General features: G+C 38.1%; 2 protein-coding genes and 2 pseudogenes across 2 annotated transcripts; 3 read left to right on the forward strand and 1 right to left on the reverse strand.

The window, feature by feature from the left end:
• The first annotated feature begins 23,528 nt into the window (after positions 1 to 23,528).
• On the forward strand, positions 23,529 to 25,510 carry LOC123842602 (vacuolar protein sorting-associated protein 26A-like). The gene is given in 1 exon segment (XM_045871874.3): positions 23,529 to 25,510. A coding segment is annotated over 1 exon segment (984 nt). The 5' UTR covers positions 23,529 to 23,585; the 3' UTR covers positions 24,570 to 25,510.
• A 12,237-nt stretch (positions 25,511 to 37,747) lies between these two features.
• Positions 37,748 to 50,816, reverse strand: LOC123852044 (transcription factor IIIA-like; annotated as a pseudogene).
• Positions 50,817 to 67,228: 16,412 nt separating this feature from the next.
• On the forward strand, positions 67,229 to 91,974 carry SLC5A7 (solute carrier family 5 member 7). Its single transcript, XM_045886213.2, has 8 exons — positions 67,229 to 67,434; positions 72,538 to 72,651; positions 73,404 to 73,559; positions 78,328 to 78,476; positions 81,266 to 81,409; positions 85,070 to 85,223; positions 88,530 to 88,747; positions 89,776 to 91,974. Exons 1-8 carry the CDS (start codon positions 67,257 to 67,259, stop codon positions 90,400 to 90,402), a joined length of 1,740 nt encoding a protein of 579 aa, XP_045742169.1. The 5' UTR covers positions 67,229 to 67,256; the 3' UTR covers positions 90,403 to 91,974.
• A 20,399-nt stretch (positions 91,975 to 112,373) lies between these two features.
• On the forward strand, positions 112,374 to 117,211 carry LOC123852046 (WD40 repeat-containing protein SMU1-like; annotated as a pseudogene).
• Positions 117,212 to 144,179: the final 26,968 nt, after the last annotated feature.

Here is a 144,179-nt window from a genome sequence, read left to right on the forward strand (position 1 = left end):
GGTATGCCTTCAAGGAGTCTACATTCTAGCAAAACAGACCAGAGGTGCAGTGCCAATGTAACAAGCAGGTGAAGGCAAGCAGAGCTGAGTGTGGGCTGAGTGTGGAACTAACTTGTCAAAGTTTCAAAATGGAAATATTGTACTAATTTTATATTTCACTTCTATCTAGGTGTAGAGGTAAGAAAAAAGTAAGAATGTATGGGTTACCTATAAATGTGTGCATAGTCCTTGAGTTGAAGGGAAAGATGCATATGGTTAACATGTGGTGCTCACCATGAGAAGGGTCTAAATGGTGATTAACATTTGGAAGGCCTGAAGTATGCCAGACTTGACACCATGGACTTGAATTTGTGATCTGTATCCTGCTTTGCCACTTACTACCCAATATGAGTTTGGGAAAGAAATTTAATCTCTCCAAGTTACTGCTTCCTCATCTGTAAATGGGGTAGTGATTCCTATCTCCAAAGTTATTCTGAAGATTAAGTGAGATAATGTATCTTAAATTGTCTGGTAAACACAAAGCTTTACGTAAATGTTAATTATAGATAAACATTAAAGGAAGTTATAAAGAGACAAATGCCTTAAATATGAATAAGCTAAATACATCTGTAGAGAATATGTGTCTTACATGAAAGTAAACTCTTTATATATATTCAGAAATAAAAAATTCATTAGCTTAATAAAAGCAATGAAAATTATGTCATAGGATTTCTCTCAGTATCCCCAGAAATGATGCATGACTTTGGATTTGGTATGGTTCCATATAGCAGACGGTGTTTTTAATCTTCAGCTGCATTTTAAATTTTAGAGTTAGTATACCAGGAGGTGGGGAAAGTGGGCTCTTTCCAATACATTTTGATAAACCTAGACATAGCCAATAAAACTACAAACCTTCAAGCAAAGAAAACACATTTTCTTCTTTGAGATCATAAAAAATAAAATTCTGATTACATTGACTAGTATTTAAATTAACTCACAGTTCCAGATTTAATCACATTTGATGATTATATGAATTATCATTTATTGTCTCTGTGCATGCCATTTTTTTCTCCCTGAAAGCCATATATTTTCAAGTTTCCATGTATCATTTCTGCACAGAGCCAACTATTAATTTACTTGTATTTTAAGCAAACCCCAGCTTGCTTGCATAGAAAAGATAACAATATATCAAACCATCCAGCCTTCAATAAGCCACAGTGTCAGAGACAACTGAAGGATTCAAACCAGAATGGGCAAAACATAATACGATAAATGGAGGGTAACTGTTCTCTGGATGAGGCCACATGTTTTTATCTGAATTAATGGCTAACTCATTTCTGCAGTCTAACGGGTTTGCTTTTTTTTTCAGGGTTGAAATGCAAGGATTTGTTCCATATTACAATGGAATAACTTAAAACATCTTAGAAAGAGTCTTTGGAATGCATACATTTGCTTTCCAGATCATAAAACCAACACGAATAATTTAGGTCAGATTGGAAAGACTGTAGCTCGCTGATCACCAGCAAAGCCCAGTGCTAATCCATATTTTATGGAACGTACATATTTAATGAAGCAAGAACAGTTTTCCATTTCAGAATGAAATGAAATGTTGTTGTTCTGTAATTAGAGGGAAGGGTGAGGACACACACCGCTGCCTTTGCTTTTTACCATCCAGCTTCCCAGTGGCAATGCATCCTAGGGAAAGGCCTGCTGGGGTTCCCTTCTGCCACAATTCTTTCCATCCTTCATTAAAGCTGCAGGGCCGGGGGCAGGGACTGTGTTCACTTCTTCAAGTGCAGTAGACCTTTGCACATACCAGTCAGCAAATATTTAAAGACCATTCCAGATGTGTTTGCCTTAATAGCACAGGGAGATCATACCAGAAGTCTACATGGCTTTTCTCTCCAAGGGCCAATTTTGTATTCTTCTGGGTTTTGGCCCACATCTGAGATAGAACTGGGCAAAGGTTTGCCAGTGCCTGGATCTGGGAAGAAAGGACAAGATTTTTTCAAATAGAACAACTCATTTCTGGATCTCACAGAGTGAGACATATCAAAACAATGGACAAAGCCTTAGTTTGGATACAGAGACAGAAGATAAACAGTCTCAATAATTGACTCAAAGAACTGTTCTCAGTGTTTTGCCCCAATGTCCAGAATGTCACCTTTAACGTTTTGCCCCTCTGTGAAAAATGCATGTGTGTATGGAGGTTCCTCAGAAAGTTGAAAAAAGAGCTACCCTACAACCCAGGAATTGCACTACTGGGTATTTATCCCAAAGATACAAATGTAGTGATCTGAAGGGGCACATACACCCCAATGTTTATAGCAGCAATGTCTACAATAGCCAAACTATGGAAAGAGCCTAGGTGTCCATCAACAGATGAATGGATAAAGAAGATGTGAGATATATATATATGATATATATATAATATATTTCTCAACTTGAAAATATTTAATTGGCTACTCCCTATGCACTCCTCATGCACTTCTTTATATATATATGCTATATATATGCAGCCATCAAAAAAAAAAAAGAAATCTTGCTATTTGCAATGACGTGGATGGAACTAAAGGGTATTATGCTAAGCAAAATAAGTCAATCAGAGAAAGACTATTATCATATGATCTCACTGATATGTGGAATTTGAGAAACAAGGCAGAGGATCATAGGGGAAGGGAGGGAAAAATGAAACAAGACAAACCAGAGAGGGAGACAAACCATAAGAGACTCTCAATCTCAGGAAACAAACTGAGAGTTGCTGGAGTGGTGGGGGGTGGGAGGGATGGGGTGGTTGGGTGATAGACATTGGGGAGGGTATGTGCTATGGTGAGCGCTGTGAATTGTGCAAGACTGTTGAATCACAGACCTGTATGCCTGAAACCAATAATACATTATGTTAATTAAAAAATTTTAAAAAAAGAAAAAAAATGCATGTGTGTCCAGAAAGATCCCAGAAATGTACAAAACCTCTAAAAATCATCACTTTTTAAATTAATTACTTTATTTTAGAGAACGAGAGAGAGCACGTGAGTGGGGGAAAAGGGCAGAGGTCAAGAGAGAGAAAGAATTTGTTTTTTAAGATTTCACTTATTTATTTGACAGAGAGATAGCACAAGCAGGCAGAGAGGCAGGCAGAAGGAGAAGCAGACTCACAACTGAATGGGGAGCCCAATGTGGGGCTCGATCCCAGGACTGCAGGATCATTATCTGAGCCAAAGGCAGATGCTAATGGACTGAGCCACCCAGGCACCCCGAGAGAGAGAATCTTAAGCAGACTCCCTGCTGAGCATGGAGCCCTACATGAGGCTTGATCTCATGGCCCTGACATCGTGACTTGAGCCAAAATCAAGAGTTGATGCTTAACCAGCTGAACAACCCAGGTGCCCCCAGAAAACAACATTTGAAAACATGATGAGTCATTTATACCTTGGTATGTGTTCATGATCAGGTTAATTACTGGATTCTGGGAGAATAGAGCTATAGAACAAGAGCGTTTTTATGGGAAAACCTAGATAGATCCAGGGCACAGGATGCCACTCCAAGAGGAATGATGGGTGGGTGTAGCACATATGGTGGGTGATGTGGGAAACAAAGGCAAAAGAAAAATTAAATTCCTTACAACCTACACCCCGCTGATATACTCTCATGACTAAGGTTTTACTAGACAGTAATAAATGACCTTCCCAAACAATAGCTAGCCCCCTCAAGGTCCTGGAAACCTTGCTTCCAAAAATTCCTTAGAGACTTATGCTATCCCTAACCCTTTCTCAACTTGAAAATATTTAATTGGCTACTCCCTATGCACTCCTCATGCACTTCTTTCTGCCCAAGGGTCCTGTCCCCATGCTTTAATAAAACCAATTTTTTTGCACCAAAGATGTCTCAAGAATTCTTTCTTGGCTGTTGGTTCCAAACCCCAACATTTCCTACGTTGGTGGATATACTAGTAACTATGGATCAGCACTGGGACACAGGCTTTTGGAATAAGGAATGGAAGGAGCCCTGATTGAAGGGACCAGAGAGGAAAATTTCAGAAGCAATTAAATGTACATTTCTTTCATGTCTAACTGATAAGCCTCCTGTTATAATGCAGGAATCAAGTGAGTATGTCTAAAGGACTCAAGTGCAATGTACACTGAAATGCTTTTATTGGGATGGGCAAACTTAGAGCTAACAGAATGCGAGAGAGAGAGAGAGAGAGAGGGGGAAACTGCTCCATCTGTCAGTACCTAGGAGAAGAAAAAGAAGCAGGTATTTCTGAAGAGAAACATCACCTCGTTTAGATCCTTGCCTAAAGTCAACTAGTTACTCCATTTGGAATAAGTTTAGTCCATGTTACCCATTTGTTTATTTTTCTTTTTAAGGAATGGAGCCACCCTAGCATTTTCAATTGCACATGTCCTCTTCAGAAAGAGGGGTGTGTGGGGGAAGGGATGGATTGACAGACTTGGCAAAACAACAGGGTGCTCAATCCCCGATGCCAACTCTTAAGGCCAGCTGAATTGAGATCTATTTTCTTTCAAAATATACTCAGTCATTCAATCCCCAAAAGGGATAAGGGGAACCATGTAATTGGTAAGTTGCCATATTATTTATTATTGTGAGTGCACAGAAACTGTATTTACATTTTCATTCCTTACAATGTTCATGGCTGAGCACCAACTCAAAAGTTTTAAAATTCCATTCTACAGTCTATAAGCAAGATGAAATTTGGGGCACTAGTTAGGAAGTGATTTCATTAGGATATTTCCAGCAAAAAATCTAGGGAAGAGCAGAAGGAAAAAAACATACTTGTGAAAGCTTTTAATTAACATAAAAATAGAAGGCATCAAATTCAATCAGTAATCAGCTCCTAGCCAATGGATGCATTGACTGAATTATCCATAACAAGTTTATCCTCAAGATGAGGGCACAGAAAAACAAGCATCTTAATTTACTTCACCATTAGATTTGACATTTGGACCTGAGTTGTTTTTAGAAAAGTATGGAACACTAACCCCAATAGACATTGGGTTTTCTACATAATTTCTGGCTTTGCTTCTTTGAAACCTTTTCCTCTATCCCCCTCTAGTGAGTCAAAGGTAATAAAACAGAAGAAACATTAGCAACTCATTCTGTTAAAAGTTTAAATTGTGGGGAAAAAAACAAAAACAGAAAACCCTTGGGACCCTTTGCTAAAGGTCAAAGTAACTTGCTTTTAAGCTTACATTATTTTCAGTTTGGACATTAATTCTATTTTTGTGGGGATTGTTTCAGAATAGCCATGATTGAGATCTTTTAAAATGCTATTTAATAAGTCAGGACTAGGAAAACTTCACTGAGGCAGAGCGGGCTTTGTCAGAATAAGATGGTTTCCATACAGGGCGAAAAGATGGCAGAGAAGTAGGGGACACTATTCCAACTGGTCCCCAGAACTGAGCTGGATATCCACCAGACCACTCTGAACACCCACAAAATCAGCTTGAGATGTAAGAAGATATATCTGGAACTCTACAAACAGAATATCGCAGGTGGTTGGTTTCAAGGTATGAAACAGAGAGCCATGATTCTGCAGGCACATATCTGAAGATAAATGGGAAGGGGAGGGAGCTGTGGGGATCCTACACCGCTGGTGAGTGATAGCCTCCTAGGGGACAAGGCACAGACTCAGCAGACTGGTAGCAGCAGGGAAAGGATTTTAGGGTGGCCCCCTGGACTGAAACCTGGAGTGGCGAGGCCACGCGTGTGAACTGGGGGTGGCTGGCAGTTTTAGAAGCACAAAGCGCAGAAACATGCCCCCGTGCCCCAACCTGGAGGCAAGGATTGGGAGCCCTGCTGAGGGGTGCACAACACAGGACACTGCAGTTTATAGCAGCACAAACAGAAATGGAGATAGTGTGGCCTGGAGAGCTCACTGAACAACAGACTGCAATCTCTCTGCTCTAAGGCAGAGGGTTGGAAATGATCTCTTCTGGTCTAACTCTTGGAAGAGATGTGGAAAGGCACCAGGGAAAGCTGCCAGAGAACAAAATCCCCCAAAAAACAGTTTTCACTGAGCCCATCCACCCTCAGAGGGAGCAGGGCTACTCTGTTCAAACAGGGTTGCCTGAGTAACAGCACGGCAGGCTCCTCCCCCAGAAGACAGACTGGGAGAACAAGAGGCCAACAACCCTAAGGTCCCTATAAAACAGAGGCATCTTTCTTGGGTTGTAGTCAATAATTTGGACTCTATACATTCCCTCAAACACCCCTCAACAGAATGACTAGGAAGAGGAACCCCCGAAATAGGAAAGAATCAGAGACTGTGGGATGCCTGGGTGGCTCAGTCAGTTAAGCATCTGCCTTCGGCTCAGGTCGTGATCCCAGGGTCCTGGGATCGAGTCCCGCATCGGGCTCCCTGCTCCGTGGGGAGCCTGCTTCTCCCTCTGCCTCTGCCTCTCTCTCTCTCTCTATCTCTCATGAATAAATAAATAAAATCTTAAAAAAAAAAAAAAGAATCAGAGACTGTGACTTCTGCCACAGATTTACATATGGATACAAATATAACCAAGATGTCGGAAATGGAATTCAGGGTAGCAGTTGTGAAGAAAATAGCTAGATGGAGAAATCGATTAATGGCAACATAGAGTCTCTAAGGGCAGAAATGAAAGCTGAACTGGCAGAATTTAAAAATGCTATCAGTGAGATCCAATCTAATCTAGATAATATAACAGTTAGGGTAAGATGGGCAGAAGGATGAATTAGTGATCTAGAAGACCAATTGATAGAAAAAAGGATAAAGAGGAGGCCACGGAGAAACAACTCAAAATCCATGAAAACAGAATCAGAGAAATAAGTGACACCATGAAATGTCAGAATTTTGGGGATCCCTCAGGGGGTGGAGAGAGAGAGGGCTAGAAGATATATTTGAGCAAATCATAGCTGAGAACTTCCCTAATCTGGGGAATGAAACAAACATTCATGTCCTAGAGGCAGAGAGGACCCCTCCCAAGATAAGGAAAACAGGCCAACACCCCGGCATGTAATAGTAAAACTTGCAAATCTTAGAACCAAGGAAACCATCTTAAGGGCAGTTGGGGGAAGAGATTCCTTATGTACAGAGGGAGGAACATCAGAATAACATCAAACCTATCCACAGAGACTTGGCAAGCCAGAAAGGGCTGGCAAGACATATTTAGGGTACTAAATGAGAAGAACATGCAGCCAAGAATACTTTATCTGGCAAGGTTGTCATTTAGAATGGTTGGAGAGATGCAGAGCTTCCAAGACCAGCAAAAACTGAAATATGTGACCACTAAGCCCACCCTACAAGAAATATTAAGGGGTTCTATAACAAGAGAAAGACCCCAAGAGTGATATAGAACAGAAATTTACAGAGACAATCTATAGAAACAAGGACTTCACAGGCAACATGATGAAAATAAATTCATGTCTTTCAATAATCACTCTCAATGTGAATGGCCTAAATGTTAAAATAAAATGGCACAGGGTTGCAGACTGGATATTTAAAAGAAAGGATCCATCCATACGCTGTCTACAAGAGACTCATTTTGAACCTAAAGATACATCCAGACTGAAAGTGAAGGGATGCCAACGGACCTCAAAAGAAAGCTCGGGTGGCAATTTGTGTATCAGACAGATTAGATTTTAAGCTAAAGACTGTAATTAGAGACACAGAAGGACACTATATCTTAAAGGGTCTATCCAACAAGAAGATCTAACAATTGTAAATATCTACAGCCCCAATATGGGAGCAGCCATCTACATATGCCAACTGTTAACAAAAGTAAAGAGTCATATTGATAATAATATGTTAATTGTAGGACACCTCAATACTCCACTCTCAGCAATAGACAGATCATCTAAGCAGAAAATCAACAAAGAAACAAGAGCTTTGAATGACACACTGGACCAGACAGACCTCATAGATATATACAGAACATTCCAACCTAAAACAACAGAATACTCATTCTCAAGTGCACACAGAACTTTCTCCAGAATAGACCACAGACTGGGTCACAAATCAGGTCTCAACTGACACCAAAAGACTGAGATTATTCCCTGCATATTCCCAGACCACAGTGCTTTAAAACTGGACCTCAATCACAAGAAAAAATTTGGCAGAAATTCAAACACTTGGAAGCTAAAGACCACTCTGCTCAAGAATGTTTGGGTCAACCAAGAAATCAAAGAACTTAAACAATTCATGGAAACCAATGAGAATGAAAACACATTGGTCCAAACCTGTGGGATACTGCAAAGGTGGTCCTAAGGGGGAAATACATAGCCATCCAAGCCTCACTCAAAAAAATAGAAAAATCCCAAATTCATCAACTAACTTTATACCTTAAAGAACGAGAGAAAAAGCAACAAATGATGCCTAAGCCATGCATTAGAAGAGAAATAATTAAGATTAGAGCAGAGATCAATGAATTAGAAACCAGAAACACAGTAGATCAGATCAACAAAACTAGAAGCTGGTTCTTTGAAAGAATTAATAAGATCGATAAACCACTGGCCAGACTTATCCAAAAGAAAAGAGAAAGGACCTGAATTAATAACATTATGAATGAAAGAGGAGAGAGTACAACTAACACCAAGGAAAGAGAAACAATTATTAGAAATTATTATCAACAACTATATGCCAATAAATTAAACAACCTGGAAAAAATGGATGCCTTCCTGGAAACCTATAAACTGCCAAGACTGAAACAAGAAGGAATTGACAACCTGAATAGGCCAATAACCAGTAATGAGATTGAAGCAGTGATCAAAAACCTCCCAATCTGAAAAAAAAAAAAAGTTTAAAAAAAATTAAAAACCTCCCAAAAAACAAGAGTCCAGGGTATGATGTATTCCCTGGGGAATTCTACCAAACATTCAAAGAAATAATACCTATTCTCCTGATGCTGTTTCAAAAAATAGAAACAGAAGGAGAGCTTCCAGACTCATTCTATGAGGCCAACATTACCTTAATCCCCAAACCAGGCAAAGGCCCCATCAAAAAGGAGAATTTCAGACCAATATCCCTGATGAATATGGATTCCAAAATTTTCAACAAAATCCCAATAGGATCCAACAATACATTAAAAGGATCATCCACCACGACCAAGTGGGATTTATCCCTGGGATGCAAGGGTGGTTCAACATTCACAAATCAATCAGTGTGATAGAACACATTAATAAGAGGAGAGAGAAGAACCATATGGTCCTCTCAATTGATGCAGAAAAAGCATTTGACAAAATACAGTATCCTTTCTTGATTAAAACTCTTCAGAGTATAGGGATAGAGGGAACATTCTTCAAGTTCATAAAATCCATCTATGAAAACCCACAGCAATTATCATCCTCAATGGGGAAAAGATGAGAGCCTTTCCCTTAAGATCAGGAACTTGACAAGGATGCCCACTCTTACCACTATTGTTCAACGTACTACTAGAAGTCCTAGCAACAACAATCAGAAAACAAAAAGAAATAACAGGTATTCAAATTGGTAAAGAAGAAGTCAAACTCTCTCTCTTTGCAGATGACATGATGCTTTATGTGGAAAACCCAAAAGACTCCACCCCTAAATTACTAGAACTCATACAGCAATTCAGTAATGGGGCAGGATACAAAATCAATGCACAGAAATCAGTTGCTTTCCTATACAATAACAATGTAACTGTAGAAAGAGAAATTAGAGAAACGATCCCATTTACAATGGAACCAAAAACCATAAGATACTTTGGAATAAACCTAACCAAAGAGGTAAAGGATCTATATTCTAGGAACTACAGAACACTCATGAAAGAAATTGAAGAAGACACAAAAAGATGGAAGAACATTCCATGCTCATGGATTGGAAGAATAAACATTGTTAAAATGTCTATGCTGCCCAGGGCAATCTATACCTTCAGCGCCACCCCAATCAAAATTCCAATGACATTTTTCAAAGTGCTGGAACGAACAATCCTAAAATTTGTATGGAATCAGAAAAGACCCAGACAGATATGTGATAAAGGAAGACATGCTCTTGGATCCACCATCTAGATGCCCAAGAAATCACAGAGAAGGGGCCATGCAAAATCAATTAGATAATCATGGCACCAGGTTTCTACCAAGCTCCTCAGAACCTGAGGTTCCCATGAGAACAAATTGACCATAGGAGAAGAAGTGGAGCTATATGCCAATTAAATTTAACAAGTTCTTAGTGTCTGTGCTTCAAGTTGAAAGAAAGGAAAAATGGAACAGAAAAGGACTTGTATTATGTCTGTGGTTGCTGAGCTGTGTCAATCAGGGAGGGAAGGTGAAAACACTGCCACTTTAACTGTGGGGTTTGTTCTCAGAAGACATGGAGGGTTGAGTTACAAGCAAGGATGGGATGGATTTTTTTCCTATTCTCTCTGAGTCTGAGCTTAGGGTCTTCTTGGTGGCTCATTAAGAAAATAGGTAGCTCTAGTTGTTCCCAGCTGGCACTGAGCAAACCCTCTAAAATAGAAATGTCCAGTGACATAAATATGGTTTTTCATTAAGTATATATCTTAAATTTTAAGAAGTAAAAAAGCAAAAAAAAAAAAAAAATAGGTTTGCAGTATTTTAAAACCTAGAGATTTGCTAAGCCCTCTAATTCATTTTTTTATAAATAAGGAAATACAGACCCAGAGACATTTTATTAAAATGACAATGTGCCACTGTCCCTGTTGCTAAGAGAGTCTTTAATCTTATATGATGCTGAAGGCTAGGGCAGGTTCTTCACACCTCTGAGTCTCTCAAACCAATGTTAAGTAGAAGCCAAGTCTTTGCTGATCCACCAAGCCAAACACATGATCAAAGGTGAAATGGGTAAGACTTCTCCTCCTATTGACATTCAGATATGCCAACTCAAGGTATCTGTTTGTGAGGGGTCAAATTATTGAGATGAAAGCTAGGCTATAAAAAGGCTTAGCATCTAAGTTTAGAATAAATATAGTAAACACATAAATTTGAAATTATTTTGACATAATTAAATGAGGCCACCAGGAACTTTGATTTAGTAAACAGCAACAAATATGTCATTTTAGATGTCACCAAGATGGTGACCTAGGAGACCCTTGAATTTTCCTTCTGCCACAGACACACCAAATGTAGAGCTACACACAGAACAATTTCCTCTGAAAGAAATATGGAAACTAGTTGAATGACTCTTATACCTCAGGTAACTGAGAAAATACCCACATTGAAATGGGTAGGAAAGGCTGAGACACATTCTTGCTATAAACAAGATGCCCTGCACAGTGCCTTACCACAGGGAGGGCCCTCTAACTCCCAGCTTCTCTCTGAAGAGCACAGGGTTTGGGTCTTACATTCAGTGCCCCAAATTTTAAGGCTGATAGATAAGTGTCCAAATCACTTAACTCTGAAAGCCAACAGGACTTGTGGTCACAAGTCCCATAGGAGTATAGCAAACAACAGGCAATTTTTAATGGGCACATGAGCACTCACCACATCTATCCTCCCAGGGCTCTGCACAGAAGGAGCAGGCAGGAAAAAAAAAAAAAAAAGCCCATTTCCAGTCTTTCCCTGAAGGAGTTTGACTACATACATTTTAAGCTGCTGCTGAGGGTCAAGTTTCCAATTAGCATGCACCTAGGTACTCTGTAATCTTCCTTGGAGAACAAAAAAGTCAGTGAGCACTTATGCCAACTTCTCCACCTGGCTCATTCCAACAATAAAACCAAACTTCCAGTTTCATCCTAGAAGGAGCTTGTCTATATATTTAGTGCCCCAAATTTAACAGCTTCCATGAGAGGGATGGGCCCCAAATTACTTATCCCTGATAAACAATGGGGCTTACATTCATATGAGTTCCCAGGACTATAGAAAACAAAGAAGCAGTTGTCAAATGGCACACAATCACTCTCCCCATATAGCTGTCCCCCTGGGCTTAGCACAGGGACTGGGTAAAAACACCCATCTCCCAATTTCTCCCCAAAAGAACTTGAGTGCATACTTTCCCAACTATTGCCGAAGGTTCTGGCTTCTAATCTGCCTACATATGGGAGCTGACTGCATTCCCCCAGAAATCTATTAGAGCTAGTGGACAAATCCCCTGATGTCTCCCTTCAGCTTGCTCCAACAGTAAGACCAAGTCTCCAGCTTCTCCCTGGAAGGAGCTTGTCCAGACATAACTACCCCAACTGTTATGGATGCCACCCAAGGGACTGGCTCCCAAATCACCTAACTCTGAGCACTGATGGGGCTCAACATTCACAAGTCCCCTGGACCACATAAAAGAGACGGTTCCATTTGGGAGCCCAGTGATTATTCCCTCTGGCTCAGCACAGAGTAAGTAAGCAAAAACACCCAGGTCTCAGTTTCACCCAAATAAGGGGTAGACTACATACCTAACATCTTTCCTTTCCCATGTGCTACACAAAAGTGGGGTTTCTAATTAACCTACATCAGGGAGCTGAAGGGGCAGGCAATTAGTCATCTTCCAGGAGCAATCAATATGTGTATGAGTATTTAGCCCACTTTTGGGACACCAACAGGTCCTGTCACACCCTCAACTACTAGGAGTCACTAAAAACAAAGACTATGGTTTGCACAGTCACAGAAGTTTGAATGGTAACCAGTAGCTTGGTCCCAGGCTGACTGATGAAGCTCTTCCCCTTACCAGTCAATCAAGATTGAGACAGGTGGCTGTTATATCTAATGTGTAGAAACCAACACAGAGACTCAAGTAAAATGAAGAGATATAACAATATGGCCCAAACAAAAGAACAAGATGAATCTCAAAAGGACAGTGTTAGTGAAACAGGGATGAGCTGTTCACCCAAGAGAGTTCATAGTAATAGTCATAAGCATGGTCACTGAAGTCAGAAGAGCGGTTCATGGACAAAGTGAGAATTTCAACAAAGAGAGAAAATGTTAAAAAGTGCCACACAGAAATCATGCAGCTGAGGAATAGAATAAGTGAGCCTAACATTCAAAAGAGGGTTTTAACAGCAAACTATACCAAGTGGAAAAAGGATCCATGAACATGAACAAGACACTGGAATTCATCTAATCAGAGGCATAAAAGAGAAAAAGAATGAAAAAGAGGGAAGATATCTCCAGGGTTTGATGGGACACCATCGAGTGGACCAATATTCACATTATAGGGATCCAGAAGGACAAGAGAGAACAAAGGGCCAGAGAGTCTATTCAAAGAAATAATGGTGAAGAACCTGGGCAGGTGGGGAACAGATATCCAGATCCAGGAAGCCCAAAAAGTACCAAAAAAGATGAACCTAAAGAGACCACATGAACACACATTATAATTAACAAAACTTAAAGATGAAGAAACACAAAAGCATCAAGAGAAATGCACCTTGTTATACAAAAGGGAACCCTCTCATAGAACCATGAGAAGACTTTTCAACATAAATCTTGTAGCCAGAAGAGAGTAAAATGATATATTGAAAGTGCTGAAAGAAAAAAAAAAAAATGTCACTCAAAAGCACTCTACCCAGCAAAGCTCTCATTGGAATTGAAGAGATAAAGAATTTCCCAGACAAAGAAAAATTGAAGGAGTTCATCCCCATTAGACTAGCCTAACAGAAAAGTTAAAGGACGGTCTTCCAACTGAAATGAAAGAATGCTAATTAGTAACAGGAAATGTATAAAGTATAAAACTCACTATTAAAGGTAAACATAGTATTAAATTCAGAATACTTTAACATAGTAATGATGGTGGGTAAATCACCTCTATAACTCTAGTATAAATGTTAAAAGACATAAATATTAAAAATGACTATAACTACAATAATTTGTTAATTTGTTAATGGACACACAATATTAAAAATGTAAATCATAACATCAAAAACATAAAATGTGGGGGGAGTGTAACAATGTAAAGTTTTTGTACGTGTTCAAAGTTAAGTTGTTATCAGCTTAAAATAAAAGTGCTTTCAATGTAAAATTCATGGTAACTAGAAACAAAAACTTACAGTAGATATACAAGAGATAAAGAGATAGGAATCTAAGCATACCGCTACAGAAAATCACCACGTCACAAAGGAAGAGAGCAAGAGAGAAAGGAAGGAACTAAGAAAATACAAAAAGCCAGAAGACAATAAAATGGCAATAATCATTCCATATCAATCAATAATTACTTTGAATATTAATGGACTAAATTCCTCAATCAAAGACACAGAGTGGCTGAATGGATAAGAAAGATAAAACAAAATAAAACAAAAAAACACTCAACTATATGCTGCCCACAAGATTCACATAAGCTTTGAGGACACAAATAAACTGGAAGAGAGGGATGGAAAAAGATACTCCATACAAACAGAATGAAAAAGAAAGCAGTGTTAGCTACACCTACATCAAACAAAAGTATACTTTAGCCAAAAACTGTAACAAGATACAAATAAAATAATTATATAATGGCAGAAGGTCCAATTCATCAAGAAAATATAATAATTATAAATACTTATGCATCCACATTACAGCACTTAAACATATAAGTGAATATTAATAGACATGAAAGGACAAATAGACATCTATTAAATAATAATAGGGAATGTTAAACCCCACTTGCACCAATGGATAAATTTTCCTGGCAGAAAATCAATAAGAACACATTGGACTTAACTATACATTAGACCAGATGGACCTAACAGACATGTACAGAACACCCCATCTAACAGTTGCAGAATACACATTCTTTTCAAGCACACATGGAACATTTTCATGTGTTAATCCATAATACAAGTCTTAATAAATTTAAGAATATTCAAGTCATATAAACCATCTCATTGGGCCACAGTGACATGAAACTAGAAATCAATTATAAGAAGAATGGAAAATGTACAGGTATGTGGAAATTAAACATGCTCCTAAAAAACCAGTGGGTAAAAAAAACAAATCAAAGGGAAATGGGAAAAAAAAAATCCTGAAACAAATGAAAATAGAAACACAACATATCAAAACTTGCAGGATGCCCCAAAAGCAGTTCTTAAAGGAAAGTTAATAGTAATAAATGCATACTTACATAAAAGAAAGATCTCAAACAAATAACCTAAATTTGTACTCCAAGGAACCAGAAAAAGAAGAACAAATAGAACCCAAAGTTAGTAGAAAAAAGGAAATAAAGATAACTGAAATTAAATAGAGACAAAAAAGAAAATTAAAAAGGTAAGTGAAACTAAGAGCTGGATTTTTGAAAAGGTATACAAAATTGACAAACCATTAGCTAGACTATGAAAATAAGAGAGAGGACTCAAATAAAATAAAATACAATAAAATAAAGAGAAAAAATTACAACTGACACCACAGAAATACAAAGGATCATAAGAGACTGCGTTGAACAACTATATGCCAACAAATTAGATAACCTAGAAGTGGATAAATAGAAACACACCACCGATCAGGACTTAATCATGAAGAAATTGAAAATCTGAACAGACCAATTACTGTTAAGGAGATTGAATCAGTCATCAGAAACATTCCCTCCAGGGGGCGGAGCAAGATGGCGGAGGAGTAGGAGACCTGGATTTCCTCTGGTCTCAGGAATTCAGCTGGATAGGGATCAAACCATTCAGAACACCTACAAACTCAACAGGAGATTGAAGAAAAGAATAGCAACAACTCTCTGAACAGAAAAGCGACCACTTTCTGGAAGGTAGGACATGCGGAGAAGTGAATCCGAGGCGATATTCGGGAGGATAGATGGCGGGGAAGGGGCCTCCGTCGGCTGCTTCTGGCAAGTGATAAAACCACGGAGCACAAAATCGGAACTTTTAGAAGTCTGCTCTGCTGAGGGACGTCGCTCCGGTGGCGAAGTGGGGGGTGGAACCCTCGCGGGACAGCATGGTCTCAGGACCCTCAGGGTCACAGGAAGACTGGGGGTGGCTGAGTGCGGCAGAGCTCCCAGGTATCAGAGCAGGGAAGCCGCTGCAGAGACGGAGCCGAGGCGCGGGCTCTCAGCTCCGGGTTTGCATAAACCATGATCCGCGGCACAGTCGGGCCACTGCTCCTCCAGCAGGGACCCAACAAGCAGCAGATCCGGGGAGACTCACCTTCCTTCCCCAGGAGGAGCGGCGCGGGAGCACACCGCAGGGATCTGCTGGGTTTGGAGACTCCACACGAGGTTGGGTGCCAGAGATAGAAATGCGCGGTCACACGCCGGGTGAGCACGGAGTGCGGCTGGAGACCGGGAAGACGGGAGTGACTGACTGCTTTTCTCTGGGGGCTCAGTGAGGAGCGGGGCCCCAAGTTCTCGGCTCCTCCAGGGCAGAGAATGGGAGGCCGCCATTTTCACTCTCGGCCTCCAAAGCTGTACGGAAAGCTCGCAGGGAACAAAAGCTCCCGAGAGCAAACTTGAGCAGATTACTTAGCCCAGACCGGCAAGGGTGGGGCAATTCTGCCTCCGGCAAAAACATTTGGGAACCACGGCAACAGGCCCCTCCCCCAAAAGATCAGCGAGAACAGCCAGCCAAGACCAAGTTTACCGATCATGAGAACAGCATAATTCCAGCGCTAGGGGAATGCTGCACATAGAATCCATGGCTTTTTTTTACCAGGATTCTTTAGTCTTTCAAAGTTAATTTTTTTAACTTTTTTTTTTGAATTTTTCTTTTTCCCTTTTTCAACCAACATCTTATCAATCCCTTTTTTAAAAAAAAAAAAATATTTTTCATTTTTAGAGTCATATTCTATCCCTTCAGAGTAGTTACCCATATTTTTGGCATATATATATAAGCTGTTCTGACTTTAAAATTTTGAGAGAGTTTCTTCTAACAGATCAAAATATACCCTAAATCTCTAGTGTATGTTTTTTTTCTAATCTCCTGCCTGATCACAATCTCCCTTTTTTTTCTTTTGTTTTTAAATCCTCTTCTTTCTTTTTTCAAACAACTTCTTGCCAATTCCTTTTATAAAATTTTTTATAATTTTCATCTTTACATTCATATTCCATCCCTTCATCATATCAACCCTTATTTTTGTACAAATATAAGTTTTTCCATCTTTAAAGTGTTGGGAGGCACTTTCTTCTAACAGACCAAAATACACCCAAAATCTAGTGTGTGGCACTGATCTATGTACCAGCCTGATCATATTTGATCATATTCTGTTTTTTTTTGTTTTGTTCTGTTTTTGTTTGTTTTTATCTTTATCTTTTTCTTTTTTCTCTCTTTCCCTTTCTTCTTTTCCCACTGCTTCAGGTTTTTTCTGATTTGTTTAGAGTATATTGTCTGGGGACGTTGTTACCTGTTAGCATTTTGTTCTCTCATTCATCTATTCTCCTCTGGACAAAATGACAAGACAGAAAAAATCACCTCAACAAAAAGAACAAGAGGTAGTACCAACTGTCAGGGACCTACTCAATATGGACATTAGTACGATGTCAGATCTAGAGTTCAGAATCATCACTTTAAAGATACTAGCTGGGCTTGAAAAAAGCATGGAAGTTATTAGAGAAATGCTTTCTGGAGAAATAAAAGAGCTAAAATCTAACCAAGTCAAAATCAAAAAGGCTATTAATGAGGTGCAATCAAAAATGGGGGTGCTAATTGCAAGGATAAATGAGGCAGAAGAGAAATCAGTGATATAGAAGACCAAATGATGGAAAATAAAGAAGCTCAGAAAAAGAGAGATAAACAACTACCGGATCACGAGGGCAGAATTTGAGAGATAAGTGATACCATAAGATGAAGCAACATTAGAATAATTGAGATCCCAGAAGAAGAGAAAAGAGAGAGAGGGGCAGAAGGTATAATGGAGCAAATTACAGCAGAGAACTTCCCTAATTAGGGGCATGAAACAGGCATCAAAATTCATGAAGCACAGAGAACCCCTCTCAAAGTCAATAAAAGTAGGTCAACACCCTGACATCTAATAGTAAAACTTACGAGTCTCAGAGACAAAGAGAAAATCCTGAAAACAGCTCGGTAGAAGAGATCTGTAACCTACAATGGTAGAAACATTAGATTGGCAACACATGTATCCACAGAGACCTGGCAGGCCAGAAAGGACTGGCAGGATATATTCAGAGGACTAAATGAGAAAAATATACAGCCAAGAATCCTATATCCAGCTAGGCTGTCATTGAAAATAGAAGGAGAGGGGCGCCTGGGTGGCTCAGTAATTAAGTGTCTGCCTTCGGCTCAGGTCATGATCCCAGGGTCCTGGGATCGAGTCCCACATCGGGTTCCCTCCTCGGCGGGAAGCCTGCTCTCCCGCTCCCGCTCCCGCTGCTTGTGTTCCTGCTCTCGCTATCTCTGTCTCTGTCAAATAAATAAATAAAAATCTTAAAAAAAAAAAAAAAAGAAAGAAAATAGAAGGAGAGATCAAAAGCTTCCAGGACAAACAAAACTAAAGGAATTTGCAAACAGGAAACCAACCCTACGAGATATCTTGAAAGGGGTCCTCTAAGCAAAGAGAGAGCCTAAAAGCAACATAGACCATTAACAGTCACCTTACAGGCAATACAATGGCACTAAATTCATATCTTTCAATAGTTACCCTGAATACAAATGGGCTAAATGCCCCAATCAAAAGACATAGGCTATCAGGTTGGATCTGATATTGGATCTCTCTGCAAGACATTCATTTTAGACCCAAAGACACCCCCAGATTGAAAGTGAGGGGGTGGAAAACCATTTACCATGCTAATGGACACCAAAAGAAAGCTGGGGTGGCAATCCTTATAGCAGACAAATTAGATTTTAAACCAAAGACTGTAATAAGAGATGAGGAAGAACACTATATTCTACTTAAAGGGTCTATCCAACAATAAGATCTAACAATTGTAAATATCTATACCCCTAACATGGGAGCAGCCAATTATATAAGGCAATTAATGACAAAAAAAAGAAACACATTGACAATACAATAATAGTTGGGGACTTTAACACCCCCCTCACTGAAATGGACAGATCATCTAAGCAAAAGATCAACAAGGAAATAAAGACTTTAAATGACACACTGGACCAAATGGACTTCACAGACATATTCAGAACATTCCATCCCAAAGCAACGGAATACACATTCTTCTCTAGTGCCCATGGAACATTCTCCAGATGGATCACATCCTAGGTCATAAATCAGGTCTCAACCAGTACCAAAATATTGGGATCATTCCCTGCCTATTTTCAAAACACAATGCTTTGAAACTAGGACTCAATCACAAGAGGAAAGTTGGAAAGAACTCAAATACATGGAAGATAAAGAGCAACCTACTAAAGAATGAATGGGTCAACCAAGAAATTAAAGAAGAATTAAAAAAATTCGTGGAAACCAATGAAAATGAAAACACAACTGTTCAAAATCTTTGGGATGCAGCAAAGGCAGTCCTGAGAGGAAAATATTTAGCAATAAAAGCCTTTCTCAAGAAACAAGAAAGGTCTCAAGAACACAACCTAACCCTACACCTAAAGGAGCTGGAGAAAGAACAGCAAATAAGGCCTAAACCCAGAAGGAGAAGAGAAATAATAAAGAGCAGAGCAGAAATCAATGAAATAGAAATCAAAAGAACAGTAGAACAGATCAATGAAACTAGGAGCTGGTTCTTTGAAAGAATTAACAAGATTGATAAACCCCTGGCCAGACTTATCAAAAAGAAAAGAGAAATGACCCAAATCAATAAAACCATGAATGAAAGAGGGCAGATCACAACCAACACCAAAGAAATACAAACAATTATAAGAACATATTATGAGCAACTCTATGCCAGCAAATTAGATAACCTGGAAGACATGGATGCGTTCCTAGAGATGTATCAAGACCAAAACTGAACAGGAAGAAATAGAAAACCTGAACAGACCTATAACCACTAAGGAAATTGAAGCAGTCTTCAAAAATCTCCCAACAAACGAAAGCCCAGGGCCAGATGGCTTCCCAGGGGAATTCTACCAAACATTTAAAGAAGAATTAATACCTATTCTTCTGAAACTGTTCCAAAATGTTGGAAAGGGAAAGAAAACTTCCAAACTCGTTTTATGAGGCCACCATCACCTTGATCCCCAAAGCAGACAAAGACCCCATCAAAAAGGAGAATTACAGACGAATAACTTTGATGAACATGGATGCAAGATTTCTCACCAAAATACTAGCCAATAGGATCCAACAGTACATTAAAAGGATTATTCACCACAACCAACTGGGATTTATCCCTAGGCTGCAAGGTTGGTTCAACATCCACAAATCAATCAATGTGATACAATACATTAACAAAAGAAAGAACAAGAATCATATGATCCTCTCAATAGATGCAGAAAAAGCATTTGACAAAGTACAGCATCCTTTCTTGATCAAAACTCTTCAGAGTATAGGGATAGAGGGTACATACCTCAATATCATAAAAGCCATCTATGAAAAACCCACAGTGAATATCATTCTCAATGGGGAAAAACTGACAGCTTTCGCCCTAAGGCAAGAATGTGGCAGGGATGTCCATTATCACCACTGCTATTCAACATAGTATTAGAAGTCCTAGCCAGAGCAATCAGATAACAAAAAGAAATCAAAGGCATCCAAATTGGCAAAGAAGAAGTCAAACTCTCACTCCTTGCAGAGGATATGATACTTTATGTGGAAAACCCAAAAGACTCCACCCCAAAACTGCTAGAACTCATACAGGAGTTCAGTAAAGTGGCAGGATATAAAATCAATGCACAGAAATCAGTGGCAATCCTATAAACCAACAACAAGACAGAAGAAAGAGAAATTAAGGAGTTGATCCCATTTACAACTGCACCCAAAACCATAAGATACCTAGGAATAAATCTAACCAAAGAGACAAAGGATCTGTACTCAGAAAACTATAAAATACTCATGAAAGAAATTGAGGAAGACACAAAGAAATTGGAAAACGTTCTATGCTCATGGATTGGAAGAACAAATATTGTGAAGATGTCAATGCTACCTAGAGCAATCTACACATTCAATGCAATCCCCATCAAAATACCATCCACTTTTTTCAAAGAAATGGAACAAATAATCCTAAAATTTGTATGGAACCAGAAAAGACCCCGAATAGCCAGAGGAATGCTGAAAAAGAAAAGCAAAGCTGGCGGCATCACAATTCCGGACTTCCAGCTCTATTACGAAGCTGTCATCATCAAGACAGTATGGTACTGGCACAAAAACAGACACATAGATCAATGGAACAGAATAGAGAGCCCAGACATGGACCCTCAACTCTATGGTCAACTAATCTTTGACAAAGCGGGAAAGAATGTCCAATGGAAAAACGACAGTGTCTTCAACAAATGGTGTTGGGAAAATTGGACAGCCACATGCAGAAGAATGAAACTGGACCATTTCCTTACACCACACACAAAAATAGACTCCAAATGGTTGAAAGACCTCAATGTGAGACAGGAGTCCATCCAAATCCTAAAGGAGAACACAGGCAACAACCTCTTCGACCTCAGCCGCAGCAACTTCTTCCTAGAAACATCGGCAAAGGCAAGGGAAGCAAGGGCAAAAATGAACTATTGGGACTTCATCAAGATAAAAAGCTTTTGCACAGCAAAAGAAACAGTCAACAAAACCAAAAGACAACCGACAGAATGGGAGAAGATATTTGCAAATGACATATCAGATAAAGGGCTAGTATCCAAAATCTATAAAGAACTTCTCAAACTCAACACCCAAAGAACAAAGAATCCAATCAAGAAATGGGCAGAAGACATGAACAGACATGTTTCCAAAGAAGACATCCAAATGGCCAACAGACACATGAAAAAGTGTTCAACATCACTTGGCATCAGGGAAATCCAAATCAAAACCTCAATGAGATACCACTTCACACCAGTCAGAATGGCTAAAATTAACAAGTCAGGCAATGACAGATGTTGGTGGGGTTGCAGAGAAAGGGGAACCCTCCTACAGTGTTGGTGGGAATGCAAGCTTGTGCAGCCACTCTGGAAAACACTATGGAGGTTCCTCAAAAAGTTGAAAATAGAGCTACCTTACGATCCAGCAATTGCACTACTGGGTATTTACCCCAAAGATACAAATGTAGTGATCCAAAGGGGTACGTGCACCCTGATGTTTATAGCAGCAATGTCCACAATAGCCAAACTGTGGAAAGAGCCAAGATGTCCATCGACAGATGAATGGATAAAGAAGAAGTGGTATATATATACAATGGAATATTATGCAGCCATCAAAAGGAATGAGATCTTGCCATTTGCAAGGACGTGGATGGAACTGGAGGGTATTATGCTGAGCGAAATAAGTCAAGCAGAGAAAGACATGTATCATATGACCTCACTGATATGAGGAATTCTTAATCTCAGGAAACAAACTGAGGGTTGCCGGTGTGGGGGATGGGGTGGGAGGGATGGGATGGGGTGACTGTATGATAGACACTGGGGAGGGTATGTGCTTTGGTAAGCGCTGTGAATTGTGCAAGACTGTTGAATCTCAGATCTGTACCTCTGAAACAAATAATGCAATATATGTTAAGAAAAAAAAAGAAGAAGAAGAAGAAGAAGATAGCAGGAGGGGAAGAATGAAGGGGGGGAATCGGAGGGGTAGACGATCCATGAGAGACAATGGACTCTGAAAAACAAACTGAGGGTTCTAGAGGGGAGGGGGGTGGGAGGATGGTTTAGCCTGGTGATGGGTATTAAAGAGGGCACATTGTGCATGGAGCACTGGGTGTTATGCACAAACAATGAATCATGGAACACTACATCTAAAACTAATGATGTAATGTATGGTGATTAACATAACAATAAAAAAATTTTTTAAAAAAAGAAACTTTCCCTCCGCTCCAGCCCCCCCCCCCAAAAAAAGTCCAGGACCAGATAGATGGTGAATTCTAGCAAATATTTAAAGAAAAATTAATGTCATTCCTTCTGAAACTCTTCCAAAAATAGAAGAGGGAACATTTCCTAATTATTTTTCCATATGAGCACTACACTGATACCAAGTGAGACAAGTTCACTACAAGAAAAGAAATTACAGGCTAATATCTCAGATGTACATAGATGCAAAAATACTCACCAAAATATTACGAAATCAGGGATGCCTGTGTGGCTCAGTCATTTAAGCATCTGCCTTCTGCTCAGGTCATGATCTCAGGGTCCTGGGATGGAGTCCCACTTCCTGCTCCTTGCTCAGCAAAGAGTCTGCTTCTCCCTCTGCCTGCCTCTCCCTCTGCGTGTGCTCTCTCTCTTCTGACAAATAAATAAATAAAATCTTTTTTAAAAACAAAATATTAGCAAATCAAATAAAATAGCACCTCAAAAGGTTCACACATTATGATCAAGTAGAATTTATTCCTTGGATACAAGGATGGTTCAACATAAATGAATCAAAATGAATAAAAAAATATGATGATCTTAATAGATTCAGAAAATGCATTTGACAAAATTCAACATATTTTCATGATAAAATCACTCAACAGATTATGTATAGATGTAATATACTTCAACATAATAAAGGTCATATATAATAAGACCACAGCTATCATACTCAATGGTAAAAAGCTGAAAGCTTTTTTCCTAAGATTAGGAACAAGATAAGCGTGCCCACTCATACCCCTTTTATTCAACATAGAACTAGAAGTCCAAGCAAGAACAAACAGGTAAGGGGAATCTGGACTGGGAGTTCTGAGTGAAGCGGAGTGAGGTGGTGGGGACGCGGCGGCAGCACTGACAATGAGTTTTCTTGGAGGCTTTTTTGGACCCATCTGTGAGATCGATGTTGTCCTTAATGATGGAGAAACCAGGCAAATGGCTGAAATGAAAACTGAAGATGGCAAAGTAGAAAAACACTATCTTTTTTATGACGGAGAATCTGTTTCAGGAAAGGTAAACCTAGCCTTTAAGCAACCTGGAAAGAGGCTAGAGCACCAAGGAATTAGAATTGAATTTGTAGGTCAAATTGAACTTTTCAATGACAAGAGTAATACTCATGAATTTGTAAACCTAGTGAAAGAACTAGCCTTGCCTGGAGAATTAACTCAGAGCAGAAGTTATGATTTTGAATTTATGCAAGTTGAAAAGCCGTATTAATCTTACATCAGTGCCAATGTCCGCTTGAGGTATTTTCTTAAAGTGACAATAGTAAGAAGACTGACAGATTTGATAAAAGAATATGATCTTATTGTTCACCAGCTTGCCACATATCCTGATGTTAACAACTCCATTAAGATGGAAGTGGGCATTGAAGATTGTCTACACATAGAATTTGAATATAATAAATCAAAGTATCATCTAAAGGATGTGATTGTTGGAAAAATTTACTTTTTATTAGTAAGAATAAAAATCCAACATATGAAGTTGCAACTGATCAAAAAAGAGATCACAGGAATTGGACCCAGTACCACCACAGAAACAGAAACAATTGCTAAATATGAAATAATGGATGGTGCACCAGTAAAAGGTGAATCAATTCCAATAAGACTGTTTTTAGCGGGATATGACCCAACTCCAACAATGAGAGATGTGAACAAAACATTTTCAGTAAGGTACTTTTTGAATCTAGTCCTTGTTGATGAGGAAGACAGAAGGTACTTCAAGCAGCAGGAGATCATTTTATGGAGAAAAGCTCCTGAAAAATTGAGGAAACAGAGAATAAACTTTCACCAGAGATTTGAATCACCAGAATCACAGGCATCTGCTGAACAGCCTGAAATGTGAACTGAATAGGAGAAAAAAAGAAAAACAAAAAACTCCTATATCCATTGAGATTAAGTTCAGCAGGTTAAAGATGGTTGCAGCTTGTAGTGGGGGAAAAGGCCAAAACTCCATTTATAATAGTCTTCCTTTATCTTACAGTGCTGCATTTATTTTATGATACAACTAAATGTTCTTCATGTATATACATTAAAAAAAGCGCTTTCTTTGAAACACTGGAACTTTCTTAAGCTGCCGTTTTTTCTTTCTTGTATTTTTTTTTTTTACTGCACACTTTGACCTGATAATAAGCACTCAGATATGCATAAACATAAACATTAAAGATTTTCATGTGAGTAGGCTGGTATTTGTAATTTTGCTTTTCTTAGTAATGTTGATTATAAATACTTTTCTCCTTTTTCATGCTAATAATTACCTCTTATTCTCTACATGCAAAAAATTAAGTATTTCGTGTTCAAATAAAGAAAGAAAAATTGAATGGGCCTTAAATCCTGCAAAGATTTAAAACATGGCATCTCAATATTTTTGAGGAATACATTTGTTTCTACATGTGTGTTTGAGAAATACCTATGGAGTGTTTCACTGTAGGTGCTTTTGATTCCACCATTCCATGGCTTCCTGAATTGTATCCTCTTTGAAGTCTTCTGTTTTGTGAATGTTAAAATTTTTCCCCGAGATTATGTGGCATGTCACCGTGGCCTGCTTCCTTCCTTCCTTCCTCCTTGCCTTCCTCCCTCCCTCCTTCTCTTCCTTTTCTCTTTCTTTCATTCATTCTTTTCTTTCTTTCTTTTTTGCCATATTAAGTAACTATTTTGCTATTACTATCCAGCAGGTACCACTGTATGTTTTCTGCAATGTAGAGTTGACTCTGTTGGCATTTTCGAATTTTTTAAAACTATATCATTTTTCTGTAACTACTTTGAATTTTTTTTTTTAATTTAAGACATCTTTTTACCACATACATGAAATTATAATTTTGTTGCCTTCACAAATACTCTCTTCCCTTTCCAGGGGAAAGTTTGAGGATGGGGAACTCAGGAGGACCTGTGAAGCATGTAGTTATCTAGATCTGGACAATTTCATGTTTGTTAAACTGGAACTTTGGGTAGTTCAAACTCAAATGTAATTTCACCCACTCTTTAAATTTTGTTAACACTAAATTCAAGCCATTTGTTCAAAGTTGTAAAAAGAAGGTTTTAGTCATCTGTTCATATGCATGGGGTCTGATCTCAGATACACTAAATGTGGAGTGTAGGAACTAAAATGAAGCCTGCTGTGTGAAACTACTTTCACTTAGGGTTCACTGGTTTTTGTACCAATATTTTTTTATACACTTCAGCACAAGTCTTGTCAGTTAACCTTACTTTATGAGTAAGCTAAGTAACCCAAATTACATTTCTCTAAACCTGTTTACTACTATGGCACTTTGATAAAATGGTCAGTAACCAACTTCTTTACTGGCAAAAGGTTCCATGTACCATGTGCTGGAGCATCTATTTTAAATGTGGCTATCTGTGAATGGTAATGTTTTCCTTCATGTAAGTGCCTGTTCAGAGTTTCAAAATTTAAAGATGCCAGATATTTTCATGGTCACTTGCATGTAGTAATCTAGAAAATATTCGAAGAAATTTTGAAAACAATTATATTTAACCAGCCTCAAATTGTGCAACCATGATGTATAATAAAGAATTTGAAATGATAAAAAAAAAAAGAACAAACAGGTAAGAAAAATAATTCAAAAGCATATAAATGAGAAAAGCAGAAGTAAAATTGTATCTGTTTGCAAATGACACAATCTTATGCATATATAGAAAACCTTAAAGACTCCATCAAAACAACTGTTAGAACTAATAAACCACTTCAATAAAGCTGCAAGATAGAAAAATCAACATACTAAAATCAGTTATGTTTCTATGCACTAACAATAAACTATCAGAAAGAGAAATTAAGAAAACAATCCCATTTTCAGTAGCATCTAAAAGAATAAACTACTTAGGAATAAATTTAACCAAGAAGGTGAAAGAACTATGCACTGAACACTAGAAGACATTAATGAAAGAAACTGAAGAAGACACAAATAAATGGAAAGATACTTCATGTTCATGAATCAGAAGAATTAATATTGCTAAAGTGTCCATACAGATTCAAAAGAATCCCTACCAAAATTCCAATGGCATTTTTCACAGAAATAGAAATAACAATCCTAAAATTCATGTGGAGCCACAAAGACTTCAAATAACCAAAGCAATCTTGAGGAAGGAAAAAAAAAAAAGCTGGAGGCATCACACTTCCTAATCCAAACTATATTACAAAGCTATCTTAATCAAAACAGTATGGTACTGGCATAAAAGCAGGCACAAAGATCCATAGAACAGAATAGAGACCCCAGAAATAAGCTTATCTGCATATGGTCAAATAATTTATAAGAAAGGGGCCATAAATATACAATGAGGAAAGGACCACTAACTTACACAGTACACAAAAATTAACTCAAAATGGGATCAAAAACTTGAACATAAGACCTGAAACTGTAAAACTCCTAGAAGAAATCTTAAGGGCTAAGCTCCTTGATGCTGGTCTTGGCAATGAGTTTTTGGGTTTGATAACAAAAGCAAAGGCAAATATAAATAAGTGGAACTACATCAAATTAAAAAGTTCTGCACAGCAAAAGAAACAATCAACAAAAGAAAAAATCTATAAAATGGGAGAAAATATTTGCAAACCACATATCTGATAAGAGGTTAATATCCAAAATATATAAGAAACTCATATAACCCAGTAGTAAATAATCAAACAATTCAAATTTTTTTATGGGCAAACGACCTGAATAGACATTTCTCCAAAGAAGACATACAAATCATCAACAGTACAAAGACGCTCAGTATCATTAGTAATCAGGGAAATGTAAATCAAAACCGCAATGAGGTATCACCTCCATCCTATTAGGACATTTCCTCTCAAGAATACAAAAGGTAACAAATGCTCCTGAGAATATGGACAAAAGAGAATCCTTGTACATTGTTGATGAGAATGTAAACTATACAGCCTAAATGGAAAACAGTATGGAAGTTCCTCAAGAAATTAAAAATAGAAATACCATATAGTCTGGCAATCCCACTTCTGGGTTCAAATGCAAAGGAAATGAAATTATTATCTTGAAGAGATCTGTATTACCATGTTTATTGCAACATTATTCACAATAGCCAAGGTATGCAAACAACCTAAGTGTCCATTGAGAGATGAATAAAGAAGATGTGGTATATACATACAATGGATAATATTCAACCTCAAAAAAGAATGAAATCCTGCCATTTGTAACAAATGGATGAAACTGGAGAGCATTATGTTAGGTGAAATAAGACAGGCAATGAAAGATATAAACTGCATGGTATCACTTACATGTCAAATCTTAAAAAAATAAAGAACTCATGGAAACAAACAATAATATGGTGGTTGCCAGGGGCTCGGTTCAGTTATAGGATTAATAGGGTCTGAGACTTATACATTAGGTATAACATGGTGACTATAATTGATTATACTGTATTGCATAATTCAAATTTGCTAAGAGTAGAACTTATATGTTCTCACCAAAAAAAAAAAAAAAAAAGAGTTAAGTATGTGAGGTGATGGATGTACTCATTAACTCGATGGTAGGCACCCTTTCACAATGTATATGTATATTAAATAATCATGTTGTACACTTTAAATATATTACAATTTTATTTGTCAATTATACCTTGATAAAGCTGAAAAAAAAATCTATCACCCTCACTGCATTTAATAGCTATGCTCTCGACCCAGTCCTGTTTTCCAGCCTACAGACCTGAAGTGTAGGTCCTTATGTTTCTGAGTCCTGATCCTATCATGCTTTAAGAGGACTGGGTGTGGAGAAGGTGGGGATGGAGGGTGGAGGGCCCCCCAAAATGTCATTTTATGCTTCCAAAATTTTAACCTGTTTTCATTTCTTATGTAGGTTTACCAGCAGAGGGCCCCCCAATACCTTTTTTCTTCTTCCCCAAAAACAAAACCATTAAACAAGGACCTGAAAAATCAGATTCCACTTGATTACAACATATTGATCACTTATCATCCTTACAAGCAATTAGAGATGCTCTTCATGGCACAGATTGTTATGTTTGTATCCTTCTGGAAAGGGAGGCAAAGCTGAGTTTTATGGAGAACATGCTGAGAGGTGGTAGGTAGTTTGCTGCTAATTCAACAAATGTAACAAATTTGAACTAGCATTGTAAAGTCACTTTGTTTAAGATGAAAATTCTTGCAAATGATGTTTCAGAATTAACATTAAAATGCTTGTTTTTAAAAGGATCTGATTTCTGTGTATGTTAACAGAATTTAGTCTTCAATCAAGTTGGAGAATCCAAGATTATTATTTTTTTTTTAGTCTAAGCTAATCAGTTAAATGAATGTTATTGGCTTCCAGCCTACTTTTTTTTTTTAAGGTTTTATTTATTTATTTGACAGAGAGACACACAGCGAGAGAGGAAACACAAGCAGGGGGAGTGGGAAAGGGAGAAACAGGCTTCCCACGGAGCAGGACCCTGGGATCATGACCTGAGCCCAAGGCAGATGCTTAACGACTGAGCCACCCAGGGGCCCCCCAGCCTACTTTTAATTAGTAAATTTAAGCTTTATAAATGCAGCGTGCTATCCTATTGTCTCTTTTGGGAGTAAACTATTCTAAATCTGTAAACTACCTTATTCCTAAACTGGATTTTGTTTCTCAAAGCATTTAATGGTGATTAAGGACTTAATCCTGTGTCTATTTCATTTTCCCTGGGAAAACCTTGTGGTCTCTGAATTTTGACTAATTCAGTTTTGTGTTCTATATAACACTGTACAACAGAAAACAGAAAACAGAAAAAGTAAGCCCTAATATGAATTATGGACTTTAGTTAACAACAGTGTATCAATATTCTAACAAGTATACCACACTGAGACAAGATAATAATAGGGGAAACTGAATGATAAGAAGAGAGGATATATGGGAACTCTCTGTACTATCTGCTCGATTTTTCTATAAACCTAAATCTGCTCTAAGATATAAGGTCTATTCATTTTTTTTAAGGATAGAGGAAGAAATACAATAAGATTTTAACACTGCCCCTTCAAGGGAAGGAGAGACTGTATGGTAATGCTTGCTTCCACTAGATCCTGGGCAGAGCCTTGGAGAGTGGGGCCTCAGACTTTTCGGTCTGCTGACTGTTTTCATCAGTTGTTGACTTAGGAGGTTATTCATTGGGAGGGGAAATACTAGAATTTACATTTCTAACAAGTTCTGAGGTAATGTTCCAAATATGTCTAGGCTGAAGGGCCACCTAACAGAGATTTCTGCCACATCAGAAGGCAAGGAAGTCAAAGACATTCCCCAAAACTCAAGCCAGGCAGTCACCATGATTGGAGAAGCCAGGCCTGTCAGCATGAGAAACCATGAGACTGAAAACCAAACACCAGAATGGACAAAGAACATCTCAGAATCCCTGTGGGGACCAGTGATGCTAGGACCAGATTAACACAGCCCTGGGGAGGAGAGAGGGCTTCCGTTGATAAGATTATTGTCACTGCAGCTGAGTGGGGGCTTGAAAAATAAAGTTCGGCTACAGAAAAAAAATTCTGTTTGTTACACACTTATACAAGATATTGAAGATTTGGTTAACTCTCTGTTTACCAAAATTAAGATAAAAGGGGAAAAAATCCTAACAAGTTAAAGAGAAATTCCTTCTTCATCATTTGTGGTATAAGATGTATTAAAATAATTTCAAAGATTTCATACTTCTCAAGCTTGAAGAAACATCTTTATTTAAGCAGAAAGACTGGTACAAATTGATATTTGTTTATAAATTTTGATATGCTTGTCAATTAGAGACAATGTCATAAGATTCAGCATATAAACCAAAAGGCCCTAGAAAATTTTTAATGGTCTCACTGTTTATAAGTTGTTCTTATATAGAGGGTTATTAATGATTACATCTTTCCAAATTAATTGTTTGTTTTTCCTAAGGAAAGGATTCCACTCTCTTCATTCTGATAATGCTGGCTAACATAATTCATTAGCTAAAATTGTTCCATTTTATCTCGAGAGCAGAGAGAAAACATGGCTGTGATCTTAAGCTAGCATTGACAGGGCAATTTCATTCAGAATTGCTGAGATGTTTCTGATCATGTTCCACTTGTCAAATTCATAATCCTGGCAAAATTGTAAAGGTGGGATGTAGGAAAGAACAAAAGCCCTAAATCTATTTGAACATTTGCAGTGAATTTTATACAGTTGCTCCATTCAAATGGATGTCAGTATATTCTTACCTCTGTCTATTTTCTGGATGGCTAGATGATTTTCCCTGCCAAAAGTCAACTGTCTTCTCTAGACTTCATATGTCTCACATGGGATTATTTTCTTATTTGTGTAGAGAGAGACTTTACAAATGTCATAGAGAAAGTAACGTAAAAGAGCTTTGTAAGACCTGGCTCATCATATAGGAACTCCATTCTCTTATCATACTCGGTTATCAGAGAAAATTGAATCAGCAAATGGCACCCTCAAATAAGCTTACAAAGCTATCTGAAGACTTACCATAAAGTTTTGTGCAGGTCACCCCAGTTTACAACCAGCAGGTACAGACAGATTTTCCTGCAGGCAAAGTACAGGAACCCTTGCAAGAACTTCAGCTCAGAGACCTAGAAACATCACTGGTGTATGACTGCCCTTGAACCTCATAGGAGGAGATCACAGGTACTGTTGGGGGAGGAGGAGTGTACTATGGTAAAGCTCTGAGGAATCGACCTTTAAGCTCACATTTCTCAGTTAAAAAGACATGACACAGCCATTTCCTGGACTCCATGTCTGTGGGATTCTCGAGAAGCAGATTATAACCTGAAGGAGAAAGCTTTCCCAAGATTTTCCCAGACTATTAAGTATGAAAGTCTTCTCCTCAAACATTGAATCAAGACCTTGAGTACCAGGAGCCTGTAACCACATACCCCACTTTCTCTCACTCTCTTCCTCCTTCCTCTAGCTGTCTTTCTCTCTCTGTTAGTTTAACATTCTGGACTATTAATTATCAAGGGTGGAAACTTTAACATATCTTCCCTTAATTCTGATGCTTTGGTCTCCAGGGCTAATCCCTGGTATTTTGACACCTGCCTAGTAGGCAGAAAACATGAGCAAGCTTGGAGACTAGAAACAGTGCCACTTTCTGGGTGGACCTGGGAACTCAGAGGCAGCATAGGGTTTGCTCTCCTGGTTGGGACTAGAGAAAATAGGCGTGTGGCTGAGGGGAGCATTTCGGGGCACCTTGATTCTATTACCTCTTGCCTTTCTCTGCATCAAAACAGTCACATGCACTCCCATTCTTCACCATTTTTATTGAGTCTGGAAAATTGAAAACAAAAGCAATTTCCTCTGATAATATTTCCAGACTTCATCGAAATCAGACCTCTTAGAAAGATGATTTCTGCCTTACACTCAGGTTAATTTTGAAAAATGAAATCCAATAAATATTATGTTTGCACTTTTATTATGTTTTCAATCTTCGAGTTGTTTACTCAGTTGAGCTTTTAGATGATGTGGAGTTTGTTAACTTCCAACTATAAGCTTTTCTTCAAAAAAAAGCTAGGTTGCAAGAAAACAACTTTAAAGGGATATGTAGAGAGGTCTCTCAAGCTTTGTGGTTTCCATAATAATAAACATTACTAATTGAGTTCCCACTGTGTACCAAACTCTATACTAAGGGCTCTACCTTTATTATCTCATTGAATCTTCAAAACATTATCTTGCAGTAAGATAAGGAAAGTGGGGTTCAAAAAGATTATGTAATTTGCCCTGTGTCAAGAGATTAGTAAGAAACTGTGAATGAGAGCCTATGTATGAGGTTCTATGTATGAACAGGATCTTTGTATGAAATATTAAATATCACTGATGCTGAAAAACATTTTTAAGATTTGTCTTTTGGCTAAGACAACACCTACAGTCCAAGCATTATGTTATCTACCATAAAATTAGTTTGTCAATCCGGAAATGCTTTGTTGCCACTCAAAAGTCAACCAAAACCTCAGTTGTAGATGTGAACACATAGCTTTTGTGAAGTTTCCCACTTCATGTAGAACTGTGTGGACCATGAGAAATTGCTCTAGTTTCAGAAGAACATTAACTGTTCTTCTTGAGCATTCTCTACTAAATCGCTGTAAATCATGTCTGTTTTGGGGTGCAGGTACACTCACAAGCAGGTCTCCTATATTGTAAATGAATCTCCTTAAGCTAACAACCTCCATAATCTTGCCCTGTCTCCCTAGCCTTGTGTTCCCTCTCCAGTTATGCTAGGGGATGGCACACTTTTTATGTCAAGGGTCAGATAGTAAATACCTTAGACTTTGTGGGCTATACGACTTCTGTGGCAATTTCTCGCCCCTGTCATTGTAAGGTGAAAGCAGCTACAAATAATACATAAATAAGTGACCATGACTGTTTCCAATAAAACTGTATTTACAAAATTGAATAATGAGCTGGATTTGGACTTTAGGTTGTTAATTTGCCAACCTTAATTCTAAACATACATTAAGGGACCTTAAATGATTTAAAACTTCTAAAACTCTTAAGACAGAGTCTGACACACACTAGGTTCTATATGTTAATAAAATAAAATAAAAACTGAAATATAGGTAATTCCCTAAATATATCATGACCTCCATGTCCTTATGTTTTTGCCCATGCTACTTCTTCTTCCTGAAATTTTCTAGCCCATTCTGTACCTGACTAACTTTTGTGACCTTCAAGACTAGATTGATATTGACCTCCACCTCCAGGACACTTTCTTTGCTATACCCTTTGATTGATGTTCTTGCCCTTTTACTTGCACAATAACTGGTGCCTGCCCCAAACAGAGCCCCCACCACTTGGTTCAGAGCTCCCCCACCAGACTGCAAGCTCATTCACAGCAGGGACTTTGTTTTTCCACTTAAAGTCCTCAATTCCTAACTGGAGAAGCTTACAAATCTTTTTTAATCACTGAACAATGAAAATCTTCAAATGAATAAACTAAAAGTTTCATGCATAAGGCCTCAGTCACTAAAATCATAATCTAAACAGAAAGTTATAAACCTCTCTCCCAAGTCCCAAACTCATAGCTTTATTCCTGTTCATCATGCACATCATGAGAAAGAGGAGACACATCCACTAGGAAAGAACTCTGCTCCTTTTATACCTGTGAGTAAATTCTAAAAAAGGAAATATTTTGAGAAGAGAAAGTAAAGTACCCTAAAAACTAAACAATATGAATAAAATGAAAGTAAATATTTAATTTAAAAAAAAGAAAATACCCTAAGGATGGAGTAATATGAATGTACAGGATGGGGAAGAACTCATCTAACATTTACCATGTATGTTGCTCAAAGGTTTGTTAGGACATTCTGTCCTTGTATTTTTCTCTGTCCTATAAAAAGAAGTTACATTTATGTATAATTACTGAAAAAAATGTGTGTGTGTGTGTGTGTGTGTGTGTTATGTGCTTGTGTGGTAAGAATCCAAAAATTAATAAAATGCAGAAGGTAAGACTTATCAACATATCTGTCATTAGAGGTCAAAAGTAATGGAGAACGAAAGTGTAGGGACTATCTTCTGTTTTCTATAATTCAGCTTTCCCTTCCCTTTCTTTTGTTAACTGAATACCTTATTTTCCACAGGAGAACTAGCCCATTCCCACTGTTTTAGTGGGACTCCTACTCCTGGTAGGCACATCCATCATGGTACCCTCCCCCCTGCTACCCAAGCTATAGGTGCTTGACCCAGTGAGTTCAATCTGATACTCTGTCCAGAGGTTTCAGGATTTTAATAAACCTACACAAGGATGGACAATAATTTGCCTGAGTATTTCCAATGAGCATCTTGAAGAGGCTCACCCTCTGTTCTTACTACCTAGCTCTCCAGATCAATCCAACTCTTCTTTTCCACTGATTGAATGAGCTACCTCAAACCTTTTCTTTTGACCTGAGTTAAAGACAGATTCTGTTGCGCAAAACCAAAACATCCTAATTGACACCAGAAAAGTCAGATAAAGTAGTATGAGAACTCAAAAGAGAGCTATTTTTGGTTAAAGGGATTAGAAAAGACTCCATGGATAAATTAGCATTTTAGTTAATCCCTTAAAAATAAGTAGGATTTGGATATGAGCAGAAGAAGGAGGAAGAGGCAGAGGAGGAGGAAAGGGCTGTCTTGAGTAGGATAGTTATGTGAACAAAGTTATATGGGCAAGAAATTGTGGAAGATTACATAAATTCAGATACCAGAGTAGTGATATAACATGCTATAGCATTTTTTTCATTTGCAAGAACAAAGAAAATTTCTCTTTTCTAAACAATATACAGTATCTCAAAACATGTTGATGAATCCTGCAGTCTCATGAGTATACTTTTTGGTAAAGGGTAAAGATTAAGAGATTGTATTGGAGTTTGTTACTGACAGTCTCTAACTTTGAGCCAGTTTTTTTCTATAGATTCTATTTTTATCTGTAGAAAAACTGCTTCCATACATTGTCACAGAGGTCTATTGGGAAGATAGTAAGTTGTTGCTGAAGAAAGGATTTGTGGTTTCCTCAATTGCTTGATTTCAATGCCATCATGCAACTGATAATTCTTATTCAATAAATGAAAATATTTTATCACCAGTTATGGTAAGTCTGGATTATAGTTAATCCACATAACCCAGAGCAGCCACTAGAGGAAGATGTTAACACTTAGAATCTAATGAAGGGGGTCAGATTGCCTTCATTTGGTGTCTTTCCAATAAAATGAAGGCTTCTGCGAGGCATTAAGTAATATTTCCGTTGATGCCCACCAGGTTCTTTCTTCTAAAAAATGGCGAGCAAGTTTCAGAGCAAGGTCATAAATTGTAGGGGAATCAAATGAGAGGTTGTAGGGAGAGGTTGTAATTTTCAGCAACTACATTAGGGTGTATGAAAGGCAAAGATGGACAGAAGCTTATAGTTTCTCTTTTTGTTAGCATAAACCAGTGTTTCCTAAAGAGTGGTTAGGGAGCACCAGTTCCTTAAAATATCCTCAAAGAAACCTAAAACATAATGTTAGATAGTCAAATATATTTAAGGAAGACCTTCTCATAATTACATTAGCATATCAAAGGCTCTCAGATACCTTTCCTTTAAAGAAACTTATTCAGACTTTTTGAGACCAGCATTCCTAAACTTACATGGCCACAGGACTGTTTTATTTTTCTCATATTACAAATCAATTTGAGAAAAACTGGCATAAGTCTTCACTTCCCTTCTTATTCTCAAATTTCAACAAATGGACATCTATTGAACTCTGTTACTAATTATTTTTATTGTACTTATATTTATTATTTATTAAATATTGACCTATAATGTCCCCAATATGAGTATATTCTACAAGATATGCTTATCTCAGGTGAATTTGAATGTGACATTCCCTGTGAGGCTAAATAGAAGTTTCCATCCCTGTGGTGGGGGCAAAGGCCTGAATATGATATCCACTGAGTGGTCAGAGAGCTAGAGTGGTAGCTCAGGTGCCATGTATCTTAGAACTTATCCTACTGAGTGAGGAGGAACCCAAGGAAGAAAGAGGAAATGCTCCATTCTGTGTATTCAAAGTCACTATAGGGACAGAGGGACAGAGCATGGACTTTGGAGTCAGGGAGAATCACAACTGAATCTGGTTCCAACACTCACTTACCAATTGTGTGACTTCAGGCAAATAATTTACTCTCAAGAGAGCCTTGGTGGCCTCATCTACAGAAGGGGAATAATGATACTACCTCATATTGCTTCAGGAAGACTAAAAGGATTAATGAATATAAAGCTCTTAAGTAGTCAATTCTTTTTTCTCATTCCTTCTCCACTTTTTTCCTGGGCATGCAGAACATAGAACAATAGTCTGCAGGCTCAGTACTTGTGCTGGCCCATAGCACTTGGACAATTAATCCATCGTCCAAGCTAGTAGTAATGAAGATAAAATGGAAAACATGGATATTCAAGAAGATGTTGAGCCTACAGGAGTTCTGTAATATTCCTCAGGGAAGAAAGAATAAGTGTATTAAGGAGTCCTGTCTTTGAGTAGTGGTTAATCACTCAACCTTTAATATGACATTTTATTCAGGTGGTACTTTTAGCTCATCACCCAGAAATCTAATAATATCTTAATTAATGTTGCTATGAAATGCAGATAATTCATACATGAGACTGAGTATAAAGGAAAATTACTTGCAAGATCATTTGCTTGAAGAGAAGTATAAAGAAATCATTTCCAAGTGTGGTTAGAGGCTGTGTGGGGAAAAGATTTTATACAATAAATTAGGAATTCTTTACAAGATTTTTAATACTTGCCAATTTCAGACATGAGAAATGACATTTTAGTCATATTATTTTAAAAATTATTAATGTGATCTGTGTTCTAAAGACAAAAAGACTGTCAGCAGTAAAAAGTATCAAGCATTCTTTTCTTTCCAGAGGCATTAAGGACATCAGATTAAATGTGTGTTTTTCTCACATGCTCCTCAATTATGACAACTGTTTTTGCTTTAATCATTTTCAAACAGGAAAAGTTTTAAGAGGAAAAAAAAAAGAAACAGGGATACAGCTGTGCTGTGGGGAAGCCATATTTCTGATGTCTTTCCTAAGAATTTTATTAAATTTCCACTCTTGTTACCTTACAGCTAGTTTACAAATCAAGCCATAGGATTTTTCCTTAGCTTCACTCTGTTTCTCCATAAAGGAGAGTCTCTAGCCTCACCTTTAATAGTGCATCAACTACCCTATAGTCACCTCGAGGATTATCAAACTCTTAACAGGGCAATCACTTATGGCTTTATATTGTAAGGGTATCAGCTAAAGCCACTGCCGTTGTGACTTATGAATTGATGTCCCTCTGGTGGGCCTTTTCTGGTGGATGGATTAAGAAACAGACACCATCATTTCATGAACCCCCAGTGTATACAATGAAATTGTTGAAAGTTAGTGATGATGACACCTGCCTGAAATTATAGATGTTTATTTTTTATTTTTTTTTTACTTTCTCAGACAATATTATAAATCCATTCATAGATTTGACTGGTGTTCAAGTAATGACAGATGAATTGTTTTATTTTTCTTTGAAAGATATTTTCTTTTTGTCTAGGTGCACTCTATAATTCTTGCCAGGAATTACTGGTCTATAGTCCTTTGAGTTGGGCAATTTGATGTTGAGTTGAGAGTAAGTATTGCAACTGTCGGGGGCACCTTGTCCTCGGTACAGTTCACTGACTGTTCATCTTTAGGTGCAGATAAGCCTTGTTGTTTCCTGTAGGAGGAATATATCCACTGAGACCAGGGGCCAAATTCCATTCTTCACGAGATGGTTTTACTTCAACTTCATTTTCTTCTCGTCAGAGTCACACACAACAGCATGCCTAGTGAGACTTTGTCCCATTGCACGTGTTTTGCCACAGCCGGCATGTTCACATGTAAATGGGAGCCTTTCCTTGTGAAAAGAGAGAATGTGGCTCTGGAGGTTCAACACAGCTGTGCAGTTTCCACCACAGCCTTCTCTTGGACACTGGCAAACATCCTTTTCTGGGGCGTGAGTTTTCATATGTTGCTTAAGGTAATCTTTGTGTTTATTTCTTTTTTTTCAAATTTTTATTTAAATTCTAGTTAGTTAACATATAGTGTAATATTGGTTTCAGGAGTAGAATATCAGTGATTCATCACTTACATACAAAACCCAGTGCTCATCACAAGTGTCCTCCTTAATCCCCATCACCCATCTAGCCCATCCCCCACCTACCTCCCCCCATCAACCCTCAGTTTGTTCTCTGTTGTTAAGAGTGTCTTAAGGTTTGCTTCCCTCTCTTTTTTTCTTCCTTCTTCTATATTCATCTGTTTTGTTTCTTAAATTCCACATCTGAGTGAAATCATATGGTATTTGTCTTTCTCTGACTGACTTATTTTGCTTAGCATAATGCACTCTAGTTCCATCCATGTTGTCGCAAATGGCAAGATTTCACTCTTTTGATGACTAATATTCCATTACACACACACTCACATACACACACACAAATGTGTGTGTGTATGTGAGTGTGTGTGTCGCATCTTCTTTATCCATTTATCATTTGATAGACACATTTGGCTATTGTTGATAATTTGGCTATTGGTTTTTTTTTTTTAAAGATTTTATTCATTTGACAGAAAGAGAGAGAGAGAGATCACAAGTAGGCAGACAGGCAGGCAGAGGGAGAGGGAGAAGCAGGCTCCCTGCTTAGCACAGAGCCCAATGTAGGGTTCGATCCCAGGACCCTGGGATCATGACCTGAGTGGAAGGCAGATGCTTAAGCATCTGAGCCACCCAGGCGTCCCGATAATTTGGCTATTGTTGATAATGCTATAAACATCAGAGGGCATGTGCCCCTTCAAATCATTATTTTTTTATCTTTTGGTTAAAGGCCTAGTAGTGCAATTGCTAGGTTGTAAGGTAGTTTTATTTTTAACTTTTTGAGGAACCTCCAACTGTTTTACAGACTGGCTGCACCAGTTTGCATTCCCATCAACAATAAGAGAGTGTTCCCCTTTCTCCACATCCTTGCCAAAAATTGTTGTTTCCTGAGTTGTTCATTTTAGCCATTCCAACAGGTGTGATGTGGTATCTCATTGTAGTTTTGATTTGTATTTCCCTATGATGAGTGATGTTGAACATCTTTTCACGTGTCTGTTAGCCATCCAGATGTCTTCATTGGAAAAATGTCAGTTCATGTCTTCTGCCCATTTCTTAACTGCATTATTTGTTTTTTGGGGCATTGAGTTTGATAAGTTCTTTATAGGTTTTGTATATTAACCCTTTATCAGATATGTCATTTGCAAATATCTTCTCCCCTTCTGTAGGTTGCCTTTCAGTTTTGTTGATTGTTTCCTTTGCTGCACAGAAGCTTTTTATTTTGATGAAGTTCCAGCAGTTCATTTTTCCTTTGTTTCCTTTGCCTCTGGAGATGTGTCTAGCGAGAAGTTGCTACAGCGGAGGTCACAGAGGTTGCTGCTTGTGTTCTCCTCAAGGATCTTGATGGTTTCCTATCTCACATTTAGGTCTTTCATCCATTTTGAATTTATTTTTGTGTGTGGTGTAAGAGAGTGGTCCAGTTTCATTCTTCTGCATGTTGCTGTGCAGTTTTCCCAGCACCATTTGTTGAAGAGACTGCCTTTTCTCCATTGGACATTCTTTCCTGCTTTGTCGGAGATTAATTGACCATATAGTTGTGGGTCCAGGTAATCTTTGTGTTTAAATGTTTTCTGGCATACTTGGCATTTTATGTCCTCTTTATGGGTTTCTTTCGCATGTTGTAAAAGCTCTGTCCACGTTTTTGCCACAAAGGAATATTCTGTTTGACACATCCACCTGTGGACCTTCCCTTGTAGTTTCAGCCTGCTGGGTGAGGTGAAGCATTTCCCATGTCCTTCATGGGCACCCTTGTGTGTGGTTCTGGCACTGGAATGTTGGCACTGATGGATTCTCAGCTGCTGCTGTTTCTTAAGGGCCTTCTTACAACCTTCAAAAGTGCATAGATAACTTTTTTTGCTGATTTTCATGTCTGCATTCAAAATGCTTCTTCAGGTTTGATTTTGTGTTAAATTTGTGATCACAGCCACTAGCTGTGCAAATGGCTTTCCCTGTCCCTGTGAATCAGGACATGGTGGTTCAGACGGCAGTCCCTGACGAAGTCCCTTTGCTACATCTTTGGTGGTCATACACAAAGGGTGTCTCCCAGTGTGCTTGTGCAGGTGCACCTCTAGCTTCCAGGCCTTACTGTGATTGGTGTTGCAGTCAGGGGAGGAGCAGATGAACCTCCTATTGAGCACCTAGGACAGCATGGGTCTGCTCATGGGGGGAGGCAGTAGCGGCAATGTTCAGGGATGTCACCAACAACACAGGCCCTGCTCCAGGGCCATGGGGTCCACCCTCTCCACCACCCTCGTGCCCAGCCTTGTGCGGAGCCAAGTACCAGAAGCCCTTGTGCACTGCCAACTCTGCCATGCCTTCTGCTCCCAGAGGACCCTCCATGTGATTAAAAAACAAGAGTGAAGTTACAAGTATTAGGCCAATCAGTAGGAGTGCACAGCTAATGTGACATTCTATAGTCTGTGTTGCTCTGGTTCAGCAAAGAAAAAAGACAAATGATAATATGTGTTTTGTTTTGCTTATTCACAATGCCAGCACTATTTGAAGAAATACTTATTACCAGAGGGTCACGGTTGCATAATTACAGGCATCTTTAAATAAAGTTTTACTTTTATTATTCTACTTTTATGGCAAATACAAAAAAAAATTAAAAAGATATTATGCACATAACCCTGGCACATGGTAGGTGATCAATATATATTTGTTGAAAGAATAAATGGATTATTTTACCATGTTCAGCAAGAGTGCACACATGTGTCTAAGTCATCTATAACTAAAATTATCAGAAACATATAATTGGATCTGCTTATGTAACCATCTAAAAGCAATTAATTACAGACTTATTACAGATAATAAAATTTAATCTGAATAGAAACATAAAAGTATCCAAAATGGAAATTCTAGGTCAAATTGCTTTATTACTGTTTGGGTTAAAGTCTTTGCATGCAGAATAAATTTCCTTTTAATAGCGCAGAATATCTCGGGCACCTGGGTGGCTCAGTTGGTTAAGCGACTGCCTTCGGCTCAGGTCATGATCCTGGAGTCCCGGGATCGAGTCCCACATCGGGCTCCCTGCTCAGCAGGGAGTCTGCCTCTCTCTCTGACCCTCCCCCCCCCATGCTCTCTATCTCATTCTCTCTCTCAAATAAATAAATAAAATCTTTAAAAAAAAAAAATCTTGGGCGCCTGGGTGGCTCAGTTGGTTAAGCGACTGCCTTCGGCTCAGGTCATGATCCTGGAGTCCCGGGATCGAGTCCCGCATTGGGCTCCCTGCTCGGCAGGGAGTCTGCTTCTCCCTCTGGCCCTCCCCCCTCTCATGTGCTCTCTCTCATTCTCTCTCAAATAAAATAAAATAAAATAAAAAAATCTTTAAAAAAATATTTTAAAAAAATAAATAAAAAAATAAAATAAATAAAAAAATTTAAAAAAATCTTTAAAAAAAAAGAAAAAAATAGCACAGAATATCTCTAAAACTATTTTGCATTAGAAATATAGGTAGAATATCTATCTTTAATGAAATTTGAAAATCTTCTATTTGTTTCCTTAAAGGAGTCAGTAACAAATGATTTCAGCAGTAATTCCTATTAATTTTTATATCAAGTATCTTCTCAACTTCCACACCTATTGAGTTTTTGAATCATTGATTGACTAGTGGCAACGATAATGTTCATTTTCTTCTTTACTGAGCAACAGTGCTTAATGTCAGAAACATTTACTAACAGAAGGTATTTACATTCAACATGAACAGAGCAAACAGATTCCAAACATCAATTACAATATGAAGAACATGATGCACAATACAGATGATTCTGTGTGACTAAGGAAAGATTAATGTCTCTTACTGTTAGGAACTAGAGAAGACTCACCAAATGGCCCATTAGATTCACATTCACAGACTTTCTGTGAAATTGAATTAAGTGAGGCGTTAATGCTTACAGAGTTTTTAATCTTTAAAATATCAAAATTAAATCACTACCAGTCATCAGGAAAAAATAAGCAAAGAGATTTGAGATATAACTATAGTTTCCAGGTTTTAAAATGTTTGTCCTCTAAAAACCTCGGATTCTGTAATTCAAAACATAAATGTCCCTGGTAGATAGTAAATATATCCTAGATGAAATCAAGATGCTGGGAACAAAAGAACTCTTTCATGGTTAAGGAGTAGGTCTTTATGTCTGATGGATTAAATTTGGGCCTCTTCATTGTAATATTACATTTCTCCCAACAGTAAACTGGGAGTATTATTTCTTTTTGGCCCCAGAGTGATAGATGAGGAATTGGCTTATCTCTTTTCCTCTAATTACCTCTCCACTTTTAAGTAGCAAATGCTAATAATAATTTCCATGAATTAGAGGCAAAAACTTATGTTCACTCTCAATTAGTCATCTTAACTGGATTTTAACTTCCTTAAATGCATAAAATATTTCTTATGAGTCCTTAGTACAGAGTCCTTTATTTTACTATAGAAAAATATACAGAGTTCAAAAATGGCTTTGGCTAACATGATTTTGTTTTAACATTAAAGTGTGATGTTGAAATTCTGAAACCACTGCACAACTATGCTGATTGAATTAAGTAGATGAAAGATGATGGAAACCAGGTTTATCATTGTTCTAGTGGGGAGTTACAAAAAAGAGATAATAATGACTAGAATGATCCAACTGGTTCTGGATTTGAGTTAGAGAAACACTATGAACTCATGTTTTAATAGAGATACAGATGGATATAAGTAGATGATTGATAGATACATACATACTTACATATAGATGGATATAGATAAATGATAGATGAATGATAGATGATAGAAGGATAGATGGATAGATGATAGATAGGGATGAATATATGTAGAATATTTATAGATATGTGTGTAAACATGTTTAGTATTCATACATATTTCCAAACTCTTATCTGAGAGAAATAGAAACAATGATGTTTCAGAAACAAGGAGCACACCCAAGGACCATATCTTGCTTTGTAATACCATTCTACACTTGGTATTACAAAGTGTAAAGTAGTGGGGAGTTTCATGGTTAAGGAGTAGGTCTTTATGTCTGGTGGATTAAATTTGGGCCTCTTCATTGTAATATTACATTTCTCCCCACAGTAAACTGGGAGTATTATTTCTTTTTGGCCCCAGAGTGATAGATGAGGAATTGGCTCACTTGGTCACAGGCCAGGTGAGCACAGAGTGCAGCCAGAGACCAGGGAGACAGGAGTGATTGCCTGCTCTTCCATGAGGGCTCACTGAGGAGTGGGGACCTGAGCTCTCGGCTCCTCTGGGACCAGAGATTGGGAGGCCACCATTTTCATTCTCCTCCTCCAAAGCTGTATGGAAAGATTTCAGGGAACCAAAGCTACTGAGAGCAAACCCCAGCAGATTACTTACCCTGACCCCTGGCAAGGGCAGTGCAATTCCGCCTCAGGCAAAGACATTTGAGACTCACTGCAACAGGTCCCTCCCCAAGAAAATCAGCAAGAACATCCAGCCACGACCAAGTTTACCAATCAATGAGAATGGCAAAACCCCAGAGCTAGGGGAATACAGCACATAAAATTCATGGCTTTTTTCCTCCTGATCCTTTAGTCTTTCAAAGTTAATTTTTTAAATTTCCATTTTTTCTTTTCTATTTTTTAGTTGAATTTTTCTTCTTCCTTTTTCCAACCAATATCTTATCAATTCATTTTTTAAAATCTTTTTAATTTACATTTTTACAGTTATATTGTATCCCTTTACTTTTCTGTATATGTATAAATAAGATTTTTTTCTTTAAAATTTTGGAATACAGTTTCTTCTAACAGACCAAAATATACCCTAAATCTAGTGTATGACATTGACCTAGTCCCCTGCCTGATCACATTCTCTCTTTTTTAAAAAATTTCTTCATTCTTTTTCAACCAACATCTTATCTTATCAATTCCTTTTTTAAAATCTTTTTAAATTTTCATCTTTACAGTCATATTCCATCACTTCATTGCATTTATCATTTTTGTGTGTATATATATATATAAGTTTTTCTTTCTTTAAAATTTTGAGAGGCAATATCTTCTAACAGACAAAAATACACCCAAAATCTAGTGTGGAGCTCTGTTATATTCACAAGCCTGATCATATTCTTTTTTTTCCCCTTTCTTTTCCCCCTGGTTTTGGGTCTCTTTTGATTCATTTAGTGTATATTTTTCTGGGGTCGTTGTTACCTGTTAGCATTTTGTTCTCTCATTCATCTATTCTCCTCTGGACAAAATGACAAGACAGAAAAACTCACCTCAAAAAAAAAAAAAGAACAAGAGGCAGTACCGACTGCCAGGGACATAATCAATACAGTCATTAGTAAGATGTCAAAACTAGAGTTCAGAATGGCAATTATAAAGATATTAGCTGGGCTTGAAAAAAAGCATAGATGATACTACAGAATCCCTTTCTGGAGAAATAAAAGAACTGAAATCTAACCAACTCGAAACATTCTCCAAAAGAAATCACATCCTAGGTCATAAATCAGGTCTCAACTGGTACCAAAAGATTGGGATCATTCCCTGCCTATTTTCAGACCACAGTGCTTTGAAACTAGAGCTCAATCACAAGAGGAAAATTGGAAAGAACTCAAATACATGGAGGCTAAAGAGCATCCTACTAAAGAATGAATGGGTCAACCAGGAAATTAAAGAAGAATTAAAAAAAATCATGGAAACAAATGAAAATGGAAAACACAACTGTTCAAAATCATTGGGATGAAGCAAAGGTGGTCCTAAGAGGGAAGTATATAGCAATACAAGCCTTTCTCAAGAAACAAGAAAGGTCTCAAATACACAACCTAACCCTACAGCTAAAGGAGCTGGAGAAAGAACAGCAAATAAAGCCTAAACCCAGCAGGAGAAGAGAAATAATAAAGATCAGAGCAGAAATCAATGAAATAGAAACCAAAAGAACTGTAAAACAGATCAATGAAAATAGGAACTTTGAAAGAACTAATAAGATAGATAAACCTCTGGCCAGACTAACCAAAAACAAAGAGAAAGAATGCAAATAAATAAAATCATGAATGAAGGAGGAGAGATCACATCCAACACCAAAGAAATAAAAACAACTATAACAACATATTACGAGCAACTATATTCCAGCAAATTAGATAATCTGGAAGAAATGGATGCATTCCTAGAGACCTGTAAACTACCAAAACTGAACCAGGAAGAAATAGAAAACCTGAACAGACCTATAATCACTAAGGAAATTGAAGCAGTCATCAAAAATCTCCCAAAAAACAAGAGCCCAGGATCAGATGGCTACCCAGGGGAATTCTACCAAACATTTAAAGAAGAATTAATACCTATTCTTCAGAAACTGTTGCAAAAAATAGAAATGGAAGGAAAATTTCCAAACTCGTTTTATGAGGCCACCATTGCCTTGATCCCCAAACCAGATAATGACCCCATCAGAAAGGAAAATTACACACCAATACCCTTGATGAACATGGATGCAAAAATTCTCACCAAAATACTAGCCAATACGATCCAACAGTACATTAAAAGGATTATTCACCATGACAAGTGGGATTTACTCCTGGACTGCAAGGTTGATTCAACATCCACAAATCAATCAATGTGATACAATACATTAATAAAAGAAAGAACAAGAACCATATGATCCTCTCAATAGATGCAGAAAAAGCATTTGACAAAGCACAGCATCCTTTCTTGATTAAAATTCTTTACAGTATAGGGATAGAGGGAGCATACTTCAATATCATAAAAGCCATCCATAAGAAACCCACAGTGAATATCATTCTCAATGGGGAAAAACTGAGAGCTTTTCCTCTAAGGTCAGGAACACCACAGGGATGTTCATTATCACCACTGCTATTCAACATAATATTAGAAGTCCTAGCCACAGCAATCAGACAACAAAAACAAATAAAAGACTTTCAAATTGGCAAAGAAGAAGTCAAACTCTCACTCTTTGCAGATGATATGATACTTTATGTGGAAAACCCAAAAGACTCTGCCCCATAACTGCTAGAACTCATACAGGAATTCAGTAAAGTGGCAAGATATAAAATAAATCCACAGAAATCAGTGGCATTTCTATACACCAACAACAAGACAGAAGAAAGAGAAATTAAGGAGTTGATCCCATTTATAATTGCACCTAAAATCATAAGATACCTAGGAATAAATCTAACCAAAGAGGTAAAGAATTTGTACTCAGAAAACTATAAAATACTCATGAAAGAAATGGAGGAAGACACAAAAAAATGGAAAAATGTTTCATGTTCATGGATTGGAAGAACAAATATTGTGAAAATATCTATGCTACCTAGAGCAATCTACACATTTAATGCATCCCTATCAAAATATCATCCACTTTTTTCAAAGAAATGGAACAAATAATCCTAAAATTTGTATGGAACCAGAAAAGACCCCGAATAGCCAGAAGAATGTTGAAAAAGAAAAGCAAAGCTGGTGGTATCACAATTCCAGACTTCCAGCTCTATTACAAAGCTGTCATCACCAAGACAGTATCATACTGGCACAAAAACAGACACATAGATCAATGGAACAGAATAGAGAGCCCAGACATGGACCCTCAACTCTATGGTCAACTAATCTTGGACAAAGCAGGAAAGAATATCCAATGGAAGAAAGACAGTCTCTTCAACAAATGGTCTTGGGGAAATTGGACAGCCACATGCAGAAGAATGAAACTGGACCATTTCCTTACACCACACACAAAAATAGACCCCAAATGGTTGAAGGACCTAAATGTGAGATAGGAGTCCATGAAAATCCTAAAGGAGAACACAGGCAGCAGCATCTTTGACCTCAGCCACAGCAACTTCTTCCTAGAAACATCGCCAAAGGCAAGGGAAGCAAGGGCAAAAATAAACTATTGGGACTTCATCAAGATAAAAAGCTTTTGCACAGCAAAGGAAACAGTCAAAAAAACCAAAAGACAACCGACAGAATGGGAGAAGATATTTGCAAATGACATAAAGGGCTAGTATCCAAAATCTATAAAGAACTTATCAAACTGAACACCCAAAGAACAAATAATCCAATCAAGAAATGGGCAGACTTTTCTGCAAAGAAGACATCCAAATGGCCAACAGACACATGAAAAAGTGCTCAACATCACATCAAGGAAATACAAATCAAAACCTCAATGAAGTACCACCTCACACCAGTCAGGATGGCTAAAATTAACAAGTCAGGAAAGGACAGATGTTGGCAAGGATGCAGAGAAAGGGGAACCCTCTTACACTGTTTGTGGGAATGCAAGCTGGTGCAGCCACTCTGGAAAACACTATGGAGGTTCCTCAAAAAGTTGAAAATAGAGCTACCCTATGACCTAGCAATTGCACTACTGGGTATTTACCCCAAAGATACATATGTAGGGATCCGAAGGGGCACATGCACCCCAATGTTTATAGCAGGAATGTCCACAATAGCCAAACTATGGAAAGAGCCTAGATGACCCTTAACAGATGATTGGAAAAAAAGATGTGTTATATATATACAATGGAATATTATGGAGCAATCAAAAAAATGACATCTTGCTTTTTGCAACAACGTGCATGGATGGAACTAGAGAATATTATGCTAAGTGAAATAAGTCAATCAGAGAAAGGTAAGTATCATATTATCTTGCTGATATGAGGATTTTGAGAAGCAAGACAGAGGATCATAGGGGAAGGGAGGGAAAAAAATGAAACAAGATGAAACCAGAGAGGGAGACAAACCATAAAGGACTCTTAATCTTAGGAAACAAACTGAGGGTTGCTGGAATGGAGGGGGGTGGGAGGGATGGGGTGGCTGGGTGATGGACCCTGGGGAGGGTATGTACTATGGTGAGCACTGTGAATTGTGTAAGACTGATGAATCACAGACCTGTACCCCTGAAACAAATAATATATTATATGTTAATAAAAAATTTTAAAACATACACACACACAAGATAATGGCAGTATGTCAAAAGGACAAAGTAGCCAATTGTAAAATATCCTAATTCCAAAGCTGGAACAATTTAAGCAACAAAATAAATAATTTGGTTTTGGATCATAACCCCAGAGCATAAAATAAATATCCATGAGACAACACCAATATAAATGATTAAACAAATAAATGAAAATATTGGGAAGAATAGACAATTCCATAATTTCATGCAGAACAATTCCCAGAAATTTATGTAAATATTTCCCCCTTAAGGAATTGGAGTGTAAGGCTCCACCCCTTAAATGTGGGTTGCACATAGAAACTTCCTTCCAGAAAGTATAGTATGGAAAGGGGGAGGGGAAGGGAGAGTAACTTTTCAGTAGAGATATATGAAAAACACTATCTCAGCCAAGTAAGAATCCATGTTCATAGCATGTACCCTTGATATGATATAAGAATGATATTATGTCTCTGTGGCCTTCCTCCCCCAAATTCATAATCACAGTATAATTGTGGGGGGGAAAAATCAAACAAACTCAGTTGAGGTATATTGTATAAAATACCTTACTAGTACTCTATAAAACTGTTGGGGCCATTAAATAAGGAAAATCTGAGACACTGTCACAGTCTAGAAGAACCTGAGGAGATATGATGACTTACTGTAATATGGCATCTTGAATAGGGTCCTGGGACAGAAAGGGACATTAGGTAAACACTAAAGACATCTGAATAAATGATGGGTTTTAATTAATAATAATATTTCAATATTAGTTAATGGTGAAAATTTGTACCACGCTAATGTAAGATATTAACAATAAGGGAAATTGAGTGTGGTATATATTCTCTACTATTCACAGTTTTTCTGGAATTTAAAAGTATTCTAAAATAAAAATTCATTGGAAAAAACATGATGTTGATTTCTTTCCTATTGGAATAGTGATTATTGTAGAATTTGTATTTGATTGGTTTTCTTTTACCTTAGAGCTTGCTTTCTCTCCATATTCTTGGCACTTATAATCCCTTATTGACTTCAGTGCTATGAACTGGCTTGCACTGCCTACTGTTCCCCAAATCCTTACTGATGATACCTGAAAGTGAATCCAGTAACATGTTTTAAATTATATTTGCAATAATAAGAAATGTTTTGGTAATCAAGGCCAAAATCTGGTGTTGTTACTGCCATTACAAACTGGTCAAGGTCAAATGTACTCAGGTAGCTCACTGACTCATTTTGTAGTTGCTTTAGCGATAGTTTATTAAATTCCTTTGACATATATCATATATCATGTTCCTATGTTCTTTGAAAATGGAAGGTTTTGCAATCAATGAAAAGCACATGTAAAACTACTCTCTCAAAAGAGCATAATTTAAATTTAATGGAAAACTTCTCAAAAGAATGCAAGAAAAATGTTACTCTAGTTTTGAAAAATAAAAGCCTCTTACCTTTTAAGTAACATACTCTAGTTTTGAAAAACAAAGCCTTCTACCTTTTAAGTAACTCTGTGTATAATAAAATATACATAGAGTTTCATGTATATACAGAGAGCAAGAAATACTATTATTAAGTATAACAGAAGCCTTTATTTTCTGTTTCATAGTTTCAGTGCAAATTTTTTATGTCAAAGACCAAGTAAATATAAAGGGATGGAATGAAATATAATTATATCCTTCTAAGGGTAGGTAGCACTGAAATTCATTAAAATAACCTTTTTGGCAAGAAGACTAGAAAAGGTTTATAAAAGTGTCAAGTATTTTATGTAATGCAAGTATACAATTTTAGTTAACTCACATATTTTTCTTTGAATTACAGCCAACAACCTTAATAATTTTTTTGGTACTAGGCTACAATTTTTTTAAAAGATTTTATTTATTCATTTATTTGAGAAAGAGAGAGTGTAGGGGGGAGGGGCAGAGGGTGAGAGAGAGAATCTTAAGCAGACCCTGTGCTGAGTGTGGAGCTCAACCTGAGATTCAATCTTAAGACCCTGAGATCATGACCTGAGCTGAAACCAAGAGCCCAATGCTTAATAGACTGAGCCACCGAGGTGCCACTAGTTTACAGTTTTTAAAGGAAAAATAAATAAATAATTGTCCCAAAAATATTTATTCCAGATATCACATTCCAGATACCACTTCAATTCTGTAAACCAAGGAGGACTTAACTAGGATCAGTTAGAGGATTCTGAAATTTTATCCTGAAGACCACCAAGCCATTTGCTGCTCCAACAGTCATGTTATTTCCATGGTTTATTTGGAATCTGTAATGGAAACAAAGACATGTAGTAGCAATCCTAATTCTTCTTAAAGATTTAAGTAACAGCAGTGAACAAACCTCTGGTGATATCAAGAATTTCATAGAAATTACAAGTGGTTCTTTCTCAATAAAATTGGAAGATTCCTACACTGACCAAATATATTAAGGAGTATGTTAACCTTAAATATAATTGGCTTATGACCTTTACCAAATAATATTAGTGGGAACAGTATCTATTGGGTCATCTTCCATTATATTACGAGAATGCTCAAATATACAAATAAATTGAAAGAACTGTGTTGTAAACATGCACCATCTCATACCCAGATTCCATAATTAACATCTTGTGATATTTGCAAATTCACACATCTACTCATCGTTTCCTCCATCGATCATTCTACCTTATTTTTTTTCTGGATCTCAAAGTAAGTTATAGACATATTTCATCCATAAGCATTTCATTATGAATATCAATATTTGGTTATGTTTTTTGAGGTAGAATTTATAAAAGGAAATAGCTAAGTCTCAGGTGTACATTTAAAGAATTTTAGCAAATCTAGATAAACAAACTACTAACATACTGCTGTCAAGATATCAAATTGCACAGGAAGTTTCCTTCATGTTCCTTTCCAGCCAGTGCCCACCCCACCCCAACAGAGGGAACTAGTGCTCTATGTTTCACCACAAATATGTTCAGCCAGTTCTAGAACTTCATGTAACTGCTCTCATACAGTCTGTACTCTTTTCTGAAGGCATATTACACTCAACAAACTGATATTGGAATTCATCATGTGGTTTCATAAATCAGTAATTTTATAAAGCTTCATTTAGGTAAAATTTACATATGATGAAATTTATCTTTTTTTATTAAAGTATAATTAACATGCAGTGTTATATTAGTTTGAGGTGTAAAATATAATGATTCAACAATTCTATGCATTTCTCAGTGTTCATCAAGATAAGTGTACTGTTTATTCCCTTTATCTATTTCACCCATCCCCCACCTTGCCTCTGGCAACCATCAGTTTGTTCTCTGTATTTAAGAAGAATACCTATTTTAAGTGTACAATTCAGTGAATTTTTGGTAAACATACAGAGTTGGTCAACAATACTGCATTTGAGTTTTAGAATATTTACTTTAACCCAAAAGTTCCCTCATGCTAATATGCAATTTATTCCCACTAACAGTCACCGGCCATAGGCAAATAATGATTTCCTTTCTGCCTCTATTGACTTATTATTGCATGGAATCCCAAATATGAAGTCTTCAGTCTGGCTTTCATTCACTTACTATAATGTTCTTGAAATTCATACATGTAGTAGGATGTATCAGTAGTTCATTCCTTTCATTATTAAGTAGTATTCCATTGTATGGTCATACCATGTCTTGTTTATTCCTTCACCAGTTTATGGATATTTCAAGTATCTACTTTTAAACTATTCTGAATAATGTTACTATGAACATTTAGATATAAATCTTTGTGTGGATAACTGAGTTTAGTTATCTGAAGTTGCTGGGATATATGTTATATGTTATGATTATTATTTAAAACTTTCAGAAACTGCCAAACTATTTTCTAAAGTGGCTATATCATTTTATACTCCCACTAGTAATGTATGATATACCAGTTTCTACACATCCTTCTCAACACTCGCTATTATCTTTATTACTATAATAGTAAGTGTGTATCTCATTGAGGTTTTAATTTGTATTTAATATGTGTTTCTCTAATGACTAATTATGTAGAGCATTTTTTCATATGCTCCTTTGTCATTCTTTGGTGAAATGCCTCTTCAGATACTTTGCTCGTTTAAAAAATCATATGATTTTTGTTCTTTCTTTTGTTAATGTATTGTATCACATTGATTGATTTGTGGATGTTGAACCAACCTTGCAGCCCAGGGATAAATCCCACTTGGTCATGGTGAATAATCCTTTTAATGTACTGTTGGATCCTATTGGCTAGTATTTTGGTGAGAATTTTTGCATCCATGTTCATCAAGGATATTGGTCTGTAATTCTCCTTTTTGATGGGGTCTTTGTCTGGTTTGGGGACCAAGGTACTGGTGGCCTCATAAAACGAGTTTGGAAGTTTTCCTTCCATTTCTATTTTTTGGAACAGTTTCAGAAGAATGGGTATTAATTCTTGTTTAAATGTCTGGTAGAATTCCCCTGGGAAGCCATCTGGCCCTGGGCTTTTGTTTGTTGGCAGATTTTTGATGACTGCTTCAATTTCCTTAGTGGTTATAGGTCTGTTCAGGTTTTCTATTTCTTCCTGGTTCAGTTTTGGTAGTTGATACATCTCTAGGAACGCATCCATTTCTTCCAGGTTATCTAATTTGCTGGCATAGAGTTGCTCATAATATGTTCTTATAATTGTTTGTATTTCTTTGGTGTTGGTTGTGATCTGTCCTCTTTCATTGAAGACTTTGTTGATTTGGGTTATTTCTCTTTTCTTTTTGATAAGTCTGGCCAGGGGTTTATCAATCTTGTTAATTCTTTCAAAGAATCAGCTCCTAGTTTCGTTGATCTGTTCTACTGTTCTTTTAGTTTCTATTTCATTGATTTCTGCTCTGATCTTTATTATTTCTCTTCTTCTGCTGGGTTTAGGCTTTATTTGCTGTTCTTTCTCCAGCTCCTTTAGGTGTAGGGTTAGGTTGTGTACTTGAGACCTTTCTTGTTTCCTGAGCTAGGCTTGTATTGCTATATACCTGCCTCTTAGGACTGCCTTTGCTGCATCCCAAAGATTTTGAAGAATTGTGTTTTCATTTTCATTGATTTCCATGAATTTTTTAAATTCTTCTTTGAGACCTGATTTATGACCTAGGATGTGATCTCTTCTGGAGAATGTACCATGGGCACTAGAGAAAAATGTGTATTCCGTTGCTGTGGGATGGAATGTTCTGAATATGTGTGTGAAGTCCATTTGGTCCAGTGTGTCATTTAAAGTCTTTATTTCTTTGTTGATCTTTTGCTTAGATGATCTGTTCATTTCAGTGAGGAGGTTTTGAAAGTCCCCCACTACTATTGTATTGTTGTCAATGTGTTTCTTTGTTTTTGTTATTAATTGCCTTATATAATTAGCTGCTCCCATGTTACGGGCATAGATATTTACAATTGTTAGATCTTCTTGTTGGATAGACCCTTTAAGTAGAATATAGTGTCCTTCCTCATCTCTTATTACAGTCTTTGGTTTAAAATCTAATTTGTCTGATAGACGGATTGCCACCCCAGCTTTCTTTTGGTGTCCATTAGCATGGTAAATGGTTTTCCACCCGCTCACTTTCCATCTGGGGGTGTCTTTGGGTCTAAAATGAGTCTCTTGCAGACAGCATATCAATGGGTCTTGGTTTTTTATCCTATTTGATAGCCTGTGTCTTTTGATTGGGGCATTTAGCCCATTTACATTCAGGGTAACTACTGAAAGATATTAATTTAGTGCCATTGTATTACCTGTAAGGTGACTATTACCGTATATTGTCTGTGTTCTTTTCTGGTCTATGTTGCTTTTAGGCTCTCTCTTTGCTTAGAGGACCCCTTTCAAGATTTCTTGTACGGCTGGTTTCATGTTTGCAAATTCCCTTAGTTTTTGTTTGTCCTGGAAGCTTTTTATCTCTCCTTCTATTTTCAATGATAGCCTAGCTGGATATAGGATTCTTGGCTGCATATTTTTTTCATTTAGTGCTCTGAATATATCCTGCCAATCCTTTCTGGCCTGCCAGGTCTCTGTGGATAGGTCTGTTGCCAATCTAATGTTTCTACCATTGTAGGTTACAGATCTCTTGTCCCGAGCTGCTTTCAGGATTTTCTCTTTGTCTCTGAGACTCGTAAGTTTTACTATTAGATGTCGGGGTGTTGACCTATTTTTATTGATTTTGAGAGGGGTTCTCTGTGCCTCCTGGATTTTGATGCCTGTTTCCTTCCCCAAATTAGGGAAGTTCTCTGCTATAATTTGCTCCAATATACCTTCTGCCCCTCTCTCTTTCTTCTTCTTCTGGGATCCCAATTATTCTAATGTTGCTTCATCTTATGGTATCGCTTATCTCTCGAATTCTGCCCTCGTGATCCAGTAGTCGTTTATCTCTTTTTTTCTCAGCTTCTTTATTTTCCATCATTTGGTCTTCTATATCACTGATTCTCTCTTCTGCCTCATTTATCCTAGCAGTTAGCACCCCCATTTTTTATTGCACCTCATTAATAGCCCTTTTGATTTCAACTTGGTTAGATTTTAGTTCTTTTACTTCTCCAGAAACAGTTTTTCTAATAACTTCCATGCTTTTTTCAAGCCCAGCTAGTATCTTTAAAGTGATGATTCTGAACTCTAGATCTGACATCGTACTAATGTCCGTATTGAGTAGGTCCCTGGCAGTAGGTACTACCTCTTGTTCTTTTTGTTGAGGTGATTTTTTCCATCTTGTCATTTTGTCCAGAGGAGAATAGATTAATGAGAGAACAAAATGCTAACAGGGTAACAACGTCCCCAGACAATATACTCTAAACAAATCAGAAAAGACCTGAAGCAGTGGGAAAAGACAAAAGGGAAAGAGAGTAAAAAGAAAAAGGAAAAGATAAAGATAAAAACAAGCAAAAACAGAACAAAACAAAAAAAACAGAATATGATCAAATATGATCAGGCTGGTACATAGATCAGTGCCACACACTAGATTTTGGGTATATTTTGGTCTGTTAGAAGAAAGTGCCTCCCAAAATTTTAAAGAAATAAAAACTTATATATGTACAAAAATAAGGGTTGATATGATGAAGGGGTGGAATATGACTGTAAAGATGAAAATTATAAAAAATTTTATAAAAGGAATTGATAAGAAGTTGTTTGAAAAAAGAAAGAAGAGGATTTAAAAAAAAAGAAAAAGAAAAAAAGAAAAGAAAAAAGGTAAAAGAAAAGGGAGAGAATGTGATCAGGCAGGAGAGTAGAATAAAAACATATACTAGAGATTTAGGGTATATTTTGATCTGTTAGAGGAAACTATCTCAAAATTTTAAAGAGAGAACAACTTATATATATATGCCAAAAATACGGGTAACTACTATGAATGGATAGAATATGACTCTAAAAATGAAAAATAAAAATGTTCTTTAAAAAAGAGATTGATAAGATGTTGGTTGAAAAAGGGAAAAAGAAAAATTCAAAAAAAAAAAGTAAAAAAAAATTAACTTTGAAAGACTAAAGAATCATGGTAAAAAAGCCCTGGATTGTATGTGCAGTATTCCCGTAGCACTGGAGTTCTGCCGTTCTCATTGATGGGTAAACTTGGTCTTGGCTGGCTGTTCTTGTTGATCTTCTGGGGGAGGGGCCTGTTGCCGTGGTTCCCAAAAGTCTTTGCCCGAGGTGGAATTGTCCCGCCCTTTCCCAGTCTGGGCTAAGTAATCTGCTCGGGTTTGCTCTCGGGAGCTTTTGTTCCCTGTGAGCTTTCCATACAGCTTTGGAGGCCAAGAGTGAAAATGGTGGCCTCCCAATCTCCACCCCGGAGGAGCCGAGAACTCAGGGCCCTGCTCGTCAGTGCACCTCCAGTGAAAAGCAGTCAATCACTCCCGTCTCCTGGTCTCCGGCTGTACTCCGTGCTCACCTGGCCTGTGACCGAGAGTTTCTATCTCTGGGACCTGACCCCGTGTGGAGTCTCCAAACCCAGCAGATCCCTGCGGTGCGCTCCTGCGCCGCTCCCCCTGTGGAAGGAAGGGGGGGTCTCCCCAGATCTGCCGCTTGTTGGGTCCCTGCTGGAGGAGCAGTGGCCCGACTGTGCCACGGATCACAGTTTATGGCAACCCTGAGCTGAGAGCCCACGCCTCAGCTCTGTCTCTGCAGCCGGCTTCCCCGCTCTGATACCTGGGAGCTCTGCTGCACTCAGGCACCCCCGATCTTTCTGTGACCCCGAGAGTCCTGAGACCACACTGTGCCACGAGGGTTCCACCCCTGCTTCACCACCGGAGCAAGGTCCCTCAGCAGAGCAGACTTCTAAAAGTTCCAATTTTGTGCTCTGCGTCTCCACCACTTGCCAGAAGCAGCTGACAGAGACCTCCTCCCCTGCCGTCTATCCTCCCGAATATCGCCTCAGGTTCACTTCTCCACACATCCTACCTTCCAGAAAGTGGTCGCTTTTCTGTTCAGAGAGTTGTTGCTATTCTTTTCTTTGATCTCCTGTTGAGTTTGTAGGTGTTCAAAATGTTTTGATCCCTATCTAGCTGAATTCCTGAGACCAGAGGAAATCCAGGTCTCCTACTCCTCCTCCATCTTGCTCTGCTACTCAGAAACACGATTTTTTAATGATGCAAAATTTCCTGATACCATACACAAAAATTAATTTGAGATAGACTACGAACTAAATGTAAAAGCTAAAATTATAAAGCTTTTCAAAGAAAATATTGGAGACTATTCTTTGACTTGAGCTAAAAGTCTTAGAAAAATGAAAGAAACTAAACTTAAGAAAATAGAAACTAAAGAAACTACTCAATTTCTTTAATAAAACTAAAAAAAAATAATTAATTAGATTTAACCAGAATTAAAAACTTCTGATCCTCAATAAGTAGATATATAAGAATGTCTACAACTAAATAATATTTTTTTAACAAACAAGTATACACGTCACAGAAGAAGACATAATATTTTTTTAAGATTTTATTTTTTAAAGTAATATCTGTACCCAACATGGGGTTCAAACTCACAACTCCAAGATCAAGAGTCACATGCTCTACCCACTGAACCAGTGAGGTGCCCCAAAAGAAGACATAGTATTAATCATTAAGCCCATTAGGAAAATGCAAATTAAACCCACAATGATGTATCTCTACATAACAGTCAGAGGGCCAAAATTAAAGGGAAAAAAGATATATATAAATTATTATTTTTTAGGATTCCACAGAAATTTATAATTTATTTATTTCTTTATTATGTTCAGTTAGCCAGCATACAGTACATCATAAGTTTTTGATGTAGTGTTCACCGATTCATCAGTTGTGTACAACACCCAGTGATCATCACAAACTGTGCCCTCCTTAATAAATTATTTTAAAACAGGACTGATAACACCAAATGCTGGCAAAGATATGAAGCAAAATCTTATACCTTCTTGGTGGCAGTATAAAATAGTACCACTACTTTGGGAAAAGATCTAAACATACATTTTCTGTGAGCCAGAAATATCACCTTTAGGCATTTACACAAGAGGAATAAATAGCTGTGTCCACAAAAATAGTTGTTCATAGTCAAAAACTGGACACAACAAGTTGCCTATCAATAAGAGTATAGATCACCAACTGTGATATATTCACACAGTGGAAAATGACAGCAAAAAAGGAACACAATACCTTTCCAGTCAGCAAAATGGATGAATCTCAAAAACTACTTGGATGCAAGTACATACTTTGTGAATCCATTTACATGAAGTTCTAGAATAGAGAAAATTATCTAAAGTAGAATAAAAATCAGAACATCACTTGCCTTTCAGGGACAATGTCAAGGATTGACTCAGAAGGGTTGTAAGAGACTTTCTGGGGGCACAAGTAATATTTTATATCTTGATCAATATTTGGGTTACACTGGTTCTTGCATTTACCAAAACTCAGCTAATATACTCTCAAGATTCATGCATTTCATTGCAAGTAAATTTTACCTCAATAGGAAAGGAAAAAAAAAAAAACTATAAATGATTATTGAACTCTAGTTAATGATATGCTTGCTCAAGGGGTGTTCTACTTATGTCATTTATTTCACAATGCATCAAATAAATAATATGAATCGATGAATAGATAGAAGATAGATATGAAAAAAAGAAATGTTTTGATACAATCTAAATGGTGGTTATACAAGTGCTAACTTTGATACATGTTTCAACTTTAATGTTTATTTGAATATGTTCATAATAAAATGTCAGGGAAAAAAAGGAAAAATACCTTCTGCTACTACAAGAATGATAGCAATGGTTGCACAGAATGACTTTGACACCACCAATAGAGGGTGACCCCAAAATACATTTTTATTACTGTTATACTTTAAAAAAAACTGTGATGAGGGTATACAATTATATAATTCCTATATAACTTCTTGTTTCAAAAGTATGAAGATTTAGTCATCATATGCCATTTACCATAAGGACAGAAGAAAAAACTTGGCATTTGCTGAGCAATTGCATTTGAATCGAATTGATTTGTTTCCAAGTGATTAATTTTAGTGTTATTGTCAGCACATGGAGTTCTATTCTAATGTGCTCAGGCCTTTATTTTGAATCTCAATTTTTCCTTCTGTAAAATATTAAGGCAGTTTAGCTCAACTAAATTTTTGACTAGTGGTATTCTAGGCACAGTGCTAAGTGCTGACTATATAAAATGTATGGAATGTGATTTTTCCCTTCCCAGAGTTCAAGGGTAAAAGAGAAATCAACATATGATCTGTAGACAATCAATAGATAGTAGTTAAGTGCCATAGGACAACAACCTGGAAGAGGGACACATCACCCTGGCTGGGTGTAGACAGGGATCATGGAAGTTTCTCTTGGAAGCATGTCTGAATTGGATCTAAATGAAAAGGTGTTAGTCTTATACAAGGTGAAGAGGGTGTCACTGAAAATTTTCTGGGGACTGTTGGTGAGGACTGAGTGTCAGGCAGAGGAAGAAGCTGGATGTCTCTTCCATGTGTATCTCGAAAATGAATTATTACCAGTCCTCCTAGCCTTACCTACAAAAGTATAAATTGAATTTAGTTAAAAATTGATCAAGAAGTACAATCTAGCCTTAGTCTATGATGTGGTTCATGGAATATATGATCTTCTGAAGCAGCCCTGAGGTTATTAGCAAAACATTTATTTGCCATTAGGTAAGGAAATGGGCAGAAATATTTATCCACCACATTAGTTGTGTACCTAACTTCCACCAGAGGCTGGAACATCAGCAGGCTTCAACAGTGAATCAAGCAACAAAAACAGAAGTTACTGCTTAGGTAGCAATTACCTACTGTATACTGAGCACCAGTGGGAAAACATGTGTTGCACATAATGTTTTAAAAAATACTGCCTCAATTAATCCTCACATTCCTATGAGATCAACACTAACTTGGCATGGTTTTTATTTCCACTTTAGAGAAAAGAGAATTAAAATTCAAAGAAGGCAAAATAATTTTCTGAAGTGCCCATAACTAGCAAATGTCAGCTAAAGTTGTGTGTTTTGACTTCAAAATTTTTCCACCCTGAAATGCAACAGGATCCCCAAACTTAGTTGATTATCACATTCACCAGGGAAGGTGAGAGAAAAGAAGAAAGAAAAAAAGAAAAAGAAAGAAAGAAAGAAAGAAAGAAAGAAAGAAAGAAAGAAAGAAAGAAAGAAAGAAAGAAAGAAAGAAAAAGGAAGGAAGGAAGGAAGGAAGGAAGGAAGGAAGGAAGGAAGGAAGGAAGGAAGGAAGGAAGGGAGGGAGGGAAAAGAAAAAGAAAGAAAGAAGAAAGAAAGAAAGAAAGAAAGAAAGAAAGAAAGAAAGAAAGAAAGAAAGAAAGAAAGAAAGAAAGAGAAGGAAGGAAGGAAGAAAGAAAGAAAGAGAAGGAAGGAAGGAAGGAAGAAAGAAGAAAGAAAGAAAGAAAGAAAGAAAAAGAGAAAGAAATTAAGAAAGAAAAACTGCTTTCAGGCTCTTGGGTGACTTAGTCGTTAAGTGTCTGCCTTCAACTCAGGTCATGGGCCCAGGGTCCTGGGATCGAGTCCCACATCAGGTTCCCTGCTTGGCAGGAAGCCTGCTTCTCCCTCTTCCACTCCCCCCTGCTTATGTTCCCTCTCTTGCTGTGTCTCTCTCTGTCAAATAAATAAAATCTTAAAAAAAAAAAAGAAAGATACTGCTTTCCTATTTACCTATATACACAATGAACAAGTGGGATCTGAAATTAGAAGCACAATAACACATTAACACCCCCAAAATAATACAGATATGAATATAGCAAAACATGTACAAAATTTAAGAAAAACTACATAATTGATGAAAGAAGAACTAAATAAATGGAAAGATATTCCATGCTCATGGATAAGATAGGAAGACTCAATATTGTCAAGATGTCAGTTCCTCCCAAATTGATCTATAGAGTCAATAAAATTCCAATCAAAATCCCAGAAAGTTATTTTGGGGATTTTGAAAAACTGATTCTCATGTTTATATGGCGAGGCAAAGGACCCATAACAGTCAACACAATATTGAAAGTTGGAGGACTCACAGTACTCAACTCTAAGACTTAGTATAAAGGTACAGCAATGAGACAAAGTGGTGTCGGTGAAAAAACAGATAAATACGTTAATGGAAAAAAATAAATAAAAAATAAACCCACATAAAAGTAGTCAACTAATCTCTGACAAAGGAGTAAAGGCATTGTAATGAGCAAAGTAAGTCTTTCAACAAATGGTCCTAAGAACAACTGGGCATCCTCATGCAAAAACAAAAATGAATAGAGACACAGACCTTACACCCTTGACAGAAATTAACATGAATTGGATCTCAGGCCTAAATGTAAAACACAGAACTCTAAAGTCCTAGAAGATAACAGGGGAAAATATAGATGACCCTGCTATGAAGATGACTTTTTATATACAACATCAAAGACACAATCCATGAAAGAGGTAATTGATAAGCTGGACTTCATTAAATTAAAAACTGCTGTTCTGCAGGGGGACCTGGGTGGCTCAGTCAAGCATCTGCCTTCGGCTCAGGTCATGATCTCAGCGTCCTGGGATAGAGCCCCACATCGGGCTCCTTGCTCAGCGGGAGCCTGCTTCTCCCTTTCCCACTCCCCCTGCTTGTGTTCCCTCTCTCGCTGTGTCTCTCTTTGTCAAATAAATAAATAAAATCTTTAAAAAAAATTGCTGCTCTGCAAAAGACACTGTCAAGAGAATAAAAAGACAAGCCACAGACTGGAAGAAAATGTTTGCAAAACACATATGTGAGAAAGGACTTTTATCCAAAAGATACGGAGAACTCTTAAAATTCAACAAGAAAATAACTTGATTTAAAAATGGGCTAAAAGCCTTAAAAGATACCTCATAAAGGAAGATATACAGATGGCAAATAAGCATATGTGCTGTACATCATATGACATTAAGGAAATGCAAATTAAAATAAAAATATAATACTATTACACATGTATTAGAAGGGCTAAACTTCAGAACACCAACAACACCAAATGTTGTTGAGGGTGTGGAGCAATAGGAACTCTCATTCATTGCTGGCAGAAGTAAAAATTAGTGCAGACACTTGGAAGACAGTTTGACAGTTTCTTACAAAACAAAACACCCTCTTAACATGTGATCCTGCAATCATGCACTGGTATTTACCCAAAGGAGTTGAAAACTTATGTACACACACACACACACACACACAAAAAAACGCACACAGATATTTATAGCAGTTTTACTCATATTTTTTTTTTCCTAAACTTGGAAGTAAAGAAAATGTTCTTAAGTAGGTGAATGGATAAATAAGCTGATACATCCAGACAATGGAATATTATTTAGCATTAAAAAGTAATGAGCTACCAAGCCATGAAAAGGCATAGAGGAAACACACATGCACATTACTAAGTGAACGAAACCAATCTGATAAGGCTACATACCATTTGATTACAACTATATGACATTCTGAAAAAGGCAAAACCATGAAGGCAGTAAAGAGATTAGTGGTTGCCACAGGTTAGTGAAGAAGAAGGAATGAATCACTGGAGTAGAGACAATTTTTAGGGCAGTAAATTTAGTCTGTATGATACTATAATGGTGGATACATGTCATCATACATTTGTTCAAACCCATAGAAAGAACACCAAGAGTGAAATCTAACATAAACTACAGACTCTGAGTGATAATGCTCTGTCAGTGTAGGCCCATCCATTGTAACAAATGTACCACTGGGTGGGGGTGAGGCTGTGGATGGTATTGGTAACAGTAGAGGCTGCGTGTGTTGGGTAGTATTTGGGAAATACCTTCTATTCAAATTTTCTGTGAACTTAAGTCACTCTTAAAAAAATACTCTATTTAAAAAGAGATTTCTGAACACTTGTCCAAGATTTGCTGAATCAGAACTTTTGCTATGGAGTCCTAGTATCTATAATCTTTAAAGTACTCTGTGACTCTGATGATCACCCTGGTTTGCAAATGAGAGGCCAAATTGCAATTGAAGCTGAATATAATCAATTGGAAATTATGAAAGGTTCACATAAAAATTGTATAAGGAAACTGGGACATTATGAAGGATAATGACTTAAAGAGAATGGATTCCCCCAAAATCTCATTATGCATTGTCATTCATATCTGAGTCATGTTCAATGTGTGTATGAAAAGTGATGTCCTTCTCAAATGACCAAAGTTATAAAAACAAAAGAAAAAAGAGAGAGAGAGAATGATGTTTGACACTGTGGTTCTATGGACCCTACTTTGAGTAGTAAGGTCATAGACTGTAAACTCAATGAGGACAGAGCTCTCTTTGTTTCTGTCTATGTACCTAGCATCTCTCATAATTCCTGGCACATGGTAGGTCCTCACATTGTGTCTGTTGAATGAATAAATCTCCCCCTCCTGTAAGAATACCTGGGTCTGATTAAGGCTTTTTTGTGTGTTTTCCATAAAATCTGTGTGTGCAGATATGACATATCTTTGCCAGCATTTATTATAGTATACTCAAGTAGAGCTTTTGCTTGTTTGTTCCTGCTTTCCTTTCACTAATGATAAATTGCCTGAGGGCAGGGACCATATAATTTTCCACCATGTTTCTCAGTACTTAGAACCGAAGGCACTTAGGAAATGTCTGTTAAATAAATAAATGATTTGAAAAGGCAAAATCTGCTTTTTTATCTTCCAAAGTTGCAATTGAGCTTCCACTGCTATGTATTTCCCATATTCTCAGGAGAGTGGATGGATGAAGAGGTGCGTACTGAAGACAAAATAGGAATGGGTGTCTGGGAAGGTACATTCTGGAGCAGAAATTCACAAGTGGCATCATCATTAGATAAGATGCAGGAGTTCAAAGGGCTCAGCAAATGAGGAAATGTCTCCACAGAAGCAGACTCAATACATCAGCAGTTGTTATTTTCAACTGGTGCCTTCTGTCATGAAGAATAGCTGCTCTGCCAGGTCAGAATTGTTTTGGCCACCTTCAAGGTCATTGTACTTTCCCAGATCTGGCACTGAAGCTAGAGGCTGGCAAATCTGGCTTCTTAAAGTGGATTAGGTGGGCCCCGCAGAGAGCTCTGTGTCCTGGCTGCATTCCCAATTCTTACAGCCTAAAGCCCTGGGGATGTTTCTCTGAGGACAGCCACCTCTTTTGTCCCTCTTTGGATCTGAGTTTAGCCCCCCGGACCTTAGCCTTGTGCACTACTTCATACACTCTCATTGTCCACATCTGTTCTGCTACAACCACAAGCTTTTTGTCATCATCATAAGGGTATTCTGGTAGGGAAGACATAAATTAACCCGTGGCCAAAGTCCAGAATCAGAAATTGACTTATATATAACTGTCAAAAACAAAATCAAGAATGAATGAAAGAATGAGTTTCCGTTGAAAAGCACTTGAGTAATGATATGAAATTCCATCTCTGTTTTCTGTCAGTTCCTTAAAATTGCTTAAATTTATAACCCTTCCATGTAAAAATGGGAGTTACATTGAAAGACTTTCTAAACCTTTTCCAGACAATCAGTGAGCTAATTATTTGAACCAGATGAAAGAACTGTCCATGCAGACCCTTCTCCCTTGTCCTAATTTCTGTTTGACTTCCATTGGCCTCTTATTTCATTTTTTTTTAAGATTTTATTTATTTATTTGAGAGATAGAATGAGAGAGAGAGAGCACATGAGAGGGGGGAGGGTCAGAGGGAGAAGCAGACTCCCTGCAGAGCAGGGAGCCCGATGCGGGACTCGATCCTGCGACTCGAGGATCATGACCTGAGCCGAAGGCAGTCGCTTAACCAACTGAGCCACCCAGGCGCCCTGGCCTCTTATTTCAAACAAGGTGATTGGATGCAGTTACTATTTATACAGAGAACAAAGCAAAGAAGTAGTGATAAAAATTTGAAAGTTCATTTCCAAACCCAGCATAAGAAAATGGGGGATGGTCTAAAAATTTCACCTAGAGAGAGGTGACCAGTAATTAAGGAATACTCTTACTTATTCTATCAGTTACTAGATTTTCATATTCCATTGTTCAATAGACTGGCATGGTAGAGTATGGAAAAAAAAGAAGAAAGTGACCAGAGGGACTTGTGGCTTTGTGACTTGTGGCTCTTCTCTCTCTTTTTCCATCCACTCACAGATGTATATAAATACACACAGATATCTATATCTATCAATATATCTATATATCTAGATATATAAATAGAACTATAGATGTGTAACTATATCCATGGATATATAAATAATCTATGCATTAAATATAGATATCTAGGGATAGATGATAGATGATGATAGATGATAGATAGATGATAGATGATCGATAGATAGATGATAGATGTATAGTAGATAATTTTAAACTTACACAGTAGATGTTTTGTAACGCTGCAATAGGATATTTTGGTGGGCAAGCAACCCAGTTAGCTCTACAAGGAAAACTATCTTGTCTGGCTTGTGTGATAACTTCATTGTTGTTTTGGACAACTCTTAGGAGCCTTTCATTTTAATGCCATTTTTAAGCGGAAGGGACATGAATTTAAAATGACTTTGGAAATCTTCCTGAAATATCTTCAGAGAATCCCCTCACCAGGGCAGCCGGAACCATCCTCCACCCAAGGCCCATGGGAGGCAGTGGGAGAGCCGCCCCCCCCCCCCCCCCCCCCCGTGAGAGATGTAAGAAACCATTTCAGGCAAAGTCTGGGAAGACAACTCCCGCCCCTTCCTCTCTGTTGGACTTCCAGCTGCTCCATCTGAAAACACGATGCGCTGAGACCCTCCCAGCCTCTCCATTCCCGGCTTCCAACTAGAGTCCTGGGGAAACAGAATGCGAAATGACCCTCGGGAACACGCCCTCCTTCCCGGAGGAGCGAGAGGGAATGGCCGGGACTGGGCCAGCACCGCCAGGGCGCGGGATACCGCCCAGGCTCTGCCCCAGTCCCTGAGCCACCTCCCTCCGCACCCCCACACCCACCCAGCGCGCGAAGGCACTGTCCCCAGCACCCGCCCCAGCACCACTTTGCTCTGACGTCCGCCTTCCCAGCTCTGACGATCGCCCCCGCCGGCCGCCCTTATAAAGGGGACTTTTGCCAATACTGGGATCGATCGCCACCTCGCCCGCGTCGAGAGCCCTCCGCTCCAGCTCACACACCTGTCAGCTCCGCGCGCGCCCAGGTTCTGGGAGACCGGGGGCTGGAACCCCGCCGCCTGGCCCTACCCCTCGCCCCTCGGCACCCCTGACCCTCCCCCACCCTCCGCACCCTTGGCCCCCCCGACCCCCACGGTGCCTGGGCGGCGGTCCCGGGAGGAGCCCCAGACGGCGGAGCGCTTCCCCGCGCGGCTACCACTCCAGGTAGGAACAGAGCGGGCATCCGGGGCGCCTCGGAGCCCGCTCCGCCTGGGACACGGTGGCCGCCCCATCGGCGTTTTTAGGTAGAAGGGACGCGGCTTTTTCTCCTCTCGGTGGGGATGCGCGGGCGGGCCCACTGTCTGGCACCCATGGCTCTCGAGGTGCATCGGCGGGAAAGTCAGGGCGCTGGAGAGGGGCCATGGGGCCGCGGGAGGGATAGCGGGGAGCTGGGGAGCCCCCGGGCTGGGCTGGGGAAAGAAAGAACTTCCCAGCTCCGGTGTTCACAAAAGCGGAGCGCATCCAGCCTGCCCGCGCTTCTTTCGCTTCCCCTGAATCCGAGGGAGGCTAGTTCTTTCGCCCAAGGTCTCATCATCTACCTGCGGACACAAATACTTGTATTTTCCCCCAGAAACGTGCTTGTGTGAACGCGAGTGCATGAAATAGCCATAGTCACGAGGGCTGAAAAATAACAGAGAACAAGAATTCCAGGAAGTGCAGGCGTTAAAACTTGACATCTGTCTCTTAAAGAGTCTTGTTTTTAATACCTTTGACGCCCTCTTATATTTTTAGGCAATTTTGTATTTTTAAGTCGTTTTCTTGTATATACCATTAAAAGGGTGGGGGAGAGATGAAAAGAGATGAAAAGAACAATGGATGAGGAAGAAGAGCTGGCCAAGAGGGTGCACTCTTTAAACAATGTAACATCTTTAGTTGCTAAAGTAACTTGGACCACAGGCACTTGTTGAAAATTGGAATTGATGTGTTTTTGAAACTGATTTTCCTAAAGTACTTTTCCCCCAGATATTTGCATGTCACATTTCTTCTGGAACCATTCCCTGAAATTGTTTGAAAGGAGAGATAGAGGAATGAATGAATGAATGTAAGACTGTTAGAATTCTCAGAGTAGTCTTACACTACCCTTTAGTTACTGAATAATTCTAGATGGAATAGTAAGTTAGTTCCAAAAGCCAAGTACATAATCTTTGTAAATGATTTCTTGACCAAGTTACAAGGTTAATTTTAAATTGAAAGAATTTATTAGACACAAAAAGTGACGGTGGTTACATTTGTTAAGCAACATTTTCTATTTTTTTTTATTTTTCTCGAAAGCTCAAAACACTATTAAATTGTTAAATAGTAATTAGAATAAAATAGTGGGCATGTGTTCGCAACTGCTAGTGTCATATGTAATTTCAATGTGCTTTTTCTGTAAGCGGCACAGGATCTCTCATGAGCCAGCTGGTTTATTCCCAGCTGCCTATGCATGCTTGGCTGGTTTATAATGCATTACTGTATTTTCTTCAGAAATCTTAATGAAATAGCTAGCTGTGGAAGAATCTGGACCCCTAAATAAAAATGACTTTCCAAGTGGAAGGACTGATAGCTATCATCGTGTTCTACCTTCTAATATTGCTGGTTGGAATATGGGCTGCCTGGAGAACCAAAAACAGTGGCAGCTCAGAAGAACGCAGCGAGGCCATCATAGTTGGTGGCCGAGACATTGGTCTGCTGGTGGGTGGATTTACCATGACAGGTAGGTTCTGATGCCTCCACTCTGTGCTGCCCACCCCTCCTTAGCTTCTCAGAGTGACAAAGCATACCTTAGCCTCTGTCCTTTGGAGATCCCTTATATTCACTGCTTATATATTCTAAAAATAATTTTACAATTTATTTAAAATAAAAATAAAATGGTTTCAACTCAGTAGTACTTGAACAAAATGATTTTATAATAAATCACTGGACAGAATATGGATGAAATGAATCTGGGCTATCTGGACAGTTCAGTGGGTGGGAACAGAGTAAAAACAAAGAGGTGGAGAAAAGTGTCTTAGTCTTACAAGTTATGTGATAAAGTCAGTGTCTCATGTCCACTAACACAGGCACAAAGTTGTGACTTTGGGTTGTCTTAAAAGATGATGGTTTTCAACTAAATAAATCAGTTAGGGGCAACACAATTCCAAATTGATAGATGCCCTGTCTTGAAACCTAATTCTCCCATTTAATAAACTAATTAACTAATTCCCTCAGGGGAAGACAATCACATATTAGGAATCCACAGCACTGGAAACAAAAAAAACAAAAACAACACATGATTTCCATGAACCTTGATATAAAAGGGGAAAAGCTAGGGCGTGTCCTAACAGGAATGCCTCAGCCAGCATCTGCAGCCCTCTCCCTCTCAAACCACCTCTGGGCTCTGAGGATCTGATGCCCTGAGATGGCTCTGTTTAAGTGGTGACTTGTTTCTCTTTTATATTCCTCTTGGTTGTAAAAAATATTTCTGAAAAACAACAATTTAAAATTATATCTTTAATATTCACTAACAACACACATTTCACTTCTGATTCTTACTAGGTTTTTAAACATTAGCAATATAATCCACACTAACTGGAACTCTGAGGGCCCACTGGAAAATATCCCATCAGAAATCATATCCAAATGATGCCAAATTTCAGTCCTGATGTGCTATTCAAACGATTCATCTGTAAATGGAATGGTTTACCAAAGCAATCTGTGAAGACTACATCCCTGCTGGCCATCTGAAACCTACCATGTTCTAGAATAGTTTAAGGACTATAGGTTTTATTTTTCAGATATGCATATTTTATGTTCTTTAACTCTTTGTCAACTGTATATGGTTTCATATGATCTTCATGAAGCTCTTTATGTTTGCGCACCATGAAAGGGCTCTGGGGTTAAGTAAAGACACAGAGTTACATGATTAACAAGGACCAGAATCAGCACCAAACCCAGGTCTTCTGGCAGCCACGCCCTGAAGCCCCTGCAGGGTGCACTGCATGCAGACCTCCAGCTGACTTCACCTCCTTTCTTTATAAAGGCACTTCCTTTGTAAAGAGGTCCTTTTTTTTACCCTCTGTTGCTCAGTTTTTCTACATAAACACATATATAGAGCAAATTGTATCATGCAAAATATTTTCTGTGATAGCTAATATACACAGTTAGATTAAGTACAAAAACAGTAAGAATCATCCATAAGCCTACCACCTGCATATATGTTTACTGAAATGTTGGTATACATTTTCAGATGTGGTTTCTCTTATTATCCACCTATTGATGAACACCATACACAACTTTACATCTTCATTTTCATTGTTTATTATACCATAAACATTTCTTCTCTACCCTGAAGATCCAGATGTGATACTGGCATCTGAAGTGAATTAAAACACTGTGATTATATTCCCTTCAGGTTTTTCCTGTACAAAGAAAATGAGAAGAAAAACAAAATAAAACAGTGAAAGTTGATCTAACTCAAGAAACTGTTGAAAAGAATAAATGAGCTGCTCTATATCAAAGTCTTTGTTCATTGTAAATATTGTTCATTATAATGTTCTATTACTCTAATGTTATATCTATTGTGTTCATAAAGATAATATTTCAGAATTTGTTCTTTTAGCACCTAGAATGATTTTTTCAATGTAATAGTCTATTAAAGTATATAAAAAAAATTTGAATCATGATATTTCATATGAAGTGTCATGGTCTAGCTCATTTTTTAAAGATTTTTTTCAGTCTTTCAGAACTGAAAAGAATCTTGGTCAATATCATAATTCATTTAAAATCTGAACCATATTATCTAAACCTTGTCAGATTCATTAATTGTATATATTTAACAAAGAATAAAGATTAAAAAATAAAAACGCATATAGTTTGAAAGAATTCTTGTTCTCACTGGTGAATCTGACATGAAATATACAGACATGAAGAGCAAATTCTGGCCTAAAAGGGATGAGACTGGTAAAAATGGGAGGACTTTAACATGATAAGTAACCAAGTCTTCACTTCTATATTATAATGTTGATATTCAGTCACCAAGTTTGTTTTGGACAAGGGAGAGGAGACCTGCACAATGAAAAATGATCATTAATAAGACCATTTACTTTATGCAATGAAAACATTGCTTGCATGTTGTTAGCAGTTCCAGTTGCCTAGCAGGAGAATCAGGTCTGATTCTGCATCTGTGAGAATCATTTCTTCAAGTCCTAGTTAGACATACAGTGGAGGGGGGAAACCCTATTTTTTTAATTTTTATTTTTATTTATTTTTATTTTTTTTAATTAACATATAATGTATTATTGGTTTCAGAGGTACAGGTCTGTGATGCATCAGTCTTCTATAATACCCAGTGTTCATTACATCACATGCCCTCCTTAATGTCCATCACCCAGTTACCCCATCCCTCTACCTCCCTCTACCTCCCTCCCCTCCAGCAACCCTCAGTTTGTTTCCTATGATTAAGAGTCTCTTATGGTTTGTCTCCCTCTCTGGTTTCATCTTGTTTAATTTTTTCCTCTCTTCCCCTATGATCCTCTGTTTTGTTTCTTAAATTCCACATATGAGTGAAATCATATGATACTTGTCTTTCCCTGATTGACTTATTTCGCTTCGCATAATACCCTCTAGTTTCATCCACGTCATTGCAAATGGCAAGATTTCAATTTTTGATGGCTGTGTAATATTCCAGTGTGTGTGTGTGTGTGTGTGTGTACCCCATGTTTTTATATTCATCTGTCAATGGACATCTGGGCTCTTTCCATAATTTGCCTATTATGGACATTGCTGCTATAAACATTGGGGTCCTTCGGATCACTACATTTGTATCTTTCGGGTAAATATCCAGTAGTGCAATTGCTGGGTCGTAGGGTAGCTCTATTTTCAACTTTTGGGGAACCTCATAGTGTTTTCCAGAGTGGCTGCACCAGCTTGCATTCCCACCAACAGTGTAGGAGGGTTCCCCTTTTTCTGTATCCTCGCCAACATCTATCGTTTCCCAACTTGTTAATTTTAGCCATTCTGACTGGTGTGAGGTGGTATCACATTGTGGTTTTAATTTGTATTTCCCTGATGCTGAGTGATGTTGAGTATTTTTTCATGTGTCTATTGGCCATGTGGATGTCTTCTTTGGAGAATGTCTGTTCATGTCTTCTGCCCAGGGAAACCCTGTTTAAATTTTCTGGAAGGCTTAGAATGAGAGAAACAAATAATAGCATTTGTTATTTGTTAACACCCATGTAAAAGCTTCCAAGCAGATGAGAGTGGCTGTTAAGTGCATATTTGTCCACTTTAGGATTTTGCATATAAACTTTCCATTTAAATGTGTTTAAAATTCCTTTGAAGGGATGTCTTTTCATGTTAACCTTTAAATAATAGTACTAACCCCACAACATTCTCTTCTTTGCTTTGTATTTGGATCAAAAGCCAGATAAATTTTGGCATGATTACAATAGGTGTCTACCTGTCTTTGACAGTTTCATGTACATATTTTTTTATTTTACTTACATTCTGTGAGATTTCAAATAACTTTTCAGAGTCAAATTTTATTCCCAGTTGGATGATATAGCCTAGAATTCAGACTCATATCTGGTAAGCCAGCCTTTGTTCCTCATAATTTTATACAAATTCTACAAGAGATTCTTTTAAATATTTTGGCAATACTCCTCAAAGGGTATAAACTATAAAGATTTAAGTGTTCCATTAACTTTAGCTTTTCAGCAATAATCAAATATGATATTGCCTTCTCACAGAAAATGGTAGAGTTTATAGATCCTTCTTGGCCCAACCTTGTTTAACCAACATGTGTTTTCTTTGGTTCCTTGACCTCCTCCTTCAACTATTATGTTACAGATATTCTATTAAATAACACCTGAAGAAGATAATATTTCTTATTATTCTCCATGAAATATCAAATTTCCTACTAAAAGACCCAGATTAAAACAAAGAATACAAGTGGGTATGCAGTCAACATTTCAAATTCTAAATTATTTCTTATGCCTAAGTGCATGTTGGGTACTTGGCAAGAGGGAAGGAAAAGATAACTTACACTCACTTTAGGAAGCCTTGGAGCAAAAGTGTCATCTCTCCTTTAACATTTTAAGAAAGTAAGTAAGATGTTTAAGGTGATTAAGAAGTGATCCTATTAATAAAAATAAAATAAAATAAAAAAGCACATGCATCCACAACTGCACATGCACATACTCCCTTTGCCACTCCCCTGCACCAGGAATATAACTGTGATCAATGTGAGAAGAACAATACAGTTAAAACAGAAGGACCTTAAAATAAAGAAACTTGATAAAAAGAAAAAAATAATAAGGAAACTTTACCTCATGTTATGGAGGCTGGAGCGTAAGTTGTACTATTATTGAGAATAGAAATAGTCATATAATATTTTGTATATAATGTCAGACTTTGGGATATAATATTGTTTGAAAATATTGATGACTAAATAGACTCAGAAAAGACCCAGGGGAACACTGTCCAGAGAAATATCATGTGAGCCATAAAGGGAATGTTAAATTTTCTACAAACCATTTTAAAGAACATGAAAAAATAAGGGAATAAATATAAATAATAGAATGTATTTAACTCAATACATTGAAAATGTTTTCATTTCACCAGTTAATTAATACAAAAAAAAAATATTGAGACAGCTTACATTTACTTTTGCATACTCGGTTTTTGAAATCCAATGTGTATTTTACACTCAGAACATTTTAGACCAGAGTAGCCAAATTTCAAGTCCTCAATAGTCACAGGAGGCTAATGGCCATTGTGTTAAACTGAGCAGTATGCTAAGTATGGCCGTGTCTTTCCCTCACTGTTCATTCTATTTCAGCCACCTGGGTTGGAGGAGGTTACATCAATGGGACTGCTGAAGCAGTGTATGTACCAGATTATGGTCTAGCTTGGGCTCAGGCACCAATTGGATATTCTCTTAGTCTGATTTTAGGTAAGTGAAAGTTTAAACCTTAGTGACCCACTCAGTAAAGCATAAAGAACAGGAGTACAAACAGCAAGTGCAATAACAAGTCAAACTGTGAATAACTATTGCGAAAAAAAAAAATGTTACCAGAAATCTCTCAAGTAGATGTTACCAGAAATCGGTAACACTAATGCTTAAGATTATTTGATCCCTTGATTATGGAGTATGTTTTTTAAAAATCCCTTGATCTATGGCAATAGAGTTGTGAATTTCTTAACATATGATTTTTTTTCTTTCAAAAATAGTATAGAGGTATCATTAACAATGAATCAACTTGAATTGTACCTGAATTTCTTTTTGTAAATCAAACTAAGAAAAGGTCAAGAATATTATATAACAGAGTTCCTAATTTTTTTTTTTTGCACTTAAAATACATTTATTGGATCTTGTGCTTAATCAGTGTCTGAATGCTATGCTGGGTGATACAAAGGCATTTTAGTGAGTGCCACACTGGTTTTTCAATCCACATGCCTTGGATACACCATTCAATGGCCCTTTGGCTGCCTACAATGACAAATGTATCAAGAAATTCATGTTTGGTTACTAAATATGTCTTGGTTCTGTACTCACAGTATATTTCAGACTAGTTCTTCCACACATATCAGTGTTCTAAAAAAAATTATTTCCCTTGAGAAATTATAGCATAGTAAAAAGTTGGCAAAGACTATTATCTTATGAATTTTTTATTTTCTCATAAACGCTTGTTTAATTTATTTTAGGTGGTTTGTTCTTTGCAAAGCCTATGCGTTCCAAGGGATATGTGACCATGTTAGACCCATTTCAGCAGATCTATGGAAAACGCATGGGTGGGCTCCTATTTATTCCTGCACTAATGGGAGAAATGTTTTGGGCTGCAGCCATTTTCTCTGCCTTAGGTAAGGACCTCTGCCTCTCTCTGGTTAACAGAACATCACAAACCCAACTTTACTCCCTTAAGCCACAGGCCAGGCCACCTGCAGCCTCCCTCACCTGGATGAATGCAACCATCTCCCCGCTTATTGTTCAGCGCTCCTCCTATATTCTACACATAGTACAGACTCATCCTTCTAAAATGCAAATCTGATCATGTCCCTTTACTGTTCCTTTCCAAACTTTTAAGTAAGTGCATAAAGCTTTTTATGACTTAGGCTCTGATTCTTCTCATCATCGCCCCTCCTCCTTCCTTCTTCCAGAACTCTAAACCTCACCTCCTCTCTTGCCTCTAACACTGTGCAAGTCCAGATGCCCTCTACTTTGGACTCATTCCCGCCTGCCCTTTTGCACATCTGCCTAGCTAACCAGGAAATGTCCTTCAGTCTTCTCTTAGATGTCGCTTACTCGGACCAGTAATCCTGACCCCACTGGATGCCTTTCCTGTGGGCTTCCTTAGGCACCTGGAATTTTGTTTTCATTGGACTTGTCACTTGTATGATTATGTGCCTGTTTATCATGCCCAAATCCAACCTCAAAAAAGGGATTATAAATTTCTTGAAGGCAGGACTTGTGCCTTGTAATCTTATCACGAATGAATGAATGAGTGAATGAGTGAATCCTCTCTACTTTCTTCAAAAGAAAAACAATATTACTTCTTTTCTCGGTGTAATCCTAAAGTACTGAGTTGTACACATGTTTAGGGATCTAGAAAATGAACTGAGACTCCAGTAAATGCTAAGGACCACCTATCCTGGGCTCAATGATTCTCAGCCCACTTAATAAGGTTTAGAAAACGAGAGATTTCAGTGGGATGATGGGAGATTGTCAGTCAGGCTTGATAACCTGCCTTTTGATCAGGGGAAAATATAAACCATTTCACTGAGCGTTGAGTTCCTTCTTGAAGATCAACAGAGTTGGAAGTTCCACAACCTTCCTCAGTGAACTATGTCTGTGTTTGACATCAAGGTATCTATGTATGTTTCTCTCCATCTCTTCTTACAAATGAAGATAAAGGGCTTCAGTCTACAGCTAGACCCCAAGTAGTCAAAGCCAAAGTAAGATAAGATGAATGTCCTTCTGTGGTATTTATTCCAGACCACAAACTTGTCTTCTGGCTTTAGTATTATCATCATATCTAACCTCTGTAATATCAGATATTAGTTTATGTTACCTTTCACTCCTTTCTTTTTGAAACTCCCATATAAGCTTTCCTTCTTGGTCTCCAACGGTAAACTGAATGGATGATTTGATGTAGAAAAGAAGAGAGTTTGATAACTATAAAATGATGTATAACTCAGTTGAAAATGTTGCACTTTCTTGGTGCAATATAATAATACTCCACAATTATCATTGCACTTATATCCTAATGAAATTATGTGTAAAAATACACCTCCCTTCCCACCTTGCTCTCATTAGCCAAGAAGCAAGCAATGGGTAGTTTATTTGTCATTGGTTTCAATGCTAGAAAATGTTGATTTTAAGAACAAGCTGCCTGCTGAGATATTAAAAAAGGAGTGGGCTGAATAGCTAACAAAATACAAAATGTTCACTCTCATGGAATAAAGATCAATTTATATAACAGAGCCCTAAAGGGAGGATTGAATTAATAAACTAATATTTCTTTTTTAAAAAGATTTATTTATTTTAGAGAGAGCACAAGCAGGGGGAGGGGCAGAGGAAGAGAGAGAGAAGCAGACTCCTTGCTGAGTGTGGAGCCTGAAGCGGGACTCGAACTCAGGATCCTGAGATCATGATCTGAGCCGAAATCAAGACTCACACGCTCAAACAACTGAGCCACACAGGTGCTCCAACTAATATTTCTAAAGTATTTTGGAAATATAAACTTGAACTGCACTCTGAACTTTGTTGCAATTAGTTGCTTTTGTATATGTGTGTGTCTATGTCTGTGTGTGTGACAATATATATGTAAAATATGTAACAATATTTATGTAAAATATGTTGATATATATATATCCCTCTCTACATAGATGCACACACATATCAAACAACATGTATAGAATCATTGCTGCTATTGCTTGAAGTATATGCTCTAGTAAACAGAATGTGTATTTTTAATTAACACATATTTTCTTCAAAAATAATAGTTGGACATAATTCAAAATTAGAGTTTATTAGAAATAACTTGGAATGCTTAAGAATAGACAAATATAAGATCTATTACCACCTTCCTGTGAATGTGCTTAGTTCACCACTGAAACTGGGGAGAATTTTAAACTCTCTTCTTGGCATAAAGAGACAACATCCTTCACATGCATTTTTTTAAGAAATACATATTTAGGGGTGCCTGGGTGGCTTGGTTGGTTAAGCATCCACTTCTTGATTTTGGCTCAGTTCATGATCTTGGGGACATGGGATCAAGTCCTGCATCAAGCTCCACACTCAGCTCCCGGTCTGCTTAGGATTTCTCTCTTCCTGTCCTTCTGCCCCTCTCCCAACTCTAAATAAATAAATAAACTCCCATTCACTATAAATAAATAAATAAATAAATAAATAAATAAATAAATAAATAAAATCTTAAAAATGTATGTTTACACTTCTCACAGCTCAAATTCAGTGAATTTTTATAATTTTATTTATAGTATGTTTATTTTTATGGCTGCATGAATAAAGTAATATTTCATAGCAGATCTGGAAGTATAACTTATTTTATTCACTACAAATGATGAAATTATTTAGAAAAAAATTTAGGGGCGCCTGGGTGGCTCAGTTGTTAAGCGTCTGCCTTTGGCTCAGGTCATGATCCCAAGGTCCTGGGATTGAGCCCCGCATCAGGCTCCCTGCTCTGCGGGAAGCCTGCTTCTCCCTCTCCCACTTCCCCTGCTTGTATTCTCTTTCTCACTGAGTCTCTGTCTGTCAAATAAATAAATAAAATCTTTAAAAAAAAAGAAAATATTTTAAGAAAAAGTTGATCCTAATCTTAATAGTGATAGAAAAGTGGGTGACTTCTTTAAAACCTCTAAGATGCAACCAAATGGTAGTATTTCCCAGTATCTAAATCTTTAGAATCCTAGTTCAGTGATCTTTCTTCTATACAACCTCCCTCCCTACCTTTTGGAGGTGTAGAATTAATAAAATTTTCACTAATGGGTAGAAAATTAAACAGAAGTCCAAAGAGGCAGGGTAATAATTGTACTTTTCATAATTCATGAGATATGACTTAGAAATGTTGTTATTAAAGAAGAAAACCAGGCCAAAAGAAGAATGGCAAAGAATTGCAACTAAAGTTTCAACATGAAGTAAATAATTGCAGGAAAAAAAACTTGTTAAATATCTATACAACAATAACTCAGTCAATTATCCAAAGTCACTTATAAATAATTGAAATAATTGACCACCTTCCCTTGTCTTCATCCTCCAATTCCTTACCAGAATTTTCATTTTATTAATTGGCTTTACTCAAGAAAATAATTTTGTTACCAAATCCAAAGCACTAAGAAAAAAAAATCCTGAAAAAGATTTTATATTTTTATCTTAGATCAAAATATTTTATGCTGCTCCTTCAGAAAATGGATTTTCATCTCTGATAGGTTGCATACACTGTTAGCATGCAATTGAGGAGTGGTGGCAGAACATAAGATTGCAATTAATGATATAAAAAAATCACAGATTTGTTCCGTGTATGTTAACTTTCCTATAATTGCTGTGTTTAACAATATAAAATATAAACTATATTACTTTTGAGAACAATGGGGAAAGGATTTGTAAAACAGCAAGTGAATTCTGAACTGGAAATCCAAGAACCATAATGGTCCAATTGTCCATTCCCTAATATTCTTATTGGAAATATAGACACCAACAAACAAAATAAACAAAGTCATAACATAAGAAAAACATAAATTTTATTTCTAAGGCAGGTTTAAAACTCTGATAATGAAAATTACTTAAAAGGATGATATTGAAATCTAGGGTCCTTCAACACATTGGTGTCTTAGCAGTGGGACTGGAATAAAATTTACCAATTTTATTATTTTCTTCTACAAAATTATCTTAAACATTGGTACTTTATACCATCTGTCATCTAAAAAAAGCTAGCGAGGAGGCACCTGGGTGGCTCAGTTGGTTAAGTGTCCAATTCTTGGTTTCAGCTCAGGTCCTGATCTCATGAGTCATGAGATAGAACCTCAAGTTGTGCTCTGCACTCAGTGGGAGTCTGCTTGGATATTCTCTCCTTCTGCCCCTTCCCCTGCTTGCTCTCTATTTCTCTCTCTCAAAAATAAATAAATAAATCTTTAAAAGAATAAAAATAAATTTAAAAAGCTAGCAGGGGTCAGAGTTAATGCAAAATGGAAATTGGGTGATTGTGCTTATCTCGAGGATTTGAGTAAATATAGTGCATATAGCTAGTAAAAACTATTGCAAGTTCTTATAGTAGTATTAAATTTAGTGTATTTCATGGAATTCAGAAGTCATGTCATGAATTTTGGGTGTTGCACATAAACAAGTTACCAAAGCATCAATTTCAGAAAGAAAGAACATTTTTAAACATATGTGTATTTATATACATAAGTATATATATGTATATACATATGCAAATTATAGAGACTTTAAGATTTTTATATGAAAACTTACATTAACTATTATCATCCAATATATTTCGCATGACACAGGGAAAAATACCTGCTGTCACTGATCATTCAGTATATCCTTGAACAGAAAGTGGAATCCATTTGAGTACCTTGACAACAGCATTCTCTTGTCCGCTTTCTTCAGGAGCCACCATCAGCGTGATCATTAACGTCAATGTGCAAGCTTCTGTCATCGTCTCTGCACTGATCGCCACTCTGTACACGCTGGTGGGTGGTCTCTATTCTGTGGCCTACACCGATGTAGTTCAGCTTTTCTGCATCTTCACAGGCCTGGTAAGTGGAGCCATTCACAGACTTTCTTTCTTCTTTTACTTTCCTCTCCTTCTTTCTAAAAGGTAATGTGGTATTTTATATGAACTCAGCAAAAATTAATAGAAATGTTATTTTCCATCATGAATAATACATAGTAAGTCATGTACCATTTGAAATTTTAGATTTCTCAGTGAATTAATTAGACAAAAAAATGTAATCATTTTGCTAGATTTTGACAGAAAATATGCTCTCAGTTTAATTCTTAGAAAGGTCTAGGGCTTCCTTTCCTTCATGCCTACGTTTGATGGAAACTTATGTGTGCTCTTCCTTGAGTTTGAATGCAACACACTTTACTCACAGTTAAAATGTAACTGAGCAGGGAGCCTGAGGTGGAGCTTGATTCAAGGACTGAAGGATTATGACTTGAGCCAAAGGCAGATGCTTAACCTACTGAGCCACCCAGGCGCCCACTGCATTGGTCTCTTAACCTTCCCCTGTAATTGTTTTAAGTGATCCATAAGACTGCTATAAGACAGAAATTATAACATTTGAAAAACTGTGGGTTTCAATATTAATCATCACTATTTGTGGTCTAAAAACAAAGAAAAGGCTTAATTATATAAGATACTAGAAATATTTATTATATATTGCTTATAAATCCTAAACTAAATTAGGTAATATATGTGTGTTTTATTCAGTAAAAGGTACTGTATAATTATGAGACGTATTATTGGTATTACATTAAAAGTGCTTTTGTGTATTATGAACACATTTTAGTCAACGTTGAGCCTTTGCAAACTCAACATTTTAAAATGTGAAGACTGCATTATTATACATATAATAATATCCAACACGTAAGACATATCCAAGAAAATGGTGTGAGTACTCCAGGCTGGACACTGTAGTGGGTTCATACACATGTATGTTATCTCAGCTGTGTAGCCTATAGGACCAGTGCCCTTGGAGAAAGACCACAGAAAGAAGCAGCTAAGGCTGCACATCATGACTCCCTTCCCATGGATGATTAAAGCACCCTTGAGCCTCCTTTTTTTTCTTTCTTTTTCTCAGAATGAAAAGCTCTTCACTCTATTTTAATGCTTACGCTAGACATTTAGGAATGAAAAATGAAGTCGAAGCTCATACTCATTTTTGTTTTGTTTTTTATTTCCTAGCATCTGTAATAATGGGAGGAGCATTTTAAAAGAACTGACAACAACTAAAATTACAGTTTAGCCATAAATTTACATATGCTAGCAATGATCACATTTCCTCTTTTTCCATTAGCTCTATGTGCATTTCATGGAATCTCATTCACTGGTATCTTAGTTGAATTCAATTTAATTTGCTTAATGACTCCTACTTTCTTATTTTTAAATTGTCAAAAGCAAGTGAACAGTGCTGAAATTCAGAATTCTGCTTAGTATCATCATAAACTTCCAGAAATAAATCTCTGTTCAGAACTTGGAGGCAAGTTTGGTTTGGCAATGACAGATCTCTTAGCTGATGCACTTGGTATACCAAGAAAGACAATGCTAGGGGATGAAGCTATTTATTGATGATATATGTAATTTCTCATTGCTTTTCATGAGATCAGAACTTAAAATACACAGGAGCATAAATCAAGCATGCGAGTATAAAGATGATAGGACAAATATATGTGGGGATAGATGTTAGAGTGGTTTTCTGCTACAAAATGTAACTAAACTAATGAGGAATCTAGTTGTCTTGGTTACTAGTTAAGAGCCTATTGACTTGACTGAGTAAAAGGCCAAGCTTGGTTTGTTTTCCAAGCTTCAAATGGCTATACATGCATACATAATTAATGAATCAATTCACACATTAAACGATCTCCTCTCAAATTCTCCAGTTCTGTTGATTTTATCACCATCCTTGGAGCTCCACAACTGTAAATTTGAGGTTCATCTGTTCATTTTCTTTCTCTAACTTCTTCCTACTGTAATCTAAGGGCTGCTCAGTCTCCCTTCAGAACTCTTTTCAGTACCAATGTCTTTCCATTTCTAGTATCATGGCTCTACTTAAGGCCCTTACCTGGGTCATATCAGTGCACCTACTGCTTTTCCTAACTCCTCCTTCTCCTAAGCTCACTGTTCACATCTATAATATTAAAATGCAGAAGAAATCTACTAAAATCTTTTTACAACTCAGAAGAAATGCATCTAGCTTCCAGTTGCCCACAAAACAAAATATAAACCCCTTAGCTTGCAATTCAAATTTCTTGCCATATATTTATGTTTATCTCTCCCGTTTCCCTAAGCCACTCCCATGCCAGCACACCTTGTCATGCAGAAGATCTGTGTGCACACCCTGTATGTTTTTCTCCTCTTTGCCTTGTTCCACCTAGACGGCCTCCCCATTCTCTTCCTTCTTTTATTAGCCCCGGGCTCACCCTTGAAATTTTGTCTCACCCAACAAGTTCTCAATCAGATCTTTCCTTGTCACTTTAAGAAGTGGACATCTTTCTCTAACTCAAGGAAAACATTAAAAGTTTATATATCGATATAATGTTCTCAAATTCAATGTTTTCTTCCCAAAGGTTGGCTGACTGCTCCTATAATTGATATGGAATGGTATAATTAAGCACAGGCATAGATAATATGTTCCTCTAACTTTTGTAAATCAGTATTTCATGGTGTCCCACAGAGAACGTGATTCCAGGTTCTTCTCTGTCTGAACAAGAAGAACAACTGAGCTATGTAGTCTCTGAGAAAACAAACACATGGCTAAACCTTGTGTATATGAGACAGGCAAAAGCCATAGCTTAACTCTGTCACGTCCCTCTCTGGTTGCAGTGGATCAGCGTCCCTTTCGCCCTGTCGCATTCTTCAGTTACTGACATTGGGTACACTGCTCTGCATGCCAGATACCAAAAGCCTTGGCTGGGGACCATTGAATCATTTGAAGTCTATACTTGGCTTGATAGTTTTCTGCTGTTGGTAAGTAATGCCCTTACCTGAGGAAGGCAATTTCATTTTTCCTAAAATCAAGTGCATTTTTCAGATTTAAGGTTTATATGTAAATATCACCTACTGGCTCATGTCTATTTCTGCACTGACTACTTCCTGTTGGAAGGATGGAGCCACTTACTGACTATGGTAGCTGATTAGTGTCAAAGTGGAGAGAGAGTGAAGCCTTAAAGGGAGAATGTCTACAGGGTGATGTATGGTGTATCCACATTTCTATCGTGCTGTAAGTAAGGAACACCATGCTCTACCCCCAGGGACTTCCCCAGTCTGAGGCCAAGCCATCTAAAAGTTTTAATTTGTATTTTGGATTAGGCATTAAAACCAGCTTCTTCTGAAATAAGTAACCCATTCAGTTTCTAATTACTGAGTAAGTAAATTATTGCCAAAAGGCCTTTAGTGCAGACAGAAGTTGGGAAAGGAGGTGTCATTCAGGAAAGATGCCAAGAAAGAAGCACTGGGAAGTCAGAGACAGCTTAGGAATTTGCAGAACTTCAGGATGAAGGTGTTGGTAGTGAGACATAGGGCACAGAAGAAATAAAGGCAGATCACAGATTGAGGGAAGAGGGAAAAACCAAAAGAACCTGCCAGATTTTGTGATTTTGCTAACTGGAGAGGTTACTTACAAAAGTAAAACACTGTAATTTCAAAATAAGAAATAGATTAATGTTTATATCAAAATTAAGGGGAAATTATTTTTGTTTCCCTTTTTGAGGGTTCACAATATTTTATGATTTCACTTTGTATTTGTGGCACTTTACTAAATTTCAGCACTTAAAGTAGATGTGTCTGTCCCAGTAGAGAAATTCCTGGTAAGAAGGCAGGAAAACATGCAAACAAGCTGTTTCCAGGGGTGGGGGGGAGGGCTTCTTTCCCAAGGATTGTTAAGAAATGTATTGGCTGACATTTTTCTAGAATGGTTTATAATTATGAACTGAATGGAGAAAGGGTTAAATATTATAAGTATGTGAAAATATATCTGCATGGCAGGTATATTTATGGTTATATGGAGGAGATTATGGCACTCAGAGCAGATAGACAGTCTGTTGATAATCACACCATTGTGTGAATGAGGGATTGAAATAAAGCATCAAGACCCTAAAATCATTTCTCCTACACTACACTTTAGTCCTCAGATTTATTAATCTTCAAGATAAGGCATTATATCCAATGACTGCTAAAGTTTCTTCCATCCCCCCAAAATTATATGACTAAGTCATATTCATTCTTCAAAATGTAACATAAGTGGTAGTGAAATGATAGATGTTGAGTGAACGAATGAGTGAACTGTAGAAGTATGCCTCGAAATGTTTTGCCAAGGGTCTCTGATCTTCCAACTGTCTCTCTCAACTTCCACTTGTCATAAGTGACTTGTGGAGTCCTGCTCTGGATACCTTCCACGGATCTCCCAGCCCCACCCTGAACCTGCTCGCTGACAGCATTCCTCAGCTGGCCTATTGTGGTGGCCCTTCACAGTCTCCATGTGGCGGCCCGCCCGCATCTCACTTGTCCAAGCCCTTCTTCCACCTTGCCATCAGGCCTTCTGTTTGTCTGCGGAGGTCAGATTTTACCTTACTTACAAAGCTCTGATGACCTAAATGTCCAGAGAGATTGGCATGTAAATTATGGTGTATCGATTCATACAGGAGTTGAAATTATTAATGAATATTCATTGGCATAGAAAATGTTAATGATATTCTGACAGTCCTGACTTTTAATGGTTCGACTTAACAGGTTTTCAACTTTGCAGTGGGGAGAAGGCGATAGCATTCAGTAGAAACCCTAGTTTGAATTTTGGTCTTTTCCCAGGTTAGCAATAGGGGGTATGATCCTCTCTCATTGTGCTGGGCAGCGGCAGCCAGCCACAGCTCCTAGTCAGCCATGAGAGTGAACAACGGATACACTGACAAACATTCTGTATCCATACACCATGCTGCTTCTCATTTTTGGTATAGTATTCAATAAATTATATAAGGTATTCAACACTTCATTATAAAGTAGGCTTTGTGTTAGATGACTTGCCCAACTATAGGCTAATGTCAGTGTTCTGACCATGTTTAAGGTAAGCTAGATTGAACTATGATGTTCACTAGGTTAGGTGTATTAAATGCATTTTTTATTTTGACTTCAGATATTTTCAACTTATGATGGGTTTATTGGGATGTAACCTCATTATAAGTCAAGGAAGATCTGTATTGATTAACAGGTTGCAAACCAAAGGAAAAGTTTTGGAAGAATACAGACTTGAGGCATGGATTATGAATTTTAGAATTTCTTTTTTTACTTTTTTTTTTTAATTTTGAACATGTATAGCTTTTATACGGAAGAGATTATCCTGGAATCGATATGTAACAAGCACTCTGATTAACACAGAGGTGAGAGTTGATAAACAAGACATCCCAGAATTTAGAGCCCAGTGAGAGAGACAGGCAATTAAAGAAACAACTTCAGTACATTGTAATATGGAAAATTCATTCATCAGTTCACTCATTCATATGATAAATATTTATTGAACACCGACTGTATGCAAGTCAGAGACCCATGGCAGTAATCATGGGGAAGGTATTCCCCAGACTCCTCTTTAGCCACTCCCACACACCCTAACCTTTAATCAAGCCAAAGACACAGTGGTCTCAGAGCTGTTTCATTGTTCTTTTTTCTTTCTTCCTTTTTCACACTGAATTCTCTGCCAGGGGCTCTCTTCTCTCTCCATCTCTATATAGTGACACCCTCTCAATGCTTAAGGACTGACTCCATGCAATTCTGTAGGGTTTCCTGATTACCATGCAGTTGTCCTTCATCCCACTTTCCCTCCTCCCTCTGTTACTCCTGAATAATTAATTTTCTCATTTTTTTCCCATGCATACCTCCTTATAGCAGGCTACAAATTACATTATAGTTCACTGTCTCCAAAATGCTTATGAATGCATATCTTCAGTAAGAATTGTAAGCACACTCCCAATGTAGATATATGTAGTTATGAATTACTTATACATAGAGTACTAATACATTATATAATCATTTAATAAAAAGAATGTAACATATAAGTATGAGGTAAAAAAGAGTATAAATAGAAATTCTAATATTTTATTTGATGCTATTGTCTATATTGTCTTGAGCACTCTGTACACCCCGCTTTGGAAAACAGTGTGTTGCATTGACTCTCCGATATGAACAGGTTTCTCCAGAGCAAGAAACCATTCCCCTCACTACCATCCTATTACCTGGTTCAGAAATATTTATTGGGTTTTATTGATTCAAATTAAAATTCCTCCTTTCAGAATCTTAATTTTTTGAGACAATTTTGTGATGGTTAAAACCTCCAGACGAAAACAGGTTGAAGGCTTCTGGATAGTTGTAATGCAGTTTGAAATAGGTAAATTAAAGAATAGAAAAGGTTGGGCTATGTAATGATGAAGGAAAAAAACTTGAGGAAATTCTGCACAGTTGAAGACGTGACAATGACATGATCACAATTGAGATGTTTGTCATGTAGGACTCTTTATGGCACATCAGAACCATACATTTGACTATTGTGAATGTGACTGTAAAAAAAAAAAAATCTTACTTAAAAATACCTAATAGATGTTGTTTGCCTCCAATTCATTCTGAGTCCTTGTTGTTTCCATGCAGATGCTGGGTGGAATCCCATGGCAAGCCTACTTCCAGAGGGTCCTCTCTTCATCCTCAGCCACCTATGCTCAAGTGTTGTCTTTCCTGGCAGCTTTTGGGTGCCTGGTGATGGCTCTACCAGCCATACTCATTGGGGCCATTGGAGCATCAACAGGTATATCTCTTGCCACTTCACTAATTGACCCACTGAGGCTTCACTGAAGTGACTAATTACCACCCACTGCCCTCCCTCCCCCACTTGCCCTCTTACCCCCACTTAGTTGATTGTTTCTCATCATATTCATATAGACTTTTATTATAGCATTCAAATAATTGTATTATAGCCCAGTGCCTCCAAACAGTTTTTGATTGCTCTCACCACTAATAAAATATATGTGAGCATACCCCCCCATGTTGGTATACTTAAGAATTGTGTATATGTAATCCTGTCAGCAGTGGTTCTCAGTCAAGGTGCACATTGACATCATCTGGGGAGGAGAAGAGATGCTTTAAAAAAACCTATTTCTATCTTACCCCACAGGGATTTTACTTTAATAATCTAAGATGGATCCAGAGACTGGTGTTTTTTAAAGCCCCTTGGTTGGTAAAGTTGGTCTGAGTTGAAAGCTACTGGTTTAGAAATTTAACTGACACCTAAGGACCACTTTGAACTGGAGATTCCTGCTTTACATTCTTAATAGTTTGTTAATTAAAAGTTTTCTTTCTTGGAGAAATAAATCAATAGATGTGCAGGTAAAGGTAAACTTAAGGTACTGAGACTTAGAGAATAACTTACTCAAAATTGGTAAAAAGAGCATAATGAGATGCTTGTCTCCTAGTTAGCCTCTATCTAAGACATTTTTAAAATCTCACAATTAATTTAATTGAAATTGTTAATTTTTCCTGAAACTTACATATCTATGCTATATAGCTTCCAAGAGCATTCATGAAAATACATCACAGTAACCCAAATTCAAAGAAGTCCTGTAGGTAGAAATCATTAAAACAGACTAAAGAAGTTTACCTTTCACTCCACTGTGTTTTGTAAGGATGATACAAGTGATACCCCAATGGCTATTTTGATTTTCAATTAGTAGAGCTACTTATTGGGTTATGTAACTTTTACAAGAGCAGCCATGGCTCATAGTGTACATTCTCCATTCCAGTTGTTCATCCATAGCATAAACAAGCACTTAAAAAGATGACTGACAAAGGTGATTGTGTGCCTTTGAATAAAAAATAGCATTTCTGTCACAATCAAAAAACAGATCTGGCCGTGTACTCTCACGCTTGTGCGTGCGTGTGTGTATGTGTGTGTGTGTTGTAGGACAGCAGACTAAAAAAGCCAATGTAAACTCTATTTTGTTCTTGAATTAGGTACACATTCTTGGTTGTTATTTCTGGTACCATAACGTCTCAATGAATGCTATAAAATTGGCTTCAACAAAGCATATCTTTGAACAACTATAGTGGAAAATGGGGGAAGAAAACAGTGATAGGATTCAAGGGAAACCATTCCTATTTGGTCCTGGAATTATGCCATAGAAGTTCAGCAAATAAAAAAGGAGCTATGCTAATGTACATTTAAAGATTCCATTGTATTCTTCAGTACATGATAGTATAACTAAACAGTAAAGAACTATATATTCAAAGATAAACTTATTTTTTTGTTTGTTTTCACCATGATTGTCTCCATCTTGCATGGTGCACAAGGTATTTTTGTACCCTTTACAATAAAGCCTTAATAGCCATTTTCTAAAATCAATTCGAAGATATAATTCCTTCTATGAATTCTACAGTTCAGCAGACCAACTCATCATAAAATCTAAATAATCTTATAGCCTATTTTACTAGTGGCTTATCTCAGATTCTGTTGAAGAAGAATAGTATTAATGTTGGTGAGTCTTAGACCATTAATGGAGGTTTGTATAAATCAAAACTTTCAGGTTTTTGGCTGCATTTAAAAAATTAATGGAAAATTTTGGAAAATAATGCTGACAGTGTTTAATTGATCATGCAATTCCTTCAATTATGATGAAAAAGACAAACTTTCTGACATAAAAAATACAGTGTCTTATTTTCTTCATAGTATCAATATCAGATATAATTTCTAAGTTTCAAATTTTAAAACTTGAAAGCACATTTGCCTATTTTTTTTTCAAAAAACCGTTTATATATTTGAAGAAACTGCATGTTGCTTACTTGGCTTTGTGGTTTTAAAAAACATTTTCAGACACTTACATATATTACTTATTATATGAAAATGTGTGGTTGTATAATTTATGAATGTAGTTTTTCTAAATCAGCTTCACAGTGTTATTTTGTGAGATAAAAAAATTGGTAATACTCTGTAATGAAATTTTACTCCAAAGGTTAATCTATTGCACTAACTATAATTTGGTGAATTCCCAGATTTGGGCTGAATATTATCATCATTCAGACCTATGCAATCAGAATCTTTCAGGATACTCTGCATTGTAAAGGCATGCCTGAGAGATCCCAGTGTTCATTAAGGTTTGCGAACCACTGAATTAATCCAATGATGATTCTTCTTTTTACTTCTTGCTTTAACAAAATCAAGCACTTGCCCTTCTCTGCCCATTTCTTCCTTATTCTCACAACTGTCAAACTGGCTCATTGCTTTTAACAGCCTGGCCCACAGACTTAGCCAGAGATGTGCTGCAAACAGTTGCCTGTGGATCTCTGGTGCCCATGCCCTCCTGCTTCCTTGAGACTCTTTTTATCTTTTATGTTTTGAGTCCTTTTACACAAAGTCCAAAATCCTCCTGAAGTGCAGGCTTATACCTGCACTTTCTACTCAATAAAGCAAGGACTTTCTTTTACGTATCATGCCTCCAGTTTCCAGGAGGTAGAATCCAATGCAAGAAGGAATTTAGTTGGGAGAAAAATAATGTTGAGGGAGCTCCAAAAACCAAGTTTATATACAGGAAGAGGATGGGTGAGAATAGCTCCACTATCGTCTATACATTAATGAATGTCTGACTGAGGACTGAGCACTGAAACACTAAGTGTCTTCTCACATCTCCGACTGGCTGAAGAAATACTCTATGCTTTTGTTTTATAACATTTGTTTTCTATGATTCTGTACAATTTGATGTCATAATTACAGAATAGAAATAGGTAATAGGTAAGTAAGTAAATAGATGATTGATGATTGTTAGATGATAGATAGATAGATAGATAGATAGATAGATAGATAAACAGGTCTTATGAATAAGGCTAAGTGTAACCAAAACCCATTAGAAGCCAGAATTGTATATAAGACAATGGACTTCCCACCTACTCAGACCAACATACCTAGTTAGATTTCTAGGCCGAATTATAGACTTCTCCTTTAGTTAGACTTATTCATACATTCTGAATTTATTTCAAAAGCTCCTAGTAAATAGGATGACCCCCAGATGGATAAAGAACATATGGTTCTTTGGTTGTTTTTATATGTGTTTTTTCTATTCAACAGACTGGAACCAGACTTCATACGGTCCTCTAGGTCCCAAGGACAAAAATGAAGCGGACATGATCTTACCCATTGTTCTGAAGTATCTCTGCCCTGTGTACATTTCTTTCTTTGGCCTTGGTGCAGTTTCTGCTGCTGTTATGTCATCAGCAGATTCTTCGATCTTGTCAGCAAGTTCCATGTTTGCCCGGAACATCTACCAGCTTTCATTCAGACAAAATGTAAGAATGGTTTTTCCAAATGTAACGTTATTATTGTTGTTGTTGTCATCATTGTATTTATTGTGTCTGTAGTATTATATATTTATTAATATCCTGTATTAAAATCAGACTCTAGTTTGACTAAGCACACAAGGTTAAATAATGCTGAATTTTTTTAAGCGGTACATAAACATTTTTAATGCATGTTATCATTTATGTTGGTATGGAAGGGACCAAATCAACACTAGCATTTTTCGAGAGGTACAGTCATATTGCTATAATTTATATTTCTTGTCTTTCTAATGAAAGAGTCATGAAACCTAAAACATCGAAAAACTTTGAGTTTAATCAAGTATGATAAGAAACTTGAAGCAGAGCATAGTGAGTAAGTTATTTCCTGGGCATTTGTGTAGCATCTGTCCCACTCTTCGCTTGAACTCCCAAGTCTATATTGGTAAGAAAATTGCCTTTCAGTGTGATTGACCTTATTGAATCAAGTAGGTGCAGAACAGCACTGTTGTGTCACTGAGGAGTCAATAGCCCCTATTCACCTTCTTCCTTCACTAAGGTTTTGTCTTTCTCTAGTTTTTCTAGGTCATAGTGAACAAAATGGTTCCACTTGTTTTTAAGGTGGCTGGACTTAAAGATGGTAGGACTCCCAGGAGACAGCAAGCAAGGGTGGGCCATACCTCCTCACAGCCACATAGGAATTATTCCTTAATTGTCCTTAATTCCTTATGTAAAATATATGAAATCCTTTCTTGCATTATTATTCCCCTATGACAGCATGTTAGTTCATCTCTCCTCTGCCCTGCGCATTCAGCGAAAGGTGTAGCTGCCTGTGCTTCTGCACGTGGCACACAGAAACCAGGGAGGCCACCTGGACGGCTTGCTCCCCACGATGTGGTTTAGGTGATTTTGGCCGCATTGAACTATATGAACCAGGGGAATTGTTTACACCAGCTTTAAAGCACAGAGATACATCTCATTCTTCACCTAAATGAGCCAGTGCACTGTGTGAAAAGCTGTTACTGTGGCAATTTTTGCAGGCATCAGACAAGGAAATCATCTGGGTCATGCGAATCACCATATTTGTGTTTGGAGCTTCCGCCACAGCCATGGCCTTACTAACGAAGACCGTGTACGGGCTCTGGTACCTCAGCTCAGACCTCGTTTACATCATCATCTTCCCCCAGCTGCTTTGTGTGCTCTTCGTCAAGGGAACCAACACATATGGGGCTGTGACAGGTTATGTGTCTGGCCTTTTCCTGAGAATAACTGGCGGGGAGCCATATCTGTACCTGCAGCCCTTGATCTTTTACCCTGGTTATTACTCTGATAAGAATGGCATATATAATCAGAGATTCCCATTTAAAACCCTTGCCATGGTGACCTCGTTCTTATCCAACATTTGCATCTCCTATCTAGCCAAATACCTATTTGAAAGTGGAACCTTGCCGCCCAAATTAGATGTGTTTGATGCTGTTGTCGCAAGGCACAGTGAAGAAAACATGGATAAGACAATTCTGGTCAAAAATGAAAACATTAAGTTGGATGAACTTGCACCTGTGAAGCCCCGACAGAGCCTAACTCTCAGCACCACTTTCACCAATAAGGAGGCCTTCGTCAACATCGACTCCAGCCCAGAAGGGTCTGGGATTGAAGATAACTCATAATGACCCCATCCAAATAAAATATTGCTTTCACAAACAGAGCACCACGGCAGGCTAATCTGGGTTGCAGCATATAAAAAATATACTTTAAAAACAAACAGCATTCAGGAAGACAAAAATCCATATAGAAGTGCAATTGCAAAAGTGCAAGCCAAGCTAGAAGGAAGCATCTGTGAAAGCAACAGCTTGCTTTCTCATCGGTATTTCTCATCCTCATTTGATTCTGACTCTAGTTAGTTTTGTTAAGTATTCAAAATTGAATTAAGACCCACTCAAAGAACAGAGGGCCAAACAGAGTATTTATTCTGAAAAAAAGAAGTAGATACAAAACGAAAGAGCCAAGGAAATTAGGTGGACTTGATCCAGACCTTGTCTGTTAATGCACTAGTGGGTCTAGTTTACAGTCGCAGTGAAGCAGGAGAGGAACTTGCCATCACTCCAATGAATGGTGCAACAAATTAACCACTGATTGTCCTGATGTGATAATTAATCCCTTCTTTCATGTTCTTAATTAGAACATTTACTGAATATGCATTTCGTTTCTCTTTTTGTAGTGGCACGTATTATTCTGAGCGCAGACAAAGCAAACACACACAAAATATCATGTTGTGTCATTTCTTTAGGTACAAGGTAATAGGAAAGCAGAATCCATCTTTGTAGAGGAGCACTGGTTCCTTTGAGTGTGTCTAATAGCTACCATATGCATTGAGACACATACCTGGAGGATGGAAGTCATGACTATTAGGCAACCTTAAAGCAATAAATCAAGAAGGCCATTAAGCAGAAAGTGACAGGAAGAAGAGTGGGTTTTCACTTTCATCTGAAGTTTATATAATTTTGCTTCATGATAAAAGAAGTAATGTCTTGGCTTCCTATCTAAATTGGTATTGGAAGTGAAATTGAGCCATATATAAGGTGAGGTACCAGTGTAGCGCCAGTTAAGGTTAATGAGAGACGAACAGCACCTCTTGATAAAACTAGAAAAACAAAACCCTCTCAATTTTGGACATTCATTCATTTATGAGGATGATTTAGTGTCAAGAGAGTGACTCTGTGGCACTTTTTGCAAAAATCAGTCTTAGGTACTAGACAAATCACCACTACAGAGAGTAGATAGTGAATTTTAAAATGCAGAAGAAAGCAGAAAGTAAAAATAAGTCCCAAAGGGAAAAAGCCATCAATTTTAACATTTGGCGTCCACATAACTTTCATGAGGTTGGTCATTAAATATTATTTTACTCCTTTTCTGGAGTTAAAAAATACATATGTGTATATAAATATGCAATGGTTTATATGATTTTAGAATTTTAAATGCTTTCCCAGTAGTCACATTATAGAAATAACCATAGCTGTGTCTACAAAAACAGAGTGAATTGATGAGCTAAAAAATTATCTGAGCATTTGATCCAATAAGGAAAGTCAACATGACTTATTTAAACTAAAGCACATTGTCCAAAAACATTTGTTTTGCAATTCACAGACAAAATGAAGTTAATTCAGTGTTCAACATTAAGTATAAAAGTTGTGTTGAGGAAGCTAGAATTCCTTTTTTAAAAAATTTTTAATTATCTAAAAGCATCAACTAATGCATCTATTTATTATTATTATACATGAATTAAATTCACAGGGTAATTTTTTAAATATGAATTAAATAATTTTATATGTTGTGATGTCCCATATTTTAATGCTTTATCAAAACTTGATGGAGAATATGATGTTGTGTTCAAAATCTTTATAGACCATCATCTATACTTAAATGAAAAGAGAATTCTTTTCACTCATCTATTTGCTCAGAATCTTCTTTATGCCTAGTACCCAGTGGAGTACTTGGAAGGAGCACATTTTTGGAACCGGTAGGTGTGGGAATCCCAAGATTCTCAGACATGGATGGAGAAAAGAACCCAGGGCAGGAAGCTCACGAAGGACAAAGTACAATGATGGAAACATTTGGCATGGAAAAGTGATTAATTGTTGGGGACCGCAGTTCCTGGTACATCTGCTCCTTCAGATGTTCCATGCTCTGCAGCACGCTACCTGAATAATTATTTTTATGCACCCCATCACCCTGAATTTTTGTTTCAACCTATTTAGGCGCCAGCTTCCATAGACGATATCGCCCATATAAAATGTAACAGAGATTTAGGCTCTTTGAAGATATTATAATTTACTATTTTACTGGGCAGCAGTTGTCCAAATATGTTCAGATATGTGCAATAACCATATTTAGATCCAGTGAAATAGAATAAATATTAACAGTGAAAATTTCTTCCATTCCATTCATTTTGTAATAATAGAAAGATAAGGGGGGAAGGGTTTACCTTGTCCAAAATATTAAAAACTAGGTATTAGGATAAAACACATATTTTATTTTCATACTTCTACAATAATTGTAACATGATAACATGGTTTTTGGGTAATTTTAATGTGCTTTTTTTCCCCCCACACATATTTTCCACAACATCAAGCTTGTAGCTGGACTGAAAAGTCAACAAGCTTTCAAACACTCAGTGTAAAATTCAACTTTGTTGCTACTGTTAAAAGTAATGAATTTTATGTGAATGTCAAATGAATGTAAGCTTGTAATAAGTGAATCTAATGTAATGGCTATTAGCTTTTTTATTTGGAAATAATGAATTGGCATTGTATTTTAAACATAAAGTGTGACTTTTTCTTTTTAGTCTTTGAGAAAATTTACTCCGGCATAATGTATAATTTATTGTAAGTTTGCTACTGAACAGACAGAAACATATAATGGTTCTAAACATATATTTTTGTCTGTCAAGATATTATATAAACTATGCTTAAAATAAGTAGATTTGCAACTATACATGTAAATGTTTTCAATGTAATGGTATTGTATTAAACTGTGCTGGTGCAATTCAGGAGATCATTGTCTAGGTTTGGCTTTTTGGGGCCCTCCCTTAAAACAAATATAAGTGGTGCTTGGATACAACTATGCAATGGAATTGAAATAAACCATCTCACTGCTGGAACATATAAAAATATAAAATGGAAATATTGCACCTTGCATAAATCTTAGGGCAATATATGATGTCATATCTCAAAAAATATGAATTATTGTTCCTGGAAAAGAAGTTCTGCCACTGCACACAGGCCTTTCTTTGAGCCAAACAAATCAGTAGACAGAATATCTATTCCATTCATATCAAGATAGCTGCATCTTAAAAACCAAATAGGTGTCTGATAATTATTGATCTAGGATACACAACCAATCACTAAGTGAAGAACTGTCCTCATTATGCTCTAAGTATGTACTTTATATCTCTTACTCTCTCCAAGTGTCTTGAAAAGTGTAATTATATATATCCTCAGAAGAACTTTGGCCTCTTACACCTTCATCATAAACATTTGTGCCTTTGGATCTATAGAGAGGAGGGGCCTAGAATGAGCTTAAGGATGAATGAAGGAAAGAATAAGTAGTTACAGGAAGAAATATACCAGTTTGTCTGTCATCGTGGACACATTTCTGAAGAGCCTGTATTTTGCTTTATCAGAAATCTATACTACAGGGGAAATTATTAGGAGCTAGAAAAGACAATGTGTATTGGAGCCTGTGTATGCTTTCTTCATTTTAACCCTAGTATTAAGAGAGTTTAATATGATCACTAACATTCTCCTCTAAGGCAGATATTCTGAGAGAGGTCCAAAGAGTTACAAGATGATGATAAATGATTACTTCTTTATATTTTATCCAATCACCCAAAGAAGAACCCCAAAACAGTAAAAACAGCCATCTCCTAGTATTTAAGTTCTTTATAATCAAGAAGTATATGGTAGTTTTGTTTTGGTTTTTGGTTGGAAAGCTATGGTTATCTATTTAAAATAAGCACCACCTTATGTATTTTGAAGTCAAAATGCTGTGTTGGTTTATGAATTTTTGAACTAGGAGTAGTTAAAAACATAAACCAGATAAAACCAAAAGGCTAATAATGATAGAGTAGTGGATATTAATGAAAGGAACAACTGAAAATGGCCTCCTGATGGTGCTGCAAAACACAGTTAGAGTGAGTGAGCCACAGCACAAGAATGACTCGGACTCACCGGCCTCTGGCCTGGTTGTAGCATAACAGTAGGTAAGAAAGGAAATGCAGAGTAAGACACATACGGCTTCAAACAGCCGCTCTGCCTCAGACTGAGGATCTCAACGGTCAAAATCTCAGTCAAGGCATTTAACCTCTAGGGCCTCAGTTTCCCAAATGAGAATTGCATTTGTCTGTTACTAGGCTGAAATTATATGATACCTTAAAGGGTATGTGGTAGATAGAACACACTTAACAAGTGTATATGGAACTATAAACATGGCTCTCCAACTGGGAGAATTGGACAAAACACATCTAGCGATTTGGGAAGTTATTTTGCCTGTGAATCTTGTCATATTCAACTAGTTTTAAGCCTGGATTCTAAATTAGGGGTGAAGAAAGAAGAGACATGTTTTAAAGTACATTGACATGTAGGTTAAATTTGCTTTATTTGGTTTTTCAAGGACCTAATGTAACAGAATTTTAATGCAGCTCTGCATGCACCCCAGTTGTGGTCCGTGCATGAATATGAACTTAACAAGGAGTGATGAAGTCTATGGGAAAGCTTATCTCATTATTTGTGTGGGAATTTTCGGGCAATACCACCACCAAGAATACTTTGTGCTTGGAGTAAGAAATGGAAAGCCTATGGGCCATTTGTAGGTTTGGAAAAGTCAATCAAAAGTTTCTTTAGTTTGGCTGTTTTGTGTATTTTTGATCATCCCGTGTAAAAGCATCACATGACTCAATCAATTTTTAAAGGTAAAAAAAATGATAGGAGATTGAAAAAGCAAATTTCGTTTTTTGAAAACCACTCGAAGCTGGCCTTCAAAGCTCATAAATGTTTATGTTGGGGGTGAGAGTGGAAATGTGCTGATGGACACCAATAGAAATTAACATGAAATTTAGAGGTATCAGATCACGAAAGCATTGCAAACCATATTATTCTATATAGGTTAAGATGTCCTGAGCACAGATGGCCATGGGCATAAAATATAAATTATGACTTAAGTGCAGGGAGCACTCTGGATTGAACGCATGCAAAGCAATTGCAGCTCCAACCATGTTTGTTTGTGTTCACAGAGCATGAATAGATACAATGGATGCCACATGATCTATTTTCTGTTACTCAGCGTTGAGCTGACATTTAGCCTTCAGAAAAAATCTAACCCACATAGGCTTCCATTTCATAACAACTTGCTTTTCACCTCATTTTAGTTTTTAGAATAAAATTTCTATTAAATAACACTATGTTTAGTAAGTATTTTCCACATTTCATTTTTCAGAGAGAACAATAAAGCTCCAGTAAACCAGTTCCTACTAAAGATTTTAAAACATAATATAAAATAAAAACCATCTATCTATTTAGCCTTATGCATATTTGATTCTGTCTTCTATTGTTTTTATGCCTATTATCTACAAAACAATTCTGAGATCACTGTTTTTAGAAAGATGGTTAGGAAAAAGCCTTAAAATTAATTTTAGCTCACTCTACCTTCTAATTTAAGAAAAAAATGTAGAGAATTTTAAACAATAAAGCCTGAAGTGAAACCAGTTTTCAAAATTCATGTTGCTGACCTCTTATTTTCTTACCTTCATGTTGCTGACCTATTACTTTCTTACCTTCATCCCCAATTGAACAAGGAGTTAGGAGATGTTACCCTTCATTCATGGTTTAATCTTAGATAAGCTAATTGACCTTTCTTGGTGCCAAGTAATTTTCTATAAACGATGATCTTTAGAGATCTCTCTGACTTGGAATTTGACAACTACATGAGTCTACATCTCTCCTCCACATCAGTCCAAACATACTTTCATTACTTATCCTGGAACTATTCAAATTATCAGATTTCCTGGATCTCAAATTCCTCATTTGCTGTGAACTGAAGCATTATGGAAATGGCAAGCGAAAATTGTGGTGATGGACCTGTTCTGTAACTTGATTGTGGCAGTGGTTATGCAAATCTGTACATCTGACACAACTGCATTGAACAATGGGAATAAGACTTCCCTTCTATCAGTGTTCCTGTGAGAGCCCAAACATTCTGCAACTCTAAATACCATGAGCATTAGCTCTGAGGCCATTTTTCTAGTTAATTGTTCTGACCCAAAGTATAAGAAGACTTCTCCTATACCAAATGAATAACCACAGTAGGGCTCTGGATTATACCCAAGGATGTCAGGAAGACTGGAGTGTTTTCTTACTACATATTTACATTTCAAGAGAAATGAAGCTCAGAACTTGGAAGAATCTCTAGGTCATAAAAGCCAAATTTTGAGTTTTTCTGAATTTTGGAGAGATTTTAAATACTAAAAGGGTTGGAATTAGGACCCATGCCCATTATCCTTCCAAGGAGACAGCTGCATTCCTCGCCTCTATAAGCAAAGAAAAATAATTTTCTTCATCTCTCATCTGTAGAGTATTCACTGTTCAGGAACACTGTGTGCCATATACCATTGCCATAATTTTTATGAATGAGGTATCCTTAATGACCACCCAATCTTGTTGCCTATTACAATAATTGTGTCTCCTGCCTCCTGATAATTGAGTACCTCCATTTGGACTCTACTGTTTTGTTTTGTTTTGTTTTTAAGATTTTTATTTATTTATTTGAGAGAGAGTGAGAATGAGAGAGATCACAGAGGAAGGGGGGGGGAAGGAGACTCACCACTGAGTAGGGAGCCCAATGTGGGGCTTGATCTCAGGACCCTGGGATCATGACCTGAGCCAAAGGCAGATGCTTAACTGACTGAGCCACCCAGGCACCCCAAGGACTCTACTGTTTTGTGGTCCTATCTCTTATGATTCTGACTGCTATCAACGAACCCTGCTACTGTCTGCTTTGGCCTACAAAGGAAAGCACCACTGAATTTCCAACACTACTGTGTATTATACTCTACTCCAGTAAGCCCACTTCCCAGAATGTTTTAATCCTTTCCTCTACTATTTAATATGGCAGTTCTGGTATTTCAATTTCACTGAGCAAGGCCAAAACATATTCATGTTTCTAAGGCCATCCTAGTAATGAGTTCACACCCTCTCCAGGGGTCTTTGCCAGAAATCCTGTACCTCAGGCAAGTGCTCCCATCAAAAAGCTTCTCATCTGGAAGAGGCACCAATAACCAAGTATACAAGACAGTCCTTGTCATCGGCCACTTAAGTGCTGACATGGTGACCACATGAATAAGTGGCTATGGTGGCATGGATAGGGGCTATAGATGAGACTGGCAACACAGGCTCCTTTTTACCAAGTTGATCTAGATACCACTGCCCAAGTGTCCAGTCTACCAGGAACAGAGACTAACAGAGTTTTGATGTGACATCATTCCTTGAGGAAACCAACAGACCACATGATGGCAAGTTGATTTCATTGGGTTTCTTCCACTCTGGAAGAGTAAGCAATTAATTCTGACAAGAATAGAATACATATATTTTTTTTTTCTGGGAATGGGCTGACTTTCTTGACAACATCTCCATCTAAGAGTTGTAGACTGTTGTTCCTCCAACACAGGATCCCTTATAACCTCACATCAAACCAAGGGACTTACTTTATAGCAAAGGAGGTATGCAAGTAGGCCTATGTCCATGGGATTCTTTGGTTGTGTTCTACAACATATGATCTAGAAGCTGCCTGCCTGTCAGAGTGTAACAACCTTCTGAAGGTACAACTGAAACACTGCTTCAGAGGAAAGACTTTATGATAATATAGTGCCATCTTCTAGGATGCAGTGTACACCTTGGATTAAAGAACTTTACCTGAGGCTGTGTGCTCAGTAGGAAAAATAAATGTGTCTGGGACCAAAGAATGGGGAAACAGAACTGACCCTACTAACCAACACCCCTAGTAACCCAATGGGGAATTTGTGCTACCTATCCCTATAGCTCTGAGCTCTGCATAGTTGGAAATCCTGACCCCAAAAGGGGAATCACTTCTGCCAATGAAATCAGCAAGAATCTCATTGCATTAAAAGCTACCACTGTTGTATGGTGACTAACATAACATAATAAAATAAAATTAAAAAAAAAAAAAGCTACCACCGTCACCTGGGCATTTTGAGCTCATTTACCAAGGCTCTAGAAGGCAAGAAGAAAAGTTACCACTTTAATGGGGATATTGATGCTGATCGTGAGAGAGAACTAGAACTGCTTTTACCCAGTGAGACCAGGGAGGAATACATTTAGCATCCAAGCGATTGCTCTATGCCTTTTGGTATTCTCTTGCTTACTTGAGAGAATAAAAATGGACAAGTTCGGCAAATATGCCTGAAAAGGGACATGGTGCCCCACCCTTAGACCCCTCAGGGATGAAGTTTGCATGAGTCACCACTAGCAGTCTTGTTAGAGAGGGAATTTAAGATGTCTAGCAGAAAAGGGAGACAATGAGTGTTAGTCATGGCCCTGGAAGCAGGTGCCATGGTAGGTCTGTAGTTGGTTCCATTTGCTTTCCTTTTCCAAGTTTTACCAGGAAAAGAAATCCACTGGAATCTTGAAAGAGTCGATTAAAATTTCTGGACCTCTAAGTAATGTTTGCCTACTTCCTCCTTCCAAGTGGTCCTTCAGTCCCCCTTGGAACATACTGGTGAAGGATACTCACCAACTCCTGAGTCAGCTGACCCAAATATCACAAAGTTCCTACTATTTAGCATGTATTCATTTTATTGAACAAAGTCTGCATTTCCCTTAAACTTGAAACAAAAACTTTGTCTATACCACAAAGTGCAAATTAACCTCCCTACCCACAATTTTGATTAAAAAATGTAACAGAAGAGTCGCACTCTTGCCACTCAAATAGTTACAGATGATGCTATATGGACAGCAACAAATAATCTGACCTATATAGTAAACTCCTGTCACCTTTTGTCCTCATGGAAAAAAATATAGCTAAGGTGGTAGAAAAGTGATGAACTATAAGATAGCAACTCAGAAAGAGAAGTCTTTGTTCCATTCACAGCAAATACAAATTCAAGTCTAATATACTTTCATATAATTTTCCATCTTGAAGAGGTGACAAAGGAAAATTCCACCACTCCACATGAAGTCAAAAGTTATCCACATAAGTCTTCAAAATCCCACTGTGCCCGGTCCTACCCTATTGTCCCTTCTCTGTCTTTCTCTCCCAAAATTTCTGGCCATGTTCTCTCTCTGACTCTTTCCTGCTTTTTCTTCCTCATGGAGAAAGATTCAGCCTTTTTTTTTTCTTTCTTTCTTTTTTTTTTTTTTTGGTCTTCCTGAGGCCTATATCTTTACTCTCTACTTGGACGAGCAGAACAGAGGTGGCAAATCTACAAACGCCCTTTTTAGACCATGAGAAAAGTAGAAGCTATACACACATCCGTTTTTATAAAAATGTATTTTCCCAATATTTGGGCATGTCAACTCTGCCAATATTCTAAGAGCACAATTTTCTCATGGTTTCTAAAACCATATTTAGGCATGTCTACAAAATCTAGAGCTAAAATAAACTAAAATAACAGAAAAAATGAGAATGCTTTTAATTTTACAGGCAAAAGCCATTGCTTATCAAAGATCACTGTCATAATGCACCTGGTTATAAGATACCATATTCTGTGTACTAATCTCTCCCTCTTCACTGAAGGAATAACTTCCATGAGAGCATGAACTCATCCATCATTTATGTGGAAGCTATCTTATCTGGCCTCTTGACTATAGAAAAAGATTGTTGGTTACAGACATATCTTACAAGGGACTTCAGATAATTCCGGGGAAGTGTCTTAATTTATAAATCCTTATAAATATGTCAAAAATTGAATTGAATAGAGAGGAAGCAAAGAGTAAGATTCCCTGCCTTTGCCCTTTGTAGTTCCCGTCCTAGAGATATTTCAGCTAATTAAGGGTACAGAGGAAACAAAACTTTACACATATTCCATTGTGGTTTTTATTATAGGAGAACAGATGTGAACTGAAGCCAATCCAAGTCCCTAAAAACATGATTTTGTCCATATTAATCCAGTTGTTATACAAAGAAAACTTACAGATGCTTAGAGAATTATGGAACTCAGATATCTTTCCTCTGAAGATATTAATAAGATCACAGGTCAGAAGTATCATTCCAGATATTACCTAGTACAAAAATAGTATGCTTGGTTAGCCATCCAAAAGGCCCTGAGGCTCTTAACACTATTTCTGGGGTGGAAATAGAATCATTTATTCAATTTTATGAGACCAAGCAACAATTTTATTGGGTACTAGTAGAAATCAAAGATCAAGCAATGATAATACTTCTAACTATATTTATTAGGAAGCAGAGGGCTCATATTTTTTAGGAACATTCTGATTTCATTTAATAAACCATATTACAAAAAGACTCTAGGACATCACCAGCATGGCAAAGTAGGAGACCCCAGCCTCCATCCTCCCACAAAGATCAATAATTAGGCAGCTTTCTCTGAACAAAAACATCCTTGGGAGGGCTCAGGAGTCCAGTTAAGAAACTTCAGGAACACAGTGGGAAAACCTGAGAATAACTGCACAAAAAGGTTAGGAAGAACAATTTCATTTTGCCTACATCATTCCATTGCCCAGGCCAGCACTGCTGAGCACCATATGGGAACTCCCCAACTAGAAAGAGAACCCCTCAATAGAAAAGGCAGAGCAGGGTGAACAACCAGCTTCCCCAGCCTTTGGGGCACCACACGAAGGCCTCACTTCAAATTTACCCCACTCAGAGACTGGTAAAGCTAAGATGAACAGAGATCAAGGAATAAAAGCAAGAGCTACTGGTACCAGCTATGTTGAATGACTGAGGTTCCCATAACCTCTGCAGAGGACCCAAGCAGCTTTCATCTCTGAAGAAACATAAGCCAGCACAGCAGCAATGAACCCACTGCAGATTTTACCAGGTGTTCACGCCACACTTATTTGCATTCACACATGCCAGTCATTTGAGTCCTTCCCTGCCCCCTTCTACTCCCACCATACCAGAGCCCAGGAACTGCACCAATAGCCAGCCCAGGCCTCTGCAGCTGTGTGAGCACAAAACACCAGCCTAGACCTTTGCAGGTAACCCCCATCTCCAAGTATTTGCTTAGGGCCAACCCCTCTAGCTGTGCATTTACACATCACAAGACTCTACCACCATGTATGTGCCCATGGCAAGGTTTTGCAGACACAGAAGTACAACTGAAAAGCCTAGATCCTAACAGATGCTTGTGGACCCAGATCTGGCCCTGTCTCGAGTACCTGGCCTGAACCACTGGCTCATCTGCAGCTAGCTCACACAGTTGCTTGTAGGCCTGGCTCCAGCCCTGGATCCTGTCACTTGCCTGTACCACTGGATTTTCCTGCAGCAAGCCCTTCCAGCTATGCACTTTCCCACTAGCAGCCCAACTCCCTTAACCATCCTCCATTGCCATGCATGCACCCATGAGGAGACTCTGCAGGCCGAGGAATACATACTGACATGCAGGGCCCCCACAGCTGCCAACACACCCACAGTTGTTGACCCAGGCTCTTGTGTTTGCAATTAGCCCCTACTACTACACAGGCTTCTACAGCTGGCCCCCTCAACCAAGTATGTACAGAATACCAGCTCCAGTCACCCATGCTGCCTGCCATTGTTCCTAGCCACTGGACTGGAGGTGCCACTGAGAATCCCCATAGGCCTTACAACCACTGCAGACTCCTGCAGTGCTCACCAAGGACCATGCAGTTGTTGATACTGTGGACTCCAGAGGCCTGGACCAAGGAGACATCATGCCACCCCAGACTTGGAACCACCACATGGCCCTGCACAACTAGACCCAGTGCTACAGGATACTGCAGGGTTCTCCCACCTGCAGGTGAAGGGCTTTCTTTACTGAAGTCAGCCCATGAAATCTGGAAGAAGTGAAGGCTTCTTCAAATGCGCAGACACTTGCACAAGGCTATGGGGATCATGAAGAATCAGGGAAACATGACAGCACCAAAGGTACACAGTAAACTTCCACTTATAGATGCCAAAGAGATAGATACATGAATTGCCTGACAAAAGAATTCAAAATACTTCTTCTGAAGATGCTCAGAGACCTATAAGGGAACACAGACACATAATTTAACAAAATCAGAAAAACAATATAACAAAATGAGAAGTTCAGCAAAAATATAGGAAACCAAACCGAATTTTGGATTTGAAGCATGCAATGACTGAACTGAAGAATGCAATGGAGTAAGCAACTGCACCAAGCATAAGAAAGAATCAGTGAGCTTGAAAATAGATCATTTTCAGTTGTCCAGTCAGAAAAAAGGATAAAAAGGAATGAAGAAAGCCTGTGGTATTCATAGGAAGAGAAACAAGAGAAATAAGAAAAACAATCTGCACATCACTAGAGTCCCAAAAGGAGAAGAAAGGGCTAAAGAGAAAGCTTATATAGAGAAATAATAGCCAAGAAGTTCCCAATCCTAGAGAGAGATTTGGACATCCAAGTTTAATAAGCTAATAGATACCCCTATAATTTCAATCCAAAATGACCTTCTACAATGACTATTATAATAAAATTATCCAAAATCAAAGACAAAAATAAACTTTAAAACAACAAAAGAAAAACATTCTCTCCTATAAGGGAGCCCCCCATAAGGCTATAAACAGATTTTCCAGCAGAAAAGTAAGATGATACATACAAGGTGTTGAAAGAATAAACTACCAACCAAGAATACTTTATCCAGCAAAGTTGTCCTTCAGAAATGAGGGTAAGATGAAACTTAAGCAAACAAACAAAAGCTGAAGGAGTTCATCACCACTGGATCTGTGTTACAAGAAATGAGTTCTTTAAGCTGAAAGGAAAGGATGCTAATTAGTAAAATGAAAACATGAAAATATACAGCACTCTGATAAAGCGTAGCATAAAGTCAGATTTATCATACTTTAATACCATAGTATGGTGGAGAATTAACCAGTTAACTCTGATATAAAGGTTAAAGGACAAAGGTATTAAAAATGGCTATGCAATAACTTGTTAAACAATATATAATATAAAGAGATGTAAATTGTGACATCAAAAGTATAAAATAGGGGCAGGAGGATAAGAGTGAAGAGTTTTTATGCAGCCAAAGTTAAGTTGTTAGCTTAAAACAGACTGTTATATTAGCAAGATGGGTCATGTAAGCCTCAGGCTAACCACAAAACAGAAACCTATAGTAAATATGTACAAGATAAAGAGAAGGTAATCAAAGTATATGACTACAGAAACTCATCAATTCACAAAGGAAGACGTCCTGAGAGAAAGAAAAGAACAACAGAAAAAAAAACTACAAAACAAAACAAAACAAAAATTAACAAGATAATAATCATAAGTCTTTACCCATCAGTAATTACATCAAGTGTAAATGGATTAATTCTAATCAGAAGACACAGAGTAATATAATGGATAAAAAAACAAGACTTACCTATATGTTGCCCACAAGAAACTCACTTCAGCTTCAAGAACGTACATGGGCTCAAAGAAAAAGGTTGGAAAAAGATATTCCATGCAAATGGAAACCAAAAGAGAGCAAGGGTAGCTATACTTATAGCAGAAGAAATAGACATTAAGTCAAAAACTGTAAGAAGAGACAAAGAAGGTCATTAGATAATGATAAAGTGGTCAATTCATCAAGAGGATATAAGAACTATAAAATAGATATATATTTAGAGCACCTAAATACATTAAGTGAATACTAATAGACCTAAAGAGAGTAATGATAATACAATAATAGTAGGGAACTTCAATACCCCATCTTCAACAATGGATCCAGATAGAAAATCAAAAAGGAAACAATGGACTTGATGTATAATTTACACCAAAGGAAACTAACACACCTAACAGAACCTAATAGAATGTTCCATCCCAAAGCAGCAGATACAGGCATACCTTGTTCTACTGTGTTTTTTGTGCATTGAAGGTTTTTGGCAACCTTGCATTGAGCAAGTTTATCAGTGCCATTTTTCCAACAGCGTTTTCTGACTTCATCTCTTTGTGTCTCATTTTGGCAATTCTCACAACAGTTCAAACTTTCTCCTTATTATTGTATTTGTTATGATGGTCTGTGATCAGTGATTCTGACTTGTTGAAAGTTCAGATAATGGTGAGCACTCTTTAGCAATAACATTTTTAAATTAAAGTATGTACATTGTTTTTTAGACATAATGCTACTACACACTTAATAGACTACAATATAGTAGTAAGTTTTATATGCACTGGAAAATAAAAAAAAATCATTTGACTTGCTTTATTGCAATATTTGCTCTATTGTGGTGGTCTGGAACCAAACCCTCAATTTCTCATAGGTGTGCCTGTATATATTCTTCTCAAGTGCAGAGGGAACATTTTCCAGGATACATCGTATGTTAGTTCATTAACAATGTCTTAGCAAATTTAGAAGATTGAAATCATACCAATGATATGAAGCTGGCAATCAATGACAAGAAGAAAAGCTGGAAAATTCATAAATATGTGGAGATTAAGCAACATACTACTAAGCAACCAGTGGATCAAAGATGAAATCAAAAGAGAAGTTTAAAAAACAATACCTTGAGACAAATGAAATGGAAGCACAACATACTAAAAGTTTGGGGTACAACAAAAGCAGTTCTAATAGAGAAGTTCATATATGCCTACCTCAAGAAACAAGAAAAATCTCAAACAAACAATCTAACTTTATACCTCAAGGAACTACAAAAAGAAAAACAAACGAAGCCCAAATCTAGTGGAAAAAAAGAAGTAACAAAGATCAGAGTAGAAATAAATGAAACACAGATTAAAAAGACAATAGACAAGATCAATAAAACTAAGAATTTGGGGGTTTTCTTCTTTTTTATGTTTTTTGGTTTTTATTTTTTGAAAAGATAAACAAAATTGACAAACCTTTAATTTAGATTCACCAAGAAAAAGAGAGAGAGGATTCAAATAAAATTAGAAATGAAAGAGGAGATTTTACAGCTGATAGCACAGAAATGCAGAAGATCCCAAGAGACAACTATGAACAATTATATAGCAACAAATTGGACAACCTGTAAGAAATGGATAATCCTAGAAACATAAAACCTACCACAACTGAATCATGAAAAAATAGAAATCTGAACAGACCAATTACTAGTAAGGAGATTAAATCAGTAATCAGAAAACTCCAAACAAACAAACAAAATTGCAGAACCAGATGGCTTCACTAGTGAACTCTACTAATCATTCAAAAAAGAATTCATACCAATCCTTCCCAACCTTTGCAAAAAATAAAAGAGTAAACACTTCCAAACACATTTTATGAGACCAGTATTACTGTGATACCAAAAGCAGACAAGGATGCCTGAAAAAATAAAATCAAAATATTCATAAGCCTTCTTATGAATTGAAAATTTTAATTTTTAATAAGATTTTTAAATTTTTATTTTTTCACTTCTGTTTCAGTAATACCTATTGGTGATTAATACGCTATGTACAAAGCAGCTCATAGCTTCTTAATTTTACTGTCTGTAAAATGGGATGCCCTGAAGATTAATTAGGAAGATAGTATTAAATGGATGACATGTGTAAACTATAAAGAATCACAGATGACAAGACTCTTTTATTGGTTTTCTATTTTTTTTTCAAGAAAAATGTTTTTAAAGTGGAAGATTGTAATAATACGGTTAAGAGCAAATTGGAAACTAGGAACTCTGTGTGGTGTGTGTGTGTGTGTGTGTGTTCTCTTTTGTCTAGAGTTCTAGTTTCATAAAGGAATAGTCTGCTTATTTAGTCTGAAGAGTTTCATACCGTGATTCTTACCTTGGCTACACATTAAAATTTCCTGGGAACACTTTTAAGAACCCAGAGGCCCAGTTACCTCTCCAGAAGGCATTAAATCAGAGTCTCTTACATGGGGGTCATGTGTTAGGATTTACTGGTCTCAAATATTTTCATTAACAGTGTCACTTACTTTAGTAAAACTTGTAGAATAAATTACAACTTACATATCAATAGACTCATTTTATCTTCAAGAGGAAATTCTTTAGAGAAAAAAGTCATCAAACGAAGCATCCTTAGTATATATTTCTTCACTTGAAGCAGAGTGAATGACAGAAAGTGACTCTGGTTGAATCTTGAGTGAAAGTGTTTGCTCTTTAAATGTACAACCTTAGATGTAGGTTCTGTAGGTCACTCACTCATTTCAAGTAGAGGTAGAGGGAAAAGAAGGTTGGGGCATATCCATCAATCTTGATGTTAAAGGCAAGGTTATTGACAAAAGGGAGCTGATCCATCACACGCAGAGCAGTCCCCTTCAAATAAAATGCTTTCTCTTTGTCATGTGGGCATGATGCACAGATATATCCACTGGGCTGATGCACTTATTAATGCACGTGATGGGTATTTTCTATTTTATCCTTTCTTTTACACTTGTTCTGTTCTACTTCTGATAATAATTTTTTATATATTTTTTTAAGATTTTATTTATTTATTTGAGACAGAATGAGAGAGAGAGAGAGCACATGAGAGGGGGGAGGGTCAGAGGGAGAAGCAGACTCCTCGCTGAGCAGGGAGCCCGATGCGGGACTTGATCCCGGGACTCCAGGATCATGACCTGAGCCGAAGGCAGTCGCTTAACCAACTGAGCCACCCAGGCGCCCCTCTGATAATAATTTTTTAAAGGACACAAAATGAACAAAACTTTCAGAAACTTTCAGTGCCAAACTTTATAAAATGATCAGCTTCAAAAATTAGTGGTGTATGTTTTTTAAATTTAAAAATGATGTGTTTTTATTCTTTTTCATAGAGCATAATGATTAAAATCAAGGATGACGGAGCATCATGATTCAAACACTTGCTAGCGGTGGACAAGTTTCTTCACCATTTGGAGCCCACTTTCGGTATTGATCATGAATGAAGCACTTGGAATACTGCCTGGCACACTGTAAGCTCCATTTTATGTTCTGTAATACTCATCACACATACTTTTATTTACAAGTGAGGAGATATTTCTGCAATGAGAAAACAAAACAAAGCACCAGTGATTATAAAGTATTTCAAAGAGAATCTGAAGTCTGTTGCTTAGACCCACTGTGTTGTCTGGGACTGTGTCTTAACTTTGTTAGCTCTTTGATGAAGATAAGTCCTATTAACTCCCACTGTTAGCCTAATCCAAAGTTACAAGGACAGGTGGCTGACATGACACTGTGAATCTGATTATTAAAATGACACTGCTTGTGGTATATCTATGATTGGGCTGTGTGCCCAACAGAAAGCTCAAAGTTCAGAGAAGATAACTATTTTAGGTCGAGCCAGACATTGATGGCTTCTCTTGAATTGAGAATTCTCCTTATCAGAACAGAAATCTAAAGCTCGCTGCTTCTGCATTACTAAATGTACAATTGTTTCTGAGGCATCTCCGAACCTGTCATTGTGGAGACCAGAGGCTACTTCTCAGGTAAGTGCAGAACTCCACTAACTAGCCACTGCATAGCGGGGCTAGGAATGACTTTTACAGAAGACAGGTCATGGTTTGCAGAGGCTCTGGGAATTACTCATAGCGTCACAGTCCTTCCCAATTGTCCTCCAGGGTAGAAGTGCTTTGAAAGTACCTCCCAAGTAGCCAGCTCCTTTTAGCATAAAACCCTAAATTCACTACTACTGAAAATAAATAGACCTGATTAAAACCATTGGAGAAATAGTCCTAAGATTAAAGACTTAAATAAATATACATATTATATAAAATATAATATTTATAATTATATACAAATATGTGTGATTAAATTTAGTTAGTAAATATTATATTTATATATAAATTATTACTTAATTATAATGATTCAGCAATATATATATTACATATATACTTATATATATATATATAATATATATACTTATGTATTACTGTCTCCTCCACTTCCCCTAACCTCATGCTTCTGGTTCCATGTTCCATTTCCCAGCAGGAGTTTGTAAAACTCCCCAAACAAAACTATCAGGACTTGTTAACCTCCGGTTAATGCAAGAAAGGCCTGCAACTCACAATTTGGTTGAAAAGAAAAAAAAATTTTAACCTTGACTCTTCAGTTACACCTTTAGAAAATACTATAGCTTACTACAGGCCGACTCCTCACATTTTAAAATCTGCTCTATCCAAGTAGAGCCCTGAGACAGAATCTCACTACTTTGGGCTCACAAATGCCCTTAGTTCAGATGTTATTTCTTCTTGGAACATTTTTATTTCATTTACAGAGAGGTTAAGGTCGCATGGTCAATTTCCATTTGGCAAAGAGAAGTTGCAAGTTTCCTTTTAATTCTACTGGCCACATTGGCTGTAACTAATCTTAATTTTCAATCTTCTACTAATTTTTTACTATATCAAAAGCTCACTCTTTTGTTACATATAGTTTGCTATGAAAATTGCACACATAATCTCAACCAGAAACCAAAGAAATATATAATATGTAACAACAAATATATAAACATTTCAATATATATGTATATATACTTGCATTTCCTTATTTTTCAGCAATGCAAAAAGATAGTGAGATATGGCTGTCATTATTTGTAAGTCTTAGGCTGTCATCTTATCGACAGTAAATCAAAATGTGGATGTGATAATATGTTTTCTTCCACAAGGGTAATTTACTGAAAAAAAATGGAATAGTCTAAAGGAGAAAATACTAAGGATCCAGCTGCTTCTGCAGCCAATTTTGCCATATGTTAATACTGGATGTGTTTTTTTGACACTTGATATATTTCAAAAAATTGAAGTAACACTCCTGCTGAAAGTCATGTAGTATGGCTTTCTGAGGTTCTAGTAACCATGTTCCTATTGCAACTTCTGGAAATCTACTACAGCATTAAGCAGCGACACTTTGAGGAGGCAGGGAATATTAACATCAAATTGAAACCCACAGATGGCCCCAAACTCTAACTTGAGTTGGTAGGGTCAATGTCTTCTACTTCCAAGTATTTACTGAACTGCATTACCTTACTTTGCAATTTCTTCAATTTGATTTTTTCTGCTCACCTTGAAGTCAGCCAGACCAAGGAAGAAGGACTTGCATGAATTACACACTGGCCCAACAGCCTCCATTTCTAAGACTTCACTTATAGAAGGGCACCTTCACCGGCCAGACCTGGTGTGCAGGCTCAAAGGACACAGCTGAATACAACCAGAAGCTTGGCTAAATAGGGACTGCTTGACTGCTACATACTGAGCACAGAATGCCAAAGAGAAAGAAAACTGTCCCTTGGGGGACTTTGAAAGAGCAGAGCCTTAATAAGCTCATCACTTATAGAAGCTGAGCAACTGCCTAGGGACAGACAAATAAATGGCAGAGCTGTCACATGAACCCATTTCTCTTCCTGTGGAGCTTCCCAGGACTGAAGTTGATATCTTTCTGTGAATGCTACCCATGAGGAGGCAGGTGGCAGAGCGGGACTGAGTGAAACCAAAGCTGCATTAGCCCAAAGCAACATCTTATATTAACAGAGTTAAGAATAGAGAATGCAAATTGCCAGGCTTCTTTATTAAGATTCTTTATTGGAATTTGAACTCTGTTCTTTCAGGGCAGCAAAAGAATGATTCCTTTCAAAATGTGATTTGCCTCTAGTTCCATCACAAATGATGAATCCCTGAACTCTACCGCTGAAACCAATAATACTCTATATGTTAATTAATTGAAATTAAGTAAAATAAAATAAAATTTAAAAATGTGATTTCTTCTACAGAATGTATTATATATATTATATATTATATTACATATATTCTGTAGAAGAAATATATATATATATGTATTATATTACACACACACACACACACACTCCAGAGGAATTCTTTTAGTAGGTATGAATATCTATGTTATGGAAACATACTTCAAGTTGCTTTCAATATTTACAGGTGAAGGGGCACCTGAGTGTCTCAGTCAGTTAAGTGTCCAACTGTTGATTTCAGCTCAGGTCATGATCTCAGGGTCCTGAGATGGAGCCCCATGTCAGCTCTCTGCTCAGTGGGGAGTCTGCTTGAGATTCCTTCTCCCTCTTCCTCTGCCCCTCCCCACCCCTCACTCTCTCTTTCTCTAAAGTAAATAGATAAATATTTTTTAAAAATTTGGAGGTGCAAGGCATCACCTTTCAGCATACATTAATTATCTTTGATATTTTCTTATCCCAGGTGAAATAAGCAAAATGAGAAAAAAAACATATTTGGTTCTGTTGTTGTTTTTTCTACTCTACAGACTATAAAACTAGTACATAAAACAGGAAGCAAAAATTATGATACATAAAAGTTGGCAATAGGCCTTAAGGAATGAATTTCTGCGGGGCTTAAAAATAAGCCTGTTTTAACTGAGTGTTGTTGGAGTGGGGGTGGGGTGGGAGGGATGGGGGGACTGGGTGATAGACACTGGGGAGGGTATGTGCTCTGGTAAGCGCTGTGAATTGTGCAAGACTGTTGAATCTCAGATCTGTACCTCTGAAACAAATAATGCAATATATGTTAAGAAAAAAAAAAAGAAGAAGAAGAAGAAGGTAGCGGGAGGGGAAGAATGAAGCGGGGGAAATCGGAGGGGTAGACGAACCATGAGAGACGATGGATTCCGAAAAACAAACAGGGTTTTAGAGGGGAGGGGGGTGGGAAGATGGGTTAGCCTGGTGGCGGGTATTGAGGAGGGCACATTCTGCATGGAGCACTGGGTGTTGTGCACAAACAATGAATCATGGAACACTTCATCTAAAACTAATGTTGTAATGTATGGGGATTAACATAAGAATAAAAAAAAAAGTAAAAAAAAAAAAAAGCCTGTTTTGTTCCTGAAAGAAAAATATTATTTATATCTTCAAATATAATGTGGAAGTTAATTATTGTAGAGATGTTATTTTTGTTCAGTGTTTGCAATCTCCAAGTAGAATGATAGTTTGAAGACAGATGGCAGGAAAGGTTGACATTTGGAAAAACAATTTGGCCATGCAGTCTTTCAGTGTAGAGGCCTAAACTAAGAAGTTGTGTCAAAGGTCTGGGCCATTAAAAATCCAGAATGTAGCTGTGGGAGTGGGAAGCGACAATTGAATAATAGGAAAGTTAAAATGAAGGCATAATTTGGAGCATTAAAGAAAGGTGGAAAGTCCCCTGCATAAGTCCTCAATGAGGGGTGCCTGGATGGCTCAGTCAGTTGAGTGTCTGTCTGCCATTAGCTCGGGTGGTAATCCGAGGGTCCTGGGATCAAGCCCTGCGTTGCGCTCCCTGCTCAGCAGGGAGTCTGCTTCTCCTTCTCTCTCTGCCCCTCCCCCTTCTTGTGCTCTCTCTCATGTTCTCTCTCTTTCCCCCTCTCTCTCATATAAATAAATAAAATCTTTAAAAAAGAAAGTCTTCAATGAATAAAGAGGAGTTCCAGAAAGTTGTTCCAATTACGGAAACAAGAAAAGGGGATGATAAGAGGTAGGTTTTGACCTTCAAAGAGAAAATTTCCAAGAGGAGAAACAATGTTTCAAAGTAGCACTGGATGGTGGGAGAATGCTAATGGGTTCTCTATGTTCTATAGCATGAGGTGTGTGGGTTAATAAGGAGATTCCAATCTAAAAAATCAAAAAGAATGTAGGGTCTAAATCAAAATTTAAGTAGAAGAAGCACCTCCTGAACATATAAAGGATTCAACAGAACAATGGAAAATAAGGTAACTTTAAGAGGCATAGAAGAAGTAGAAGTAGGATATTGGTGGAGGAATCCCAAAGCCTCAGGACAATGGATTTCAGGTGTCAAAAGCCTAAAGAGCTCGAGGGTCACCCCAGTGGAGTTCTCAGGGGAGTGCATCTGTGAAGCTTCCCTGCAGCACCCCAGAAGAGAGAAGTGAGATATATTCCATTTGTGGGAAGAGCAAATCCTCCAACTATTCCCAGGGAAGTTAGAAAGAAGGTGTATGCTTGAAGGAAGTCTGGAAAATATAGTTTAGATTCCATATTATTACTATTATTACAGAAGGATCTGCCCAGGGTGAGGTGTAGATTATCAAATGTACAGGCGATATGCAAAAGATGTCAGCAGCCATAGATGACCCATGTCCCCCACATCTTCATTACTCATGTCCTTGCACAATGCCTGACACAAGCGCTACAGCTATTGAATTGAATATGAATGAGCATAACATAACAAGTAGGACTTCAGATCTGTTTCAACAAGAGTTCACCTGATGACAAAGTCTGCCACCCAGGAAACCCGAGCTCTCTCCCACACAGCTGCGTGCATCACAGCCAAGGGTGGCCAGGGCAAAGTGGATCTGCACCATACCCTACAAGTGGATGGAAAGGGGACGTGTTTTTGTAAGAATAAATTCATTTCTCATCACTAGGGTCTGAACTTGTAAATGTTGATGAAAAATATGCATTATAATTGCTATTCTCTCGGCAGATAGGTCAGCAAATTATCTAAAGAAAGCCAGCTGGCTTATGTGCGAAAACAAGCTGGTTTTTGCACATGTGTCACCCTGACTGTGTAACCACTGTGGCTTTGGTGCTGCGCTGTGATATGACACAGGGTCTGTGGCGCACGGTGGAATTGGGTGGTAGTATTGCAGTACCAGTCACTTCCATAGAGAACTGGCTCAGAAGGAAAGAGAGAATGTGGCGGGAAACCCTGGGTGGGAAGGAGAGACTAATGTAGGCATCTGGGAGGGAACTTTGGGGAGACACATGTTAGAGAGGGGAGACAGGCCAGGAATAAGGTGGCAGAAGGACCTCTCTCTTTTCCCGATAGCTCACTCAGAATGGTGGGACTTAGGAGTTCCAGAGAGAAACTTATACTTTTAAGAGATTTTATTTTTATTTCTTGATTTTTCTCCTAATTTCCACTTTGTTATTCCTTTGGTGCAGCTTCCATAGGTTATTACCATTTCTACCAAGAGGAATCGGGGAACTTTAGGATTCCCTCTTGGCTCACATGTTGAGAGTACAAACAATTTCCCTACTCAACTTCTACCAGGGGCCAAAGTGATGATAGAGGTGAGCTCAGGGGCAGGAAATGTTGGGGGCAGAGTGGCACCTGTCATTCAGCTTTCCTTTCCTGATGGGAGAGTCTCCTTCCACTGGTAAGCTCGGAGGTTTAGGGTTTTATTTTGTGAAGTAAGATCACAATCCATTGACCATAATAACCAATAGTAGATAGTATTTATCCCTTGTAAAAAAATAACCAAAAAACAATCAAAATAACAACTAGTATTTATTAAGCAATTTATTAAACAATGCCAGACCCTGTGCCATGCCCTTTACACATTTTAACTTATTAAATACTCCCCTAACATCCCCTGCTTCATATGAGAATTTGCAGGGCAGAGAGGTTCAAGAAATGCCCCATGACCATGCAGCTAGGAGGTGAGGGAATCAGAATTAGCCTTGGGAGTAGTCACTGAATGTACCACAATGTTTGCTATAAAGATGGGCAGTGGGTGTCAGCTCACCCTGTTCTTGTCAGTTTTTAAACCAATGACCTTACCAGACCCCTGCACTCTTATAGGGGAGAGGGGTCATCTTACCCCTCCCTCTCCTTGACCCCAAGGAACCCCCCAAGTGCCACTGTAGGGTCATGTCCTGCCTCACCTATTTTGGGTCTGTCCTGGCTCTTGAATAAGCTCCCTTAGATGTCATACTTGACATCTGACAGCTACTGTTCAGAACTGCTTTTGACCAAATCTCAGATATCCTATTTCTTTTTCTCTTTGGTGAGCACACCCAAACCACCTCAGGCTACTCCTACCCATGGCTCTAACTTGAAGGGCAACAATAGCCAGGTTGCTGAGTTCCTAGAGGCATTGCTTAGAGTCCTCTTCATTATTTTAGGTGCCTAATCACTCCCTTATTAGCACAGACAGATAAGTACTGCCTACAGAAATTCCTGTGTAAGTCTAAACCTCTCTACCCTAATAAATTTCAACATGGCTAAAATCTATCTCAGGTAGTACACAGGTAATCAATAAGAATATAGTTTCTTTCCCTTACTCTATTAACATTTGCTAGCATGAGCTGGAACCCTGGGAGTAAATGAGGTGGGTTATAATTGATTTTTACCTCCCACCTGGAGTCACTGATGCAGAGTCAGGGTGCCAGTGGGACTGAGTTTACATCTTTTCTAGGGTGAAAACAGAGTAGAATTAAAACTGTGTGCTGCCAGAGTCTTTGCTTGTGGAATGCAGAAGCACGGGCCAGTAAGAGCCCACCTGACTGAAACATTGAGAGCAGCTTCCCCTGTCCTGGGTGCAACACACTTCCAAGTTTAGGAGCAGATGCCCTCCAGTGATGGCAAGAGTATGAAAGAACTGCTGCTCTGAGCCTCACTTGAAGCAGGCCCTGGCCAGTGTGGGCCTGTGCCCTGATTTTAGCCATGAATAGCTACAGTTAAGGGATTTTTTTTTAAGATTTTATTTATTTGACAGAGAGAGAGCACAAGAAGGCAAAGCGGCAGGCAGAAGCAGGCTTTCCACTGAGCAGGCAGCCCAATGAGGGGCTCGATCCCAGGACCCTGGGATCATGACCTGAGCTGAAGGCAGATGCTTAACCGACTGAGCCACCCAGGTGCCCCAATAGTTAAGGGATTTTTTTTAAAGATAGGTCTGTAGACAGAGGTGGGGACAGCCAGAGTGTGAGAAGGCTGTGATCCAGCAACTTTCCCTGAACAGCAAAGCTCAACTCTGCCTTTTGTCCAAAGCAGAAAGAGTTCGCCTTGGATTAATGTCCAGAACGAGAGAACATAGTAAAGTCCCTTTACCTGCACAAGAAAACTCTATGACGACCTTCATGGCTATAGCAACTAAGAGAAAAAGGCACTGATTTTCTGTAGCAACAATAATAGGGCATTCCAGCTCTGGTGCTTTTGTTGGCTTGTCAAGAATAAGCTTACCTCCCTGGGCAATGTTTCTGAGTGCCAGAGAGGCCTGACACCTGAGCTGGAGACCACATGAGGACAAGATATGTGGGACATTGGGAGAAGCTAGGGCCTGATGACCAATCACAACCTCCTACTGGGGCAAGTACCAGGGAAGAAACTCTTTAAAGCAAATAAAACATGGCACCCTGAGGATACATAAGGTGGAAGACATTGCATGATTGCCTAGTAGACCCTGTTTTTCAAAGTGTGGCCCTTGGGCCAGTAGCAAAACCTGGGAGCTTGTCAGAATGGAGAATGTTGGGCCCCATTCCAGACCTAATGAAATGCAAGGTGACCCTTATGTACATAAAAGTCTAAGCAACACCACTCTAATCCACTGGTTTTGAAACTGGACTGCACGTTAGAATCACCAGAAGAGTATCCAAAAATCCTGATCTTGAAGAGGAGTGAGTTCTGTGCCCATTAAGGTAACACTGTGTCAATGGAAGCTAAATCCTCAGATGTGATCCATCTTCTCCTGCAGTATCTGAAGGAGAACAGTTTACATCAGGCATTAGCTACCTTGCAGGAAGAGACTACCATGTTTCTGAATACCATGGACAGCACTGAGAGTGGTTGGCATTAATAGTAGCCATTGGGATACTGGTTTCAGGCTATACAGTCTCTGAAATTGCCGGACAAAATCCTCATTGACCTCTATGAATGGGTTGTTCTGGAATGGATAGAGCTGCATGAATTGGGAGCTGCCAGGTCACTCCTGAGAAAGACTGACCCCATGACCATGTTAAAACAAACACAGCCAGAGAGATGTTCATTTGGAGAACCTCTTGGCCAGGTCTTATTGTGATTCTCCTGGGGAATGCCAGATAGAAGTAGTCAGGAGGGGTCATAGCCCAGGCCCTGGCTGGGGAAGTCAGTGTGGTACCTCCATCTTGTCTCTCAGCATTGCTGGGACAGGGACTGAAGTGGCAGCAGCACCAGATGTTGTTTCTTCCTGGGATGACCATATGTTTGTTCCGAGGAAAAGCAGCTGTCAAAGATGTGGGAAAAGAAGTTTCCTACACAACTGGACAAGTGTATTAAGTTTGGGCCCCATGTGGAGTGTGCTCACTTTTCTCCAAATGGTCAGAATTTGGTCACCGGGTCTATTGCTGGATTCATTGAAGTCTGGAATTTTATGACTGGAAAAATCAGGAAGGATCTTAAATAACAGGCCCAGGATGACTTTATGATGATGGATGATGCTGTCCTCTGCATGTGCTTCAGCAGTGATGCAGAAGTGTTAGCAATGGGGGCCCAAGATGGACAGATCAAGGTATGGAAGACTCATAGTGAAAAGGGTTTAAGGAGACTTGAAAGGGCACACAGTAAAGGTGTCCCCTGCTAAGCTTTTCTAAGGATAGCTGTCAGATCCTTAGTGCCTCTTTTGATCAGAAAATTAAAATTCATGGTTTAAAATCTGGGAAAACCATGAAGGAATTTCATGACCATTCCTCCTTCATTAATGATGCAACTTTTATACAAGATGGACATTATATTATTAAGGCATCCTCTGATGGCACTGTGAAGATCTGGAATATGAAGACCACAGAATGTTCAAATACCTTTAAATCCCTGGGCAGCACTGCAGGGACAGATACCATTATCAACAGTGTGATCCTGCTTCCTAAAAACCCAGAGCACTTTGTGGTGTGCAACAGATCAAATACAGTGGTCATCATGAACAGGCAGGGCAGATTGTCAGAAGCTTCAGGTCTGGTAAGAGAGAAGGTAGGGATTTTGTTTGCTGTGCTCTCTCTCCCCATGGCAAATGGATCTACTGTGTAAAGGAAGACTCTGTGCTCTCCTGTCTTAGCACAGTCACTGGCAAACTGAAGAGACTCTGACAGTTCACAGGAAGGATGTGATTGGTATCACACATCACCCTCATCAGAACCTGATTGCTACCTACGGTGAAAGTGGACTCCTAAAGTTCTGGAAACCCTAATTCCTCTTTTCTTTTAAAACTTGCCTGAGAGCATGTACTTGGGGTGCCTGAGTGACTCAGTCAGTTGAGCATCAGATTCAGCTCAGGTCATGATCTCAGAGTCCTGGGATTGAGCCCTGCCTCAAGGCTCCAGCTCAGCAGGGAGTCTGCTTGAGATTTTTTCTCTCTCCTGCCTCTGCCCCTCCTCCCCAGCCTTGCGCACTCTCACTTTCTCTAAAATAAATAAATAAATCTTGAAAAAAAAATAAAAAATAAAACTCGCTTGAGAGCATGCACTTGAATGAAGACCAAATCATGTATTGCTTTTTTGGGGGGCTACCTTTCCTAAGCAATTGTCTGAATTAAGCACAAGAATAATTTTGGGACAACTCCTGTTCAAGCAGCAGTTACCCTTTATTTAAATATTTGTTTAAGGTATTCATTTATCTGTTTCTAATTGGGGCAGTCACTCAATGTTTTCAGTAGACTTCTACCTAGAGAGTGAGTACTGCTGTTTGTAGAAAAAAGTAATATTCCTCTAATTATTTGAAATGGTGATTAAAACATACCTCCTGGGATGCCTGGGTGGTTCAGTCAGTTGAGTGTCTGCTTTCTACTCAGGTCATGATTCCAGAGTCCTGGGATCGAGCCCCACATCAAGCTCCTGGCTCAGTGTGGTGCCTGCTTCTCCTTCTGCCTGAAGCTCCTCTTGTTTGTTCTCACTCTCTCTCTTTCTCTCTGACAAATAAATAAATAAAATATTTTTAAAAAACCATACCTCCTGCAGTAAAACTTGTAAATAAGGAATTATTCCATATTCAGTAGCTCTTTGCTATTCCTTTGTTTTTAGATGTTAATAAATTTTACACCTTTAAAAAAAATCCTGATCTTGAACCTCCTCTCCAGAGATTCTGATTAATTGGTTTGGGACACCAAGTGAGCCCTGGGATTTTTCACAGTTCCCTAGTTGATTCTAATTTGAAACAAATATTGAGAGCCACATTCTATCCAGGCAGATGGTCCTCTCTACAAGAAAAGCCAGCAAGAAAGAGCAAGCTGGAAAGATGGAGGCGATATTTGCAGACTCAAGGAGATAGACAGTTGGGCAACAAGAATCACAGACCCCAAAAGGAAGTGTTAGGGCCCCAGGCACAGAACAGAAGCTCAGAGACACACAGCAGTTTCAGGTAGTGGATAGCTGATCAAGACAGTCTCATGGTATATCAAAAATGTGTAAGTTGGAGGACATGTCAAGGAACAGGGCAGAATCTTAGTAACCAGGATGATGGCAGGAGTCAGAGAAAAATTACAGTCAGTTCTGCTGTAACTCAGGTTTTGAAAACACAAGTTCATTCCAATGTGATTGATGCATTAGGGAACCGAGCACAAGGCAAGTTTTGTTTTTGCTTATACTTGATGTAATCCATAGAAACACTAGGTGAAGAAGAAAACTGTCCCCCAGCTGAAAGGAGCCACATTGGAACACACACAGTGCATACATATGCACACCTCAGATGCCCTCTGCTCAGCATGTTTCCACATTGTGTTACAACTTTCCATCTGATCACCCATCACCTTTCTTCTACCCCATCACTCTCCTACTCTAACTCACAAGCCACACTCCCATGCAGCTTGGCCTGGGACTTTCTCAAGGTATAATGACATATTTATTGTGGTTTGTATGTTTTTCTTGACCGTTGAACATGTGCAAAATGGTGTTATTATTTTTATTAGATTCCTACTTTTTTCCTCCTACCCTTTTGAGATGAAGGTTTTGAGTGTTGTGTCCTAATCCCATTATTCCCATAAACCCTGTGGAATTTGTTGTGCAGTTTTGCATAGCACTGTTGTTTTTTGAAGTGCATACATTTCATTAGAGCAGACCCGACTATAAAATCAAGTGGATTTGATGTAGACTCATTTCAGTTCTAAATCAATGCTCTGGAAATTCCCCTTAAGGACAGGATTAAGTTACAGCTATGAATGGGGCCATTCTCAGCTCTGGAGAGAGGAAAGAGAAGGTAGTGTGAGACAGGTTGTCAGGAAGTTCTTTGAAATGCCCAGTGGAGGGAATGGTATAATGTGGGTGCAGAGGGAAGGGGGTGCCAACTGATCAGAAATGGAAAGGGGACCTCCTTGGTGACCTCACATGCTTACAGAAGGGAGAAAGTAACAGAAATCTAGAGAAGTGGAATGCAGCTAAGCTCAGTGAGAAGCTGAAGAGTTTGGCTGTCTTCTCCCAGTAATGAATGTACTTTGTGAAGGTTTGGAGCAGGAAAATTACCTGCTTGTTTTAGAAATAATAATATGATGCTGTCATACAGGCTGGATTTGGGGGACAAGGGAGAGCAGAAGAGGGAGGTTAGTGCCGTGACCTTTGTGGAGGTAACTGGCTCTGAGTTTGGAGGTACCCGGGGGAATAGGAGCCTGCTCTCTCCTTTCCTCTTCCTTGAATCCTCCCAAAGAACTAGCTTATTCTGGCTCTGCTTCATTAACTTTTCACGCCTGAATCTGTCATGCAATGTCATGCCCTGAAAGCACCTCTTAGGAAGGCCACCAAAAACTCCTTTCAATCAGATCTCATCATACTTCCAATCTTGCCTTCTTTGGTCTTTTTCAGGAATTTCATTTTGTTGCACCCAACCCAATTCCCACAGTGGCCTCCTCCTTTGCACTCCACGACAGCACTGTTTTCTGGCTCTCTTCCTAGTTTTGTGTCCATCCTATATTTGCAGGGTCCTATAAGCAGGGTCCCTGCTTATCCCACTTTTAAACACAGGATTCTGTCATTGGCCTTTTCCCTTGTATATATATCCTCACTAGGTCATTGTATCCACTCTTTTGGTTTTAACAACTTCCTACACTACAATTTTCCTCAAATCCTTTTTTTTTAAAGATTTTATTTATTTATTTGACAGAGAGAGACACAGCGAGAGAGGGAACACAAGCAGAGGGAGTGGGAGAGGGAGAAGCAGGCTTCCCGCAGAGCAGGGAGTCCGATGCAGGGCTCGATCCCAAGACCCTGGGATCATGACCTGAGCCGAAGGCAGACGCTTAACGACTGAGCCACCCAGGCACCCCTCAAAGCCTTATTTTTTTAATCCAGATGTCTCCTTGGTAGTTCCATTTCCATGGAAAACTCCCACAGGTATCTTAAATACTTCCTATTCAAAGCAGAACCCATTGTGTACCTTCTTCTCCTCAAGCATACTCTTCCTGGGTATTGTTTCCTACTTTGTGACACCAACATCCATGCAAACGCCCAAGTCAGAGCCTTGGGGTCATCATCCCACACCTACAGCCACCAAGCCCTTCCTGTCCTAAATTCCTCAGTTGTCCTTGCTTCTCTAGTCCCCCTGCCACTGATTTAATTCCACTTCTTACCATCACACACCTCAGTCATTTTCTCCAATTTCAACTTTCTCAGACCCACACATTAGGCTCCTCAAGAGACAGCTTTCAAAAGTTCATATCTGATTATGTCACTCATCTGATCAATCTGTCCAAAAGCCAAAAGCTCCAAATCTTGAGAATAAACACCCAAGTTTTTTACTTATTCCAGAAATTCTGCCATTTCATGCCCCCCAGGCAGTACTCCTCATCATTTTCTTCCTCAAACTTTACTAAGCAGAAAACCTGAAGGATTGGTAGTTCCCCAAATAGCCTGCTCTTCTATGCCTCTGTGCCTTTCACACGCTATTCCCTTTTCCAGGGGTGTCTTGTCCTTCTCTGCTCTTTGTCAGAGAACGTATTCTTATCTTAAACTTTACTAAAACATTACCTGAATCTCCCAGGCATAATTAATATCTCATTTATATTTATGATTTATTTTTAATGTAATTTTATTTGTGTATGAACACAGTTTACCTGTTTACCTGTCTGTATCCTATACTGGTCTGTAAGTTTCTCATGAACAATACCAGGACAAGTTACATTTACAGAAAAATCATACACTGAGCTTCTCAAAGTTGTAGATTATGTCTAGCACTTATCAGAAAATAAGTTTTCTTCCTGTTGATTAATTAAAATGATTGCTTTTATAATTTTTACATCCCTCTGCTCAGAAAAATATACTTTGGGGGATTTTAAACCATTGCAGAAAATGTATGTGTAACATTCATATTCAATCAGGTGAGAAAAAAATTAATTAAAAGCATCAGAACAAAAATGGAAGGAGTAAAATTATCTCTATGAAATAATTTTATATGGGAAAAAATCCTAAAAACTCAACCTAAAAACTGTCATATCTAATCAGTGAATTCAGTAAAGTCACAGGTTGCAAAATTAACATACAAAAATCAATAGCATTTCTATACATTAACAATGAAATTAAAAAAAAATAAAGAAATTGATCCCATTTACAATAGCATCAAAAACAATAGATTGCTTAGGAATAAATTTAATCAAGGATGTAAAATATCTCCATGCTAAAAACTATAAGAGCTTGATGAAAATCAAAGAAAATGCAAATAAATGAAAAGTATACTGAGATCATGAATTGGAAGAGTTAATATTGTTAAAATGTCAATACTACCTAAAGCCATCTACAGATTCAGGGTAATCCCTGTCAATATCCTAATGGCATTTTTTACAAATGTAGAAAAAAAACACTCTTAAAATTCATATGGAAGAGCCTAAATAGCCAAAGATTTCTTGGAGCCTGATAGTCAACTAAAGCTGCTGTAGAAATGCCATAGACTCAGTGACTCCAACAACAAAACAAAACAAAATTATTTCTCATAGATCTGTAGGCATCCAAGATCGAGGTGCTGGCCAATTCATTTCCTGGGGAGAGCTCTCTTCCTGGCTTGTCTGGAGTCTTTTTTTCACTGTCCTCACATGGCAGAGACCAGAGACAGAAAACAAGCTCTCTCCTTCTACTCCTATGAGGGCATTAATCCCATCGTGATGGCTCCACCCTCATGATCAAATTACCTCCCAAAGGCCCCACTTCCCAATGCCATCATTTGGGGATTATAATTTCAACAAATGAATTTTGGGTGCAGGTGACTCTGATGTTCAGACCAGAGCAAGGATCTTGGTAAGAATCGGTTAATCCCACTGTTGGGAGCCCAGGTTACACTTTTTGTCTAAAGTGCATCCCTTGGTCAGAGGTAATGTAGTATGGCAATGAATAAGGATTCCTTTAAATGCAAGAATAGTGTTTCTAACAGGAGACCTATGGTAGGGAAGTCAAATCCATAACTGAAGTGTGTGTCCATCCACAAAAGGCAGTTTGTTGGGGTCTATATGCCCAGTGGCCACCCTGTGGCCGAGTGGTTCCTCTGAGGAATGGTGTTGGAGGGGATTTCCGTGTTATCTGTGCTGTTGGCTTGCTGCTCATCCTTCTCCCTGCCTCATATCTCCTGCTGCTGCCCGCCATTGTCCAAACCCCACCAGAGATCAGTGTCAAGACATTCAGACTTCCTTATTTTCAGATGAGGATCTCCCACAGGGCACAGTCCAGTTCCTTTCCCCTCTGTCCTTCACTCCCCCTGAGCCCAAACATCAGATCTTTTTCCTATTTTCATTTGATATCTTTTTTTCACAGACACAACAAAGTGTCATTGTGACCTTCACAATCATATGGGTGAGAATAAATGATTACTTTCATTTTATGACATTTAATTTATCTTGTATTTGATTACTGGGGTACTATCTTTTGATGGCTATATCCTTTTTATGCATTTCTACATGCCACATCCCACCTGCCTATCTCTAGCTGTCACAACCCAGGTTAGAGATTGTCAATCACCAACTTCGGGAAGGTTAGTTATGGCTAAAAATCTAAACCCCTCCAATACTGCACATATAAACATCAGCCAGTAAATAAAATGTATTTTCTCATTACCTGTGTCTATTTCTCTCACTTTATTATCAAGAATAAAGCTGGCACGTAAATCACAAGGAGCTAGAATTCTACTGGCATTCCATTATACAAGCCCTCCCATTGGAAATCAGGCCTCAGGCACACTAATAAAACAGAGCTAACAGGAGCAATGAAAGACAGAGCCAAGAATGTACAGGTTATCATGAGGAAAAAGGAGCTACTGTTTCATTATTGTTGCTTGGTTATATTTTACTGTTTTATTTGTACGGAAACTATTTACGTGATAGAGAACACTCAAGATGCAGCAACTTCCCTTTTGTTGCTTCAACAGGAGAAAAGATAAAATTCAAATGCACACATTAGATCATTACCTTCCTGATAAAGCTTCATCACTGGAGAAATGAATATCAAGCTTTTTAATGATTTGTAAGAAATGCAAAAAATATGTCAACATCAGTGTCTTGAATTGCAATAAACCTGTGATTAACCTTTCAAGACATGGAGCCTACAGCTCCAGATAGAAATTATGTTTCTCACCCAGCAGGGTGTTTTCCATTAAATTAAAACGTTCAATATTTCCACACGCATTAGCTTTACTAATTGAGACTAATCTAATGCTCTCAAAAGGCTGAAAAGCAAATATGCAGAAGCACAGATATTACAGGATTTTATTGACTGATTAGCAGTGTGTTTCTATAAACAGGTGGCACAGTGGTTGGCCTGTTTGGTGGCACACTATTATACCTTGATGAAAAATGTTAATTCTCATTTGTGTTAATGGCCTTTGACATCAGTGCTTCACACGCTGCTCACTGGCCTTCTCAGTGGGTATGGATGCCAGGCTCTCTCAGGATGGCTTGCCATTTACATTAAGTATTCATCACAGAGATAAATAGTCATGACCTGGCACAACACAAATTGTGGATTTGGAGAAATCCGAGCAAGCCCCTAGGGATGGAGAAGAAAGGAATGTGAGGGGTTTGCTTTCTTCAAATTCAACAGAGTCTTTGCAAAGCGGCTGGGTGATCATCATATACAGATGGCACAAATGCAGATAGACCACATCTGTTTACGTCAAGCTGTAAAACTCACCATGTCTATCTGTGTAGGCATTCAGTATCTAGTCATTTATTCCACAAATATTCTTTCAGTGGCTATACATACTAGGGACAGTTCCAGAAACTGCTCTTATGTAGCTTGTAAGTCTGGTGGTAAGAATCAAATAATAAACACATAACTCTGTGTAAGCATAATCTCATGGAGAAAATTCCTGTCCCTTCATGGGAAGAGGATTTCTTTAACAGGTGCATACTAAATGTAGAGCTGAGCATCCTCCTCTATGACTGAACTCTGCATGGGTGATTTTGGAAGTGGGGAACAAAAGTGGCAGTATTCCAGAATAGACCTGAAATTAAAAGGGTAGGAAAATAGAATAGAAAAAAGGAGAAAGAAAAATTAAAATGAAGAAGGAGAGCATGAAAATGAAAGGAAAAGTGAGAAAAATAAATGAAAAGAAAGTAAAGGGGAAGCAATCTCCTGTAGATGAACAGTGACAGAGACCCTGTGACTGGTGCCAGAGATTATTCCATTCATCCTAGAGTTTTGTTAGGTATATGACATGAGTTTCATTCATTCCTCATACACACACACAAACAGAATGATGAATATAAGGTGCATATTTCATATACATGCTTTCAGCATGTGCCTGCAGGCATTATTGTACAAACACACCTTGTATGGAAAAGACAAGTGTGACATAGGTTTTGATGTCTACTAGCTTCCTGAGGAAGTATAGCAATAGATCTGCTTATGTATAAAAGGGGAGAGTATTTCCCATTGGCTTCTTTTAGATCTCTCCAGAGGGGCGCCTAGGTGGCTCAGATGGTTAAGCAGCTGCCTTCAGCTCAGGTCATGATCTCAGGGTCCTGGGATCGAGCCCCTCATCTGACTCCCTGCTCAGTGGGGAGCCTGCTTCTCCCTCTCCCTCTGCCACTCCCTCTGCTTGTGCTCTCTCACTCTCTGTCAAATAAATAAACAAAATCTTAAAAAAAAAAAGAATCTCTCCAGAGATAACGATCTTAAGCTATGCTTTTTTCTTGGGTCTACTACAAATGATAAACTTACGCTGGTAATGGAAGGAGTCAGTAAGTGTGGAAGGAAAGCCATTTTGGTAAAACTCAAGTAAGTCTATCTACACAGGTTCCTGTCAGCCTTTAGGAGAAAGAGATCATTCATTCAAAATGTAACCAAATACTCATTATGGGCCTCCCATGTGTCAGGATCTGGGTTTGGCTCTTGTGATAGAACAATTGAACAAGATTGGCAAGGTCTCTGGCCCATGCAACTCCAATCTTCTATATTTGTCACCCTGCCCTAACTCTCAGTAGGAATCCTATAGGAAGGAGGGAGAGTGACCCATTAGGGTCAGTTTTCAATCTCAGTGTTCTAGGGTTTAATGTTGAAAGCATAATTAGAGTCCTCTTCTAGTTCTCTTTCTACTTCTTATGCTCTTTTTTCTTCCAGGATAGATGAAGCTCTTCCCTTGGGGCCACTCCAAATACTGGTGTGAAATAAGATCTGTCCTGCTGTCTGCCCCTCTCACTTCTTTTTCTCTCATGCCAGGAAATGCTGCAGACAATCCTGCTCCCCTATCCCTCATCCAGAGTAAGTTTTACAGTTAAAATGGTAATCAGAAGCAGTATGGTGATGACATTTTGATGAAGAGAGCCAGGAATGCCTGAATTCTAGTGTGAGCTGACTGGGCCCTCCTTCCCATGAGATTTCTGAGAGCCATTATGCACCAAAGAAAGCAACCACAGCAAAGAATCATTTTATGTGCAGTTGTGATATTGGTCCCCAGATTCATTGCAAAACTCCTACAACTTATAGAAGGACACACGATGGCTCCATTTTTCTAAGCTAAAGATACTGAAGGATGCAGACACACCTGGTCATTTCCTCCTAGTTTGGGTGGAGGTTTAGATGACTTCCTTCTCTTGAAGGCATCACTACCAACCTCTCTGCTTAAAGCCCTCCTTAGTTAATTTTCATAAGGTGGAGTGAGCATTGTAAACATACTCAGATGCAGGTTGGGCAGTATCTAACTGTATTTAAACTGCATCTGTCTACCTCCCACACACTTCTATCAGTACCTCTCCAAGGCTTAGTTCTGATCTTTGTCCCAGACCTTAATGTTGAAGTAATGATCACTGGGTTCCCATATTAGTCCCTGAGGGGTCTTTTCTGCTGCATGTCCCACCTGTAACCACTTGGATCTGTGACACCACTTGGTTGTCATTTCTGTGATACTGTAATCTTGTGTCCATCCCCCCCCCCCATAGTGTTTGGGGCCCAATCCTTAAGAGGCTATTTGGTGACAAATACCATTGATCTCCAAAAACAGACTTCCTGGATGATGATCTGAAGCCCACAGGACTCCCTAATTTCACATATTTTCATGCCTCTCTACTTCTGTGTTAAGTGTTACGGCCACATTGGAGCTCCAGAGCCAACCACTGCTTCAAACATTCATGTTTTGGCAATCACAGTTCCCCTGCGTGGTTGAATTTCTGCCTCATGTCCATCCACCATCCCTCACTTTCCTGTTCTGCTTGGTGGTGTTCACCTAAAAAATAGAAGAGTGAGTTATTTTACCAGCAAATATGTGTTTATTTGAGAACTGTAATTAAAATAAGCAAGCTATGGAAAAACCATAGACAAGTCAATGTTAAGAGAGGAATGTTATTTCATAGAAAGGAGGAGGTTGGGAGGGGTTCTTTTGAATGAAAGTCCATTGGAAAAAAGCAAGACTTCAGGGTGATGACAGTTTCTCATGGATTGAGTTATAGGGATAGTCAATTTCTTGTAGGAGATACAATATACACCTCTCCCTGCTGGGGCTTATAATTGATGATTCTTTCCCATTGAGGATTCTTCTATTGGGTCTGTAATTGACAATTGTACCTATAATTGGTATTGAATGGTAGGGTTACCTGTTCCAGTCTCCCCTTACAGCATCAGGAGTCCACTTTAGTTAGGTTTCCCTTTATTAATTTCCTCAGTGGTAACATCCTATAGACAAGCTCCTGCCTCCTCCCCTCCATTTTATGTCGACACAGAGAAATCAAACCTCATATGCAAATGACCTTCTTCCCTTCTTATAATTTTCCTCCCTTCCATGGTGCTCTCTTTACGTTTCAGATTCCCTGTACTTCAAGCCTTGTCAACTTCTCCCCTGATCAAGATGTTCCTTCAAGAAGAGAAGACAAGAGATGTGTTACTTCCAAAAGGCATTAAACCAATCTGGTTTCATTTTAAACCAGAATTCTCCATAGTGAAAGGCAAGCTTTCTTCATTAGAGGAACATAGAGCATTGAGGATCAGATGGGAGAGGTGTTCAAGAACATAAGGACCTCCAGTAAGACAGAACCAGGGTTAAAGCCACTATACACTGAGATTCCTCTTCCCTGAAGATTCCTTCTAGCTTTCTGTCCTCAACCTGCTTTCTCTGTTGTGCAGAAGCAGCCAGAGCCTCCTTGGAGCCTCAGGAGGTTCCCTGCCCTACACATGCCTATGCAGATGCAGAGTGAAAAACCACGGTGGCGCGTATCACAGTTTCCAATCTTTACAGAGACTCAGGAGCCCTCCTTACTTTCAACATTTTTCAGATCCATACATGACAGTAGCAATAGTACTTTTATTATCTGTTGATTGAGAAAAAACATAATGGTGAAAATTTATGAGATGTATTCAATAATTCTTTTTTAAATGTTGAATTTGTTAAGCATAACAATCCACACACATTTAGAAATAGCCCTACATATGGCCAAGAAAAGTTATGTGTTCAATCCACTGATCATGCATGGTGCACATTTGGGGTCCAGATGTCTGGCTTTGATTCCACAGTCCTACAATGTCTACCTCATTGGGTCTATGTGCTTAGACTGTAGACAGATTTCCCATTGGTAATATGAGACTTCTTGGTTTATTCCAAGATGTTTGGCATCATGAAGACAGTCTTAGTCCTCTTTCCCCTGCTGTAAACAGGATTTTGGGGAAGTGACAAAAGACTCATGTGGCCAGTTTGGGATCCATGTCCCAAATGAGAACAGTGGGGAGGGGCTAAGGTCATCCTCTAGAGAAGAGGATGAAAACCACTTTTCTCCTCAGAGCAAAGCCAAATAATACTGTGCTCTGCATCTTGTACTTTCTTTAGTCTCAATTGGTAAGGAATAACTGATCCCCCCCATGGGAGGAAAGCAATTTGGTCATCTTTCAAATGAACAGTGTTTTCTTTTGACCATCTGAACAATGTCCTATTCTTATTAAGTAAGGATCAGAATTTTCTTTTCTCCGTGATGAAATGTAAAAATTCCACTTATAAAATAGAAACCATATTTTCACATTTCCCCTTTATCCCTAAGGTGGGGGGCAGGAAGGAAGTTTTGATTAAAATCTTATCTAGTCCCTTGATGAGGCAGTCACTGGTATTTCCTTACCCCTTTCTGGTTTTGGAGAAACTGTTGCATATATCAGTTTACACTCTTAATAAGTCTTCTGTGAGTCATCAGAATCATGACTTGTCAAAGACAAATCTCCTAAAGCAATATATTTTAAAGGTAGGAAAAGCTTCCAAAGATTTATAGAATCTTTAAGGAAGAGATACAAATTAAACCTTTAATTTCCTTTCTGAAACTCATGAATAAAATTCACTTCATGAGTAAGTTCTATCACTAAGACTTGCTCAGAATCTAAATATACTTTGGTTTATTAATTTCATTTTCTTATAAAGGAAGCATTTTTTCCAAAGGGGCAATGAATCTAATTAACTCCAGGAATGATCCTACCCTAAGTTCAGGTAATCATGGAATTGAACAATGGACATCTCAATTCTCTCCTTACTTGAGAGAAATATGTTCTTTCGGTATTTATTATTGAGCATCAACTGTGTATCAGATTTTGGTAGCAGTGAAAACAGGAAGGTGAATAAGACAAATTCCTGTCAGCTTGGGAGAAGCACAAGGGGCAAAGGAAGCACACAGGAGGTAACCAGTCCAATCCTGGGGAGATCAAAGAAAGCTTTCCAAGGAAGGGACATCTCAATTGAGACCTAAAGAAAGAATAGGGGTTATGGGGAAGTTATGCCAATGATTCTCAAAACAGGAACTGCTCATTGGTGTCAATCACTGTCTGTTGTCAAGGCAAGATAAGTACAAATGAGAGTAGGCACTGAGAAGCTTTTATAGCAATTTACATTACTGTGACATCCAAACATGTGATCAGCAGGCTTATGTCTTGTCTTTATTTGTTATTCTCTAATAATGGTTTTTTATTGTACTTTATAAAAAGTATTTGTCTGCCAATACAGAATTGAAAATTTGGTCCTTTCCCCACCTTTGATTTGAGAAGCAGTGATCTAGTCAATGATGTGTGAATGAGGGAGATTCGGGTAGAGGGTAGAAAAGAGCAGATTCTGAGGCTACAGAGATGGTAAGCAAGTTCTGGGAGCTGTGGTTCCTCCAGAAGCATCCACCATCCCTACTTCTTTGTATAGTCTAGAAGCACTCTTTTCCATAATTTTCATAATTTATAACATTGTGCAAGCTTTCTATGTGTCTGGTACTATGTTAAACTCTTTTCTGTGTTACCTATTCTTTACAAACCTCTGATAAGTTAGATACTATTATCCTTGTTTTGTAAATGAGAGAAATAAGATTTACAAAAGTTAAGCAGTTCCGCTGGGGTCAGATCTCAGACTCCAGCCCAGAAAATTCTGACTCCACTCATTCTTCTAGTCCAGACTAGAACTGGCTATGCCCCAGCCCCATAGAATCTCCACATTCAAGACATCCCATTGTCTCCTAAGAAGTTGCTGAGAAGTTTACAATTCTCTTGCCTCCATCACTACCCTTAGAATTGTCTCTCTTTCAAATAATTTTGCTTGCTCAACAGTATTTGAAAAGAAATATGTCTACCCTAGAGTTGTTTTATATCCCTGCACAAGAACAAAGCTTTCAACTTGTTTACCTTAGATCTGTAGTGAAAGATGATCATGGTTTGCGCTATCAAAAACACACATATCATTTTGATTTCTGACCCATTTGCCCCCAAGAACACTTGCTAGTGTAATTCTCAACCACCAGATTTTTGAAAACTTTTATAAGGATTCTTTTTTTTTTTTTCACTTTCTGCTCATTCCAAACTAAATCAGGGATGATGATGATGACTGCAAAGCACTCTGCTGCGATGGCTGGTCCTCTCTGACAGCAGAGTGCTGCTAGCTCATTGCACAGCTGCTTTCCTTTGTACTTTGTACCACCTCCTACAACTGTTCTCCAGGTTGCAAGGAGCTTGCCAGCTGATAGGGTAAACAAACAGCTATGCACTCTGATTGCAAAACTTTCTAAAATGCAAACATCTCTTGCAAGTACCAAGACAGGAAGCTTTTTTTGTTTTGTTTTGTTTGAGTATATTCCAGTCATCAGAGAGGCAAAGTCCCCATGAGTGCCTGTGGTGATAAAAGGCTTTGAGTCTATTGCATGAGGGGATGACCATATGGACAGCTTCCCTGAAAGTAATAATGAATAGAGTTTTATTTCAGAAAATTTCAAAGAATATTCCAATGGGGGGGGGATGGTATTGGGGATTATCTAAAATAATCTGAGCTATTTTATAAATTTAATTTAAAAACCTTCCCTTATGCTCCCTTCTTAAACACACTAGATATCAGCATATTCAACCTGAGATCCATAGTTTTACACTCAATTCTTTATTCTCTGGATTAAGCTGCCGGAGTGGAGAGAAAGGAGTGTGAGGAGAATAATTAGCACTGAGAGAGGGAACATTTTGACTTACTGCTGAATCAGATGTGAGCCCCAAACTCCATTTAAAAAGACGATTTTCTTCCATTTCTATTTTGACCTTTAACCTGGCTTCATTTCACCCTTTTAAGCCATATATCATGCTCACTACTTTAGTCAGCTTATGGGATCTCTTTGTTGCTCTTGAATAACTCATTTCAATGATATTTAGTCTAGGACTTTACTACCTACATAACTAAAGTAAAAAGTGAGCTAATTCTAATAAGTTAGCATTATTTGTCCTTATTTTCCAGATTTCTGTTTTAATATTTTGCTTTTTCTTTGGCTTCAACCATCTGGTATTCTTGGGTTGTTTAGTTGATTTGATAATTAGTTGACTCAAATAATTTTCTTTCCATGTTTGAAATACAACAAAAATTGTTAATGTTAAAAGTTGCTTTCTTAAGATCACTCATTGCAATATCTTTATTTTAAGTTGGATCTGGAACATGTAGACAACTCCCTGCAAATTTGACTGGCAATCTTCGACAGGAACCATGTCCTTGCACTTCCTCGTTTTCTCCTTCACAGATTCAATAATGCTGCATTCCTCAGTGCTTGATTCCTTTCTCTAAAAACAATAGTAATGGGAGGATTGAGACAACTCAGCAAATGGTGGGGGGGGTACTTATTTTTATTGTTATTTTCACTAATATGTTTTGATTTATAAAATTAATATTTAGTATATCTTATATTTGTCTTCAGAGTGTCTTGTAGTTTACAATGCCCATTCATGTACATTATTGAATTTATCTTCAGAATAACCATATGAAAATCTTCTGTAATCCATATGTGTGTTCCAGTTAATTTTGTCTAAAACACAAACATTGAATTTTCACTTCATAATGGAGATTCTGAGTACAGGTGTCTTTCATGTGACCTGCTTTCCATAATTGTTTCAACAAAGAGTGTTTCCACCTTTATCCTCTATCACCTGCTATGTAGAATGCTATAGAGCAGTTTGGGATTACCTGGATACCAGATATGTATCAGGTGATAGGAGTCCTCATCCTTGTCACAAGCCCATTTTCAAATTTCTAAAAAATAATTTTGTTTTGAAATTCTCACCAACAAATAATGTTCAAAAATACTCTTCTTCCAGAAGAAGCAGAGTGGAGAGTAGTGGATCTCAACCACATGCACATTAGACCCACTCAGACATGAGGCATTGTATTAAAATGCCAGTGTCCTACTCCAAAGCAAATGCCAGTGGCTCCTACTTGAAGCCAAATAAATCAAAATTGCTGAGGTGGAGACTGGCACTAGTCATTTTTTTGTAAAGACTCCCCAGGTATTTGTAATGTACAACGTTTTGAGAACCACTATGCAGTAGAAGGGTCTCCAGCTTTTAATTCGAAAACATCTGGCTACTTACCTGTGCTATAAATTAGGGTAATTTACTAATTTCTCTGAACCTCAATTTTTTTATCCATAAAAATTGGAATAATGGTTCTTGAAGTCTCACAAGGTTAATGAAAGAATTACATGAAAGAGAGTATGTGAATGAGCCCGGCATGCTAATGGTCAAATAGTAACTTTTCAATAAATAATAGATTCCTTCCCCTATCCTATCTAACATTTGAACCCACATTTCTCTGAGAATCACAATATTAGAAACATGATGCCTATGTTACACAATCAAAGATAATCGTATCAGCTTTTGTTTTCCGAGTAACAAGCCATGAGGTTTTCTAGGAAAGAAGAAAAGAAACTTTTGCACATATTACATTCATATATGATGGACTACTAGAAATGCCCCCCAAACAACAAATTTTCCCAGTGGACAACATGATTGTTGGACAGTGTGATTTTCCCAGTGGACAACAGCGGATCTAGTGCTTAAGGACTAACACTTACAAGCTTTTGAAACTGCCTTTATCAAGAGCATATTTAAATTCAAGGCTAAGTATCATTTTGGAAAAGTTCCAGAAATGTACAGTAAGTCCTCGTTCTACGAGAACCTGTCACAAAGCACATAAGACTTAATAACCAGACTGAAGCCAAATGGAACTTCAAGGTCAAAGTCAAATTTTGAATTATTCCCTGGCCAACTACTAATAAGCACTTATGTGTCTAACTTGAGAGGCCACAAAACATTTTGTCATCCACTACCTCATTTTTATTTTGTTATTTGATATTTATAATCTACAGCATGAAAGCAAGTTAAATGTTCTAGAAGAGGGAATAAACTCAGAATTAGAAATATAAGAAACTAATAAAATATAATTATTCTGACTCCATGGTTTGGGAGTAAGTAATAATTATATCCAGGAATGACCAGTCACTAAACAGATCAATAATGTAATTGAGATGAGTGAAAAATATTTCACCTGTTTAAGAAGACAGGGTGATTTCGAGGCCATTGGTATGCACATTGACGTGTTCCAATCCACCTGATGTCTTTCTTGGATTGAGGTAACATTTGTTATTGCATATTGAATTGCATTCCTCAAAATTTCTGTAACTTGGACTTTACATTAACTTAGGGCAACCCTTTACCCCACCTAGTCCAAATGCATGATCCTTCGGTGTTGGTAATAATTCAGGTCACTCAGTGCTATGGACCGAATAATTGTGCCCCCCACCACAAATCTTTATGTTGCAGTCCTAGTTTCCAGTGTGATGGTATTTGGATATGGGGCCTTTGGAAGATAATCAAGCAATGGTGGCACCTCATGATGGGATTTGCGTCTGCAGAAGAGACACCAGAGAGTCTAATTTCTCTCTCCCTCTCTCTCTCTCTCTGCCATGTAAGCACACAGTAAGGTAGTGGCACCTACAAGTCAAGAAAAGAGGCTTCAGAATGAAACCTGCTTTGTCACATTTTGGTCTGGACTTCCCAGCCTCCTGAGCTGTGAGAAATAAATGTCTGTTGTCTAAGCCACCCACTCCTTAATATTTTGTTATAGTTGCCAAGCAAACTGATACAAATGGGTAAGTAGTGACCCAGTGAAGCAAAGAGGCTGGAGGGAATCCAGAGGTGCTCTTTGTAGTTGGATTCCTCTTCCCCAGCTGATGCTACTCAGTGGAATTAATAGAGATAATTACTTCTGGTTGGATATACCACTGCCCATCCTAAATTACAGTCACATCTTTCATTAATATTGGTCATATATTACTTGTGATTACCTGTATCTTGAAGAGAGTCCTAAATGTAGGTTAGTGAAGAGCAGGGCAGGCTCTTGCTAATAGCATTACATGTTTCAGACTGAATTAACAATTAATAATCATCCATCCTTATCATTTACTAAAGGGCAAGCCATCTATTTCATATGGAACAATAATTACATACCTTAATTATAAGAACCTAATAATGAATACATAACTTCTGAAGAGAAAAGCCCAAGAAGCTTCCAAGTCTGTTTTTAAATCATTTGCTAGCCAACCTCCAGTTCCTTTTATCTCATATGCTGAACTTACTCCCTAAACAGTGGTTCTCAAATTGTGGTCCCCTAACCAGTAGTATTGGCACCTCCGGGGAATTTATTAGATATGTCCTACCCCAGAAACTGAACCAGAAACTCTGGGCGTGGGGCCAGATATGTGAGTTTTAATATCTCCAGGTAACTGCATGCACACTACATGTGAGGACCACTGTCCTAGAGAAAGGTGATACCTAAAAACATGCATCAACCACGTCAGACACTGTAGATGATCACAGGAAACTGTGTTTATAGACACTGTTAGTTATGGCAGACTCCCTCCAATATTATCCGATGTCCCACTCTGAAGGAAGAAGACCTATTATTCAAAAACCATTTTTAAGCCCCCATTTATTACTATATATAAAAGAAATAAGGGCTATTCTGACAAATCCTTGCACTTAGAAAAATTACATGAGAAATCATTGTAATCATCAGTCACTACCAAAATCTGTCCAAATAAATAAACAATTTAGAACTAGTAAACAAAGAAATCTTTAGGAGAAACCAAAGTATTCACCTGGGGTAGTTGCACACAAAGTTTAAGGTAAGGGGTTATGTGTGATACGGGGATTCATCTTCATCTTCTATTCACTTAGGCACATGGAATGCACACTGGGTAGCTAGGGAGCAGCCTACTTTAGTGTTTAGTTTCTGTATCCAGGGGGAAGGTGATCTGGGTTTGTAAATCAATTCCACTGCAGGGTTGTCATGGCTGACCTGCACGCCCAAGCCCACCTCACTCTTGGCCACTCTTGACCATCACAGGAAGTATTATCAGGCTCAGCTTCAACCCCAATGTCTTAGAGACTGGAAACAGTTTCCACTAGCCTGTCTGATGCCTTGAAACTATTTTCTGCTATGGAGAAGCACTAGTGTCTCCATCATGTGACATGGTAGGGTCTTTCTTACCCTGAAATACACTTCTCCCCACCACCACTACATCATTTATGATCTGAAGTAGACTTGAGCCTGAACCACACTTTACCCAATGCAGCTGCAGCCCTGTTCAGGTCCCCAGGCCCTATCCTATCTGGGCTTGGTTTCCTCTCCTTCTCAGCCCGCCCATAATGCGGGCATTTCCAAATTTCTTGTGCCCAAGCCTATCTTTGTCCAAATATATCCCTTGCAAGCCTTATCTGGTCATCTGAAATTTCTACTTTACTAACTTTATTTGTAGTTACTGAAATTCCGTTTACCTGAAAATGTTATCAAGGAATAAACCCATTAAACTATTTTCAGCCACTAAAATCTTTTTGTTTGTTTTGGTTTTCATTGTGTTTTGTTTGAGACTAAATAGAGACACCATTCTTTATTTGAAATATCATCCCTGAATCAATAGATATGTTTCTACCATTTCTACCATTCTTGAATCAACAGACATTACTAGAACAAACCATTTAAAATTTGCCCCAGCTAAAATAAAAACAAGTGTTATTAAAAATTCAATTTTTAAAAAAATTGTATTTCTCCCTCCAAGAATATGGTTATTAGATTATATAAATCTTCCTCTTATCATGTGTATATATTAACATAATATACATCATGCATGTTATAACATGCATGTGTTGTATGCATATACATATGTATAACACATATGAACATATGTAACATATATATAACTTAATATATAACATAACATATGTTATGTATTATATCTTATATATCTTATATATATTATGTATGTGTGTACAACTTCATTACCTCTTAATCTTTATGAATTCCTAGGCAATTTCTCTGTCATTGTGTGTTATTGTGTATCTGAAAAGCAGCCACTAAAATCTTAACTCAAATGAAATTATTGGATAACAGTCCATTTAGTACCTAGAGAGAATGGAACTTTAGACAACATTTTCTGTGGAAGCAGTCCCTAACCTAGAATTTAAAATTCAGGGTTGTACAAAGTGTAAAGACTGCTACAGAGAATCTTCCAGTGAATGGTCCTTCATGGCCATTAAGAGATCAAAATTTCCTGAGAGTCATATGTATTATTTTAAGAGCAATGTGGAAAAAATACAGACCTTAGCATCAGATAAACTTTCAGTATGATCTTTAATTTTTTTAAGCCTTGATTTCCTTATCTGTAAAAGTATGTATCATAATATCTACTTTGCAGTGTTTGTGTCCAAATTAAAAAGAAAATGTTGAGCTGTGCCTGGAACAAGAAAAGAAAAGAAAAACAGTTCCTTTCAACCAACATATCTGTTAGCTATCAACTTTTCTACCTTCTGTAGCATGGGTTAATTGGAGAATCAGGACAAGTTAGGGAAAGACAAAGAGCCCAACCACTGAGAATCCTGCACAAACAAAGCAGAAGCATGAAAATATCTCACGGATCATTTTAGGAAATCACAAGGCCTCCCATTAAACAGGACCTAAGAGGTCATCTCACACTAATTCAGAAACTCTGGTGAGATTTTTCTCCCCACATTCTCTGTCAAAAAAGGGAAACACTGGGGCTGTTGATGGCTTTCCTGCCAAAATAGATGCTTCGGCAGAGTTAACTTCAAAATAATTCAAGCAAAAAGGAAACGCACATTACAAGCACCCAAGATGGATTGGATCTATATACATATCATTTCCCTCCAATGCCATATTTTTATGACTTGGCAGTGGAAGTCATTTTGACACAAGGTCTTTAATAACATCGGTATTCATTCATTTACTCTTCGATACACCCAATTAATATATTCTGCAGATGATCTGTCACCCTGTGAGGCTGCTAAATGAATCAAGCTCATTAAGTGCTCCTCTTTTATTAAAAGCACAAGTCGCATGTCTGCAATGTAGAAAAGCTATTAGCAAAGCCTCTTTCTGCCTCTTGTTTGACCACATCTTATAAATAAGTCAGCACAGAAAAGGATATGAATCAAGATAACTGGAGCCTGTCATGTAAGCCTGGAACAAATGACCCATGCTTCCTCTGAGGGACAGCCACTGCACTGTCAGTGGGCTTCTGGCAAAACAGGTGTCAAAGGGGCAAAGCTTACCTGCCATTGGGTCAGGTTTCTTAAACCATTTCTCAGTCTGAAAAACCATTATTTAAATACCTCTTTCTAACAAAAGAAAGCAGGGTATCCTAGATTATTAAGTTAAGAAAGACCCCCAAAGATGATCTAGTCCAGTGGTTCTCAACCCTTATTGTAAATAAGAATCATCTGGAATCTTTTAAAAAATAGCAATGTCTCTTATTAAACAAAGTGCCAATAAATCTCAAAGGACTAAAATGGTACAGAGTCTGTTCTGTGACTACAGCTGAATTAAATTAGAGAGATCTCAAAAGTCCCAAACAGAAATCAAGCAACAGATTTTTTTTAAAGTGGTCAATTTTCTTTTTTTTTTTTAATATTTTATTCATTTATTTGACAGAGAGAGACCCAGCGAGAGAGGGAAGACAAGCAGGGGGAGTGGGAGAGGGAGAAGCAGACTTCCCACTGAGCAGGGAGCCTGATGTGGGGCTCGATCCCAGGACCCCAGGATCATGACCTGAGCCGAAGGCAGACGCTTAATGACTGAGCCACCCAGGTGCCCCCCCAAGCAACAGATTTTTAAATAATCCACAGGTCAAAGAACAAATTATATGTAAATTAGAAAGTATTTTGAACTGAATGATAATGGAAATACAATATTTAAGTATTTGTAGTATATAGCAAAAGGGATGTTTAAATATAAATTTATAGCTTTAAATGAATATAATAAAAAAGAAGAAAAATTTTAAATCGGTCTGTGAGTCTACCTTAATAAATTAGGGAAAGAAGAGAAATTAAACCCCAAACAAGCAAAAGACAGGCAATACTAAAACTGAGTAAAAATCAATCCAATAGAATATGGATAAACAATAGAGAAAATAAATGAAATAAAAATATTGGTTGTTTCAGTTCTTCAGAAAGATCAGTAAAGTTGGTAAAACTCTAGAAAAACTGACCAAGAAAAAGAGAAAAAGAGACAGAAGTTATTATTATCAGAATTAAGAAAGAGAGACATCACAGAGATCCCAAAGATATTAAACAGAAAACAAGGGGATATTATGAACACTTTATGACAATAAACTTTAAAACTTAGATAGGATTTATAAATTCTTTGAAAGACACAATGAACCAAAATTGACAGAAAAAGAAATAGAAACCCTTAACAGCACTATCTGTTAAAGAAATCTAGTGAGCAACTAACTAACAACAGTCCAGTGAAGAAAACTCCAGGCTGAGATGGTGTCACTGGTAGATTCCATCAAGCATTTAAGGGAAAAGTACTATCAGTCTTACAGATCATGGAGGAAGAGGTATCACTACCCAACATATATTCTGAAGCCACAACCTAATACCAAAACCACACAATGTCATTATAACAAGAGAAAATTATGATCAACATCACACAAAAATATTCAACAAAGTATTGGAAAATCAAACCCATCAAAAAATAATCAATATATGGGGCACCTGGGTGGCTCAGTCAGTAAAGCATCTGACTTTGGCCCAGGTCATGGTCTTGGGGTCCCGGGATCGAGCCTTGCGTTGGGCTCCCTGCTCAGTGGGGAGTCTGCTTGTCCCTCTCCCTCTGCTCCTCCCCCTCTGCTTATGCACCCTCTCTCTCTCTCTCTCTCTCAAATAAATAAAATCTTTGAAAAAAAATTAATGTAATATACTGTGACCAAGTTTATTAGGTAAAGAGAATACAGAAGAAAAATCATAGGGTCTTTTCAGATCATGAAGACACAGAAAAAGCATTTGAGAACATTCAATATCCTTTCACCATAAAAATTCTCAGCAAATAAGAAATAGAAGAAAATTTCCCCAATCTGTCAAAGGTAACTTTAAAAAACTTACATCATACTTACTGGTGAAAATTAAATGTTTTTCCACTAAATTTGGAAATTCAAGTAGAATTTAATTAAACAGGTGAGAAATGACTTCTCTCAGAAGCCTCGAGCACTATTTAAAATATCTCAGGCCCACACAGAGAGTAGACAAGCCACCTGTCACCAAAATGGTCACCCAGAGCTAGTAGAGGGGATACCCATTCAGCTACAAGGTTTATAAAATGGAGCCTCAGCAACATCAGGTATTTTCAGGACTCTTCACATAGGGCAAGGCAACCAGTGAAGTGACCAGACTGCCCCAATACCTCATATACGTCAGAAAATCTCAGAATCCAGGGCAGCAGTCCCAAGTAGGTGAAAGCCTGTGAAGGGGCTGCCTATGGGTTAAAGAGATGAGGGTGACTCCAAGAAGAAAACTCCTTAAGGAAATACAGAGTCAGGCCCCCAGTCCAACCACAGGGTAGTCTAAAGGGCTGGGAAGCTGGCACTAGGAGGAAAGGCCAGGTTTCTAGATCTAGAGGGATCAGAGCAGAAAGCAAGGGCAGCCCAGATCTAAGGGGTAGTTAGTATCTATGAATCTTCAGGCAAATCAGCTTGTCTTTACTCCTAGGGAGACAGAATCAATACTCAATCTCTTCTCCACCTTTGACTACCCTAAATATCCCAGGAGGCACAGGATGTGAGGCAGCCAGGGGAGATGCTTGTCTATCTCTTGGTGTCTTCCTGCTCCTTGGGACAAAACAGGTGGCAGGTATTTCAGAAGGTGTTTCCCAGTGGGCCCTGGGAAGCTAGAAGCCTTAGAAGGTGGAAGGAGAACCAAAGGGATCACCTAGACATTGCCTCTAGAGAGAATGGCATACATAGGCAGTTGGAAGAAAGGGGAAGCTCTGGATTCATAATGGCCAGAATTTTCTATGTCATTTTAAGCCATCAAAATATCTTTTTCTAGGGCACCAGATAAGGAAAACCCCAGTAAGACTTTTAGCAGACCTATGGTGCAGCTTAATCTCTAACTAGTCGTATCCCATAACTTCATAAAAAGGCCCCCAAATCTCTGAGGCTCCGGTACCAGGAAATGCTATAGACATGCAGCTGATCCTCAGCCAAACTTTTTGACTTGAACCCCTGTGTCTTAAATCCTCATGGCAATTTGTGTAACCTTTAACAGGGTTTATAGAATAACAACAAAATGCAGAATCCTTCAGGCCTGAGCATGAGTACCGACACTCCCTCCCCCACCATCCCTGCAGGAAACTTTGTGCTTAGGACATGGAATGGTGTGGGTTGAATCTTTGGGGTGAGGGTCACTAGGCTGGGTGTGAGGGTAAAGAGGGTACAAGATGCAGGTACTTCTATTTATTGTCTTGATCCTTTACTGTGCCGTAGGATAGGGCTACTCCATCCAAACCCTCACCTGGAATTCTAAACCAGATGACATGCAAGCACAAGTGGGAGAAAGAGAGAGAAGAGAAGGAATGGTAGAGGAATAGGGCCAAGTGAGAGAGCCCGGAAAGGAAAAAAGAGATTGGGCTTTTTGACATGTTTTCAAATGGAAAATTACTAAGAAAGAAGCCACAATAAACCACAGCAGACGTATTAAAATATCAAAGGAGATTTAGAAACACATATGTGGAGGAAAACCATGCTTTGTAATCTGGACATAATCAGAAAGTTGACAGGTTCTCACAGGAGGTGAGAAGGCCTTAGGAGCCTGATGACTACAAGGTAAGGTCTGTCTGAGTTACCCCAAACTGCACGTACTATGTGATGGCTGTTGCTGATGTTTACCTTCTATCTTAATGCATTTCTGTGATAGTGTAAAAAAAAAAAAAAGGCTGTCAAAAATCAAATTGAACCACAACTTAGCAGCAAACAAATTTTCCACCAAATGCCATGTGCTTTTCACTGTTGCATCTTGTCTTCTCTGCCTCCTTTTTTTAAACATTGGGATGTGAGAAAAACATGTGTGTCCTCCTCCCCTCCCTTCCAAGCTGACTTAGCAATGCCAATGTCAATGACTTCTCCTTGGAATCTGAAGGAGATCACCTAGCTGGGGTCAATTCATGAGAGAGTTACTTCATGCTGACTCTGAGGATGACTGAAGAGAAAAAGGTTGCAAAAGGTTCTTACTATTTTATTCCTTTTACACTCAGTGATCTTGTAAATCTTTATCCTCTCATCTTCTCTACAATGTTAGAGACCTACCCTCACAGGTTCCTGTTGTTCCTCTTTGTATGCTTTGGCTGTCTAGCTCCAAAACTTCAGGAATAGCCACATGCCCGGCAACAAGCTATTAACCCCAAGGGAATTAACTAGGGCTGCCAGGGAGTCAGGATGGCACCTGAGTGTTTGCTGCTGGATTGGATAGGGCACCCGTCTCTCTGCAGAGCACTATGCCAAAGCATTCAGAAGCCAGCCATTATGAGTGTTGTGTTAATTATCAAGGATTTTGCAGGCCAAAGTTTGGGGAGGTGGAGGACGATTCATTACCAGTTCAGGACTTACTAGGAAATGTTAGAAGCTACCCAATGAGATCTGTGAACCTGAAGTCTATCAAAAACAAAATAGGCAGAGTTCCAAAAAGAGCATCTGCATTGGGTGGTCCCCGCACCAGTGAGTCCAAGAAGCCAGGCTGGGAAGCGCAGGGTATAGGGCTTGGAGATGCAACTGCTTCACCCAGAAGCTGGCTCCAGATGCAACATCCTCCTGATTAAAACCTACAGTGGTCTCAGACACAACCTATCACATTTGCCATACCAGTTAAGTTGGCCTCAGAATTTAGAGTATATGATTATAACAGGGGAAAATCATTCCAGAGCTGTATAAATTGAATTTTCCAGAAACTTGGCAAAGTCTCCCCCTGTGCAGTGAGGTTGATCTGAAACTGCATCTTAGTTCTGAAAATGAGAAGGACCATCTACAGTCCAATTGAGCCTTTCCATGGTGTGCCAATCCCAAAAGAAATGAGGTTGTACTTGCAGCCTCCATGCTTTTTTCCAACAGGATTTTCAACGTAAAGTCTTTGGAAATTTTTTGTTTGATTTGGTCTAATTTTGTGTGTGATCTAACATTTTTCATGGAAAACTGGATTAAGAGTAATTCAGTTGGTTTATGAAAGCATGGGGTTTGTCAGAGCCTATTAAGTAGGTAAAGTTATTATCTTTAAAATGCAGCTCCTCTTGTTTATCTTGACTTTCCTGGGGCTTCGTAAGGAAGGCTGCCCGCAGTTTCATTAACATCAGTGTGTAGGAAGGAACCCCTGGGATTTATAACAACTGTAGAGGTCAGGTTGGAGACTGTCTTTCTGGGACAATCTGGTTTAGGGATGGAAAGCCACCCTAGCACACTGGAGGTCTGAGGTACTTCAGGATACCATACTTGTGGGCTTTCTTCACAACAGGTGCCTTATGAATTCAATTGGTAGTTAACTTTGGGATTTGGCTGTATGGTGTAGATGGAAGTTACTTGCACTCTGTCTTTATTAATTGGACAGTTTAGTTCAGATTACACCTAATCGCAAAGTTTTAGTAAAATCCTGCCTGTAATTGTTCTGTATTTAGATTGCCACAAAAAAAATAACAATGTACTCTTGAACGCTGGACTGGCACCTATTTTATAATATGTCTGCACCCAATTTCTGCTTTACTTTTGTTTTTCTTCAAGTTACTCACCTGCTTTCTGTAACTAATAAAGTCTAGCTCCATCAGACAAGCTCCCAGGAAGGAGACTAAAGCCAAAGTGCCATGTCTCACAATGACCAACAGTCCCAGTTGGCCTGCTAAGAAGGGTTTCTCAGGATGTGGAACTTTCTAGAATCAGTAGAGGCCTGGGAAATGAACCCAAAAGTAAATAATGGGACCAGGCCTAAGGAGCAGCCGATTCCATGAAGTAACAATGGAGCGTGCTGGGAAGAGGTGGTTGTCTGCAGGCAGTAAGATGCATGTCCTTGTACTTCTCCAGTCACCCATGATGACTGAGCCAACTTAACTTCTCTGGGTTTCCCCCTTATTGTGTAATTTAAAGGCTTTCACCGGATTCAGCATCTCCCAAGCTCCATCTAGCCCTCCAGCTGATGTCTGGTTATCATCTGCCATTGAACAAAACCAGGGAAAGCAGAAAAAATCAAAAGAAGCAAGAGGACAATTCTTTAAACAGACCACACCTCATTAGTTGCTGAAGAAGAGAAATCGGTGTTATGAAAAAGATTTATTATTGATTTTACTAATTAGCAAGTTAGGCAACAATACTAACCTTTTATAGCTCACTGGAGCACACACATTTTCACTTCTATTATCACCTCCATTTTACAATAAGCAAAGGGAAGCTCTGATGGGGTAAGTAACATGCAGCAGGTCAGCAGGATTAAAAATCATGAGGATCAGAGGGCGAGGTGGGACCACTTGTCCAGTCCTAACTTCTCTGCCTACAGCTATGTGAGATCCCTGGAGCGTTCTCTCTGTTTCAGTTTTCCAGGTGTGAGGTGGGGCTAGGATGAAAACAATCCCTTCTCATACGGTTGTTTTGAAGACTGAAAAAATTCACCTAACACCTTAGGACAGAGCTTTCTACATCCAAGTTCTTAGCATTTAGCATCTTGTCACTATCTAGTAGGTGGGAGAAGCTAGATTTGAGAACAACACATACTTGCTCAGGGATGACACACAGTCCTGAAGTCTTTGTTTTCAGACCTCATTCCACCACTAACTGACTATAGAATCCTACCTCTTGTTTTGAATTAGCCTCAATGCCCCTTTCAGTTAACACTCCTGCTAAAGCAGAACTTTTTTCACTTGTCAATTTTTTTTATTTCCAGTGTGAAGTCTACTTAAATATCTGCCTTGTTTTATATTCAATTCACAAGTGATTTACTGACACAGAGTGAGTACAGAAATTTTTTTTTTTTAAGTAATCTCTGCACCCAACGTGGGGCTTGAACCTATAACCCCAAGATCAAGAGTCGCACACTCTACTGACTGAGCCAGCCAGGTACCCCTGAGAAGTATTTAATATAACGAAATAACTACTATAGTGTTACCCATAACATTTACTAAGTTTCAGCTAA

This window comes from Mirounga angustirostris, unplaced genomic scaffold (assembly GCF_029215605.1).
Source record: "Mirounga angustirostris isolate CCGP_5_RB_7025 unplaced genomic scaffold, mMirAng1.0.hap1 SCAF_10, whole genome shotgun sequence".
NCBI lineage: Eukaryota > Metazoa > Chordata > Mammalia > Carnivora > Phocidae > Mirounga > Mirounga angustirostris.

Excerpts from the sequence above, each read along its gene's own strand:
- SLC5A7 (XM_045886213.2), top strand. The coding sequence starts at position 67,257 with ATGACTTTCCAAGTGGAAGGACTGATAGCTATCATCGTGTTCTACCTT. Across the intron at positions 81,410-85,069 it reads TTGATAGTTTTCTGCTGTTG|ATGCTGGGTGGAATCCCATG; the intron begins GTAAGTAATGCC and ends GTTTCCATGCAG. Across the intron at positions 85,224-88,529 it reads GGCCATTGGAGCATCAACAG|ACTGGAACCAGACTTCATAC; the intron begins GTATATCTCTTG and ends TCTATTCAACAG.